The 144179-nt window shown below is 39.7% G+C and overlaps 2 protein-coding genes across 3 annotated transcripts; one reads left to right on the top strand and one right to left on the bottom strand.

The window, feature by feature from the left end:
- The first annotated feature begins 34461 nt into the window (after positions 1-34461).
- On the top strand, positions 34462-92301 carry Mfsd14b (major facilitator superfamily domain containing 14B). Its single transcript, XM_012948397.2, has 12 exons — positions 34462-34584; positions 57269-57364; positions 64233-64295; positions 69400-69527; positions 72945-73059; positions 75496-75714; positions 76781-76894; positions 83232-83303; positions 84862-84974; positions 87206-87303; positions 88678-88820; positions 90529-92301. The coding sequence occupies exons 1-12, from the start codon at positions 34483-34485 to the stop codon at positions 90775-90777; spliced, it is 1512 nt and encodes a 503-aa protein (XP_012803851.1). The 5' UTR covers positions 34462-34482; the 3' UTR covers positions 90778-92301.
- Positions 92302-122690: 30389 nt separating this feature from the next.
- Positions 122691-128067, bottom strand: LOC101599655 (procathepsin L-like). Of its 2 annotated transcripts, XM_004656865.2 has the most exons (7): positions 127945-128067; positions 127520-127642; positions 127169-127315; positions 126762-126986; positions 126141-126303; positions 123209-123326; positions 122691-122790 (listed from the first exon to the last, which is right to left on the bottom strand). In XM_004656865.2, exons 1-7 carry the CDS (start codon positions 128065-128067, stop codon positions 122691-122693), a joined length of 999 nt encoding a protein of 332 aa, XP_004656922.1. The 2 variants fall into 2 exon arrangements, with proteins under 2 accessions (XP_004656922.1, XP_044999916.1); XM_045143981.1 differs by lacking the exon at positions 123209-123326 and having other exon boundaries at positions 122768-122790.
- Positions 128068-144179: the final 16112 nt, after the last annotated feature.

The raw sequence follows: 144179 nt of genomic DNA, 5'->3' as shown, positions 1-144179 counted from the left end.
GAATGATCCAATATATCAATACATGATGAAGCTGTTTTTAGATGACATAGGTTCATGATTGACACAGTGTAATGATGCATGTTCATTAGCACCTGGCATATCAACCTTGAATGACATATATTAAAATTATGCACTTAATAAAACTACTTACATACATAAATTATTTAGTATAGTGATTATATGAAACACTGTTTGGCAATGTGTGGTATCTTTGCATATTCCTGTTGTATGATACAACACTCAAACAGAACACTCATCAGTTTTGTTGGGTTTTCTGTTTGTTTTAAAATAGGGTCTCATGTAGCCTGGATTGACCTTGTACTTCTGATCCCTGAACAACCACCTTCCAAGTGCTAGGAGTACAACAAACCACCATGCCCATTTTTTATGCAGTTCTGGGGATTTAACCCTGGGCTTCATGCATGCTAGGCAGTCCTTCTACCAACTGAACTATATCCCCAGCCCAGGATACATCAGTTCTATAGCTGGCCCTCTAAGAGATAATGGGAGGAGATAAATACTCTGGTCTCATTTTGTTCATACTCTGATGACTCTGGACAATGCTCCCTGTGATTTGATCCTCACCAGAAGCCAGAGGCCAAAGGACCATGTAGATATGGCCCACATAGGCCACTTCTGGGCAAAACACAAATGAAGAGTGAATCTACAGAAACACATGAAACAGGACAGCAGTGGAGCCAAGAACTTTTCACTTTCTATATAAGACACTGAGGCATTTTACTTAGGTGTTCTAGGATGTGAACATAAGTACAAGCCTAGAGAACACAAGATTAATGTCACAAGTTCCTTTTCTCCCTAAATGCCTTAGCTATGCAATGCGAATCTAATCAGTGTGCTCCACAACTTAAGTGTCTAGGTGTCTTCCCATTTCTGTTTACCTAACTAAATATAATGTTCTTCAAAATATGGCTGAATCTCCTCACACATAATCCATACACTAAGAGGCTTTACAGAAAATTAGGACATATGGGTGCTATTGGAAATCCTCTTTTCTAAGAAAATTATAAATCAAAGCAAAATATCACTCAGGAGGAATTCCACAGATTTCTGCCCATATTGGTTAAATATTTGAACAACTTAAGGCTATAGACCAAGCCTTGTCATCATTCACTTTTCCTCCCAGAGCAGTCATTAGTTTGGACTCATAGTCAAAGAGTTGATTATTGAGTGATACAACATGATGTTTCTGGTCATCAGTGCAAAGGAAGTATCTTAGTTTAAAAAAAAAATAGCAGAGGGGCTGGGGAGACATCTTGGTGAGTAAAATGCTTGGCACTTAAGCAGGAGGACCTGAGGTTGGATCTCCGTAATCCACATAAAGCAAGGCTCAATAGTGGGTGTCTGTGCAATGGTGTGAATGCCTACACCACAAAGGGAGGCAGAGGGGAGAATCCCAGAAGCTCAAAGGCTATCCTGGTATAAGCTATGGTGAACAAGAGACCCTGCCTCAAACAATATGGAAATCAAGGACCCTGAGTTTGTTCTCTGACCTCATCAAAACATGTCATGGTAAGCTTCCACATTCTAACACATGAACACTCCCCCCTTTCTCTCTCCTCTCTTCTGTTTCTCGCCCCCACCACAGAACGTATACATGCAAAAAATTTAAAAAGATAAAGCTGGGTATGATAGGGCCTAACTATGATCCCAGCACTCTAAAGGATGAGGCAAGAAGATTGCTTCCAGTTTCCTGCCAATCTGGGGTACATCATGATGACTCCTACATCTTACTAGTAGTTTAGGAAGCTAAAAAGTTTGGGCCAGGAGATGTAGCTCAGTGGTAGAGCATGTGCTTAGCTCTGGGTTCAGTCCTTATCAATCAATAAATTTAACTTTGCAGCATTTCCCTCCTTATCAAAAGAAACAAAAGGAATCTGATGAACCACATTATGGCCTTGGGGTTGGGCTTCAAGAGCTTTGAAGTTAGTGATCCATTCTTATATGATTTTATTTTCAGTGGAAAATTCCTGAGAGATTAACATATACCTCAGAAACAAGGCAAATGGAAACGCAGATGTCTAAAAAATGAAGTGCTGTTTCTTAAGTAAAGAACCACATCCATTTGAATGATAAATGAAGGCAAGGAGATGGACCTCAATAGAGCCAACTGCTGATTAAAGATATCTGTGTTGTATATTTTCCTGCTGAAGTCATTTAAGATTACAATTAACTTGTCACCATTTTTAAAAGAAATATGTTTAATTTTCCATTTCTTCCCTTCCATAATTTTATGATGGTGAAAATCAGATATGCTGTTTAGTCCCAAGATAACAGAAATGTCAGTCAAGCCCAACAGGACTTGTAGAAGAAGGATGTCAGACTGAAACCTTAGATTCAGGAGTGTAGTCTCATGGCACTGCTATTTACCTCAGTGACTAGGCACAATGTTGTATTGCTTTCAACTGAGAATGGGGAATAGCTTGTTAGTATGCCTAGAACACTAGAATATTAACAGATGAGTAAGCTTTGGAGTTTGGGGGGAAAGGAATTGGTATATTTGATATACAGACTGGGTGTCTAAGGGATATGATGCAGTAACTACTTCTTAGGATGACTTCCTGATTCCCACTTTCCCTTTGTCTGATACACGGGGGCTGGTATGCCTAAACATTTCTAAAGCTAGAAAACCCATGAATGAACACTTGGCCACAGTTTTATATATCATACTCTCTCTGCTAGGAGAATTGCATTTTGGATAAAGTAAAGAAAGAGGCTTAAAGAAGAAGAATTATTTGACTGTAGTGATTACACATACCTACAAGCCCCACATGTGGGTAGCTGAGGTAGGAGGGGGAAGCTAAGGTATGAGGATTTTGACTTTGAAGCCAGCCTTGGCTACACAATGAGTTCCATGCCAGACTGGAGTACACAGTGAGGTCCTACCTAAACCTCTCCTCTAAGAAAAGAGGAATTTTCAAGTGACTATTATGGCTGTCTTGTGTTCCCCAAAATTAATATGATAAAATCCTACATTCTAGAGCATGCAATCATGGTTGGAGATAGAGTGTTTAAAGAAATGATTAAACTAAAATGAGGATTGGCTCTACTTCAGTTTGACTTGTGTTCTTATAAGAAGAGAAAATTTGAAAACTTTACATGGTGACACACAGTGTAACCCCAATATTTGAGAGCCTAATATACAAAAAAGTTTAAATATAGCTTGGTCTATGTAAAGTTCCAGGCCACCTTGGCTACAGAATGAGATCTGTCTCAAAACGGAAAACAGAAAAGAGGACATCTAGATACACAAAGAGATGCCTGCACACAGAGGAATGAATGCTTTGTGAAATCCAGGGTAAGATGGCCATCTGCAAGCCAAGCAGAGGCCTCAGGGGAAACCAGCCTGGCTAACCCCTTGATCTTGGACTTCCAGCTTCAAGAACCGTGAGAAGTAAGTATATTTTGTTCCAACTACCCAGTCTTTGTCATTTTGTTATAGAACACTAACAGTCACAATCTAAAAAAAACAATAATGATAAGTAATTTATCAATTCTCTGATGCTTCCCTACCCCAGGCCCCTTCCAAGTCTTTTCTTAGATCAATTCTTCTTTGAATTCTATCATATATGCTATATTGTTCTCTAAAATTTCTCTTCTCTCTTAGATTCTATCATAATATAAATAATACTGTAGTATTTTGAAAACATAGTTTATTAAATATTTCTTCTCAGAAAATACATTAGTTAGCTGGGCGTGGTGGCAAACACCTTTCATTCCAGCACTCAGGAGGCAGAGGTAGAAGATCTCTATGAGTTCAAGGTCACCCTGAGACAACTTAGTGAATTCCAGGTCAGCCTGGGCTACAGTGCAACCCTACTTAGAAAAACCAAAAAAAAAAAAAAAAAAACCCAGAAAACATAGGTAAATTTATCCTAGTATAGGAGTATACTTTAATATAATTACACTTCTGATGTAATTTTTATGCAAATACATTGGTGAACATTTTTGTATGTTTGTGTACAACTTTAATTCCACCTTTGATATAAATTTTTTTTTTGAGGTAGGGTCTTGCTCTAGCACAGGCTGACCTGGAATCCACTATGTAGTTTCAGGGTGGCAATCCTCCTACCTCTGCCTCCCAGGTGCTGGGATTAAAGACATGTGCAACCACACCTGGCTGATATAAATTCTTAACAGTAGAAGTTATCAGACCTTAATAGATGCAGTTTTTGCTACCCAGTTTTGTTTTGCTCACCACACTCTGTAACAAATCTGCTTCCGCGGGGATAGGGTTTAGGAATTCTAGGGGTTCAAAAGGTGGATCAGTCTAAGCAGTGGGGAAAGGCAACTGGAAGTCAGGAGTGAAGTGATGGGTGGTCTGTACTTCATGGCTTGTCAGGGGACATGTATTCAGAATGTAGAAGCATGAATGTGGTCTATGGGTGAAGGTTTGACCCTCTGCCATCAAAAGATCACCCATTTGACATTTGAGGTCAAAGTGAAGAAACTAGTGGATTCAATTAATATGAGCTAGACAAGGTTACCTCCAAATTCCAAATCACAAACTGGATCATTGTCATAGTTTCTGGACATCAGAGATGTTATCCAGAGTAAAGCCATTAACCATTTGCTGCTTTGTTGTTCAGGTGAATGACTTATAAAATTAATGACCAAGTGTCTGGTGAGAAATAAATCAAAGAAAAGTGTACGGTCAGGAAAGAGTTTTATAGTTATCACCAAAGGCCACTGTTAAAAAACCAAATGGCATCTTGTCTTCTCAGTACCTTCATTTGGTAACTTGAAATCCCTTTGTCAAGAACCAGGTTGGTGGCTCATTCCCATAATCTCAGTGCTCAAGAGGATGGAGTAGAAATGTCATGAATTCAAGGCCAGCCTGGACTAGAATGAGATTCTGGAGGGAGAAGGATGAAAGGGGAAGAAAGGGAAGAGAGAAATACAGTAAGGAAAGAGAGAGAGAGAAGAAGATATAGCCAGGAAATATTATCTAAGTAAATTTTTCTAGGGACATTTTAGCAAACATTCTTGACATATATAGAGAAATATTTAATGGGTAGCATCATGGTAAAAACTATGTGTGTATGTGTGTGTGTGTGTGTGTGTGTGTGTGTGTGTGTGGTGTATGCAGGTCTATGTGCACGTGTGGTGCTCCGTTCTCTGGTCTGTGGAGGGGGCCACTCAGCTACAATAGCCTGAGCCAAACATAGGGTGTTCATCTCCATCTCTCTTCAACCCATTCTTGTTTGAGCTGGAGTCTCATACTGATACCAGAGCTTTCTGTTTTTCAGCAGGCCTGGGTATTTTCCTGGTCTCCTTGCTTCCCTTTGTCAGACTGAAGTTTTAGGCACAGTTGGCCACACCCAACTCCCTCAGGCTTGCACAGGAAGCATTAACCATTGAAACCTCTTTAGCCCTCTTCTACCTTTTCTATTCAGTTGAGCTCCTGGAGGGCAGGTATATACCATGGCTTTGATAAGCACTTACAGAAAACATTTCCCAAGACCTAGGGAATAAATGATTGAATAAAGTAATAAACCTAGAAATCCCTCCATCACAATTTGATTTTAAAAATTCTATGCCTGCTTGTATATGCTAATAAAAAATAGAACTCATTTTTTTTGTTTAATTGCTTGTATTGTCACTAGAAAGACTTTTATTATTATATTTGAAAGTATGCTCTCACTATGGAAAACTTTTAATAGTTTTATATGTAGTAAAGAGAAATCACTTTCTTTACAAGAACCTGTTTGTATTGAGGTAACTTCAAGTACATTGAGAAATAAAATATACATTTGTTGTGATATATATATACACATAGTCTAATAATTCGTGATCCTGCAAAAAGTTTACTTTGTTCTTGATAATGACAATTTTGGTCTCATGGCACTATATATCACTACTTAGAAAACTGAGAAGTGGATTATGTGAAAAACAATGTCTTGTTTGTTTTCTTCTCTGTATTAGAGAAGAAGCAAACTATGGAGCAAGAAAGACAGAGCACTTATACCTGTGGAAACCTGTGGAAATATCTAAATGATTCTTCAGGCTTATTAGCTGATCTAATATCATAGGCTTCCAAGAGTAGCTTTTAAGAAAATCATTGAGGACTTCTGGTTAAGATGGTAGCATAGGAACCAGGCCAAAGCAGCCTAGGGGAGAAAAAGCCAAAAAAAAAAAAAAAAAACCCAGCAAAATACACACTTTTACTGAAAAGTGAGGTATATAAGAAATTAAAACATCAGCAGAGAAGTAGGAGAGATCCAGAGCATCCAGAGACTACACAGGCAGGCAGAAGCAGCTCCAACAGCGGAGGCTCCAGGACTGTGGGGCCACAGCTGCCAAGCTCTGTTTGAGGTGCAGGAAAACCCAGGTGAGGGGATTTTCCACTCACACTAGAGCTCTTTGCAGGCTCAAGAAACATGAAGGGAGGACAGCAGTGAACAGAGGAGCAGATCACCAGGTAGAGCATCACATAGGCCGGCGAGAGACCTAGAACCACCATTGACAGCCTCCACTCCCCCACCGCCAGTGCCCAGCTCCAGTGAACACAGCAGCGATCCAGCAACATAGCCAGCCTACTTGAACCTATAGTGCACCAAAGAGGGACCCAAGCAAGAACACAGCATAACTGAGACCAAAATCATCCCCAAAAGTAACTGAGATTGCACCAGGTCAGTACCCACCTAATAAATGTGGTATATACTCCTGAACTGGAAATGCAAATTGCACCTTCCATAACAGGATAAATTATATGTTAAATCTGATGGATGGTCAGATTTGCCATTCTTCAATAAGCTATATTTTGGGCTTGTTATTTGTTGCTTTTTGATTTATAGTGGTTTTGTTTCCTCTTCTGTTATACATTAGGGAAGGGTCTCACTTGGTCACAAGCTGACTTGAAACCCTCAACAGACCAGAAATCTTAACCTCCTTATTGATCGAGGATCTAGTTGTCATAATACCAACACTTACAAAAATATTCTGTGTTATTTTTTATTCAATGTGTACTTTGTTTAGTTAATTTTTAGAATCTATTTGTATTTTGTTCCACTCAGCCTACTTGAATACTCCCATAGCAGGCAAACCCAACACCTAGGTTCACTTTTGTAGATACTCTGAGAGTCTTCAGAGCCATACCTAGAACCTTAATCTCTTACCCTGAAGATATATAACATCAGATTGATTGATACATCTAATAATACCCAGGTAACTAGAAAATCCAAGCATTAAATTAATCTAGTATGCAAATATATATACATTATAACACAAGAAACACCAAAAATCAAGACAATATAAATCCACCAAAAAGTATTAACGCATCAGAAATGACCTCCAGTGAGAAAGAGTTAGAGGAAATGCCTGAGGAATATTTCAAAAGAATGATTATAAATATGTTCAAAGAAGTCAAAGAAGAAATCAAAGGACTGAAAGAAGAAATCAAAGGAATCAAAGAAGACACAGGGCACTAATTTAATGAAATAAACAGGTCAATACAAGACATAAATAAGGAAATATAAATAATAAAGAAAAACCAGTCAGAATTACTAGCATGAAAAACACAGTTAATGAAATAAAAAACTCTGTAGAAAATCTCACCAGTAGAATGGATGAAGGAGAGGACATAATATCTAAGCTAGAAGACCAGACGGCAGATCTAATACAGTCCAACAAAGAGAAAGACAAATAAATAGAAAAGTCTGAATGGGAATTTCAAGATATTCAGGACACTATGAAAAGCTCAAACATAAGAATCCAGGGTATAGTAGAAGGCAAAGAATTTCACTCCAAAGACATAGTAGGCATCTTCAATAAAATCACAGAAGAAAACTTCCCTCAAATTGGCAAAGAGGTGCCAATGCAGACACAGGAATCCTTTAGAAAACCAAACAGACAAAATCGGGAAAGAACCTCTCTCGCCATATTATAATCAAACTACCAAACACACAAACCAAAGAAAAAATATTGAAAGCAGTTAGAGAGGAAAATCAAGTTACCTACAAACACAAGCCCATCAGGATTATAGCAGATTACTCAACACAAACTTTAAAAGCCAGAAGGGCTTGGAGTGATATATTCCAAGTTCTGAAAGATAACAACTGTCAACCAAGGTTACTTTATCCTTCAAATCTATCCATTCAAATACACGGAGAAATAAGGACATTCCACAACAAAAGCAGGTTAAGAGAGTATTTGAAGACAAAACCAGCTCTACAGAAAATACTTGAAAGAATCCTCCATGCTGAACAGAAAGAAAAGCACACACATAAGGAACCTGGAAAAAATGAACAACACTCAAATACTAGTTAATACAAGAGAGCAAAGGTGAACCAGAAGAACTACAAAAAAAAAATGGCAAACATAAATATACATCTTTCAATAATATCTCTTTTTTTCTGTTTCAATAAATTTGCTAACTTTTATTCAGTTGAGCCATATACATAAACAGTTAAAGGGAAAAGCTCCAAAGTCTTTAACTAGCAGAGTGGCACAGCAGAAGCATGCTGGGCCCATAACCCAGAGGTCGATGGATCGAAACCATCCTCTGCTATGCGAATATATCTCTTAATATCAATGGCCTAAATGCCCCAACCAAAAGACAGATTTGTAGACTGGGTTAAAAAGCAGGATCCTACAATTAGTTGCCTCCAAGAAACCCACCTTTCTACAAAGGATGGATACTATCATAGGGTAAAAGGTTGGAAAATGGTATTTCAAGCAAATGGGCCTAGAAAACAAGCAAGGTTTGCTATCCTAATATCTGACAAGGTAGACTTCAGTCCAACGTTAGTTAAGAAAGATAAGGAAGGTCACTTTATATCTATTAAAGGCACACTCCAACAGGAGGACATTACAATCCTAAACATATGTGCACCTAACATGGGGCTCCCAAATTCATCAAACAAATGCTATTAGAACTAAGGTCACTGATAACACCAAATACAGTGGTAGTGGGTGACCTCAACACCCCACTCTCATCAACTGACAGGTCATCTCAAGAAAAAATAAACAGAGAGGCATCTGGACTAAATGAGGTCATAGAAGAATGGATATATACAGGATATATACAGATATATACAGGACATTTCATATAAATGCTGCAGAATATACATTCTTTTCAGCAGCACAAGGAACATTCTCTAAAGTAGACCATATACTAGGACACAAAGCAAATCTTAACAGACACAGGAAAATTGAAATAATTCCTTTCATTCTATCTGACCACAATGGAATCAAACTGCAAATCAATAGTAAGAAAAGTTCTAGAGCATATACAAAATCATGGAAACTAAACAATACACTACTAAATGATGAATGGGTTAATGAAGCAATCAAGAAGGAAATCAAAAAATTCATAGAGTCAAATAATAATGTTTACACAACATACCAAAATCTCTGGGACACAATGAAGGCAGTCCCAAGAGGTAAATTTATAGCTTTAAGTGCCAATATTAAGAAATTAGAAAGGTTGCAAGTAAAGGACCTAATGCTTCACCTTAAAGCCTTGGAAAAAGAAGAACAAGGCAAACCAAAAATCAGTAGACAGGAAGAAATAATAAAGATTAGGGCAGAAACCAATGAAATAGAAACAAACAAACAAAGAAACAATCCAAAGAATCAACAAAACAACAAGTTGGTTCTTTGAAAGGATAAACAAGATTGAGAAACCATTAGCAAATCTGACCAAAAGACAGAAGAGATACAAATTAATAAAATTAGAGATGAAAAAGGCAACATCACAACAGATACCAGAGAAATTCAAAAAATCAAATGGACAAACTATAAAAACATATACTCCACTAACTATATGAAAATCTGAAAGAAATAGATGATTTCCTTGATTTATATGACCTACCTAAATTAAATCAAGATGAGATGAATCACTTAAATAGACCTATAACAAATACGGAGATCCGAACAGTTATCAATAATCTCCCAACTAAAAAAAGCCCAGGCCCAGATGGATTCACTGCTGAATTTTACCAGACCTTCAGGGAAGAACTAACACCATTGCTCCTTAAGCTTTTACATAAAATAGAAAAAGAAGGAATCCTAACAAATTCCTTATATGAAGCCAGCATCCCCCTAATACCAAAACCAGGAAAGACAGAACAAAAAAAGAAAATTACAGACCAATCTCCCTCATGAACAGAGATGCAAAAATTCTCAACAAAATATTGGCAAACAGAATACAAGAATATATCAGAAAGATCATTCATCTTGACCAAGTAGGCTTTATCTCAGAGATACAGGGATGGTTCAACATACACAAATAGATAAATGTAATATATTATATAAATGGACTGAAGGACAAAATTCACATGATCATCTCATTAGATGCAGAAAAAACATTTGAGAAAATCCAACATCCTTTCATGATAAAAGTCCCACAGATACTGGGAATAGAAGGAACATATCTCAATATAATAAAGGCTATTTATGACAAGCCTACAGCCAACATATTACTAAAGTGGGGAAAAACTGAATGCTTTTCCACTAAAATCAGGAATAAGACAAGGGTGTCTACTGTCCCCACTTTAATTTAATATAGTACTTGAAGTCTTAACCATAGCAATAAAGCAAGAGACACACATAAAAGGGATACAAATTGGAAAGGAAAAGATCAAGTTATCATTATTTGAAGATGACATGATTCTATATATAAAGGACCATAAAGACTCTACCAGAAAACTGTTAGAGCTGATAAACACCTACAGCCATGTAGCAGGATACAAAATAAATACACAGAAACCAGTAGCCTTCATATATGCCAACAACAAACAGAGGATGAAATCAGAGAATCACTCCCATTCACAATTGCATCAAAGAAAATAAAGCACCTGGGAATAAACCTAACGAAGGAAGTAAAGAATCTCTACAATGAAAACTTTAAAACACTCAAGTGAGGAATTAAAGAAGACACTAAGAAATGGAAAAACATCCCTTGGTCCTGGATCAGAAGAATCAATATTATGAAAGTGGCAATCTTACCAAAAGCAATCAACACATTTAATGCAATCCCCATCAAAATTACAAAGGCCTTCTTCATGGAAATAGAAAAAAAATCCAAAAATTCATTTGGAATCACAAAAAAACCTTGAATATATAAAATAATACTGAGCAACAAAAATAAGGCTGGTGGTATTGCCATACCTGACTTTAACCTATACTACAGAGCCACAGTAACTAAAACAGCATGATACTGGAACAAAAGCAGACATGTAGATCAATGGAATAGAATAGAGGACCCAGAGGCAAGTCCAGGTTGCTATAGCCACCTCATACTTGATAAAAATGCCAAAAATATTCACTGGAGAAAAGACAGCCTCCTCTGCAAATGGTACTGGGAAAACTGGATGTGTATCTGTAGAAAGATGAATATAGATTCTTTCTCTCCGTGCACAAGAATTAAGTCCAAATGGATTAAAGACCTTAACATCAGACCTGAAACTCTAAAACTGCTATCCAAAAAGTAGGGGAAACCCTTCAACATATCGGTCTTGGCAAAGACTTTCTGAATATAACCCCAATTGCTCAGACAATAAAACCACAGATTAATTGCTGGGACCTCATGAAATTACAAAGATTTTGAACTGTAAAGGACACTGTGAATAAAGCAAAGGGGCAACCTACAGAATGGGAAAAAATCTTTGCAAGCTAAACATGTCATAGAGAATTAATATCTAGGATATACGAAGAACTTAAAAAAAAATAATAAGAAATCAAATAACCCAATTAAAAAATAGGCTATGGAACTAAATAGAAAATTCTCAAAAGAAGAAATACTATGGTATATAAGCATCTAAAAAATGTTCTACATCCCTAGTCATCAGGGAAATGCAGATTAAGACTACATTGAGATTCCATCTCACTCCTATCAGATTGGCTACCATCATGAAAACAAATGACCATAAATGCTGGCAAGAATGTAAAAAATGAGGAACCCTTATACACTGTTGGTGGGAATGCAATCTGGTCCAGCCATTGTGGAAATCAGTGTGAAGGTTCCTAAGACAGCTAAAAATTGATCACCATATGACCCAGCTATAGCACTCCTAGGCATATATCCTAAGGACTCATCTCATTACCTTAGAAACACATGCTAAACCATGTTATTGCCACTCTATTTTCAATAGCTGGGGAATGGAACCAGTCTCTATGTCCTTCAACTGATGAAGATATGGCACATTTATACAACGGAGTTCTACTCAGTCATAAAGAAAAATGAAGTTACGAAATTTGCAGGAAAATGGATGGATCTGGAAAGGATTATACTGAGTGAGGTAACCCAGGCCCAGAAAGCCCAGCACCACATGTTCTCCCTCATATGTGGATCCTAGCTACAGATGATTGGTATTCTGTGTGAGAAGGAAAACCTCAGTAGCAGAGGCCAGTAAGCTAGAAAAGAGCTATAAAGGGAAGAGAAAGGTGGGAAGATGGGTGCTTAATAGGTTGGTATTTTATATATGTAAGTAGAAGAATAGATTAATGGGGTGAAAAGCCCAAAGTGAGGTCAGGGGAAGAGATCGAGTAAAGGAAAGGTGTAAGGAGGGCTAATCAAAATCTAAGAGGATATAAATAAATCATATGGATTCCTAATTTTTTGGACAATGGAACACTTAGGAGCCATAGATTATTGCTAGAAAATTTTCAGTGTCAGGGATGGGATACCTTCCAGTGAGTTTTTGGCCAGGGAGGTCCCTGATGCCCCCAAAACATTATAGGACATTGCCAAGGCCCTTGGTTTCCCACCAGCAATAGATGGTAAGACCCTATTGCTGAAGATTCCACATACTTGGCTGCAAGGCCACTGAGAAATACTGTTGGAACTGAGCTGATAACCTCATACATGTAGACCACCTGACAGAAAGCTGGAAGAAGCCATTCTGCATGCAGTTCAATGGGAGAAAGAGAAATCAGCAGTGAAGATACTCAACCGTGGACACTGCAAGCCTTATATTTGGCCAGCCAGGCCAAATGAGCCAATGGGTGCAATAGTGGCACCTCTATCATGGTGGAAACCAACTGCCCTCTAATTGGACTGGAGTCTGGCTCCATGGGAGGGAATACATTCCTGATACTGAAAACATAAAAATAGGGGTACTTGATCTACCATATGACCCAGCTATAGCACTTCTAGGCATATATCCAAAAGACTCATCACATTTCCTTAGAAGTACGTGCTCAACCATGTTTATTGCTGCTCAATTTATAATAGCTGGGAAATGGAACCAGCCTAGATGTCCATCAACAGATGAGTGGATAATGAAGATGTGGCACATTTATACAATGGAGTTCTACTCAGCGGTAAAGAAAAATGAAGTTATGAAATTTGCAGAAAAATGGATGGACCTGGAAAGTATTATACTAAGTGAGGTAACCCAGACCCAGAAAGCCAAGCGCCACATGTTCTCTCTCATATGTGGATCCTAGCTACAGATGGCTGGGCTTTTGCATGAGAATGAAAATACTTAGTAGCAGAGGCCAGTAAGTTAAAAAGGAGACATAAAGGGTAGAGAAAGGAAGGGGGGAGGATACTTAATAGGTTGATATTGTATATATGTAATTGCAATGATTGTAACGGGGAGGTAATATGATGGAGAATGGAATTTCAAATGGGAAAGTGTGGGGGTGGGGAGGGAGGGAATTACCATGGGATATATTTTATAATCATGGAAAATGTTAATAAAAATTTTAAAAAAAAAGCAAAATAAAAAGGGGGTACTTATGAGCCCTAGGGATGTAACGTCTGCTGTTGTCTGGCTAAATGTATAAACTATGCTTATCAAACTGCCCAGTAAGGACTTATTAATGTTCATACCCTTATATTAATGCTACTCTCACTTTTGGTAGAGAATCTTCTCTTTTCAGATGACAGTGACCCTGGGATGACTCAAAAGGTATCATGGTGCTGGAAAGAAGTGACCACATTGCTCAGTATGCAATATCTCTATCACACCTTCCAAGGCTCAGGGTCTAATGCAAAAGAGGTGGTGGAAAGAATGTAAGAGATAAAGGAAGGGTAGGACTCCTTACAAAGTGCTCCCTCCAGACACAATATGGCCTGGATATCCATGACCTCATAGTGCCTGACACTACCTACACAAGACTATCATAATAGGAGGAAAAGATCATGACATCAAAATAAAATTTTTGATTGAGGTGGGGAGGGGATATGATGGAGAATGAAGTTTCAAAGGGGAAAGTGGGGGGGGGGGTATTACCATGGGATATTTTTTATAATCATGGAAGTTGTTAATAAAAATTTGAAAAGAAAGAAAATCATTGACCTACTTCAGTTGTAACTATATTAGTAACTTTTTGTCGCTGTGTCTAAAATACCTGACAGACACAATTAAGGGAGGAAATTTTTATTTTGACTCATGGTTTTATAAGGTTCAATCCATCATGATGGAACCAGAGAGCAGAGTGACCAACTTTAAGGACCAGTGTCCTCCAAAGGCCCAACTCAGTGATCTACTTCCATCAGTTAGATCCCACCTGCTGAAGTTTCCACAGCCTCCTAAAACAATGCCAAGAGTCAGGAAATAAGCAATCAAAACATAAGCCTGTAGGAACATTTCAAATTCAAATCATAACAGTAATACTTTCTATAATGCCACAGTGTGCTAATAGTAGGACTTTGGTTTATTGTTCCCTTTATGACCTCTTCTCTTTACTGTTCTTACACAGATCCTATTTTTTTTTAAATTTTATAAGACAGAGAATTGGTGTGCCAGGGCTTCAGCCACTGTAATATTACTCCAGATACATGTGCCCCCTTGTGCACACATATGACCTTGTATGCATATGTCACTTTGTGTGTTTGGCTGTGTGTGGGACCTGGAGAGTTGAACATGAGTCCTTAGGCTTCACAGGCAAGCACCTTAACCTCTAAGCCCTATATCCTAAATTTAAAATGCATTAACTTTATTCTCTTGTGCTGTACTTTATTATATAAGACATATAAGTCATAAGAATTTTGAGCAAAGAATTTGCTTAGCATAATTAGTGCAGTTATAGCACATGTTTATGAACTGTCCCAATACATCTTCTGGATGCTGGGGAGGGGCCTCACCATGAACCTTGACAGCCTAGCCCATTTCAAACCCCTAAACCTACCATGCTCTACCATAGGCCCTAGCTCACAGGGCCATGATCCCTCAGAATCCAGGCTCTGTGCTGGCACAACATAATTTGGAGCTCTTCACACCCACTTTTGATCACTGTTCACCAAGGGAGACATAGTACACGTTTCATGCCCTGTGTTCTCAAAACATAAGGAAGCCGGGCGTGGTGGCGCACACCTTTAATCCCAGCACTTGGGAGGCAGAGGTAGGAGGATTGCCATGAGTTCAAGGCCACCCTGAGATAACAGAGTTAATTCCAGGTCAGCCTGGACCAGAGTGAGACCCTACCTCGAAAAACCAAAAAAAAAAAAAAAAAAAAAAAAACATAAGGAAGCTGTATAGAAAGGCTATGACCCAACGCAAAATTGTACTTTCTTCCAATTCGAAGGGAGATTTGAGAGGAGGAAATATGAAAGAAAATAACTTTGCCCTGCCAAATCCTTATACTTAGCAGGAGTGTAATTCAGACCTAATTGAAATACTGACAACCAAACCTTCATTGTCTTGATTCTTTTCATATTCCATTTGTACACCACCAGTACTTTACATTGCCATTGAACCTGCCACAGTTGTGCAAGACATTTGAGAATTTTGCAATGCTGAATGATACAAACTATTCTTAAATTTGTATGTATGTAGAGCCAGTTATAACAAGCTTCAGTGCTGTCAGTAGAGCATCAATTATATGTAAAATTTAATTATAACTATACAGCTAGTGATTTTGCTAAAATGAAGGGACAAAAATTAATGTATTATTTATGCATTTATTTTATTACACATATCTAGTTCACCAACTTATCACTAGAGCATCCAAATGTGTACTTATAATCACACACTTCAAATTTCTAGGCATTTTGCCAATTTTCATCTTAGAAAAGATAGAACCTATAAACTTGTTTTAAAAGCTTAGGGTTATAAAATTGCATTTGTCAAGATAGAAAGATAAAACATGTTTTTACTGTTAATTTGTTAGCTTGATTTGTAGTTTACATGTCCTGGAAATAAATAACAGAAGCAAGTCTGAACTACTCTCCTGGTTTGATTTTTAAATACCAAGGACCTCCACATTTTTAACAATTATTTTAAAAATTTTTTATTTTTATTTATTTATTTGAGAGCAACAGGGAGAGAAAGAGACAGATAAAGAGAGAGAATGGGCATGCCAGGGCCTTCAGCCATTGCAAACGAACTCCAGATGCATGCGACCCCTTGTGCATCTGGCTAATGTGGGTCCTGGGGAATCCAGCCTTGAACTGGGGATCCTTGAGCTTCATAGGCAAGTGCTGAACTGCTAAGCCATCTCTCCAGCCCAGCCTCCACATTTTTATAGCAAAACTTGTTAACTATTTTTCTACTTGGACCTTGAACATTAAGGCTTAATACCCATGAGCACTATTTTCTCCCTCTAAGACATATGTGACTTTATGCTTGATTTTCCAGTGAATGGTTTCACTGTTCTGGGTTTAGCAAGCTTTGATCTTAAAAAAAACTTAGTGATGAAGCAAGGCAGTCAAATGATAGGCATGAGATACTGTACGGCTGAGTTATTTCCATCAGCAAGGCTGATGTATGTTTGTATGAATGAATAATAGTTTTTTTGAGGTAGGGTCTTGTTCTAGCACAGGCCAACCTGGAATTAACTATGTAGTCTCAGGGTGGCCTTGAACTCATAGTAATCCTCCTACTTCTGCTTCCTGAGTGCTAGGATTAAAGGCATGCACCACCACACCCAGCAAGTCTGGTATATTTCTGGGGGTTATTTAGTTAGTATAAATATTTCCCAGGAATTGTGCTGTACAAATTTTAATGGACATTTTAGTACATGTTTTCTAATAGACCTGGAAGGATCAGGAATGCAAACATCTGTTACAATATCCTACTTCCAGGTAACACAAAAAAGATTTGAGAGAGAGATTGACTTTGCCTAAACCACATACTGATTCAGAAAAGCTCTAGTAGGACTATGAATCCTTTTCGATAAGCTACATTCAAAATTGGTTACTTAATATTTATGTATGAGACAGAGAGAATGGGCCCACCAGAGCCTCCTGTGTATCTGGCGTATGTGAGTACTGAACTGAACCTAGATTCTTAGGCTTCACAGGCAAGTGTCTTAACTTCTAAGCCATCTCCAGCCCCCAAAATTGGTGAATAAATTTTGTTTGTTTGTTTATTGAGGCATCTTGCTCTAGCCCAGGCTGATCTGGAATTGACTATGTAATCTCAGGCTGGCCTCAAACTCAGAGCAATCCTCCCACCTCTGCATCCTGAGTGCTGGGATTAAAGGTAAGAGGGTAAGTGCCATCATGCTCAGCCCAATTAATTTTTTTTTTTTTTAGTAGTTTATTTATTGATTTGAGACAGAGGGGATTTTTTTTTTTTTTTTTTTTTTTTTTTTAGTGAAAGAGCGAGAGAGCAAGAGAGTAATAACTGGTGCACCAGGGCCTCCAGCCACTGCAATCAAATTCCAGATGTATGGGCCGCCTACTGGGTATGTGTGACCTTGCGCTTGCGTCTCCTTGTGTGTCTGGCTTACATGGGATCTGGAAAGTCAAACATGGGTCCTCAAGCTTTGCAGGCAAGTGCCTTAACCACTAAACCATCTCTCCATCCCCAAATTGGTTGTTTAAAATTTCTTTCATATAAAAATATATTTTATTTATTTATTTCATTAGACAGAGAGAAAGAGGCAGAGAGGGAAAGGGAAAAAGAGAAGAAAATGGGCACACCAAAGCCTTCAGCTGCTGCAAATAAATTCCAGACTCATGTGTCACCTTATGCATCTGGCTTACATGGGTCCTGGGGAATTGAACCTGGGTACTTTGGCTTTGTGGGCAAGAGCCATCTCTCCAGTCCTCAATTTTTTTTTTAAATTTTTTTTTAATTTATTTGAGAGCGACAAACACAGAGAGAAAGGCAGATAGAGGGAGAGAGAGAATGGGCGCAACAGGGCTTCCAGCCTCTGCAAACGAACTCCAGACACGTGCGGCCCCTTGTGCATCTGGCTAACGTGGGACCTGGGGAACCGAGCCTCGAACCAGGGTCCTTAGGCTTCACAGGCAAGCACTTAACTGCTAAGCCATCTCTCCAGCCCTAGTCCTCAATTTTTTACAATATTTATTTGCAAGCAGAGAAAGAGGAAAGAGATAGAAGAGAGACAGAAAGAATGGCTGCACCAGGGCCTCCAGCCACTGGAAATGAACTCAGGATACATGTACCACCCACCCTGTGCATCTGGATTTATGTGGCACTAAGGAATCAAACTTGGGCTGTTAGGTTTTGCAGGCAAGTGCCTTAACCATTAAGCCATCTCTCCAGCCCCCAAATGATTTTTGCTAAAGGTATGAAAGCAATTCACAGAGGCAAGGACAATCTTGCCAAAAATATTGGTGGAATGATTAGGTATTCTACAACAATACAAAGAATCTTGACCTAACACACCTTAAACAAAATATAACTAAAATTGAATTTATATGTATATATGAAAATGTAAAGAAGATATCTATAATTTTTTAAATTTTTTGTTTATTTTAATTTATTTATTTGAGAGTGACAGAGATAAAGAGGGAGAATGAGAGAGAGAATGGGTGCACCAGGGCCTCCAGCCCCTGCAAACAAACTCCAGACACATGTGCCCCTTTGTGTATCTGGCTAACATGGGACCTGGGGAATCAAGCTTTGAATCAGAAGCCTTAGACTTCACAGGCTAGAGCTTAAGCACTAAGCCATCTCTCCAGCCCATATCTATATCCATATATATATATATTTTACCAAATTCAAAGATACTAATTTTTTAATTTTTCTTTTTACAAAGAATACAGAAGTCTAATTGTAAATATGATTCATGATCCTTCTGCCACTTGTATAAACACAGGAGTGCTGTAGCCTTGACAAAGGCAATGCCTGTTCCACACAGGAGGCCACTATGTGCAGTCCTTGGCAAGGAGGTTGACCCCATAGTAGAAGTTGACCAATGTTGAAGTTACCAGGTTCTAGGTGGGAGTAAAGAGTCAGACTGTAAGCCCCATCTTTAGCAGTTCTGATTCTGTGAGCCTTTGTTTTAACTTGGATCTGAAACACCAAGACACATGCTATACTTCTCAGATCTTGCCTGGAGTTGAGGGTTGCTGGACCACGCTGTTGCTCTGTCCTCACCTCACTCAGCACTGTCAGGGTTTATCTTCTTTTGGTAGCTGATGTAGCCCAAGAGTTTGAGATTACTGTGTGAGACACAGAAGCAACATTACTGCAACTGTGGAAAGAGATGATTTCCTGATAGCCTTATTCCTTATTTTCTTTTCCATGTTAAGTGACCCAACATGAGGCAGTTTTTGTTTTTCAGGTGGATTTCTGCCTGCATCACTACTGAGGCTGTGGTTAGAATCACTGTGTTAGAGGTCCTAGTGTATTTCCTATATAGAGGATAACCATCACCTTTAAAAGAAAACATACAGCCAAAATTCGTGGACTACGGTCAGCTAAAATTTCTTAGATTGATGTCAGTATGAGCCAGTCACAAAATGATAAATTAGCTAGGTGGGATTGTGTATACTAGTTATTCCAGCCCCTGTGAGGCTACAACAGGATGAGGTTCAGTTCCAGGCGAGCCAGGGCTACAAAGCAAAACTGTATGAAGAGAAAAAAAAAAGAGCTTAATAAGATTAAACACTTATGTTCTGGCTGGAGAGATGACTTAGTGGTTAAGGCCCTTATCTATGAAGCCTAAGAACTCATGTTTGAATCTCCAGGTCCCACGTAGCCAGCCAGATGTAATGACATGTGTCTGGAGTTCATTCACAGTGGCTGAAGGCCCTGGAGCACCCATTTTCTCTCTCTCTCTCTCTCTCTCCCTCTCTGCCTCTTTCTCTCTCTCTCAAAATAAATTTTTAAAAAACAAAAAATAATTTTAAAATCTACAAAATATACTAAGCATAAAATATAGAAGATGCTAGTAAAGCACTTATCTGACAAGTAGTGTTCAAAGTATATAAAAGAACTCTCTCAATGGTAAGTAAATGAAGTTTAAGTTAAAAATGGGCAAACAAACCATGAAAAGGCATACACACATATACATTGCTGTTAGGAATGTAAACTGGAATGTTCACTCTAGAAAATGAGATTGGTGGTTTCTTATAAAGTTAATCATACCTTTACTATTTGACCCAACAGTCTCATTCCTGAGTGTTAGCTAAAATGATGACTTATGTTCACACAAAAGCCTGTACATTTATAAAACTATGTATAATTGTACAAATATAGGGAAGAATAAGGGTGTTTTATTTAAGCTAGTGAATGGAAGAGAACCGTGGTATACCCTATACAGTAAATGGAATACTATCCAAAAATGAAAAGTACCAAGCAACTTGGTTGTATCTCAAAGGCATTATGTTGAGTGAAAAGAGCCAGTCTCAAAGTTTATATGTTCTAGGATTTCATTTACATGACTTCTATAGTTTGCTCCATCTGGCCCATGACACTTGTGAGCGGTGGTAGACATTTAAGAGGTAGAAACTAGTTGAAGGTTTTGTGTCACTGGCAGGCGATGATACCCTCAAATGAGAATGTGAGGGCATGGTTTCTTTCTATTCTCTTTTTCATTTCCTGGCCATGACATAAGCAGCATTGTTCCACCATATTCCCTCACAATGAAGCACACATTCACCACAGACTAAAGCAACTTGGCTATCTGAGAATGAGTTCCAGAACCTTAAGCCACAATTGGTCTTTTCTCTTTGAAGATGATTTACCACAGACATTTGTTACAGTGATAGAAAACAAAAGCAGTGACTATCTCAAAAGATAAAAAGTATCAGTGATGGAGGACAGACTAGTGGCTGCCACAGGTTGGAAGGGAGGGTGTGTCTTTGCACTAGAGAAAAAGGAAGGCTTTTCTTCTTATGGCTGATTTTTGGGGACAATGTTACTTTCTTCTTCACAGAAATAAAATCACTTCGTAGATTTATTATTTGAATTAGGATCTACCACCATAACTGAAAAAGCCACATGCAGATGCTTAGTCACTGATTGCTAGCAGCAGCCAGCCTTAAAATCATGTCAAAGATATTAATTTCATTAAATGGAGTAGGGATATTAATAATTTGCTGTCAAAATTATTTCTTATAAACAATGGCCCACAATGCCTTAAGAGATGTTTCTCTTCAATTTTAGGTCATGCAAAAAGTACCTCACTGTTCTTAGAAGCTATTTATAGTCTTACACTCAGAACAATTACCTTCCTCAGAAACTTCCTGACATCTCCAAGCAGTTTATTTTTATTTATATTTATTTATCTATTTGGTTTTTTGAGGTAGGGTTTCACTGTTAATCTAGGCTGACCTGGAATTCACTATGTAGTCTCAGGGTGGCCTTGAAGTCACGGTGCAAATCTGCCTCCCAAGTGCTGGGATTAAAGGCGTGCGCCACCACAAGCTGTTCAAGCAGTTTATTTGAGGGTAGCCTTTTATAATTTGCATATGACCTCAAAATTCTGAAATTGTGACTACACTGGTGGCAGCTTCAGGAAACAAGCATTTCCTGCCTGTGAGATACTTGGGCAATACAGAGGATGGTACAGGTACCAATACCCTGGGGCCCAGCTCTGTGATCCTAACCAGTATGTCAGGCTGTTATAGAGGACAGTTTGATCTGGACCAAATTATACTTGGGATTAGCTGTGTTTCCCCAGTGAGCAAGTTCATTATCCAAGTTGGAAACTTACTACCCAGCCAATACTGGTGGGTGTTTAGACGCCTACCAGCCTGTTTCTTGGAAGTGGTCTAGGCAACCAGGCTTTTGGTGAACAAAGAAAAAAGACAGTGATGCAAATGCACAATGTCACTCATGAGCACAAGGAGCACACATAGCTGGTGTTTGCTTGTAGCAGTTGAAGGCCTAGTGTACCCACTCTCTCTCACTCTCTTTCTCAAATTAAAAAAAAAAAAAAAGAAATGGAAAATAAGGAGTCAGAGTTGGAATGTTTTGTGGTTCCTTAAAATTGTTAAGCAAACATGACCATATCACCAACAATTCTACTCCTAGATATATACCCCAAATAGTTAAAAATGTTCAAGAAAAACTTGCACACTATTGTTCATAACAGCACTATTCATAACAGAAAAAAAGTAAAAACAATGCAACTGCCCATAAAATGCATAATTAAATGTGGTGTGAACATTCAGTTGGATAGTGATCCAGATTTAAAAGAAACTAACTTTGGGCTGGAGAGATGGCTCATCAGTTAAAGGCACTGCTTGCAAAACATGGGTTTGATTTCCTATGCAAAGCCACATGAACAAAGTGGCACATGCATGTGGAGTTTGTTTGCAGTGGCAAGAGGCCATGGAATACCCATTCTCCCTCATTTTCTCTTTCTCTCTGCTTATCAATAAATAAATAAAAAAATTAAAACCTTATTTGCCAAGAGAGAGAAGTGAGAGAATGAGCACACCAGGGCCTTCTGTCACTGCAAATGTACTCCAGACATATGCACTTACCACTTTGCACATTTGGATTTATGTAGGTTCAAGCTGTCAGCTTTGTGAGCAAGTACCTTTAACCACTGAGCCATATCTCTATCTGAAATAGTTTTTTTTTTTTTTTTGAAAAAGAAGTAACTTTGGACATATAGATGAACCTGAAAGATAAAATGACAAATATGTAATGATTCCATAAATAATCTAAATAATATTATTCTAAATTAATCCAACTTATAGAAACAAAATAGTAGATTCCAAGGTAGAAGGGAATAGAGAAGTTGACTTTCACTGGATTCAGAGTTCTAGTTTGGGAAGAGTAAAATGTTATCAAATAGGTAAGGTGGTTTTTGCATAGATATGCACACCTACTTAATGCTGTAGAACTTTACACTTTAAAACAGTTCATTTTGTTATGACTATTTGTGGTTTGAATTAGGTATCCCCCATAAACTCATGTGTACTGAATGTTTGGTTCCCAGCTAGTAGCAGTTTGAGAATTGGAACCTTGCTGGAGGTTTGTTGTTCGAAGTAGGCTTATAGGTATTATAGCTAGCTCCACTTTGCCAGTTTTCAGCATGCTGTCTTGAGGCTGTTTTTCACCTGATGTTAGCTAAGGGGTGATGTCCAGCTTCTACTCCCACCATCCTTTCCCTTGCTATCATGTTGCTTCCTCTCCAGCCTGTAAACCAAAATAAACCCTTTCCTCCCACAAGCTTCTTTTGGTTGGTACCAGGAGTTGGGTCATTACTGCTAGAAACATATGTGACTTTTGGCCTTTTGGAACCAGTTTGCAGGAGGAATCTTGGAAGATTTGAAACCTTGGTCTAAGAGATGCCTTGCATGCTTGATGGTCTACTCTGGTCAGAGTTGAAAAATGTAAATGCAGAAAGAACTGTGGACTGTGAGGTTTGGCTTATGAGGGGAACAAAGAACTGTATCAGGATTAGGCTAAGAGCAGTTTGCATGAGAGGCAAGCTGCATTTTGCCCTTTCCTGAGAACTTAAGCAGGGTTACATTGCATGGAAATAGACTGGTGGTATGGTATATATGGACCATTTGGGCCAAAACTGCTGCCCATTTAGCTGCAACTGTTTGAGAGATGACAACCATTGAGAGTGGGTCAGCTGTTCTGCATTGGAACAGCAGGAATAGTGATAACTCTTTTGAAAGTAGAGAGTCACATTGCTGAAGGTTTTCTGATCTTCAAAGTCATCTTTATTCCACTTGTATGGTCAAATTTGGTAGCCTACTCGCTACTATAGAGTATAATAAATGCAGGAAAGATAGGGTCATTGGATCCGCAATATGATTTGTTTTCTGAAAATGGCTACTGGGTGATGTGAAACAGACTTGTTAGATTCCCTGCATGGAGCCTGATGGACCTATGGTATAGATGAACCATGGTTTTCACTGTATACCTGAGGGTGTTTTGGAGACAGCAGGATTATAAATCTGCAGCCAACTCAGGATGGATTGTTGCTACCTAGGCTGTGAGCAGCCCAGTTGGAGGGGTGGAATTGGAATTCCAGAGACTTTGCCAATAGTTAGTGATGTTGGACTTGGAGCTACAGGATTTGATGTTTGCCCTGTTTGTTTTAGATCTTACATTGGTCCAATTTTTCTTATAGCGCAATCTTTTGCAATGTGAACATTTGTTCTGTGTCATTATATTCTTTTGGTTTTACAGCTTGCCATTAAGAGATTTTCAACTATGGAGGGATGTTTTAACAGTGTTGGTACTGATAAAAACTATGATGACTTTTAAAGTTAGACTGAGTGCATTGCATTTTACATCATAGATGGTCATCAGTTTATGGGGATCAGGGGCAGTATGTGGTGACTTGAATTAAGTGTCCTCCATAAGTTCATGTGTTCTGAAAACTAAGTCCTAGCTGGTGGCAATTTGGGAATTGGAGTCTTGCTGGAGAAGGTGTGTTGTTGTGGGAAGGTTTATGTGTGTTATAGCCAGCTTCTTTTTGCCAGTGTTTGGCATACTCTCATGCTGAGGTGTTCTACTTGCTGTGGCAGAGGTGATGTCCAGCCTCTGTTCATAACACATTCTGCCATCATGGAGCAACCACTTGAGCCTGTAAGCCAAAATAAACCTTTTCCTATCACAAGTTGCTTTTAGCTGGGTGTTTGTGCCAGCATCACAAAGGTAACTGCAGCACTATTCTACCACAATTAAAAAGAGAAACTAAATATTAATACATGCCATAGTGTCAACAAATAATGAAAACATATGCTAAGTAAAATAATTTAGTCATAAATCTCATTTATTACCTATATTGCATCTGTATGAGACATCTAGGATAGACAGGCAAATGCACAAATAAGACAGCAGGGGCTGAGTGCATGGTTCAACGAGTAATGCGCTTGCTTACTGTGTAAACATGTGAACCTGAATTCAGATCCCAGCACCCATTTAAATCTGGGCATAATGACAAGCACCCATAATCTCAGCTCTGGGGAAGTAGAGATGGGAGGATCCCTGGAGCTTGCTTGTTAGCTAGTCTATCTGAATTGGCAAACTCTAGGTTCACTGGAGAGACCCTGTCTCATAAAAATAAAGTGGAGAATGATTGAGGAAATACCTAAGATCAACCTGTAGCCTCCACAGGCATGCACAAACATGTGACCACACACATACAAACACTCATACACATGCACACACCAAGCACACACACATATACACACATACACACACACACACACAGAGAGAGAGAGAGAGAGAGAGAGAGAAATAAAGCACGAGCAGACTGGCAGTTGTGGGGCCAGGAGAAGGGAGCATGGTATGATTATTTGATGAGTACTGAGGTAAGTCTCCTTTTCAATGGGAATTATTTAAAATTAAAGGTCATGGGATGCTATCACCACTGAATGGTTCTGAAACGAGTGTTTTAAAATGGTGAAATTTAGGTCATGTGAAGTTTTCTTAAAAAGTAGAAGGGAGGCCCCATCAAGGTGATCTAAGTTCATCTTCCATGAAGATAAGGTTTTAATTTGCTTCTATAAAGAACTAGTGTTATATCTAAGCCTGTAGTAATATTTTCTTAATTGTTACAACCAATACCTACCCTTCAGAAGTAAACACTTATGAAACAAGACAAGAAACTGAGTGTGTATCTAAACAGATCACCATGAAGAACAGGTGACCTGAAGAAAATTCAGGTAGAGCAATGCAGAACAAAGGAGAGTTGGGAAGTAAGGTAAGGTCAACAAGTGACCAAGCAGGTTCATATTTAGAGGCTTGGTAAGAGGCTGGATTTCTAGCATTTACAAATGGATTAAACCCTTGTTATTTGGAAATTGGAGGCTAGAGGTTCAGGCACATCTGACATATACAAACAAACACATAGCAGATGTCTGCTACAGAGAGGAATTCTGGGAAGGCTCATGCCCAGATTAGAATCAGACAACACCTGCAGCAGCAACTACAGACCCAGAGGGGGGGTAACATAACAGGAGAAGAAGTTAACAAGGCCAGTGTTCCCAAACCCAGCTCATAATCCTTTCCTGTGGCAATAGGCCAATAGGTGGAATTCAAGATATTGCAGGACAGATAGTATGAGTCATAAACAGGAGTAACCTGGGCAGGGTGGGGATTAGTGAAGATTGTTTTTCTTTTTTCTGGATAGAAGCAAATATAGGGACATCAGAACCATGAAACTCTTGTTTCTAGGACTGTTATTGAGAATGTCAAAGCTGGGCTAGAGAACCATGTACCACAGACTCCTTGTAGATAGGAAGGAATTCAGCTTTTCCATATCAGTACTCTTAAGACTAAGAACACCATCTGGCACAAAAAAGATGAGAAGAATGATTTTCAGTAGATGAGTGAGCAGAAGAAAGTTAAGAGAGAGAAAGTGATCTAAGCTGCAGACTGAGAGACCTGATTAAAACCTCGTATATGTGCTGGCAGTACGATTCAGTTGTAGACTGCTTGCCTGATACATACTAGGCCCTGGCTTTCATTCTCAAGACTGAAAAATAAATGTCACATAGGAGATAGTTAACAATCTTGAATAGAAAAAAAATAGCTTGCAGGAAACAAGCATTAGAAAAAATGGAAACAAGCACTTCTAGAATTGGCAATAAAAATATCCATGGAAAGCTGGAAAAAGAGATGAGCTATTAAAGAGTACTTACTGTGCAAGCATGAAGGCCTGAAGATGCCTAAAAAGACTGCTTGAGTTTGATCCCCAAGACTCATTTGGGCATAGCCGCACACACATCTATAACTGCAATCCCATAGGGGAGCAGAGACCTGAGAATTGCCAGAGGTCATGGAAAACAGCAAGTTTGAGGATCAGTAAGAGACTCTGGCTCACATAAGGATAGATAGAAGAGTAATGAATGGAGATCAGTCTTCCACTCTGGCCCCCACAGGTGAGTGCCCCCTGCCCTTCCCACATCAAGTGAGCACATGGGTGCCACATGGGCACATGCATATACCGTGCACACACACATACACACGTGTACACAATCAGTCCTGATCCTCCTGCTTCTACTTCCTGAGTGCTGGTGTTCCAGCTATGAACTACCCCCACCCAAAACAAGTTCTTATTTTATGATTAATTCAAATAAACATGCTACCAGGAGTCTGTGACAGAAGACATGATGAGGATCTCTTGCTTACTTGAAAGGATGCTCTGAGAGCAATACTATTTTGCACTACTTTTGGAGATCCTGGTATCACAGGGTGTGCTCTGTGATAGGGCTGGGTGGTTGGCAATTGGAAAGAGTACATTCGGGAGATGGTTATCTGCAAGTGACCCAAGCCATGTGGTCCATGAAAAGTTTCACTGTATCACAAGGGAAATACATATACCAGTGTGGGCCAGGACTGAGTGACTTAAAAAGTATAGTGCTGACAGGCATGGCAGCATACACTGTGTATCAGTGAATTTCTCATTGCTGTGAACAAATAGAATGACAGGCACGTTATGGAAGAAAAAGGGTTTAATTTGGCTTGCCATTTTGAGGGAAAGTTTAAGCATGACTGGGAAGGCACTACAGGCTGGAACAAGATGCTGGTATCACCTTGTAGCCTAGTCAGAGAGTAGAAAAGAACAAGTGGGGACCCTTTCTAAAACCTCAAGCCTTGGCCATAATGACCCATTTTTTCCTGCAAGGCTCCACCTCCTAAAGATTCCACAACCTTCCAGAACAGCTCCAGTAGCTAGGACCAAGCATTCAAACACAGAAGGCCACAGGGGGCATTTTACACTCAAACCACCACAAACTGGAAACTCTAGCACTCAGGAGGCCCAGGCAGGAGAACTGGCATAAGCTCCAAACCAACCTGTGCTACATAGTGATAACCTGTCTTACAAATATAGTGTTAAGAAATATTATCCTAGGGGTAGAGGAAGGAGTGAGATAAGACAGGTAAGGTAATGAGATAAGACAGGAACTGTTCAAAGGATAGTATATTCATGTATTAAAGTTCTCAATAAAAATGTTAAAGAAATATGACCCCAAACTCAAAAATAAGAGAAAGATGAGACTAGAGAGATGCTTTAGCAGTTAAAGCACTTGCCTGTAAAGCCAAAGGACTCAGGTTCAGTTCCTCAAGACTGATGTAAGCCAGATGCAGAAGGAGGCACATGTGTCTGGAATTTGTTTGCAGTGGCTACAGGCCCTGTGTCCATCCTCTCTCTCCTTATCTGTACCTGCCTTTCTCTCTCTCTCTCTCTCTCAATCTCTCTCTCTAAAATAAATAAAAAATAAGTAAAAATGTTAAAAATAAGAGAAAGATGTCATTTCTATTACTGTCATGTAAGAAGATAATTGTCCAAGTGGCCCATTTTCTGACTTGTTAGGAAAGTATTTTGACTGTTTATTTTAGGTGATCTCTTATTGACTGGGCCTGGATATTTTACTTCCTTATAAAGTTAGAAGAAACTAGGAACAGAGTTTCTTTTCTGGGGTAAAATATTAAATAATACTAAATGTGCTATTTTAATTAACCTATAAGACATTAATTCATGCTCTATCTAATCAAGCAATTGTTTTTTGCATTTTAGATTTTGGGCTTTGTGTGTAGCTCAAAGGTGGAACACTTGCCTACCATGCATAAGGCACTGGGTTCAAGCCATATCACTACAAACTAAATTCCATCAACCAATCTTAATATGCTTTTCCCTCATTTGTACTCATTCTAACAATCCTAGCCTTATAAATTCTCTTTTGAACCTATTTTTATGGGTTTCTTTGTTATTGATATAAAATTTTGGCATGTGCTCAAAGACTTTTCATGTAAGACTTTGTGACTTTTGGAGAACTACATGTTGATAGGGTAAGGTTCGGGAGTGACCAAGACCACAGAGACCACCCTGAGGCAAAGATGGAAGCTTTTATTTGGGAAAAGCACAAGCAAAGTGCACACAAGGTACAAGGAAATAGTGGGTGATACAGAGGGGAGCCATGGGGAAATCTGGTAAAAATATCTGAGCTAAGTCTTGGCATACCAACAGAAGTTGGAGCAATGTTGGTGAGGAAGGGGAAGAAGGATTCCACATGAGGTAGCCTCAATGGGCAAGGGAATATTTATGGTGTGGGTACAGATGATGTCCTAGGACAAGGCTGAGGGATGGGATAGACCAGACCATGCTAATGAGCTGAGTCTTATTCTGCATGAAAATAGCTTAGAGAATCTTTAGCAAGAGAATGATTTTGGAAAGATCAATTTTTTGTGCAGAATGCATGCATAGGTGGAAATGAAATCACATATAAAACATGACAGAAATGAGCAATAAGACCATGAGTTACGTGGCGTAATAGTGAAGAGCAAACAGAAAATGATTGGAATAAATAGAGCATGTGGTTGCTTGGATGTGGGAGTGGGAAAAGAAGGGTAGGAGGTGAATATGATATGAAACCTGATTGCTAAAGGGTGGCAAGCACAAGGAGGGGCTGACCTATATCAGGAGCTGTCCCTGCTTTAGGCATAGAGATTGTATCACTCTTATTGTGAATACTGCAGGGACAGCACATATTCACAGCTGCATATATTTCAAGTGAGAGAACCTGGGAGGAGACCAAGGAATTTCTCACTTTTCATGTTTATACACATTCAAAAATCAACTCCTTATGCTCCTGTGCCACTCAAACATCTGTCCTTTCTGACAAAATGATTGTCCACTCTGTCTGACTGGACCATTTGAAATGTATAAAAGGCCTAACATACCCTTTAACACATTTAGTTCTTAGCCCAAAGTTGGAAAGAATTGAGTCATTTCAGTAACAATAGTTCTCCATTAAAAAAACAAAACCAGCTGGGTGTGGTGGGCACATGCCTTTAATCCCAGCACTCAGGAGGCACAGGTAGGAGCTGTGAGTTCAAGGCCACCCTGAGACTACATAGAGAATTCCAGGTCAGCCGGAGCTAAAGTGAGACTCCACCTTGAAAAACCAAAACAAACAAACAAACAAACAAAAACAACCAACTAGAGTGGGGAAATGGTTCAGTAGTTAAAGGCATTTCCTTGGAAATCCTTAAAGCTAGGTTTGATTTTCCATTACCCATGTAAAAACCAGATGCACAAAGTGTCACATGTGTCTGGGGTTTGTTTGCAGTGGAACTAAGCCCTGGTATGCCCATTCTTATTCATTCTCTCTCTCCCTTGAAAATAAATTTTTTTGTTTTGTTTTTTGAAGTAGGGTCTCACTCTAGCCTAGGCTGGCTGATTCAGTATGTAGTCTTAGGCTGGCCTTGAACTCACAGCTGTTCTCCTACCTCAGCCTCCTAAGTGTTGAGATTAAAGGCATGCACAACCATCCCCAGCTTAAAACATATACATTTTTTAAAATGATTTTTATTTATTTATTTGAGAGTGACAGAGAGAGAAAGAGGCAGATAGAGAGCAAGAGAGAGAGAATGGGTGTGCCAGGGCTTCCAGCCACTGCAAATGAACTCCAGACATGTGCGCTCCCTTGTGCATCTGGCTAATGTGGGTCCTGGGGAATTGAGTCTCATAGTGGGGTCCTTAGGCTTCACAGGCAAGTGCTTAACCACTATACCATCTCTCCAGCCCAAAACATATATTTTTTAAAAGCCAACTACAGTGATTCTTCCTAAATAGAACAGGTAGTGTCTGGTAAAAATAAAAAAAAAAAAAAGCTTTGGTTAAAACTTAAACTATCCTAATCTAAAATCTATGAAAATGAGCATAGTTTTGGTTTTTGAGGCATGGTCTGTGAATATAGCTCAGCCTGGCCTTGAATTTACAATCCTGCCTCAGCCTCTTAAGTGCTATGATCACAGGTGTGTAACATGTGTACCATGCCTAACTTGAACATAAATATAGCACAGGCGGTTATACTTGGTATTTCAAACTAGTCCTTGGGACAAACATAATTGAGTACATATCAATACAGATACCATGAGGAGGAACAGTTTCACAACCTTTGTCTGGGCTGAATTCAGCAGGTGGCATCTGTGGTTTTACTCTCCAGTAGACCCTGTGACATCAGGAGACTGCTGCACAGTTAATGAGCAACTCAGTTGCACTTGTACTTTTATTAAAAGACAAAAATCAGACAAAATGTGACATATTCAGCAGGGGAGATGGGCCAGTGGTTCAAGGCGCTTGCTTACAAAATCTGCCAGCTCAGGGTTCGATTCCCCAGTACCTATATAAAACCAGATGCACAAAATGGCACATGTGTGTAGAGTTCATTTGCAGTGGCAAGAGGTCCTGGTGTGACAAGATTTGCAGTAGTTTTTTTGTACAACAGGATACAAAGTATGAAATTGATTACATTTCTTACTTTAAAAAATATTTATAGAGAGAGAGAAGAGAGAGGCATTGGGGTGGGGGGAGAAACAGATAGAATGGGTGTTCCAGGGTCTTTAGTCCTTGCAAATTAACCCTAGAAGCATGTACTACCTTGTGCATCTGGCTTATGTAAGTCCTGGGAAATCAAACCTGGGTCCTTTGGCTTTGCTGATAAGTGCCTTAACCATGAAGACATCTCTCCAGCCCACATTTCTTACATTTTAATGTTTTTCATTTCAGGGTGTCCTTTTTCTGGGCCTGAGTGATTTCTTCTTCAACAGCCTCTTGTGTAGTTAGAGCTATAAGTGTGTATCACTGTACCCAGCTTACATTTTTTGTGTTTGAAGTTTTGCTTTTTGATTATAAGAGAAAATTATTATATAGACATAGAAAAAAGAAAAAAAACTTCAGAAATCAACATGAAAAATACTCTTAATTCTAGAACTAACCATTGTTAACAGAAATGCCTTTCCCTGTTTTTAAAAAATAATTTATTTTTCTCTTTTAGCTGCTAGTTTATCACTCCTGAGCCTCGAGATTCTGATGAGTCTTCTCTTCTCAGCCCAACTGGGCAGGAATGAGGACAGAAATCCTGACCCCTCTCTACCCCTTCCTTGCCCTCCACATGACATGAGCTCTCCATACTTTCTCTTCTATCTAAATCTTTTTTCATATTTCTTCTAGGTCCATGTGGGCTCTCTGACCACATGGGTGTATTCATTTTCCTTCCCATGTTTATGTATTTCCCTAAATAAATAAAATAATTTCATAATTATCCTACTCAAAAATATTTTATTTTTATTTATTTATTACAGAGAGAGAGAGAGGGAGGGAGGGAGGGAGAGAGAGAGAAAGGGAGGGAGGAGAGATTGGGTGCTCTAAGACCTCCAGCTACTGCAAACTAACTCCAGAAGCATGTACCACCTTCTGTATCTGGCTTATGTGGGTTAGGGGGAATTGAACCTGGGTCCTTTGGCTTTTCATGCAAGTGCCTTAACCATTAAGCTCTCTCTCCAGCCTCCTCTCTGTTGTTTTAAAATTATTATTATCATTATTATTTTAAGATAGGATCTTGTTGCCCAGGATGATTTCAAACTTATGGTCTCAACAGATCTCCCTGCTTTAGCCTCCAGAGTATCTGGTACCACAGGCATAAGTTATTCTGCTCAACTGAAAATATATTATTTATGGACATTTTAAAGCTACATTTTTAAATGTATTTATATAGTTTCAAGCATATCCTTGAAAAATAAATAGGCAAACTATGTCCTACATATTATGTAAGATATTATTGTCCCAAGAATAAATATATGCTCAAGTAAATCTGGAAGCACTGCTTATTATATTTCTCTTGGAAAATCACCACTTGTGGAAATCGGAAACCAAAGAAAATATTTTAATTTTGCTATTATTTAACACAAAGTTATTCCCTATCAGGGGATAGATACTTCCTCTGGTATATCTTTTCATTAATATGAATTCAAACCATGAATAGATCAAAACCACTCCTGGATAAAGCAAGATAACTTCCAGGGAGGAACATCACTTTTCTAAGTCTATAAAGATGTGGAAGAATCCCAAGGTTTTGACCTGAAGTCGTGCATAAGTAATTAATTCCTATGGTTTAACTGTCAACACAATCTCTTAAAAGTACTTTACTTAAAAATGAAGCAAGATGGACTGGAGAGATGGCTTTAGTGGTTAAGACACTTGCCTGCAAAGCCAAAGGACCCAGGTTTGATTCCCCAGTACTCACGTAAAGTCTGATGCACAAGGTGACCCAAGTGTTTGGAGTTTGTTTGTAGTGGCTGAAAGCCCCGGCACACCCATTCTCTCTCTCTCTATTTGCCACTCTCTTTCAAATAAATAAAATATAAAAATGTTTTAAAAAATGAAAGAAGAGCCAAAGAGCTTGGAATAGGACTCAGTGCAGGGGTGTTTGCCTAGATTAGGCCTTGAGTCCTCAATACTGCGCCACCCCGCAAAAGTTTACAAGTCTTCACATCAAGGGACCAGACACTACTGTACCACCATCATGAAATATTATTATTGCATTTTTAGTTGAGATTTTTACAAATGGGAAGGTAATTGGGATAATCAAAAAGATGACAAGGGGCTGGATAGATGGCTTAGCGGTTAAGGCGCTTGCTTGCAAAGCCTAAGGACCCAGGTAAGCCAGATGCACAAAGTGGCACATGCATCTGGAGTTCGTTTGCAGCATCTAGAGGATCTGGAGTGCCTATTCTCTCTCTCTGTTGCAAATAAATATTTTTTTTAAAATTATCAAAGCATGGCTGAAACTGGTAAATCTCTGGCTAAAAGAATCAATATAATTTCCCCCCAAATAATAGCAATTAATAAATGCACTGGATCTGTTTAACATACAACGCCAGGTGTGGTGGCTCGTCCCTGTATTTCCATCACAAAGCAGGCTGAGGCAGGAGGATCATCAGGAATTCCAGGGCAGATTTGAAAGCAATCTTTGGTACACATGGGGCTGGGAAACCATGGATGCAGGAAGGCGGTACTTGAGTGGGCGGGATCTGCTTGACTGACTAGTGTGAAACAGGAGTTCCCAGGAAGGAGCGGCGTGAGGGGCGGGTCCTGCCGCCCGGCCGATCTGCGAGCGGGGTGTTCCGGCGCGCTTGGGGGCGAGCGTGGGGCGGGGCTTGCTGCTGGCGCGAGAGGAGCGCGCGTGGGGCGGGGCCTGCGGCCGGCGCTGGCTTTTGAGGAGCGTGCGTGGGGCGGGGCCTGCGGCCGGCGCTGGCTTGTGAGGAGCGTGCGTGGGGCGGGGCCTGCGGCCGGCGCCGACTAGTGCGGAGAGGGCGTGAGGTCTGTGGAGTGCGGGGCCTCGGTGGGCGCTGCGGGCCCCAGGCGCAAGGTCCGAGTTGTCCGTGTGGCTGCGTGCCGGCGTCTCTGTAGCTGGCGGCCTTCGCCTCCGCGGCTGCAGCCTCCGGGTCCCCTCGGCCGTCGGCGCAGCCACTGGCGCCGCCTCCCGATCCGCAGGCCGCCGCGGGCCGGGGAGCCCATGAAGGCGCGGGCCCCGCCGCCGCTCCCGCTCCCGCGGCGTCGCCGTCGTCCCGGAGCGCCCCGAGCCCGCGTGGGCATGGCGTGAACATGGAGTCGCCTCTGGAGCCGGAGTGGAAGGCGGCGTCGCAGCCCGAGGCGGGAGCCATGCCGGAGAAACGCGCGGGCGCTCAGGCCTCGGGCGGCAGCTGGGTGAGTAGACCCGCGGCCCGCGCGGGGCGGTCGGGTAGGGGCCCAGGCCTTTCTCGGGAGCCGGGTCCTCGTGACTGTGAGCTTTCCTACACAAGTCTTAGCCTGACGGGACTTTGGGCAATTTGGTTATTGCTTCAAAGGTCGCCTACATGGGACGGTAAGTAATAGTGACTTCCGTATTTTACAGTTCCGTATCCCTGTATTGGTCGGTAGAAGTTTCGATTTAAATCTTACCTAGGGGCCCCTGAAAAAGCAGATTTCGGCCCCAGTGTCCCAAAAGGCCGGCGGGTAAGCTGGGGTGGTGGCGGGCAGGGCCCTCCTGCACCTTCTGCTCCTCCCTGGGCTGCAGATTAGGGAGACGCGCTGAGCTGGGGACCGAGAAGGAGCAAGTTCACATTGGTCTCTTTCTCTAGTGTCACTTGAAGTTCAGGTGACGAGGACCGCCGCACAGGAAACCTGCTTTTAATTGTCCTGGATTCGGCAGATCAGTCCTTGTCATTGGCACCTTGCTTTGTCGAAACTAAGCCCAAGGGATGTCATTTCTTAAGTCCTAAATATAAAAAAGGGCTCTCAATATCTATTTAAGATGTAAAAGAAAGTGTTTCAGGACAAGTTTTTACAAAGAAAAATAGGAATTTTAAGGAAAATGCATGCAGTTATTTTTTTAAGCTTACATATGAAATGATGCTTTTAGTTAAAGATTGCTAAGGAATGAACAGGTGTGTATTTGTTGATGCGAATTCCCATTAATATAGTGGGGAAGTAGGAGCAGTAAATGGAGTCCTAGGTCAAAATTCATGCATGCAAAAATCACTGAAAAGAAAACAGCCTCTAGTATTTATTGGGCTTACTAGATGCTGGGTTGCAGCAACTCTTTAACAGTCACTGTGCCAGGTAAAGATTTTCAGATCTGGTCCTCTTCTCTGCATTTCTGTGGTGCATTTTCTCAGTGTTTTAGAACTCAACTAGTCCAAGCTCTATTACAGTGATTCCACCTGACTACTCATTCAGTGCCTAATATGTAAAATTACTCCTTGCTTTTTGAAAATCATTGAAAAGGGAGATGCATCTCTTCAGAAATAACATCTTTCTAATGTATAAGCCTTATCTTGTGTAGAATGTTCTGTAGAATTGATTTCTCTCATTTTTGACAGCTATATTTCACTTTTTCTTATCCTTTAAATTAGTCCAAACCACAGTTCCGTTTTTTGTCTTCCAGGAATTGATGGGCAGTAACTACACTAGTAATCAGGGGAGATGGCTTCTTTCATCTCTTTCCATTGTACAACAATGCATTTTAGCTTTTTATCTTCTTGCTTTCTGGTGGTTCATTTCCTCAGCCTTTTAGATCTGGACTTTGACCATCCTTGGAAGATCCTTGCTCATCTTACCATCAGTTTGCACACCACATTTGCTCATTAGTTTGATTATTGGTGTTGTCATTTTTCTGTTGGCTCCTAAAAAATAAAAAGATAACTGCCAGCTGAAAATATAGCATAATGATTAGGTGAGCATGCTTGGAATTCCCGTTTCCAGCTTCATTACCTGTGTTGATTAAGTTATATAACCCCTTCTAATAATAATATTTACCTCATAGGATTGTGAGTGTTGCTGCAATATTGAACCAAAGCTCCTAAATATTAGGTGATGTTAGTCTCCATTTTTTTGCATGTGCACATTTTGAATGGTTACCCTCTGTGTGTGTGTGCACGCCCCCAACTGTGGTAATTCAGTTCTCTCCCATTTCCTAATGTAGACAGAAACCAGACCCCAGTATAAAAATTAATGTTGCTCATTTATGTCTTTAAAGTATGAACTTTTGAGAGAGATTTATTCAAAGAACCTAGGCTGTTTATTACCCATTCTTTTTCCTTTTGATCCTGATGATAATTTTAGACACTGGTAAATTCCTCCCCAATTCCTTTTCTCTAAAAGTGGGTGGAGGCATTATTCATAAGTGCAGTGAATACTGAAGTTTTTTGGTATTTGCTGTCATTAGTGGGATCACTAGCATGACCAGAAATCTTTGCTGACTCTAAATATACGGAATCTATGAAAGTAGTGCATGCCTTCAATCCCTGGTGTTCATGTCACATGCCAGTATTGCCAAACTGCATTTTTTTCTACTTGTTTCATTATCACTTTCAATTACTGTGTCCTTCAACCCCAGGATGTGATTACATTTTTGTGATATATATAATTTTTGTTTGGTTTGGTTCCTGGGACACATAGCTTTAGGTTCTTTGGTATTGCTAATAATCACAAGGAAGACTTCCTGGGTACAAAGAATCAATAAACTGACAGCTTTTTCCTACTGAATTTGACAAAATAAGTAAATAAATAAATAAATTGACTTCAGAGAGACATTGGCAATGAGATGTCATGGTCTGAAAACTAGAAAGGAATCAAATGTTTCTTGTATGAAATAATTTGTCTAAGAAGTGTATATCAAATTAGCTACCATTTATTGTCCTGTTTTTGTTCTGTCTTCCTTGATATGCTTTCACATATATTTTGAGATGTTTTATCAGAATTATTTGAATTACTGAATGTAAACTTTTTAGTATGCATAAACTTTTACTACCAGGTAAAGGAAAACTTGTTTTGTAGTCATTTACCCTTGGGGATCTGATGAGAATTAAAGCTTTGTTGTAAAGAAAATATGCAAACTTTAGCCAGGTGTGGTGGCTCATGCCTTTAATCCCAGCACATGGGAGGCTGAGGTAGATCACATACAGTTCAAAACCACCCTGAAACTACATAATGAGTTCTAGGTCAGCCTGGGTTAGAGTGAGACTCTACCTTGAAAAACCAAAACAAACAAAAACATGCAAACTTTAGGGTAATATTTCAAGATACATGGACTCCAAGAAACCAACATTTAGATTCCAATAAAGAGCACTGGTCAAAAAATAAACAAGTAAACTGATAAAATGCCAGCATTAATGATTAGTGTTCTAGGGACATGTGATGTCTCCTGAGTTGATTTTCCTTAGAGTGTTCTGGAGTATTCCTGTAAAGGTTAATGTTGTTTTTCAGAATACGACAAAATATATAAGCATACAGAATATAGAAAAAATGTTTGTGGCATAATGGTATATGCCTGTAATCTCAACACTTGGTTGTGTAGGCAGGAGGATTACAACTTCAGGATCATCCTCCAATTCTTTTTTTTTTTTTAATTCAAATCGTTTATTTATATATCAGAAGAAATAGGGTACCTTTTTCCTCTAACATCAACATGTCAGTTAGTCAAGGTAACATCCTCCAATTCTTAAGTGAGTTTGAGGCTAATCATGAGAACTTGATTATGGAAAAAAAACCAAAAACCAAAGTCCAGGAGGAGCAGCTTTTATTTAAAAAAAAAAAAAAAAAAGGCAGCTGGGACCCTGTGAGAACAAGGATAGATACATCAAGAAAAGGTATATGACTGTCTATTAGGAGATGGGTCATCTCCACCTCATTTGCCCTGGCCCAGAACTTGTCATAGGGGAAGTGGTGACACCAGTACTGCTTTCACAGCTAGCATGAAAACCAGCTCCAAGGAAATGGCGACAGACACTGTGGTCACTCAGACCTCAATCAGAACAGAGATCCAGAGTCTACAGAGAAAGCCACACTAAATCAGGTCTCTATCTTGCCCACCAAGGCTCAGGGAATATCAAGAAAGAAAGAGGGGGCAGGAAGCCTCAGTGGGTAGGAATAGCCCAAGGCACTGTTTCCCTTATCCCTGCAGAGACTGAGGCCTCTTAGTCTCCACAATGAACACCAGTAACCTCACAGAAGACTCTTAGCAGAATTGGAGCAGGGGAGAGGGGTGTCTATGTTTGCAGTCTTTTTTATTTTTTCCCAAGGTAGTGTCTCACTCTAGTTCAGGCTGACCTGGAATTTATTATGTAGTTCTAAGGTGGCTTCAAACTTATGGTGATTCTCCTACCTCTAGAGGCCTCCCAAGTGATGGGATTAAAGTTATGTGCCACCCTGCTCAGCTGGGTGTAACTTTTTTATATATACATAAAAAAATTAAACTCTAAAATAACTAGACATGTTTTGTTTTTAATTTTCATTTAATTTAATGATGTTTATTTGAGGGAGAGAGAGAGAAAGAGACACATGCACTACCTTGTACATTTGGCTTACATGGGTCCTGGGGAATTGAGTCTGGGTTCTTTGGCTTTGTAGGCAAACAGCGTAACTGGTAAGCCATCTCCAGCCCATGTTTTTGTTTTTTAAAAACATGAGAGGGATAGCATATTAGGAAAACCATTGTAATGGTGAGCACTGTTAGGATTCACTATAATAGTACTGGGACACTGGCACAATCAAATCCTGTAAACATAAGAAATAAAAGAAAAAATACTTATGATCAGTTTTGGTAGAAAGATAAATTTATGGCAGAAACACTAATATTTTATAATTCGAGTTACTTGAATCTTTAATTAATATATCTGCATAAAGCCTATGCTTTTTCATGACAGTCATCTTGCTTGCTGTTAGACTTGGGTTATTTGCTTTTCTTTTCCCCTCTCCTTTTTCTGTTCCTTTCATTTGCTCTTCCTCCTTCCTTTTCTTTTTTCTGTCCTACCCTTTCCCCTTTCCCCTGCATTGCCTTTTTCCCTTGCTACTCTACTCTTCTGTGGCTGGGAACCAGTGCCTTGTAAGTGCCTAGGCAAGCACTCTTTCACTAACTTGATTATTTTCTTGAAATAGAGTTTGATTTTTTTTGTTGTTGTTGTTGTTTGAGACAGCCTCTCACTCTGTAGCGTAGGTTTGCCTGGAATTTGCTTTGTAGTTCATGCTGGCTTCAAACTGGGGGCATTCCTTCTTTTTGAACTTCCTAAATGCTGTGATTACAGCCATCATGCCTGGTTTCAAGTTTATATATCTGGGATGCAACTCCTTTATCAAATTTTTTTGTGAAGACCTCATCCTTGACCTGCAGTTCATCTTTGAATTCTTGTAAACAGTGTTTTGAGGAGCAGAAGTTCTATTGTAGGTGTGAACCACCACGCTCAGCTACTATCAGTTTTTTAAATGGACCAAAGATGTAAACTTATAAAATTAGAATGAAAGGCAAACTTCATGGTTTTGGATATGATAGTGATTTTTCTGGATATAACAACAAAAACACAAGCAACAAAGTAAAAAGAGAACTGGAGTGCATGCACCAAAATGCAAAACTGTGCATCAAAGGACAGAGTTGGCAGAGTAAAAGGCAGCCAGAAAATGAGACAATTATTTCCAAATCAGGATGATCACCATGAATTTGATGTCGGCCTGGGCTTCAGAGTGAGTTCCAGGTCAGTGTGAGCTAGAGGGAGACCCTGCCTAAACATCCCCCCACCCCTTTAAAAAAATAGCTGATACTTCCAGCTGTGGTGGCACATGTTGCAGGTAAATTACTGAAGAGGATGAGTAAAAGTATCATGAGTTGTAGGCCAGCCTGGGCAACAACTGTTCCTTGGCTGGTTGTGGTTTATGCCTATCATCTCAGCACTTGGGAGGCTGAGGCAGGAGGATTGCTGTAAATTTGAGGCCTGCTTTGGACCTATCATGAGTTCCAGGCTGGGCTACAGAATAAGATCCTGTGTCAACAAAACCAAAAGGGAAAAGGAAAGGGCTGGTATCTGGGAGTGAGTCTTAGCTGCTTTGCACCATACTGGATGTGGCAGGGAAGGTGAATAGCCCATGTTACAAATCATTAATGTGATAGCATCTCTTTTCATGCTGGGAGGTTGCTGGTGTTTACTGTGTATTTTGATCTTTGAGTTGGAGATCATGTGTTGGAGAAGTGAGAGTAGCTTTCTACTCTTAACTTTTCCCACCCAATAGTTAGCCAGTGACTGAGAAAAGCCAGGTGTCCTATTACATCTGAACTTGTCAGGTCATCTTGCCTGTATACAAGGTAGCCAAGCCAGACTTCATGGTATGAGGAACAGGGTAAATGGGCAAGTGAAAGTCTGTACTTTGCTTTATTTGTGCAGCTGGCTGTAGATGACTCTGAAGTGCAGGTTGTCTGCCTCATATATGTGCTGATGCTGTTTTGTGGAGAAGCAACCTCTATTAGAAAAGCAGCCTGCCCTAATGGGTAGTAGTACACATTCTAGAGATATGAACATCTTGATGAAATACCAACTTAGACATGTTTTGTATGATTGCAGCAAGTTACTTAAACTCCTTGAGTTTTGTCACGCATAAAAATGGAGATTATAGTTTCTACCTTAAAAGACTATAGTGAAGAAGAAAGTGATTATACTATCACTATGGTGTTCTTTGGTTAAGACCTGTTGTGTGTATTGCTGCTAGTGTTACAAGATAATTTCTGCCTGTTCTTAGTAATATTGTTCACTATCCTGGTTTTGCCCTTTAGTTGTATAGTTCTATTTGTAATGTCACATTCCATGAAATGAAAAAAAAAATTATCACTTCTGTTGTTTACCACTGTCTTCCTGCATCTAGCTGGTATTAGTAAAGCTCAACAAATATGCGTTGAATGTTCATCACTTGCAGGTAAATATTTTCACTGTTAAAGAATGTTGGTAGAGATAAGAATAGTTACAGATACAGATCTTGGCATTTGATTTGCTTAAATTGTGTGGTAGGTGGTAAATTAATGGTTTGAAAATTTGTTGAAAGTGGTTATTTTATAAATATTTAACAAATGCTTACTGTGTCGAATGTGATAGACATTCTAATTTAATATAATGCCAAGAAAATGAGCTATGAGAGGGTCATTTTATTCTTGAACCACCACAGCCTCATGCTAGACTTTGTCTTTACTGTTGAATTCTTGGCATATAAGTGCTTTTAGGCTCCCTCAGCTGATCTAGCAGGGGAATATGTGTACTATTTAACACCTATTTATAAATATTTCTGCATATGACATTTGTATTACAAGGATTATCCCAATTTAACCCCCTTAACTTGTACCTTCCATTCCAGCACTAAAACATCTAGCTCTTACCGTCTGCCCTCCATTTTATTAATTGCTTGATTCCAGTCTACAGGAATAGTGGTTTTATAATTGGTGAACTGTTTCCCTCTGAAGAACAAGTTGTTGGCTACAGTACAGTGCTTTTATGCATATCTTTTGGGTTTTTTTGTCTTAGAAATTTCACTTACTCCTAAAGTTACTTGGGTTATAACCTCCCTTTTCTTCAATGAGGTTACTTTATGTATTCCTAATATAGTTAGATTCATTTTTGGTCACTTTTTGTATTGCATCCTGGGATTCCATGGCCTTCTAAATTTTCTCTTTTTCTTTTCTTTTAATAACTGGAAACATGAGGACCAAAACTTTGGTGACCCAGCCCAATTAATGCTGCTGTTTGCGATAGAGTCAAAGAATGTCAGCATTCTTCCTGACCTAACGCACTTCAGATGGGAGTTCTCAGTGAGTTTCTTTAAGAGTTGAATTGTTTAAGCTTACAAAAGCAATAGGCAGTTTACTCCCACTCCCAAGGAATACTGTTAGTTGAGTTGTAAACTCTAATAAGCTAAGCAAGGCCACCTATCCTCAGTAGGCCAATTAGAGAGAGAGACAAGTAATAGGGATAAGCAGAAGAATGAGATTTGTTATTAATTAATATGGCCAAACTGGGAAGAGGAACAAAGAGGTCCAGTGATACCCCTTCCAGTCCTGACATGAGGCTTAAGTTTAAATAAGAGGGCCAGAGGTATGCATAATGGGTAGGTTGAATGTATGTCTCCCATAGACTCAGTTGTTTTATTTAAGCTTGTAACTTGGGTCCCCAGCTGTTTGGCTAGAAGAGGTGTCACTGGGGACAGATCTGAATTCTAGCCCAAAGGTGTAGAGAGCAGTGTGAGCTCTGGTGATGTCTCTGCTGCTTGCTGATCTTTGTTGTTTGTTGGGTGCTGGTGATTTCTCTCTGCTTAGATCTGTAAAAAGGGGGCCAGCTTCTCTCACCAGCAATGGAACTTTCTGTGGATCAGTGAGCTTGAAATAAACCACTTCTTCCCGCAAACTGCCTGGTTTGGATGTTCATCCCAGCAACATAGAACTATACTACAGTAACTAAGCAGACCTGGTCAAGGTATGATCCTACCCATTATTGGCCCACTTTGAGCTCCAGTTTCCTGCAAGATGTCTGATAGGTCAGAGCTATATGAAATAAACTAGTGCTGCCTCTGACGGGCACTGTGGGTAGCTTTTTCCTTTCCAGTATTAGTTTTCTTATGAAATCCCAGTTTCTTGGGACTCATTGTTCTAATAGCCAAAGAGAGGAGCACAAATGTCGTTCTTTAACATACCTCTTTTTCCTGCATAGTAGGTAGAAGAAAGACTTCTGGCATTTATTCAGAAGTGTCTTATAACACAATCTCAGACAAAGTTTGTACTAAATGACCTCACAGATTACACTCTGGAGAATGGGGAACTTGTCTTTTATTAGGGAAAGTATATCTGTTTGTCTAGATTATAGGTAAAAAATTCAAGTAGCAGGTAACTAAGGAACTTAAAGTGAGTACATGTGGGGATTATTTGTAAAGACTAATTATCAAAGGATTTTAAACTTGAAACAGTATAAAACTTATCCTATCTAGAGAAAGAGCAGAGAGAAATTAGAGTTGCTGATGCTATGTGGTTTTGGCAGATTGATGTAACACATATCCAGTTTAAAAGACAATAGGACACATATACAAGATTAATGAAAACTCCTAGCACTGTACTAGTAAGGCAGGTGCAGAGTGGGTTAAAAGTTCAACTTTGAAAGTCATGTGTAGTGGCACAGGCCTTTAATCCCAACATTTGGGAGGCAGAAGTAGGAAAACTGCTGTGAGTTCAAGGCCACCCTGTGACTCCAGGCCAGCCTGGGCTTGAGTAAGATCCTACTTCGAAAAACCAAAAAAAAAAAAAAAAAAAGAAAAAAAGTTCAACTTTGAATCTCAACTGCAGTACTTGCCTAGTTTAGGCACCTATAGAAAGGAGTGGATATGGAAGAAATTTCCACAAGGATGAGATGATTATGATGCCTGACTTCACTTCCAACTACATGATATAGCATTAATTCTTTGTTTTGAGCTAAAGATGGCTTTTGCTAAAGTTTAATACAAGCAAGTACAAGTCAACATTAATGTAAATCCAGATTCCATGGGGTTTCATGTTAACCCACTGTAGCCCAGGAGTTGATCAGCATTACCCAGGGCTGGGATCTTGCAAACACAGAGCATTTGAGCACCACGCACATGAAAATGAGGAGATGCAAATGGATTTGCTGTCACTCTTTATGTACTTTGTGATAGTTTATATTGTGAACTTGACAGGATTTAGAATCACCATGGAAAACAGTCTTAGTATGTCTGTTAGGAATTTTCTAGATTGAGTTAATTGAGTTGGGAAGATATATCATAACTAGGTGGTACTATTTCATGGGTTTGGGTCTTGGACTATGTAAAAATGAGAAAGCTACCTGAGCAGCAGCATGTAATCACTCTGCTTCCTCATTGTGGATTGAAAGTGACCAACGGCTTCAAGTACCAGCGGCCATGCCTACCCCACCAGGGTAGACTGAGACCTAGAACTGTGAGCTGAAATAAGCTCTTCCCCCCTTAAACTGATTTTTGTCAGGTATTTTGTCTTCTCAGTGGAAAGTTGACTGAAACAACCTTGATTCCTCTTTCTCCTCTATTCTGGTTTCTCATTGTCACTAAATGTTTTGAAGCTATTGATCCCTCAACTTGCAGTTGTTTCAGTTCCTGCTCAGAGCTCTTATACACTGACCCCCATCTCTCTCAGACTGTCCTGCATCTTTTATAGAATAGATATGGGGACCCTTGAATGGGTGACTCCCTTCTACATTAATAGGTTCTTATGGATACAATATGGTGGCCCCTTTACCCAAGGAAGACTTTTTCCCCATCCTTTGTTCCCAGCCAACTAATGGAGTCCAGAGGAAATGTATGGATAACCAAAGGCCTTTGTTTCCCCACTTACTTCCTCCCTTCCTTACCCTAAGAATGGTGGAAAGGGATGATAGTCTGTAAATATACTCATAGATTTGCATTTATCTCCTTTAATCTTTGTAAATCATACACTTAACCTTGCCTCTACATTTTGCAGATTCCCTGATTCATAATACACCCAAGAGACCAGCATCTCATGTTTTTCATTTCTGAACTTTGTGGGTCACAGATCCATTGTTTAGTTTCCACACTATAAATTAACTCAAGATTTTGCCCACATTACAGGCTAGTTTCTGCTTCAGTTAGAACTTAAATCCAGGGTAACCAGCCTCTCACAGGTATGGATCAATCTGTGGGGCCATTACCCAATAAGAACTAAGCACTTCAAGCAGTTGCTCCATTGGGAGTTCAGTGACGCAAGAACACTCTGATATACTGGGCACCGGGACTTACCATCTTGCTGTGCCCATACCATTCACACAACCTGTCAGACTGGGAAATGGAGACACCCTTGACTGCTTACCTCCAGCTTCCTTCCTTCATCATTTTATGCCTCCTATTTTCTTAGGTGCATTAGGATCACAGATGCATGCACTACTTTGCATCAGGCTTTATGTATATGCTGGGAACTTGAACCTCAGGTCAGTTGGCTTTGCAAATAAACAATTTTAGCTACTGAGCCATTTCCCTATTCTCTTCCCCCATAATATTTTTAAAATTCTGTTATGAATGGAATTTCTTTTAGTGATGATAGTTTATCATTAGTATGTATGTAGACACTGAAGAGTTTTGTGTATTGATCATGCAGCCTACCAGATTATGGAATTTGTTTTATTGTAACAGTGTTTTGGTAGACATGAGATAATGTTGGCTGCAAACATGGACAGTTTTAGTTACTTGTTTAAAATTTGGATGCCTTTCATGTTTTTCACTTACCTGAAGTGTTTCTGCTCAAGAAATACAATGTTCATTCCTTAAATTGAAATCTTCAGTGGTTACTTTTTCAAATGATGGATTGTGGGTAGTAGACAAAACAGTCTTTAGAAGTCAATACTAAAAAACAAAATAAGTCAATACTAGGGATCAGGCCTTTTATTCACCTTTTTGCTTCAGCTACAGAAACTGTCATTAGATAAAAACACAAGTTGTCTGCTCTGCACTTAGTGTCTTTGAGTAACTTGTATGTGACAGGTAGCTACAACACAGATACAAACTTAACAGCTGCTCTTGGTTTATGTTTAAAAGCTGTAGGGTATTTTTTTTTTTTTTAAATCAATTGCAGAGATTTTTGTTTCTTCAGAGTCAGTTGCTTTTGTGTATGAGTATCCCAAAGGAGGAACATGATTTTTTTAAAGGCCCTTAATGAAAACAGGTGTAAATACAACATGAAATTTACCATCATAATCTTTTCAAAGTGTACCAGATAGTAACATTACATATTTTCACATTGTTGGGTAACATATCTCTAGAACTTTTTCATTTTGCAAAATTGAAACTTGACCCTTTAAGCACCTCCTCATTTCTCAAAGGGCAACAGTCTTTCCCTCAGTCCTTGGCCACCACCAGTCTTGTACTTTCTGTTTCTGTGAGTTTGAGTACCTTAGATATCTCATGTAAGTGGAATCATACAGTATTTGTCCTTTTGTGACTGGCTCATTTCACTTACTATAATATTGCTAACAGTAATCAATTTTGTAGCATGTTTGCTTATGGTTGAAGTCAAGTAACAATCTTCATCTCCCAGCACCACTGATAATGTGAACTGTTTATGTTTTTAAATTAATTAATTTTGGTCTGGTCTCCACAATGATCTCACAGTGGTTGTTGTGTTTTCTTTCTTTCTTTTTTTTTTGGAGGGGGGATTTCAAGTTAGGGTCTCACTCTAGCTCAGGCTGACCTGGAATTCACTATGTAGTCTCAGGGTGGTCTTGAACTCACGGTGATCCTCCTACCTCTGCCTCCTAAGTGCTGAGATTAAAAGCGTGTGCCACCATGCCTGGTGGTTGTTATGCTTTCTGATTTAATGTTGTAGCTAGGCAAGCATGTACCATTGACCATATCCCTAGGCTCCAGATTTTATTTTATCTTTCACATGTTGTATTGATTTATATATGTGAGAGAGGAGATTAGAGCACTACGAAAGGGTCCTATGAAAAGTCTTAAAATAATGTAATCTTCATGAGGGTAAAGCAGGGGGAAGAGTTGGTTTGTTACTTAACAATTTCTTCATAAATTGCTGTTAAGGCTTAGTGGCTTAAATTGACCACTTTGGAGGAGAGTTCTTTTGGGTGGGATTCTGATGGAGGTTCTGCAGGTTTTACTTGAGTTTCTCATGCTTCTGCAGTCATCTGCAGGCTTGATTGGAAGTGGTGAAGTGGAATGGTTTCTTTTGTCGGGCAGCTAGTGATGGCTACTGGTCTGTAGGCCTTAGTAGGAAATTACGTGTATGCTTTCAGTTTCTTGTACTTAGAAAAGGTTTCTCCACATGGGGGTCTTGAAGTTTCTCAAGCTTTTGTCTTTCCCCTGACTTTTGTTGGTCAGAACAAGTTGTTGGGCCAGCCCAACAACTTTTTACTTTTCCATTCTGGGGATGGAAGCTAGGGCCTCACGCACATTCTCCTGCTCAATTCCATATACCCCAAATTCTAGAATTTACCTTTTGATAGGATTAGCAGAAAAGTAATACTGGGGCTGGAGAAATGGCTTAGTGGTTGAGGTGCTTGCCTGCAAAGCCCAAGGACCCAGATTTAATTCTCCAGGTCCCATGTAAGCCAGATGCACATGGTGGCACATGCGTCTGGAGTTCATTTGCAGTGGCTAGAGCCCATGGCGTGCCCATTCTTACTCTCTTGCTGTCTCTTACCCTCCCACCCCTCTCTCTGTCTCTAGTAAATAAATAAATAAATAAAAATCTTTTTTTTTTGAAGTAATAACTGTAAATAGGTGCAATAGAAAGGAATTTGTAGTAGGTGGTATTTTTTCCCATGTCTTTAAAAAAATACTTTTATTTACTTATTGGAGAAAGAGAGAGGGAGGGAGGGATGCATACATAGAGATACATTGCCTTGTGCATCTGGCTTATGTAGATACTGAGAAATCGATTGAATCTGGGTCCTTAGGCCTTTGCAGGCAAGTGTCTGAACCACTAAGCCATCTCTGTAGCCCATAGGTGAGATTTTTCAGAAAAATTGGTGAGTGTTTTTCAAACAGCAACAGGAGAAGTAGTTACAGTGTTGAGACCATAAGTCACATTTTCACACAGAAAACTAAATGGAGGAGAAACTCACCCAGTGAGGCTGCCCTAAATTGGACTCAGTTGAAATAATTGGTTAATTTTTACTTAAACCTTATGATCTCAGATAATTTAAAGGGAAAACATAGGACACTTTTATTAGCATAATGGCCACCAAGACTTTAGAAAGAAACTGAATGACAGCAAATTCATTTTGTTATGGTAGATCAATTAATATATGTAACAGTAAGCTTAAAAAGTATATTTTAGGGGAGATGTTTTACTTTAAGTAATTTCTCCTCCTCTTCCTTTTTTTGGGGGGGGGATCTTTTAAGGTAGGGTCTTGCTTAAGCCCAGGCTGACCTATGTAGGCTCAGGTGGCCTTGAACTCATGGTGTTCTACTATTTCCTGAGTGCTAGGATTAAAGGCATGCACCACCATGCTTGGCTACTTTAAGTTGTTTCGAAATACATCCAAATATCTAATGTTAGTTAACAAAAAGGTAGCTTGTCTGTTTTTTTGCAAGCTGTTTAAAAAATAGTATAGTGGCAGGAGAGATGGCTCAGCAGTTGCTTGGAAAGTCCATTGGCCTGGGTTTAATTCCCCATTACCCATGTAAAGTCAGATGCACAAAGTGGCATATTCGTGTGGAGTTTGTAGTTGGGGCTACATTTTCTCTCTCTTGTCTACTTGCAAAAAATAATTTAAAAAATAGCATAGTTGATGGTGCAATAGACTTCCTGGTTTGGAAGGTTTTCATTTTCATTAGAGATGTGAGCATTAAATTTATTACAACTAAAGCTTGATTTTATGAATATCAAAATCAATTTGAACATTTTTGTAATACAAATACATAAAAATCTTAATTACGAACATTATTTACTCAAGCAGAAAATATATTCATATGACTTTTTGGCAAAAATATTTTCTGTCAATTAAAGTGGTTTTCAGATGTCTGGATTCCTTGGTCCATTGTCTTAAAAATTTCACAAGTACATAAACAGTGCATTTTGATCCCTTCACTTACCCTCTTTGTCCTGTTCCCCTCCTACTAAAACTTTCCACCTTCACCTTAGACCAGATTCTACTTATTTGTTTTGTTGACCCACTCATGTAAATTATGGTTGCTTGCATAATCATGGGTGGGAGGTTATTTACAGGAGAGTGGAAAGAACTCCAGTGAATACTCCCATATGGGGCATTGACTTCTCCTCTCCCAGCAATCAGCAGTTTTCACTATTCTAATGGACTAGTTCTTCATCTATGATGAGATGCTCATCACGTACAGGAAATCCCCATCTGTTGTGAATTCTTTTTTGGTTTTTCCAGGTAGGGTCTTGCTCTAGCTCAGGCTGTCCTAGAATTCACTGTGTAGTCTCAGGGTGGCCTGGAACTCATGGCAATCCTCCTACCTCTGCCTCCTGAGTGCTGGGATTAAAGGGGTACGCCACCACACCTGGCTTGCTGTAAATTCTTTTTTTTTTTTTTTTGAGGTAGGGTCTCACTCTGGCTCAGGCTGACCTGGAATTCACTATATAGTCTCAGGATGGCCTTGAACTCTTGGCGATCCTCCTACCTCTGCCTCCTGAGTGCTGGGATTAAAGGCGTGCGCCACCACGCCCGGCTTTGCTGTAAATTCTTAAGTGTACTGGATTTGTGGTATCCAGAACAAACAGCCCCACCTGTCCTCTTTCTGCCGTTTACATTCTTTCTGTCTTTGCTTCCAGGAGTTGTCCCAGCCTTGGAGGGTGTGGCTTAGATGTCATATTTAGGGCTGTGAACAAAACTAGTTGCTTTGTAACTTTGTCATCATCATTCCATGTCTGTATTCACCTCTTCTCTTTTCATAAAGAAACATCTGTGTTTTAGGCTGCAAGTAGCACCAATCAGCATCAACATGACACGATTGCCACAGATGGCAGGACCAGGAAGGCAGGGAAGATTCACAGGTGCAGATCAGGAATGGTGTCTAGGAGCAAACACTCACAGGCAGGCAGCTATCTACCTCCCTATGAAACTACTTACTGGCTAGCCCAGGCTTGCCCTGAACTCACAGTAGTAATGTCTCAGCTTTCCAACTGGGATTACAGGTGTGCACCACTACAGAATGTCTTTCTATATTCAGTTAGCTTTGCAGCTGCATGTGTCTGCATTCTGATCTTCATAAAACAAGTCCCAGGTTGGAAAGAACTCCAGAACCACTGCAACTGCAAATGAGAACTGAGTAGGTAGGGTTCCTGCTTTGAGCTGTTTTAAGAGTCTTAGGATATACATGGTGCTTGATAAATCAATGTAGGAGTAATGCCTAGGCCATTTGTTGACATTCACTCACTCTTGGGGGCCAGTTACTTTGCAATGCTGTTGGCTACACCTATCTGACCTTTTTTTTTTTTTTTTACCCAAATATGAAATTTAGTAAAAAACTGCTTGAGTACCTCATTTCAGGATTAAGAATTTGCCATAAAGTATTTATATATGTGTATGCATCTTTTTGTAATCCATAGTAAAAATCAGTTGCTTTTAAAGTTTATTTATACAAGGTGATTCTAAATACTTATCTTAGTAATTCCCTGTGATAGGTTAAACTGTTATCATTTTGGAGTTGGATATTAATTAATCAACATCTTTTGTATCTGAGGCAGCAATTTTAAAAAATATTTTTGTTTATTTATTTGAGAGCGACAGACAGAGAAAGACAGGTAGAGAGAGAGAATGGGTACGTGCCAGGGCTTCCAGCCACTGCAAACGAACTCCAGACATGTCCGTCCCCTTGTGCAACTGGCTAATGTGGGCTCTGGGGAATCAAGCCTCAAATCGGGGTCCTTAGGCTTCACAGGCAAGTGCTTAACCGCTAAGCCATCTCTCCAGCCCTTGAGGCCACAGTTTTTAGCAACTTTTTAGAGTTGTGTTTTTTTTGCTCCAGGATTGCCAGTACCATTTCTCCAACATTTTAATAGCATTGATTTTGTTGACATTTATTAAAGTACTGTTAAGTATAAATATCAGTTTTCTGAGCACAAGGTAATTGATTTCTTTCTGACGAAGTGCCTAAAAGTAACTAGAAATTTCTGAGCAATGGTGTAGGAAATGTTAGTTTTGAAGGAATGGCCAAGAATTGATACATTGTACAAAACATAAAGAAAACTCATTCTTGCAGTAATTTTTTATACGTTATTGTCTTTGTCATTGTTCTCAAATTAAAATTAAACTTTTATGATAGAAGTTGTTACTTTTTTACACTGAAAAGTGCAGTGCTGCTTCCATGTAATTTGCATACATCTTTCTTCATGTATATTGCTATACTGTTGAAAGCAGATTCTTTTTTTTTCTTCAAATTTTTGTTAACAGCTCCCATGATTATAAAAAATATCCCATGGTAATACCCTCCCTCCCTCTACTTTGCCCTTTGAAACTCCATTCTCCATCATAGACCCTCCCCTTCTCAATCAGTTTCTCTTTTATTTTGATGTCATGATCTTTTCTTCCTCTTATGATGGCCTTGTGTAGGTAGTGTCAGGCACTGTGAGGTCATGGATATGCAGGCCATTTTGTGTCTGTTGGGAGCACATTGTAAGGAGTCCTACCCTTCCTTTGGCTCTTACATTATATTCACCCCCTCTTCCACATTAGACCCTGAACCTTGGAAGGTGTGATAGAGATATTGCAGTACTGAGCACTGCGGTCACTTCTTTCCAGCACCATGATACCTTCTGAGTCGTCCCAAGGTCACTGCCATCTGAAAAGAGAAGATTCTCTACCAAAAGTGAGAGTAGCATTAATATAAGGGTATGAACATTAAGGGAAGTGCTTACTGGGCAGTTTGATAAGCAAAGTATATACATTTAGCCAGACAGCAGCAGATGTTATACCCCTAGGGCTCATGACTACCCCTGTTTTAGGTTTTCAGTATCAGGATGTATTCCTTCCCATGGAGCAGGCCTCAAGTCCAATTAGAAGGCTGTTGGTTTCTACCATGATAGATGTGCCATCATTGCACCCATTGGCTCATTTGGCCTGGCTGGCCAAATATAAGGCTTGCAGTGTCCACTGTTGAGTATCTTCACTGGTGATTTCTCTTTCTTCCATTGAACTGCATGCAGAATGGCTTCTTCCAGCTTTCTGTCAGCTGGTCTACACGGAAGAGGTTATCAGCTCAATTCCAGCAGGATTTCTCAGTGGCCTTGCAGCCCAAGTGTGTGGAGTCTTCAGCAATAGGGTCTTACCATCTATTGCTGGTGGGAAACCAAGGGCCTTGGCAATGTCCTATAATGTTTTGGGGGCATCAGGGACCTCCCTGGCCAAAAACTCACTGGAAGGTATCCCATCCCTGACACTGAAAATTTTCTAGCAATAATCTATGGCTCTTAAGTGTTCCATTGTCCAAAAAATTAGGAATCCATATGATTTATTTATATCCTCTTAGATTTTTATTAGCCCTCCCTCCCTCCTTTCCTTTACTCAGTCTCTTCCCCTGACTTCTCTTTGGGCCTTTTCACCCCCATTAATCTTTTCTTCTACTTACATATATACAATACCGTCCTATTAAGTACCCCCTCCCTTCCTTTCTCTTCCCTTTTTATCTCTTTTCTAGCTTACTGGCCTCTGCTACTGAGTTTTTTTCCTTCTCAAAATCATTTAAAGCAGATTCTGTACATCATTTTATTTTACAAACACTTCATCATGTGTTTCTGAGAGTTAGCTGCTGATGACTCGAGAGCTTTTGTGATAGGCACTGTTAAACATAGCAGGAGCTGGTTCAGAACTAGGATGTGGGCTCTGCATTCATTTCCATTTGGTTGCTGGTATTGTGTTGAGTAGCTTTAGATAGTAGCTGTTTTGAATGGAACATTGAACAAAACCAGGTATAAGTTTTTCTCTTGAGCATTTACATTCTAGGAAGGTGGATAATAAACAGAAATGAGCCATAAATTTGTTAGACATTTTCTCGATAGAACATAATGGGGGGAAGGAGGACAGAAAGTTGCAGGATCCTGTTGGACATGTAGAATGTGATTGGATGCATGTATTGGATGCCATGGGGCAGGATCAGAGGAACAACAGGATCTTATTTGTCTTTAGGGTCATTCATGTGGTTCTAACAGTGATTAAACAGCAAGAGTCCCCTTTAGAAAGTTACTTTGTAATATATCAAGAGTCCAAAGAATTGTACCAAGGAGAGAGCTAGCCAGTCACCGAGAGAGGTGACATTGGGAATGGTGGCAATGTTTCTGACCTTAATAGTTGAAAGGATGCCAAGCAAGGAGGGGCTAAAGGACTCTTAAGAGACCTTGTCAGAAGCAGAGTCCGAGTGGTTGTTAATTGTTCCATTCTTGGTAGAAGAGTAGTGAGAAGTGGTACTTTTGCAAATGTTTAAATCCTGTGGATTTGCTTTTTTTTTGACTTAGGGTTTTGCTCTTGCTCTTGCTCAGGCTGACCTGGAATTCACTGTGTAGTCCCAGGACAGCCTTGAATTCTTGGTGATCCTCCTACCTCTGCCTCACTGCGACTAAAGGCTTGCGCCACCATGGCCCTTCTAGTTTTAAGTTCTTAAGTGGTACTTTCTCGTTACTTAAAAACATTGTGAAAGGAGCTGGACAAGTGTTTTTCCTGCTGAGCTTCATACCCCAGTCCTCTAGTCTCTCTCCTTTAATGTGGACTACTCTTTTTGCCTTTACTTTGTTTTCTAATGCATTGACCCCCCCCTTTGTATTTTAGTTTAAGATTTTGTTTTTACTTATTTATATATAGAGAGAGAATGGATACACCAGGACCTCTAGTCACTGTACACGGACTCCAGATGTCTGTGCCACCTTGTACATCTGGCTTATGTGGGTTTTGAGGAGTCGAACCTGGGTCCTTAGGCTTCACAAGCAAGCACCTTAATCGTTAAGCCATCTCTCCAGCCCAGCAGTGACATTTTTAAAGGAGAACAGAGCAGTTGTTTTGCAGACTTCTACAGTATGGATTATTCATACTTCCTCCACGATTAGATCCTAGTTATACCATGCAGGTGTATTTTTTACCATTTAAAAATTTGTAAATACAAGCATAGGAATAGTGTGTGGATTTTACATAGCTTTTTAAGTGTTCCTTCCAGTTACCAGTTATTAGCAAAACACTTGATTATGTATTAGATTTTACTACAGACTGAAAGCACATTACACTGAAAAGAATTTGATTTTTTGGGAAGTCACAAATTGCAGAAAATTTGCATATTGGATACACAGTCTTTAAAACAAAACAAAGCAGGGGCTGGAGGAATCACTCAATGGTAAGAGCACATACTGTACAACCATGAGGGCCTGAGTTTGGGAGGCATGGTCACTCACTCTTGTCTATAACCTCAGTCTTGGGAACAGAGGTAAAAGAATTCTGGGGACTCACTGGTCTTCTAGTCTGGCTGAAAGTTGGTAGTTCTGGTTTCAGAGAGACTGTCTCAAGGAAATAACACAGAAGATTAGTAGAGGTGGACACCTGACATTCTCCTCTGACCACTGCACATGTGTGTATGAGGCACATACACCTGCACACACATGCATACATACTACACACACATCCAGAAAGAACAAAAAGCAGAATTTTCATGTGTTTATGTGTGTACATGTTTGTTTTGTGTGCCTGTAGATGCGTATGTGTACATGCATGTGGAGAGCAGAGGATAGCCTCAGTCAGATGTTGCTGCTAACACTGTAATAGGATTCCCAGACAAGAGGCAGGACACTGAGGGTTTTTTTTCCCTCCCTCCCTCCCTCCCTCCCTCTCTTCCTTTCTTTTCTTTTCTTTCTTTCTGTCTGTCTGTCTGTCTTTCTTTCTACCAGGAAACAGCTTTTACCGGACTCAGTGGATTCATATCCAGAGTCTAGCCCTGAACATAGCCTTATATACACTTTATATGTACCTTACATACTTTGTAGCCTCTTTGTCTCTTATAGAGGGTGATATTTATATTCTGAGTGGTTACTTTGAACTTGTTAAGTAGAGTTCACTAAAAAAAAAAAAAAAACAAAAATACAAAACAACACAGCAGAATTTATCATAGTCACTTACAAGGGAATGGGGAGGAGGTAGGCTCAAGGATACTGACCAGCTGATTGCAAATGTTTCTTTTTTCCTTCAGTTCCTGAGGGCCTCTTTATCATCATCCCTCACTCTCTTCCATCATATAGTAACATACTATTTCAAGCTACTAGGCCCATTGTGGGCTTCCAAGATTTTTTTTTTTACAATTTTTTATTGACAACTTCCAAACTTTTAAACAATATCCCATGTTAATTCCCCCCCCCCCATGTTCCCTTTTGAAACGCCACTCTCCATCATATCCCTAGTCTTTCTTGTATTTTGATGTCATGACCTTTTTTCATATTATGATGGTCTTGTGTAGGTAGTGTCATACACTGTGAGGTCATAGATATCCAGGCCATTTTGTGTCTGGAGGAGCACGTTGTAAGGAGTCCTACCCTTCCTTTGGCTCTTACTTACATTCTTTCCACCACCTCACCTGCAGTGGACCCTGAGCCATGGAAGGTGTGGTTGAGATATTTCAGTGCTGAGCACTCCTCTGTCACTTCTTCTCAGCACCATGGTGCCTCCTGAGTCATCCCAAGATCACTGCTATCTGAAAAGAGAAGGTTCTCTAGCCAGAAGTGACAGTAGCATTAATACATGGGGAATGAACATAAGAGAAGTGCTTCCTGGGCAGTTTGGTGACCATAGTATATACTTTTAGCCAGATAACTAGCAGATTTTTATGGATACACAGACATGCAGCTGTTTTCTCTATTCTGTGAGGACCTTTAGGACACCATTACCCAATTTTAAAATTAATTAATTAATTTTTGAGACAGTCTCTTAGCCTGAAGCTTGCCAAGTAAGTTTGACTAGGTGGCCAGCATGTGTCAGTGATCCTTCTGTTTCTTTCCAATGCTGGCATTTTAAGCACATGGCACCACACCTGGCATTTTTACATGAGTTCAAGTGATCAATTTCAGATCCCCGTGTTTGTGAGGCTACCACTTTACTGACTAAACTATGTCTTCAGCTCAGAAAGTAGAATCTTAATGCTTTGAAATGTGGTCGTGATGTGAACACACACTATTCATCCTAGATAGGGCACAAATGAACAGACCAAAGCACAATTGCATAAAAGTCCAATTTTGGTGAACCAGTGGGTTTATTGGGATTATTTACAGAGCACAAGTGAGGGGTACTCATAGGAGCATGGATGATGTAAAGGTAGCTGCATCATTCTAAAGTCCCATCCTGCCTGTCCTGGAGGGTGACCTCCTGGAAGCTTCATCATGGAGCTCACTGCATAATCAATAGCAGTTATGTACTACTACTATTACCTTGGGTTGGCAAGTGGAAAAGGGGGTCTTGTGACTCATGTAAGTTTCAGCATCACCTTCTCAGTCTCATCAGCCTCCAGTCTCCCTCCAGGACATTGCTACCCAACAGGTGTGCATTTTATACTGGACTTCATCCTTACTGGTTCTGGTGCCATTCAGTTTTTCATTGCTGTGATAAATAACAGTTTAAGCTGGATGTGGTGGCACACGCCTTTAATCCCAGCACTGGGAGGCAGAAGTAGGAGGATCACCATGAGTTCGAGGCCACCCTGATACTCCATAGTGAATTCCAGGTCAGCCTGAGCTAGAGTGAGACCGTACCTCAAAAAACCAAAATAAATAAATAAATAAAATAATAGTTTAAAGAAGGGAAGATTATTTTGACTTATGATTTCAGATGCTTCAAACCATGGTGTGCTATAAGCATAGTGCCAGACAGAACATCATAGCAGGAAGCATGTGGTGGAATGGAGTGGCTCACCTGATAGCAGATAGGAAGCAGAGAGGGGAAATAGGCCCAAGAGAAGATACAGCCTCTGAGAATATGTCTCTATGATGTACTTTGGCTGTGTGACCACCTCCTAAAGTTTCTGGAACCTCTCCCAAATGGCACCGCCAGCTGGTATCTAAGCCTTTATAGCCAAGCCTGTGAAGGACATTTCATATTCAATATCATAGACTCCTCCCCCATTTTGTAGTGTCCCCTGAGGTTTTAAGCATATGATCCCCCCCCCCATGCCCATCTGATTATGTAGCTAAGGAATTATTGTTTAGCTAAGAATACCTTAGATCTGGATAGTTTACTGCTGATCAAAACATAATTAATAAGGGACAAGTATGTCCTGGTATTGAAATTTCTTGAAGTTGATTTCCTACCAAAACTCCAGTGATTGCATTGATGAGACAGGTACAAAGTCTTTAATGTTAGCTCCCTTCCATAATTAAGGATGGTGAAGCTGTCAAGGATACTGCCAAACGGATTATTTTCTCTTATTGATTGGTTGGAAGTATGCCAGGATTAGGTTTACCATAGAACTGTGTGGCCCCTAGAATGAAGCTTTATCTGAAGTTATATAGATAGTCCAAATTTTGTGTAGTTTTTTCTATGCCTTTTAAAGACAATAAATTTTTATATTTCTTATGCCTCTTCACTGTTTTTTCTTAATAGTTTTCTTTCTTTTTTAGTTACAAGGCTTTGGCCGACCAAGTGTCTACCATGCTGCTATTGTCATTTTCTTTGAATTCTTTGCATGGGGCCTCTTGACAACTCCAATGTTAACTGTAAGTATTATAGAACTGGGTGATTGTAATTCTGAGAGTAAGAGTGGTGTTTTCAACATATACCTCCACATCTGGATGTGTTTGAAAATAGTTATTGTGCTGTATCAGGTTATTATGATCGATCTAAACCCCCCCCCCCCAAGGTTCTCACTTTAGTCGGGACTTACCTGGAATTCACTATGTAATCTCAGGGTGGCATCAAACTCACAGCGATCTTCCTACCTTTGCCTCCTCAGTGTTGGGATTAAAGATATGAGCCATCATGCCCGGCTTTCTCTAATTTTTATTTTTATTTTAATTTTTTATTTTTTTAAAATTTTTATTAGCATTTTCCATGATTATACAAAAAATCCCATGTTAATTCTCTCCCTCCCCCCCACACTTTCCCCTTTGAAATTCCATTCTCCATCATATTACCTCCCCATCACAATCATTGTACTTACACATATACAATATCAACCTCTAATTTTTTTTTTAATTAATTTATTTGAGAGCGACAGACACAGAAAGACAGATAGAGGGAGAGAGAAAGAATGGGCGTGCCAGAGCTTCCAGCCTCTGCAAATGAACTCCAGACGCGTGCGCCCCCTTGTGCATCTGGCTAACGTGGGACCTGGGGAACTGAGCCTCGAACCAGGGTCCTTAGGCTTCACAGGCAAGCGATTAACCGCTAAGCCATTTCTCCAGCCCAAACCTCTAATTTTTAATATATGCCCTCATCGATGTAAAGGTTCCTCTTAAAACTGTACCCTAGAGGTTACCATAGGTTCATTTCATTGGATTCTAGGGATTTTTTAATTTCCTCCTTGTTTCCTTCAGGGTTCCACTGGGGTGCATTTGATGAAGAGCACTGAGAAGTTCTAAACTTCTAAGCTGCAGACTCCCATACATACTTTATTATCATAGTCTGTTGTGTCTCCGCACATATTATATCTACCCTCTCTTTTGATATGACTGATTATTTTTTAGTTATCCCTTGGGATTTTTGGAAAAAATGAGTCTTTTTTTTTTTTTTTTTTTTTTGTCTTTGTTGTTTTTGATGAGGGTCTCACTCTAGCAAAGGCTAACCTGGAATTCACTGTTTAGTCTCAGGGTGGTCTTGAACTTACAACGGTCCTCCTAGCTGCCTCCCCAGTGTTGGGATTAAAGATGTGAGCCACCACACCAGCAAAAATGAGCCTTTTTCATACTAATATCTTACTTTTAATTAATTCTAATATGCCCCAGAAACTACTGTATCTTCCTTCTAATTACCCAAAGAAAATAATTTTCTAAGGTTTTTATATCCCTGGCAGACACTGGAATGGATCTTACAACCACCTGAGATGCTTGCTACTCAACAGTGTCTTAATGGTTTCTGCAGTTAACCTGCCTGAACAAATCTGACAAAAATGAATGTTAGAGTGCTAAACTGCTAGCATCATACTGTAGTGCCATTAAGAAACATGGCTGAGTAGATGTATTTACTTCCTAGTCCTATGTTCTTTGGTGTTGATAAACTAACCTGAAGTGTCTCTTAACTTCCCTGACCCTCCCCTGCCCTCCCCACCACTGTGTAGTAGCTTGATTTTACTTTTGATTGAGGTGACTGACTCAGTGCCTCCATTTCTAAGGAAAACATTTCTTTGTTTTTTATTTTTTTTTATTTTTTATTTATTTATTTGAGAGCGACAGACACAGAGAGAAAGACAGATAGAGGGAAAGAGAGAGAATGGGCGCGCCAGGGCTTCCAGCCTCTGCAAACGAACTCCAGACGCGTGCGCCCCTTTGTGCATCTGGCTAACGTGGGACCTGGGGAACCGAGCCTCGAACCGGGGTCCACAATTAGGTTTATTTTGTCAGAGCTGGAGTTTATTTATTTTTTTGTTTATATTGATGTTTCCTGTTGTTAAATTTCTAGTCCTTGGCCTTTTGAACCCATCATTTACAGTGGTATAATTGTTAATATGATGATACGTGTTTGCTCTTTTCTCCCTCACCTTTCTGTAGCCAGCCTACAGCATTCTCCTTTCCATCAAGGCAAGCACACAAACTAACAAAAGTTGGGATCATGATTCAAACACTAAAACAGAACATAAGCAACAGTATATTTTATTTTTAATTTATTTTCAAGCTGAGAGAGGGTGCATGTGCAAGTATGGGCACACCAGGGCCGCCAGCCACTGCAGTCAAACTCCAGATGAATGTGCCACTTTGTGCATCTGGCTTTTCGTGGCCACTAGGGAATCAAACCCAGGAAAGCAGGCTTTGGTAGCAAGTGTCTTTATCTGTTGGGCCATCTCCAGCCTGAATTTAAAATAAATAATTTTAAAATTAAAATAAATTTTAAAATATTTATATTTCTTTAAGAGAGAATACAGAAACTACTGTATCTTCCTTCTAATTACCCAAAGAAAATAATTTTCTAAGGTTTTTATGTCCTTGGCAGACACTGGAATGGATTTTACAACCATGACCTTCTTCAGCTGCAAATGAACTCAGGATGCATGCACCACTTTGTGTATCTGGCTTTTTATATGTACTGGGGAATCAAACCCAGGCTGGCGGCTTTGCAAGGAAGCACCTTTAACCACTGACCCATCTCTTGGGCCCCTGCAGTAATATTTTGTTAATTCTCACCCACTTTTTCTTCTGATAATTATTAGGATCTATTAGAAGCATTGTACAGCAGTTTACTTTTTAGTCTATGGTCACTTTTTCCTTGAGATAGGTTGTGTATTTTAGGTAGTGATGGCTTAGCTTATGAGTTTAGTTTATTTAATACTATCAGAAAGGTCTGTTACCTTTTTCTTTTTGAGGCAAGCCTAATAGACTGGCCTTTTCTTTTAAATATATGCGAGAGAGTGAGTGTGTGTGTGAGAGAGAGAGGGAGAGCGAGAGAATTGGCATGCTAGGGCTTCTAGCCACTGCAATTGAACTCCAGACTAGGGCACCATCTAGTGCACATGTGCGATCTTGTGCACTAGTATCACCTTGCCTCTGGCTTACACGGGACCTGGAGAATTGAACATGGGTCCTTAGGCTTCTCAGGCAAACACCTTAACCGCTAAGTCATCTCTCCAGCCCAAGGTCTCTATTTCTAAGATGTTGGGGCATATTTATCAAATACCCTCTACCCAATGGTCTTGCCTTCTTGTAACAGAACTATTAGCAGTTTGTACATAAAAATGACCTCTTAAAATACTACCCTCTAGTCAAAGCATGTGTATTTTTAGGGGGCGTAACCTCATTTTACTGTGAATAATCCTGTTGAACTCATTTACTGTCTTCAGGTGTGTTTAAATTGAGTACTTATTTTAATAAAATATATTTAATGTTCTTACAGTAAAAGAATATCTCTTCTTGTAATTTATTGAATTTCTTTTGAAAGCCAACCTTGATATTGTGGTAGAGTCAAAATCCAATATTCCTCTTCCTTTATCCTTTTCATGTAATTATTGGAAAAATCCAGACTTTTTTTTCAATTTTATTATCTTTAATTTCTTTCACTCTCTTCTTTCCTACCCCTACCCCCTTTCAAGATAAGGTCTCATGTAGCTCAGGCTGACCTCACACTCTTGTAGCTTAGAAGGACCTTGGATTTCTGATTCTCCTGCTTCTACCGGTGCATTGCTGAGATTGCTTGTATACTACCACATGTAGTGGAGATTGGACCCAAGGGCTTTCTGTGGGTTCAATAAGCACTCTAGTAACTGAGCTAAATCCTCAGCCTTGGAATATTAATTTCTTCAGAGGTTTCTTTCAACTTCAAGTGTTAATTTTTAGTTCAGGTCTTTATCTGTGAAAGCAAACAAGCACCTGCTCTATCCCTGTGTTTATGATGTGTAGGTGCTTGTAGTGTGCAGGTATGTCTTAGCTTTGTTGTATTGGTAAACAGTTCTGATCACAAAACTTATTAAGTCTTTGTTTACTATAGTTAGTCCTTTTGAAAAAATAATTAAAGAATATATCTTATTTGAAGTTTTCTTTTATAGGAAAATGTTAAAAATGAACCTCAATCCTGTTTGAGATATTTGACACACCCTTTATCTTGTAACAGTTATCTTTTTAAAAAAAATTGTTCTTTTTGTTTATTTATTTGAGAGAAACAGAGAGGGACAGAAAGAGGCAGATAGAGGGAGAGATAATGGGCACGCCAGGGCCTCCAGCCGCTGCAAATGAACTCCAGACGCATGCGCCCCCGTGTGCATCTGGCTAACGTGGGTCCTGGGGAGTTGAGCCTCGAACTGGTCCTTAGGCTTCACAGGCAAGCGCTTAACTGCTAAGCCATCTCTCCAGCCCAACAGTTATCTTTTTGTTATTTATTTATTTATTTATTTATTTATTTGTTGTTTTTTTTTGAGGTACCATCTTACTGTAGCCCAGGCTGATCTGGACTTCACTATATAGTCTCAGGGTAGCCTCAATTTATGGCAATCTTCCTATCTCTGTCTCCGAAGTGCTGGGATTAAAGGCGTGTGCCAGGACACCCAGCAGATATTTTAGTTAAATTACTTACATACTTTATTTTGGTTTTTAAATTTATCACAAATGTCTGAGTAGAATATTGTTCTTTATTATTGCACTGTCTTGCTGTTTTTCTTTATTGTTGGGGAAACAGGCAACAGAAAATAATTTGCTTATTTTGTACTGTTTTTATTTTTGTGTTTGTTTGAAACAAGGTTTAGCTATGTAATTCAGGGTGTTCTTAAATGTTGAGTCCTCTCGATTCAGCCTTCTGGAATGAAATTTTTTTTTTTAATTAAGTTTTATTTGCAAGGAGAGAGAGAATGAGAATGGGTGCACCAGGGCTTCTAGCCTCTGCAAATGAACTCAAGATGCATGCATCCCTTTGTGCATCTGGTTTTACATGAGTACTGGGGAATTGAACCTGATTGATAAGGCATTGTAGGCAAGCACCCTAATCGCTGAGCCACCTCTCCAGCCCATTTGTTTGTTTTGAGAAAAGGTCTCACTCTAGTTCAGGCTGTGGAATGAGAAGTTTTAAAATTCATATTGAATATTTAGAGTATTGACTGTATGATGGTTGGATTGCCAAAAACTGGTTCACAGTTCCCCAAATTTAGTAATGTGCAGAATTATTCTCTTACATATCTTCAAGGGATCTTACAGTTTAAGATTTAAATACAGGCCTGTAATCTATTGTGAGTTAATATTTGTGATGTGTCTTTCATTTATTTTGATATGTATTTAGTCATTGGATCTGTGGTGGTTTGATTCAGGTGTCCCCCATAAGTTTAGGTATTCTGAATCCTAGGTCCCCATAAGCTGCTCTTGGTCAGGTGTTTCCTGCCAGCAATGTGAACTTGACTGTAACAGTAAATTTGGTCCTGAAAGTGGTGTCATTGCTCCTCTTTCCCAAATGTAATGATGAGGTAGGCAGTTACTTGCCAGGGGCTGGCTCCTTGAACTTGGACTTCTCAGCTCCAGAACAGTGAGCAATCAGTTACTATTTTTATAAAATACCCATTCTCAGGTGTTCTGCTGTAGCAGTGTAAGATGGATAAAGATGGCCTACTTGGCCTACTTGTATGTCTACAAGCCAAGAGGAGCAAGAAAGAGCAAAAGGCCAAACTCACATTGCTGGCAGAAAACACCTCACCAAGAGCAGCTTGTGGGAAGAAAAGGTTTGTTAAATATTTCTCTTCCCATGTCTAATCTTGTGTTGAACATATTCATAGAATCCCTAAGTTAATGTATTTTTTCAGCTCTAGAAACAATAACAATACTATTTATTTATTTTGGGGTTCTCAAGGTAGGGTCTCACTCTAGTCCAGGCTGACCTGGAATTCACTATGTAGTCTCATGCTGGGATTAAAGGTGTGCACCCCCATATCCAGCTTATTTTGTCTTTTAAACTTGATGTGCTTTTATTTTTCCTTTTTCTTGGCTTTACTGAAAGTTAAACCTAGGACCTGTACATGCCAGATAAGTGCTCTACCACTGAACTATATCCTCTGCATTTAAATTTGCTATTTATGCTTATAGTTTGTAGTGCAAGTTTCAAACATGTTGTCTACATTTTAGAATACAGTATGCATATTTACTTTGAAGTCTGAGGGCAGGTATTCATCTTTCTTTTGGCTTTTACTTTGGTTTTTGTTTTTGTGTTTGTTGCTTACTCATGGTGTTTGTTTCTTTTTTGTATATGACAGTTTTATTAGATGCTGTTCATTCAATTTAGGGAAAATTTGTGGACAATTTGAGGCCATGATGATTGCTTCTTCAGAATGGTGTTAGAATTTTCGACCAAACATCCGGAGATGCTGTTAGACTAGACAACTTTCATGCATATTTAAGTCTTGGGTCTTTTTTGGGGCTACCCTGGTATGATGAGCCTGGGTCTATACCTGAACTTTAGCACTCTGGGAAAGCCCCACAAGGCTGTTTCAGGTGAAGGAAGTAGCCAATACATGACATTTTTGGTGTATTTCATGACAAATGCAACTTTGAGTGCTGGGACCTACCAGCTTGACTTCTTGCCTTACTAGTTTCTACTTGACTATCATCCTATCTTTTTGTGTCTTAAAGATGCTTTTATTATTTCCTTAATACTTTAGTTTTCATAATGGTTTCTTCTTTATTTATGTAGCCTTCTATAAACAGGAACAGAAGTTTTTACTTTTAAACATATATATTTATTTATTTGAGAGGGAGAGCGAGGACACCAGGACCCCTGCCACTGCATACAAACACCAGACACATGTGCTACTTTGTTCATTTAGCTTTATGTATGTACTGGGGAATTGAACCCAGTCCTTTAGGCTTTGTAAGGAAGCACCTCTGATCACTGAGTCATCTCCCTAGCCCTCGGAAATGTTTTCATTTGCACTTGACTATATCTTGATGCTTTGTTTGCCTTTTGTAGGTGCTACATGAAACATTTCCTCAACACACATTCCTCATGAATGGTCTCATTCAAGGTGTAAAGGTAAGACAGTTTTTGTGTGGTTGATAACCAAAGCAAGTAATCCTTAGTAGTTTAACTCTAGAGGGTCAATTATTGTTTATTCTGGATACAGATATAAAATGGTAGTTTGGTTATCAAAGTCAGAATAAAATGCAGCCCAGATAAATGTATAAGAAATAGCATACCATTAAAAGTATAGTGAATATTCTGTAGACATTACTTCATTTTCATTAATGTGTACACTGCAATTTATAGAGGGTTTGTGAACCTTTAACTGCCTTGCCTATCAACAGAATACAGTAAGAAATGGCTAGTCATCTTAGATTTTTGAGATAGGAAAAGGAAACAGTTCAATTGTGTACTTAGTCTTTTTGCCAAGTTGATGGTCAAGTCAGGACTTCTGACTTTTCCCCTTGGTTGATTGATTGATTTACTAATTATAAACATTTATTTTAGAGAGGGCAGGGAAAGAGAGGCTGTGCTGGGGCCTCTAGCCACTGCAAACGAACTCCAAACATGTGTGCCACCTTGTGCATCTGGCTTTATGTGGGTCCTGGGGAATTGAACCCGGGTCCTTGGGCTTTGTCGACAAGCACCTTAACCACTAAGCCATCTCTCCAGCCCCTCTCCTTGATTTAATTATTTTAATTATTTCATTTTTATTATGACATGTCTCAGAAAAATTTATAAGTAAAAGGTTAAGCTATAACAGTCTATTCCAGTTTTAATTTATAGCAAAGTATGTGATGATTGGGTCTAATTTTACCTTAAAGCTTAGATATTATTAATCTGCATAGTTGTTCTTTGTGTTAAACAACATATTTAAAGGTGTGCTCTAGGACTTTGATTTACTAATAGGAATTTGTTAGATTCCCAGCTTTTTAAAAAATTTTATTAATTGTCAAAGTTTGTTTTAAATTTGTTATAATTATATAACATCATGTATAATAGTATTATCCTTGGTATAAACTCAGAACTTAAATAGCTTGAAGTTTTGACCTATAGTAAGAAGTTAATACTTCATATTTAAAACATCTTAATAATTGGGCCTCAAGTCTTCCTCACTATCCATAATGGAATGTTGCTGAACCCAGTATTGTGCAGGTCACCATAGCTGCTGTGACCTCAAAAATGTAATGGATATGTGCTATCCTCCCATCATCTGGACTCTAGCACCTTTTCTTGTGTAGCCTTGGAAGGAGTGATATAGGTGTCTTGTAGTAAAGATATAGCTATTAGAACAGTGCATTTATGTGCTAAATACTAATTGTATGCAAGAAAGAAAAATATATCAGAACAACTATAAGAATGAATTACTAGTGAATTTTTTTCTTATCAGTTTAAGTTTTAGAAAAGGAATTTTTTTTTTTCCCTAAAGTAGGGTCTCATTTTAGCTCAGGCTGACCTGGAATTCACTATGTATTCTCAGGGTGGCCTCGAACTCTGGGCGATCCTCCTACCTCTGCCTCCCGAATGCTGGGATTAAAGGTGTGCGCCACCATGCCCGGCTTTACAAAAGGAATTTTTATGTAAAGGAAAAGATTTAGTCATTAACTTTGGTAAGTCATAACACCATCATCAAAACTAAGAAAACAAAATGTTAATTGTAACATAACACATCAAAGACTATTATTTTTGGTGTGAAATTGCTTATTAGACTAGAAACATAAGAAAATAAGCCTGGCATGGTGGTGCACGCCTTTAATCCAGCACTCGGGAGGCAGAGGTAGGAGGATTGCCCAGAGTTCGAGGCCACCCTGAGACTACATAGTGAATTCCACGTCAGCATGGGCTAGAGTGAGATCCTACCTTGAAAAACCAAAAAAAGAAAACAACCTATTTCTAAAAGACAAAGAAGGAATTACATTAACGGTTTAAATATTTTTATTTATTTGTAAGGAGAGAGAGAGAGGGAAAAAGAGATGGCAGAGAGCAGATGAGAGAGAATGAGTGCACCAAGGCCTCCAGCTGCTGCAAACAAGCTCCAGATGCATGCACTACTTTGTGCTTCTGGCTTTATGTGGGTACTGGGTACTCGAACCTGGGTTGTTAGGCTTTGTTGGCAAGTACCTTAACTGCTAAACCATCTCTCCAGCTTCTTATTTTTGTTTTAAACTGACTTTGGACTTTGGGATCAGCCCGAGTCTCTTGAGTCTGCACAGTCATCTTGTAATTACTCTTTATTTACTTTTGAATGGCTTAATCTTTTAATGTCTGCTTCCCCAAAGGAGAAAATAGTATAAAGAAAAAGGAAAATGGTCATTAGTTTGTTACGGCCCCTGGAAGTTACTCCAGCCACAAAGGTAGTACCAGTATCAATGGCCTGATTCTCTACATCAGTCCTCTGTGAACAGAGGACAGATCTCCAGTGTTTGAAGGAGAATTCTGGCCTCCACAATTCTATGTAGGCACCAGGAACAATGCTCAGTTGTCTGCCATAAGGTAGGGATGCTGGTAGAAAATGGATTAGCTACTACTATTCTCAGAGTTGCATTAATTATTCTATTCCAGTATAAGCCTTTCCTAGCAAGTAGTAAGCATTCAATAGACAATCAGTATCTCAAGACTTGTATAGTATAATTGTTCTCTAGGGTGAGAACAAGATTCTGTGTGCTTCTCTTTCTGTCTGACAACTTTCAGAATCCTTTTTAATGAAGAAGTAAAATATTTAACTTTTAATGGTTACCCCACCCTTTCCCTTTCCCTTTCCCTTTCCCTTTCCCTTTCCCTTTCCCTTTCCCTTTCCCTTTCCCTTTCACTTGCTGTGCCCTTTCTCCTCATCCCCATCCCCTCACCTCTAGTCCTGTGCTTGGTGTCAAACTCTTGGCCTTGTGAATACCAGGCAAGAACTCTTCCACCAAACGAAAATCCACAACCCAAGTTTTCACTTTATAGAAATTATTCAGTTATTATAGAAATTAGTATGCTAAATATCTTACTTGTTAATTAAGTGTTATAAATGTTTGGCTAGGAGAGTACTAGTTTTTAGTGTTTTAGCAAAGACATCTAAGGGTCATTGAACTTATGAAGATCACTTTGCACAGTCATGGAAGTCACATAGCCAAGATGTCACATGAAGGATAGCATGTGTTATTTGTGATGGTTTTTCCCTATTCCATTGTAAGACTGCACCATCATATACATACCCACTTCCCTTATGTGTTTCAAGATATTGAAAAAATTTGATAATAAAGTGGTAAAAATTTCTGCCTATGTTTTATGGCATCCTCAACATAGAGTTATCAATTTCAGCGCCTTATCACACAATATTCTAGAGTCATCATGACATCTCATATTCCCACCAGTGATGTTAATGTCTGTCTCATGCTCTCGTGCAAATGTTATTTTTCACATAATTTGCCAATTTTATAACTATTTTTTGCTGTTGTTGGGCTCATAGGGGCACATGCCACTTTGCATCCATATTTTTTGTGGGTTCTGGGGAGGACCGAACTTGGGTCGATGGGATTTGCAAGCAAGTACTTTTAAGTACTTAACCACCTCTCCAGCCCTTTGTTACCTAATTTTGAAGCAGTGTAAAAGGTTTTCTGAAATTCACAAAGCTGATTATAAGTTTTAAACTTGTGTATTTTAACAGTATCTGCAGTCTTTTAGCTGTTAAAGGAATGTCATTTGGTCCTCTATGACTGTGGTAGCACACCAAGCACCTTTTTTTAAAAAAAATATTTTTTATTTATTTTTATTTTGGAGAGAGTGAAAGAGAGACAGAACAGGAATCCCAAGGTCTGACTGTTGGACAATAGATAGAGCCACAAAGTTTCCTCTTCCCTTTGCCTCTCCCCCATTGAGTCTTCCTCCTGCCTTCCTTATTCATATTATCTGGGTCTGTTGTCCTGGGCATTTCAAATGTGGGGAAAAAAAAGTGGGGAACTGGAATCTCTTCCTTTTTCTCCCCAGTTATATCACCTTGGAAACTAAGTTGAATTCCTCTTTCAAAATTTTGTTCACAGCTGGGCATGGTGGCGCACACCTTTAATCCCAGCACTCAGGAAGCAGAGGTAGGAGGACTGCTGTGAGTTCGAGGTCACCCTGAGACTACATAGTGAATTCCAAGTCAGCCTGGGCTAAAGTAAGACCCTACCTTGAAAAACAAAAGCAAGAAAATTATTCACCAGTCATCCTTGAAAACTAGTCTTTACCAGACCATGTTATAGGCACCACAGGGGCACAGGTGAAAAGAAACTTTTGTGACATGAATCCAATAGAGAAAATAAGCTACTAACAAAAAAATTTAAGTGTTGCAATTACAATAAAAAGGATATGTACCAGGTCGGGAAAGTTCATATACCTCTTCCCTCTCTCTCTCCTCCCTCTGGTGGTATAATGAACTCTTGTTTCATTAGCTAAAAGAGGATACAGGAAAGCAATGCTTCTTGCTCCTCATCTGGAAGCTGGATTAGCAGTTTACTGGCTTCAACTGTAGGAAGGGTAGCAGGAGCTTGGGTAAAAGCCCATTTACCCAAAGGACCATAGCATTGCATATACACAGGGTAAGGTATGTGTAAGGGGTACGTTTTGGTGGGTTTTACTTCTATGCTCTATAAAGTAATATTTTAAACAAGTTATTATAAAAGTATAAATACACTAAAAATAAAGAATATCTCTATACCTTTCACCCATTTCATTATTAACATTTTTTTACTTTCAAGTTATGGGCAAGTAATAGATGTGAGTTTCTTTTCTGTTGTTTGTGTATGTGTGTGTGTGTGTGTGTGTATATATATATATATATATATATATATATATATATATATAAATTTTTTTTTTTTTCCAAGATAGGGTCTCATAGGCTGACCTGGAATTCACTGTGTAGTCTCAGTGTGTCCTTGAACTCATGGCATTGCTCCAACCTTTACCTCCCTCCTGAGTGCTGGGATTAAAGGCGTGTGCCACTACACCCGGCAATATAATCATTTTAAAACTCACCTCCTGTCTTTAGCTCTATGTTAAAATTGGATTATTTTCTTTTTCTTGAACTCAGTGTTTCAAATTATTCTGTTTTGGGGCCAATAAAATGAGTTGGAGCTGGCACATGTGTAAAATCAGCCCTGCTGGTAATTGGGAGATCACATTCTAAATCATCCTTTTGCTCCTTGTTCTTTAGGGTCTGCTCTCTTTTCTGAGTGCTCCACTCATAGGTGCTCTCTCCGATGTGTGGGGCAGAAAGCCCTTTCTGCTTGGCACAGTCTTCTTCACCTGCTTCCCTATACCTCTGATGAGGATCAGCCCATGGTGAGTGGCCTAGCCCTTTGCTGTGTTGGGTTATATGTAAATCATATAGGTTGAGCACCATAATCCAACAATTCAAAATGCTAAAAAAGTTCCAAAATCGCAAACTGCTGGAGGATTTATGTAACACCAGAAGTCTGACATTCACTGTACACAAACTGCTTCATATAGGAAATTATTTTAAATTTTGCATAAAATTACCTTTAGACCATGTGTATAGGGAAAATACAGAGCATGAATTTTTAAAAAATATTTTCTTTATTAGAGGAGGGGGTTGTCAAAGAGAGAACAGACATGCTAAGGCCTCTAGCCACTGCAAATAAACTCCAGACCACTTTGTGTATCTGGCTTTATGTGGGTACTAGAGTATCAAACCTGTGTCTTTACGCTTCTCAGACAAGCACCTTAACCACTAAGTGTCCAGCCCATGAATAAATTTCTTATTTAGATTCTGGTCCTTTCTCTAAGATATGTCATTATGTGTATGCAAGCTTGAAAAGGGAAAAAAAATCGAAAACACTTTTAAATTAATTAATTTATTTATTTGAGAGAGATGGAAAAAGAGGCAGAGAGAGATGCACCAGGGCCTCTAGCCACTGCAAGTGAACTACAGATGCATGTACCACTTTGTGCATCTGGCTTATGTGGGTACTTGGGAATCAAACCTTGAACTGGGGTCCTTAAGTTTCATAGGGAAGCACTTCACCGCTAAGCCATCTCTCCAGGCCTCGAAAAACACTTTTGGTCTCAATTTCTATAATCTACCTGTACTCTGATCTGCAGAATACTTTGTAACATTTCAAAACATTTGTTCCAGTTTGTTTTGTTTTGTTTTTTTAAGAAACCCACTTGTTTATTATTTATTTATTTATTCAATTTTTATTGACAATTTCTAAACCTCGGTGATTCTCCTCCCTCTCAGTCTTCTGTGTTTGGAGATTATAGGGGTGTGGTAGTTAGAATATATGGCTCATAGATTTAGTCCCAAACTTTGAATATCCATTGCTTGTAACCCTACTGGGAAAGAGGTGTTTCTAGGGGGCAGATCTTGGAATCCTGTCTTAAGGTGTGTTTGGGGACAAATCTAGGTGTGTGGACAATCTAGGTGTGTGGAGAGCAGTATGACAGCTGGCCTTATATGCTTTCTGATGGTACTGGTAGTTTCTTTCTGCTTGGATCTATTCAGAAAAGGAGTTAACTCATCATCTTCCACCATTGATGGTGTGCTCCCCTGGACTCTGTAAGCCTGAAATAAATCCTTTCCTCCTGTAAACTATGTTTGGTTGCTGACTTCAACAAAGGGTGAAACACCCTTCCTTTTTTTTTTTCTGTTTTTTCGGGATAGAGTCTTGCTCTAGCCTAAGTTGACCTAGAATTAGTCTCAGGCTGTCCTCGAACTCACAATGATCTTCTTACCTCAGCCTCCTGAGTGCTGGGATTAAAGGCATGTGCCACCATACCTGGCTTAATGTTCTTTTACTTCCTAATATTTCTTTCTTTTCTTTCTTTAGACCTTGTTGATAAGGTTTATTCCTATAAATTCAGTTCTTTTTGTTAAAATAAAAAAATGGTCTTTTTTCTTAAATCGCTTGCTTTTTCTGTGTGCATTAATGTTACCTTTAAATAGTTTTACCATTTCCTGCTAGATTTCATGTTGCTTACTATTTCTTAATGGCTAGTTGAAAGATGTTAAAATTAAGGAAGAGTGATGATTGTGGTCTTTTCTTCATGTATGGAAAGGGAGCATTGTAATGTTTCTTCATTAGGTCTCAAGCTAGCTTGTATTGAAAAATGCTAATTTCTATTTTATGAAGAGCTTTGGGGCTGGAGAGATTGCTTAGTGGTTATGGTGCTTGCCTGTGAAGCCTAAGGACCCAGGTTCGATTCCTTAGTATCCATGTAAGGAAAACGCACAGTTTGGTGCATGTGTCTGGAGTTAGTTTATACTGGTTGGAGGCCCTGGCATGCCATTCTGTCTCTGCTTCTACCATTGTCAAATAAATAAATACATAAATAAATCAAAATTTAAAAAAAAATGGTTTTATTTTTTGAAGTCAGGACTGAATAATTTATGAAATGGATTTTTAGCATGAGATTGTTAATTACATTAGTAAATTTTCTAATATTAAAATGTGTCCTAGAATAAAACCTAATTTTTGTTCTGTAAGGTTCTGCTTTTACTATTTTAACTAGTTCTTTCAAAATACATGTATATTAACATATTATATTGTACTCTGCTTTAAAGCATAGCCTTGTTATTTATTTATTTATTTATTTATTTATTTTTTGATGCATTCTCATGTAGCCCAGACTGACTTTAAGCTTCTGGTCTTCCTGTCTCCACCTCTTTGATTGCTTAGATTACAGGCATGTACTACTATTCAGCTTTATTTGGTGCTAAAAATTGAACTCAAAGCTTTGTGTATATTGGGCAAGCATTCTACCCACTGAGCCATATTCCTAGCCCCTATGAATAGATTTTTAGAGAAACTGTTGTATGGTTTTTCCTTAGCTAATACTTGAAAATTTGAAAATTTTTTCATTGTGTTGGTTATCTTAACATTGTAACTACAGCTAAAATTACATCTTTTATTTAGTCTCTTTATTCTATTTTTTTCTTCTGTCATGTTTTTTACTCTCCATGTAACCTTTTGAGTAGTGACAGAACTAATGCTTCTATTTCTTGCCCAAGTTATATATCTGTTTTGAAGTAAGCAAACATATGCATTAGTGTTTACTTAGCTATTGATTTATAATCTATAACATAAGTTATCTTCAACTTGGATAATAAAACTTTCCTGGATAGTTAAAAACCATCTTGTTTTGCAGTTTGTAACTATGACAGTGTTTTAAATAATATTGTTTTATTTATTTTTATTTATTAGTGAGAAAGGCAGAGAGCAAGCAAGTGAGCATGGGCACACCAGGTCTTGCTGCATGTTGCATTCGCATTGCTGGTAGAAATCACCCAACCAAGAGCAGCTTGTGGGAAAAAGAGGTTTATTTATTTTGGCTTACCGACTCAAGGGGGAGCTCCACGATGGCAGGGGGAAATGATGGCATGAACAGGGTGGATATCACCCCTGACCCATGTAAGGTGGACAACAGGAACAGGAGAGTATTCCAAACATTGGCATAGGGAAACTGGCTAAAACACCCATAAGCCTGCCCCTAATAATACATTTCCTCCAGGAGACAGTAATTTCCAAATCTCCATCAGCTGGGAACCTAATGTTTATGGGGGACACCTGAATCAAACCACCACACTGCTGCAAATGAACTACAGATACATGCACCAGTTTGTGCATCTGGCTTTATGTAGGTCCTGGAAAATTGAGTGTGGCCTTGTAAAGCAAGTGCCTTTATCTTTTTTTTTCCCCAACCCCCAGTAATATTCTTTTTTAAATGATCTTTTTATAGGTGGTATTTTGCCATGATCTCTGTGTCTGGAGTCTTCTCAGTCACATTCTCTGTGATATTTGCCTATGTAGCTGATGTTACTCAGGAGCATGAACGAAGTACTGCTTATGGATGGGTAAGATAGCAGACTTTCTTTTCACTTGAGACGTAGTATTGTAGCAAATGGGCTGGACGTGTTGGTGCACACCTTTAATCCCAGCACTTGGGAGACAGAGGTAAAAGGATTGCTGTGAGTTTGAGGCCAGACTGAGACTACATAGTGAATTCCAGGTAAGTCTGGGCCAAAGCGAGGCTCTACCTCTAAAAACAAATCAAAACAAAAAAGAAAAGAAAGGCTATTCCACTTAGCAAATAGACTTGATCACTTGACATACTTGTGCGAGGTGTGAGAGTGACATTATGGGTCCATAGAGTAAAGAAGAGCTGTCAGGAGGTGGGAACAGAAGCATTTGTGGCCAGAGGGTTAAGAGTCTGCAGATTCCTTGGTTTGGGGAAAAGCTGAACAGGTTGGGACATGTAGTTGTGAGTTATAAGAAGGGAAATGATCTGGCTAGACAGTGAAAAGTAATATAAATTAAAGAAGGGTAAGTGAAACCAGGCGTGGTGGGCCTGCTTTTAATCCTACCACTGGAGATGCAGAGGTAAGAGAATCACTTGAGTTTGAGACCAGCCTGGGAGTACTGAGTGAGTTCCAGGTCAGCCTGGGGCTATAGTGAGACCCTGTTGGGAGAGGGAGGGGGAAGAAGGACAATTTGCAGAAACCTAGGTACTTTATTACTTTCTGGGGTCTGATATTTCCCTGAAAGTCCCATTTCCTGGAGTAGAAGTAAGTAGTAGTTGTTATTGATAATGAAATGAATAATTTCATGGATCAATAGTGGGTAAGCAGTAAGTTAACTTTTGTTCGCAAAATGCACCTTTTATTCTGTTGACCTTAAATATCAGTAGTTTCTTCTCCTTTTACTCTACTTGCCCTCTGCCTATTGTGGGCTCTCCCCTTTCTACTCCTCCTCCTATGAATATCTTTCATGCTCCCTCCTGAAATAAGATTTTTCTTGTGCCATATCTTAACACGTGAAGTGCTGTGGAAACTAGAGGAAAAGCTACTAAAAGGCTTTCAAGAAGGTAGAATGTTGGAGACAGGCTGTTAAGTCTCTTAGAACTTTGAAGAGGAGCACCAAGAGTCACTTGTTCATACTAGTACACCTTTTTTCTGTACCATGGGTAATTCCTGTAGACACTCATTTTTCCATGATTTTACTAAATTAAAAAAAAAAACAGTTGCACTTAATGAAAGATGATACATGAGGTTTTTAAAAAATATATATTTTATTCATTTATTTATTTGAGAGAGAGAGAGAGAGAGGGAGGGAGGGAGAGGGGAGAATGGGCACGCCAGGGCCTCCAGCGACTGCAAACAAACTCCAGATGTATGTGCCCTCCTTGTGTATGTGGCTTTTGTGGGTCCCGGAGAATCGAACCGGGATCCTTTGGCTTTCCAAGCAAATGCCTTAATCGCTAAGCCGTCTTTTCAGCCCCAACGTAAGTTTTGATGCCTGTATACCTTGCATAGTGTCCTAATCAGGTAAATATGTTTTATTTCCTTATATAAAACAACAGTATGGTGGTGTACATCTTTAATCCCAGCACTCAGAGGCAGAGGTAGGAGTATCACTGTGAGTTTGAGGCCACCTGGAGACTACAAAGTGAATTCCAGATCAGCCTGGACTAGAAGTGAGACACTACCTTGAAATTTAAAAAAAAGAAAAAAAAGAAAAAAAAAAAAAACCTCAGAAAACAACAGTATGCAAAATACACTTTTCCTTTCTGACATTCCTTCAGGAAATTAAGAAAATTGTCATATTTTCAGGCTCACAGTAATGAATAATCTTACTTAGCAAGTTAATTGATACTCACTGAGAGGAAGTTAACCTGTATGTTTCTTCACCAGAGTCCTAGTGAATGTTAAATAGAAGATAGTCTTAGATAATAAGAGTTACACTCCTTAAGTTAGTTAGGCTATTTTTAAGTTTTAAGAAAGATGCAGTATTTTGTAGTTTCATGAGGTCATAGTGCCTGAGGATATTGCAAGCATTGCTCCCTTAGCACCTGAGAATGCCACTCCAGTGTTGGCATAACATCTGAAGAGTATAGAACTGCTCCTAGACCTGTTTGCATGTCATTGCAGTCTACAGTGCAATTATGTGGTTGCTTTGGTCATACCCTACTTTGTACATATCTTTTCCTCATTTGAAAAAAAGGCCAGAGTGAATGTTTAATGGGGAAAGTTTTCACAGTGTGAATTTCCGGTGTCAGAACTCTCCAGTATATCTCCCATTAGTTAATAGTTTGTGAATAAATTCTGAAACAATATTGCTTGCCTCTCTTTCATTCTTAAAATGTGTATAGCACATTTTTCATGTTTTGTAAAAACTGGGAATGATGGCTTGAAGTCAGGATGGGGGGGGGCTCCAGCAGCAGGTGGGGTAAGCATGCTTTCCCCACAGATGTTTACCTGTGGGGTCCTGAGTGACAGTGTGTTTTCCCACAGGTCTCAGCCACCTTTGCAGCTAGTTTGGTTAGCAGCCCAGCCATTGGAGCTTACCTTTCTGCAACTTACGGAGATAGCCTTGTTGTGCTGGTAGCCACAGTAGTGGCTGTTGCGGACATCTGCTTCATTTTAGTCGCGGTTCCTGAATCTCTGCCAGAAAAAATTAGACCTTCTTCTTGGGGAGCTCAGATTGCTTGGAAACAAGCAGACCCTTTTGCGGTAAATGAAAATGTTTATTACATAAATACCTCTCTGAGTCAAGCAAATATGAGAATTTGTGTGATGCCTCAATGTTTCCAGCAGTTGTTGATTTATTCCCTTCTCTTGCAAAAGTTAAAAATTTTGTTGGGCTTGGTGGTGCATGCCTTTAATCCCAGCGCTCAGGAGGCAAAGGCAGGAGGATCACCATGAGTTCAAGACCCACCCTGAGAAATGAATTCCAGGTCAGCCTGGGCTAGAGTGAAACTCCACCTCGAAAAACAAGAACAACAACAACAACAATAAAAACAACAACAACAACAACAACATAAATAAATAAATAAATAAATAAATAAATAAATAAATAAAACTCTGAAAATTTTACTTACCTGTAAAGGCCCAAGGTAGTTGTTGCATCAAGAAATCTAGAAGTACATAAGCCAAGTATGTCATAAGGGAAGAGATGGAAAATAAATGATTAAAAGCTCTGTAGCACATTTCACTTCAGTAGCAGTGCACCATTTGACCCTGTTCAGTATTCCTATGCGAGTAAGGGTTCTTCCACAGTGTAGCATTCAAAAACTTCTTACTGGTGTGCTACATACTAGTTTTCTACTAGGTTCAGACAAATTAAAATTTGAGGAATACAGTGACTGAAAATTTGAAAGGTGAGTCAGGAAAATCAGATGTTCAAGTTAATCCTCAGTAGCATAGCAAGTTCTGGGCCATCTTTAGCTGTATAATACCCTCTCTTAAACAGTCTGTAACTTACTGTCACATCAAAGTAATTATATCACAAATTGAGAAATGAGATTTTTTTTTAATGGATTCTCTTCAGATTATGTTTATAGGATGGTCAGGGTCTGTTTAGAACTGTAAATCAATGTTACTAACTAAGATGGCCTTTTTTAAAGTTATAATATCAGAAGGAACTTCAGAGATATGGTGATAGGTTTAGTATTAAGGTTCACTTTTATAATGCTTTGTTACTGTATTGTCATAGATGAAAATAGTGATAGTATCCTAGGAACACTGGTGACTTTGTGTCTATTGACTTTTTGTGTTCCTGGTTTCTTCTTATGCCCAGTCCTTGAAGAAAGTTGGAAAGGATTCTACCGTGTTGCTAATCTGTATCACAGTGTTTCTCTCATACCTTCCTGAAGCTGGACAGTATTCAAGTTTTTTTCTCTATCTCAGACAGGTGAGTTGTGGGTGCCTTAGTAGCCTTTGAACATGAAGACTATCTAAGATTGATATTTGTGTAGAGATAATTTGGTGAAACAAGTATAGGAAAGATAATATGTGAACATTTTTCTAGTGATAAATATAGATGCTGACAGAGAATAAACAAATAGGGACTTGATATACATTGATGGTTTGCAAGATAGCAAAAAGCCAGGTGTGTTTATACATATAGTCTCAAACATATGCATGGGAAACAGAAGTATCTCTTGGACTTGAGACCAACCTGTGTAAGATGGCAACACCCTATTTCAAAAAATATTAATAGAGTTTAGTGAGATATCTATTGGTAAAAATTTCCTTGAGAATTAGTATAGAGATTATAATGAACTGAATTTGCTATAGATTTTGAGACCTTTACTTAGCAAAATTAAGAGGAAAGTCCCAAAATTTCTCATATCTCAGCCTCACTTGTATGTAACCTTCTCTGCTGTGAAAGAGCTGGCACTAGAATGATTTTTGGTCCAGTTGATACATTAACATATTATCAGTCCATATCTGTAGTTTGTGTTAGGTTCACTTTTGGCATTTTATGTTCTGTGAGTTTATACAAAGAATGATGTATATCCATCCTTCTGATAGACTACAGAATATTTTTACTGGCTTAAAATCTCAGTGCTCTGCCTATTCATCTATCCTCCTACCCTGAACCCTGGGTAACTACCTATCTCTTTACTGTCTCTATAATTTTACGTTTCCCATAATGTTAAGTTACAATCATAGCTTCTCACAACTGATTTCAGCAATTGTTTGGGTGCACCAGTTTATCCATTCACCTGTGGAAGGATATCTTCATGCTTTTGTACTTTAGCAATTATGATTAAAGCTGCTATAAGCATCCTTCTGGTTATATATGTCTTAACCTTTTAGGTTTGTTTTGTTTTCCAAGTATTTTCAAGGCAGGGTCTCATTCTAGCACAGGCTGACCTGAAACTCATTCTGTAGTCCCAGGTTGGCCTTGAACTCACAGTGATCCTCCTACCTCTGCCTCCCAAGTGCTGGCACCAGGGTGATGGCAGTAGATACTGAGGATGCCCAAAATGTGCCAAAGCAGACATCCAGAAGCTGCTGAGAGCTCACCACTAAAGTAGACTTAAAATACACCTACCAGGAACTTTGTGAAAGAAGGGCAGAAAGATTATAAGAGCCACAGGGTCGGAGGGAATATCCAGAGGCTAGTTACCACCAGTCTTCCAATGACTGCTGTCTCACAACACAGAGCTCACAACCTCATGGTAAATATCAGCATCTCTTGGAGGAGGGCCCTCAGTGGATTGGGGTTAGGAAGGAGGGAAATGATACCAACACATAATAAATCCATAAAAAGTTTCTAGTTCATAAAAGAAAGAAGTCTGTTACCACCTGCAGCTCTTCCTAACATTTTAAGCGTGTGCAGTAGTGTTCCCTAGACTTTATAGAGGGCTAAAGTTTATTCCTACATGCTCTGATTTGGGTCTGGTCATGCTAGCTTGCTCGCCTAACCTCATCACTGGTAATTCAGCTGCTGCTGTGGACCTCAAAGTGTTTCTTGAGTCAAAATCTTTACCTTCATGTGCTTTCTTTTTCCTTCTTAAAACTGTAACCTGAGGGCTGGAGAGATTGCTGAGTAGCAAAAGGCACTTGCAAGGCCTGATGGCCTGGGTTTCAGTTCCCTACTACCCATGTAAAGCCAGATACACGAAGTAGTACATGTATCTGGAGTTGATCTGCAGCGGTGGGAGGCCCTGGCATGCCCATAATTATTTTCTCTCTGTGTCTTCCTTTCTTATGTCTCTCTCCTTGAAGTAATAAATGTATTTTTAAAATGTGTAATCTATTTGGTCACTCCCCCCAACATATCATTAACTTAAAATAACACAAATACCATCCTTCCTTTTTCAGGTAGTCTTCAGTCTATTAACTGAGCTGGCTTTCATTTGTTCTTGCCTTGTCTATTACTAATTTCTCTGGAGAAAAGCCTTTTCTTGTGGCTTACTCCATGCTAGCAAACAGACCTCCTCCTAAGATAAATTTCTTAGTTTTTGAAGGTACTTTAAATGAAATTTGATAAACTCCATTAACCTAGTTTTACAGAGAATGTGAGGTTAATTTTTTTTTTTTTTTTTTTTTTTTTGAGGTAGGGTCTCACTCTGGTCCAGGCTGACCTGGAATTAACTCTGTAGTCTCAGGGTGGCCTTGAACTCATGGTGATCCTCCTACCTCTGCCTCCCAAGTGCTAGGATTAAAGGCGTGCGCCACCACGCCCGGTGAGGTTAATATTTTAAACTGGATATGATAACATACTCTTGGGATTCATGCTCTTTGTAGAAGGAGTCCAAGTTTCAGGCCAATCATGGCCATATAGGGAAGACACCATTTCAGAATCAAAATAAAGACATAAACAAGGCAAGTATTTTATTGATGACACATAGATAAAAAAATTTTCAAGCTGTTATTTTTCTGCTGTGCTTATTTTGGTAGGTAGAGATGAGAGATTTAAAGACAGCATGGCAAGATAAGCATTTAATGTAGATATTATACTCATAATTGAGTTATATGTTTAATGTAAAAGAAATGTGTGGGTCCCTAAATCCTCAGGGTGCCGTTATGCACCACCTCCCCAAAGGTGTTAAGACAACTGTGGAGCAAGGTCTTGTGTGGCTGTGAATGAGATGGGAAGAAACATCTGTGAGACAGTTTCAGAGAACAGCTCATTTGTCAGGGGACTGAGTTTTTATAGGCAGTTGAGAGAGAGCAGGAAGAGGGTTCTAAGGGGATTGATGGGATCAAAGGTTGTTTACCAATGCCTAGGGATGTTCATTCCAGCACTTAGGGAGAGGGTCAAGTGATCTATGTAGTTGTTGGAAGTGTGTTGCAGGGGGATGGGCTATGTGAAGGCTGCTGGCTGATACCATATAAGTAGTTTCCTAGGCAACTGGCCAAAGGTCACAAGGCTGTGAGCAAAACCTAAGTCTCAGGAAGTCCAGGTGCCTCCTGTAACCTGGGAGCCCTTAGTGGTGCCTGGCAGCTCAGGCCTGTTTAACCTCAGTGGCCCAGTGCCCTTATCCAACAGAAATGTAGGTAAAATGAGAAAGCACAAAAAATCTGTACCTCTTAGGCTGGGCATGATGGTACATAACTTTAATCCCAGCACTCCAGAGGCAGAAGTAGGAGGATCAGTGTGTTTAAGGCCAGATTGAGACTACATAGTAAATTTCCAGGCTAGCCTGGGCTGGAGCAAGACTCTACCTCAAAACCAAACCAAACCAAACAAACAAAATACCTCTTTATACAGATAATAAACGCCTATGACTTATTTTCCTAACATTTTCTTTATGTTCATGTCATCAACACCACTAGTTTTAACAGTAAAGTAGAATTATTTGAAGTTACTTTGTCTCTCCTTTGGGCTTTCCTGCTCCAACAGTGTGCTTTCCCCTCTATTTCAGTTTTTTCTCCTCCCTTTCTCTTTCTCTTCTGTTCCTACAAAGTTTTAAACTTAAAAAAATGTCAAGTCATTTTATATGTTTTCTGTTTTGAGAGCAGTTAATACAAGTCAACAATGTTAAAGTATACTTGATATCTTAAACTGTATATTTAACAAGAAAGTTTTGAGGGGCTAGAGAGATGACTCAGTGGTTAAAGTGCTTGCCTGCAAAACCTTACAAACTAACAACCTGAGTTCAGTTCCCCAGTACTTATATGAAGCCAGATACACAAAGTGGCACAAGCATCTAGAGTTTGTTTGCAGTGGCCTAGAGGCTCTGGTGCACTCATTCTCGCTCTCTCTTTCTCTCTCTCCTATTACAAACAAACAAATGTATAAATAAGTGAGAAAGTTGTATCCAGAATTATTTTTTGACAACTCAGTTAAAAAAATAGACTGTAAGTAGAATATTTATCCAAGTAAATCATAGAAAAGGCGCATCACATGAAAAGATGCACAGCATTATTAGCTATCAAGACAATACAAATGATGGGCCCGAGAGATGTCTCAGCAGTTAAGGTGCTTGCTTGTAAAGCCTGACAGCCTGAGTTCTATTCACTAGTATCCATGTAAAGCCAGATGCACTAAGTGGTGCATGTGTCTGAGGTTTTTTGTAGCAGCTACAAGGCCCTGGTGCACTCATTCTTTCTCTGTCTTGCCTTGTAAATAAATTTAAAAAAAAGTTTTCAAGAGAATGTGCATCAAAATAACAAGATATCAACTTCACGTATACTTGAATGTCTATAATTAAAACAACAACAACAACACAGGGCATGGTGCACACCTTTAATCCCAGCAGTCAGGAGGTAGGGGTAGAAGGATCATCTAGAGTTTGAGGCCAGCCTGAGACTATATTGTGAATTCCAGGTCACCCTGGGCTAGAGCTGGACCCTACCTTAACCCCCCCCCCCAAAAAAAATAATTGTACAAGATCAGAACCTTCATGTATATTGTAGCATTATAAAATGGTGTAGCCTCTGGAAAAGAGACCAGTAATTCCTCAGCATAGAATTGCTAGATGACTCAGATCTGTTCCTAGGCATTATGCCCATGAGAAATGAAAACTCACATCTCATGCAGAATATTGTATATACGTCATTACTCCCCCCCCATAACCTAAACATTTTTCTGAATGAATGGATCAATGAATGTTATCTATCCATACAACACACTATTATTAGGCAGTAGAAAAAGTGGTGCTGATAAAAGCTATAACTTGCTGAACAAACTTTGAACACACTGAAGCAAGTCTGAAAGTGCCACATTGTGTATGACTCTATTCATATTAAATGTCCAGAAGTAGATGAGTGGTTAGGGGAGTTGTGGACTAACTAGGGCATGGAGTATCTAACAGGTACCATGTTTCTTTGAGGAGTGATGATGAACATTTCAATTTTTTTTTTTTGATGGTTGCTTAGAGTACAGAAATTCTAAAACCTTTGATTTGTAACTTACAAGGTTTACATCATATGATTTTTAAATTCTTACTCCATAAAGTGTGGGAAAATGTGTATTTCTAAACAGATTGAGAAGTAACTCAAATAAAGCTACATTTTCAGGTTCCTAATTGTCTTTTCCCAAGTCCCTTTCCCTTCTTTCTCTCTTCTCTTTGTGTAGCCTTGCTTGTCTTGGAATTTAATGTAGATCAAGTTTGTTTTGAACTCAGAGATGCCTGTTTGCCTCTGTATCCTAATGCTGGGTTTATAAAATGAACCACCACACCCAGCTTCAACATTTGTAATTTCATGTGATTACATAGGAATATTGTTAATGGTAACAACATAGAAATCAGAAGTTCCAGTCTTACAGTTGTTACTACTTAGTTATGTAGCTGCTATTAACTGGTTATATGGAGTAAGGAACTTATATATGAAATGAGAAGAATTTATAAAATAATTTTAGTGAAATTTTTGTGTATTTTGTAGAATTTAGTTAGGACAAAGTAATTTATCCTTTTTTTTTTTAAATTTTATTTACTTATTTGAGAGCGACAGACACAGAGAGAAAGACAGGTAGAGGGAGAGAGAGAGAATGGGCGCACCAGGGCTTCCAGCCTCTGCAAATGAACTCCAGACGCATGCGCCCCCTTGTGCATCTGGCTAACGTGGGACCTGGGGAACTGAGCCTCGAACCGGGGTCCTTAGGCTTCACAGGCAAGCGCTTAACCGCTACGCCATCTCTCCAGCCCTAATTTATCCTTTTTAATGCTTAAAAAATTTTAATCATTTTAGAACCACTCTGAAGGTCAGGGAATTAAAAGTCACTGCTAGCAGCTTTGCCTGCTAACTCATTAGAAGTGCCAGAAGAGCTCTTTAGAATTTCCCTGTCTCTGGACCATACCTCAGGGTCAGATGCAATTGTCGCCAGTGGGTTCTGGGATCTTGCTTCTCCCTTTTCCCTTTTCTCCTTTTTTTTCACCTTCTCTGTTGACCATATGATTTGAATATGCAACCAGATTTGAGAGTCAGTGCCTTTACTAATGATTAGATTCTGGCTCAGCATCGTCAAGTCAAAATGTTCTCATGTTCTCTAGTGCATGTTATATATCAGTGTATTTTTCTCTTGGCAGGTTAGAGACAGGAAATGTAAAACAATAGCCACAATAAAATTATCGAATATTCATTCACAATTTAATTTGTGCCTGCTTACAGTGTTTTTTTCTTTATCAGATTTAAATATAAATTACGGGTATCAGCTTTTGACACTGCCCTAATTTTCTGCTGGTTTTGTAAATGTCCTCAACTATTTTATTCCATTAATTTAATCGAACAAAACATTTCTCATTATGTCTCTATTACTAAAGGTTTTTTTTTTTTTTTCTCTTCTATAGGTCATAGGCTTTGGATCTGTTAAAATTGCAGCATTCATAGCTATGGTAGGAATCCTGTCTATTATGGCTCAGGTAAGTGTCATTTCTGGCATATTTTTTTTTAATTATTTTATTTATTTATTAGAGACAGAAAGAGAATGGGCGCACCAGGGCCTCTAGCCACTGCAAATAAGACCCAGTCACATGAACTGTCCATCTTGTACTGGGGAATCAAACCTGGGTTCTTAGAGGTTTTGCAGCCAAGCACCTTAACCACTAAGCCATCTCTCTGGCCCTTACACATACTTTTTACGATACAAAACTTTTCTTTTTAAACTTAACCACAGATCCACAAAAAGCCACATAATTAGAGACAGTGAGGTCCCATGTACTGTTCAGCTACTTAACCCTGTGTAACATATCTTGCATATACCAAATCCAGGAAGCTGACAGGGACCCCACCCCAGGATCCTTGATAGAATGTTGAGGTCCTCAGAACTCAGGAGAACTCTATATCTTTGAGTAGAATAGTAGTTGTAATTTATGCTGGGTCATTCTGGTCTTTTACACTGTAAACACTGTAAGCAGGCACAAATTAAATTGTGAATGAGTTTTCGATAATTTTATTGTGGCTATTGTTTCACATTTCCTGTCTCTAACCTGCCAAGAGAAAAATACACTGATATATAACATGCACTAGAGAACATGAGAACATTTTGACTTGACGATGCTGAGCCAGAATCTAATCATTAGTAAAGACACTGACTCTCAAATCTTGTTGCATATTCAAATCATATGGTCAACAGAGAAGGTGAAAAAAAAGGAGAAAAGGGAGAAGGGAGAAGCAAGATCCCAGAACCCACTGGCGACTACTGCATCTGACCCTGTGCTGGTCTTTTATTCTAAAACAACCACGTCTTGCCAAAATTTAGCCAGCAGGATGTTTCAATGTTATGAGCTGTCTCCATGATGGAAACCAACATAAATTAGTACTTTGGAATATGGGCATTAAGCATTTTCCCACCTCTTTACATGTAAAAGGCAGGACAGATATATGTCCTTCGATTATGACAGTGTTGTGCTCAGGGCCATTCACTATATTCCTAAGATGCTGCCTTTAAATGACCCCCAGGCCCATCACTTTTTCTCTGTGTGTAACTATGCAGAAGAAATGAGAAGGCTGTGAAACTATTCCTCTAAAACATGAGAATTGACACGCTTCATGGGTAGGCTTCCAGCCTTTTGTTGTGGTTTTTGTTTCTGCTGTATTAGTGTAAATTATCCTAAACTGCCAACTGTTCAGTCAATTAAGTGCTTGGCATTTCTCCAGACATGTGAGTTGTGGTCTTCTCAGTCATAACTGGGAATAGCTTTGTGAACCTTTTTGGAAGTATCAGCTGGGTCCTGGGTAGACAAACTTCTCTGGATAGAGTCCAAAGGCCCCAACCAAACCCCAGGTCAGCTCCAGACCCCATATACTAAAGAGATGCATCCTTACTTCCCACACTTTGTCATCACAGGCAGTGTATACTTAGAATTCCTTGGTCATCAGAGAGTGGATTTCACTGGCAGAGTTTGTTTACTGATTTTGAGTTGGATCAATTCTGGTGTGTTCACATAGTTTTTCTACAATTGTCTCTTTTCTTTATAGACTGTCTTTCTTAGGATCTTGATGAGATCACTGGGCAATAAGACTACTATCCTCCTCGGCTTGGGCTTCCAAATGCTCCAATTGGCCTGGTATGGGTTTGGATCTCAGGCCTGGTAAGCTTGCCTTTAGATTCATATATAATTAAAACAAATGCAGCAAATGAATAGATATGCTGTCTTAGGTGGGCTAAGGCTACTTTACTGTGGTAAAAGTAGGACTTTTCACTGGTTTACTGTCGTAGACATTTCACCTTTGGCAAAGGTGGAGCTAGATAGTTGGAAGTTGACTTGTAAAGATTGCCTGCACCTCATGATGCTGTCATTGAAGCCAGTCATTGCTTAATTGAATGTGCCATCCAGTAAAGTTTTATCTTTAATTTTTTGTTGTTGTTTTTGAAAAACAGTTACATTGTAGTCCAGACTTGGCTTGAGCCTGTAGCGGTCTTCCTGCCTACAATTCCTGAGTGCTTGGGGCTTATAGACATGAGCACTTGGCCCAGCGTTGTGTTTGCTCTTTAAGCTTTTGTCCATTTTTTGGGACATCACATGAAATGGGGGAAAACAAAAAGAGAAAGAGAGAGAGAGAAAATGAATAAATGAATAATGGCTAATAGTGGAAAGCTTCACTAGCGTAGTCAACGTAGGTGGTAACAAAACCATAAAATACAGCATTTGAGTTTGATATACACTAATACATTTTTTTGTGTGCTTTTTTTTTTTTTTTTTTTTGGTTTTTCGAGGTAGGGTCTCACTCTCGCCCAGGCTGGCCTCGAACTCTCAGCGAACCACCTACCTCTGCCTCCCAAGTGCTGGGATTAAAGCGTGCACCACCACATCCAGCCACTAATATATTTTCTAAGGTTATGTATCCTGAGACAGCTTTTCAAATACACTCCTTTTTGGTTCTCTTAAAGGAAAGGAAAGTCAAGATAAGGCCTGTGAATTGAAAAGGAACAAAAGGAAAACAGTTCTGTTTCACTATGTTGCAAGTAACTCTGTGTACTTGATTGAATACCAGGGTCCCTCTGTCTGTTTTAGACACTAAAATTGGTCCTTACCATGTAATGATAAGTGGCATACATCATCTAGAGAGAGTAAAAAATGCTGTAGTGGTTCAAGGTTAGTTGGGAAGCAAATAAGATATTCTGAACTTTATTTAAATCATTGTTCTTTCTGTGGTGCATTTTATGTAAGATAACTTGTTTGATTCTTAGTGTGTGACCCCCCCCCCCTTATTTATATTTTGTTCCTGGGAACTTCAGATTAATATCCTACTTACTTAAGTCTGCAAATTCTGAAAAAAAACTTTGTGGTCATAAAAGGTTTCCCCCTCCCTTCTGTGGACCAGAAGTATTGAAGGACCACTTAAACAGTGTGGTCCAGTGGGTTACAAGTGCCTTTGGTACCTTACTCATTTCTCACGTTATTGTGACTAACATGTCAGTAAGGGAAGCAGGGTCTGTTCATTTAGTTGGTGGCTGAACACATTGTGGATGGATAGCCAACCATGCAGCTCAAGGGTGATGTAAGTAGTGAACATTCAAGTATGGAGAGTAGAAAGTCAGAGTTGGAAGTGTGACATTCTTTATAAACTTCATTGAGCTTGCATATGCAAATGATAATAGGGAAACCAAAAGAGGGGATTTGAAAGAAGTAATATAAAGATCTTTCTCCTAACCTGTGAAGTTAACAGTATATTTATTATCTGTGCATTGTATAACCTAAATTAAAAGGAAAACAAAACAACCCCCCCCAAAAATACTGACACGGGGTTCAGTAGGTAGCCCAGTGTATGAGACAGATTCAGGTTCACTGAGATGAACTTCCAGACTAGGCACAGTTATGGAGGAAGGGATATTTAGTGAAGCCCACAGATCCAGAGGAAGTTCCATAAATGCCAAAAGAAGCTGGCCTGCCTTCATAGGACCAAGCAGAGAGAGAGAAGCACAAGCCAAAAGCTACACAGCACACTTCAGGAACTCCTGCTAGGCACACTTTGCATATCTTTAGATTGAAATCTGAAACCCACCACCACACCTAAAGATCCACCTAGTGACATTGCCTCCAGCCAGGTGGCTGCAGAATGCTGACTACAAACAATAAAGAACAATATATTGGGGGCCATCTATTTAAACTAGTACACCCAGACTGGCCTCAGTCCTGCCTGAACCTCCTGAGTGCTGGTATTACAAGTGTTAGCACCATCCATAGTCCCAAGAAATCCAGCTTTTAAAAAGGGGAAAGTAAAATGGAACACAAGAAAGCAGAAATGTTTGTACTTTTTTCACTGACCACTGAAACAAAAACAACTTGGGTTCTGACTGAACCTACCCTGTGTTTTTCAGGATGATGTGGGCAGCAGGCACTGTGGCGGCTATGTCCAGCATCACATTCCCAGCACTCAGTGCCCTCGTCTCTCGGAATGCAGAGCCAGATCAGCAAGGTGAGGAGGTCATGAGCATTGCTATTTCTTCTTCAGTTGGATCTTTTCTGCCTGGAAGTCTAAAGTCCTGAGATCTCTCTGTGGTTCCTGATGTAGGAGCATACCTGTTCACTTTGCCAAATATGAAAGTTCTTTTATAAATAGAAAGTGTCCATTTTCCTTTTCCAGTTTTGACTCTTTGTCTATTACTGTCAGAATTAACCAGACTTTAGTCACATGTCACAGATTTTTATTATATGATAGTTAATTTATATATTATTAATACATACTAATATTCTATTAATGTGTATAATACATCTATTCTTAAAGTAGTGTCACTTGAAGGCCACAAATAGGTGTGAACCTTGGTTACAGTAAACCATCTGGTTCTTTTTTGCTTACATGAATCTGAGCTAAAATCACAAGCTACCCATGGAGGACTGTCCTGCTGTTCAGTGTATGGATTTTCTTTATTTTTATGCCAGAATGTTATAGATACATCTAAATATCAACATGCAAAGATACTGGAATTCATTGTATTAGGTTGTATTATATTTAGATATATTTATTTATAGAAATAGCCATTTCATTTCCAAGCTATTGTTTTACCTACCATGACAGAAAGTAGAGATACCTAGAATTTGGCACTTTCAATAAAGAATTTTATAGAACACGTTTTCACTGAAATGCCTCTGGAATCAGATAATAGCCTTAAGAATTGAGTCTTCCTGGGAGTGGAGCAGAAGCAGAGAGTTGGTCTGTATTCACACTTAGCCAGTGTTGTATGAGGTAAAGGGAAAATTGTAATTATAAACTGTTAAATGATCTAAGCACAGAAGACCCAGTCCCTAGAAGACCAGAAATTATCTGGAATGGGAAATAAGAATTTTACATTTTATTATTCCCTTTTGCTAGTTAATTCTAATCCAAAAAGACTTCAGAGAGTAAGATCCCTGTCATTTTCTCTTCATAAAGATCTTTGTACAGAAGACACTGAACATGAAGTAGACATAATAAAACCAGAAATATACTGTGAAATGAATGAAAACATGATGAAGTTTTCCTAATGACTCTAAGATGATCTCTCAAATAATTAGCCTAAAACATTATGGCTCAATCCAGTCAAAACTATCATAATTTTTGCAGAGACATTTATCCTACCCATAACTGAGGGATAACTCCACAATGCATGACCCATATACCTCAACGAGGAGGGTCCAAGGGGAGGGGGTAAGTGACGGATGAGCCTAATAATAGTACCAAACTGACTGTATTCGTTGAATACAAAACTAATTAATTTAAAAAAAAACTATCATATTTTGTTAGAGTGCACTAGCTTAGCTCTATAACTTGAAGGAAAGGCTGATTTGATTGTGTTCTCTTTGTCTGCTTTAGGAGTTGCCCAGGGAATTATAACTGGAATCCGAGGACTATGCAATGGCCTGGGGCCAGCATTGTATGGCTTCATATTCTACATGTCCCATGTTGAACTGAGCGAACTGGGTCCAGAATTGAGTTCTGATGATGGTCCTCTACAGGTAATTTGATGATCTCTACTGGTGTACCTAATTATAGCAAAATCTAGTTGGTCTGAAATTTAGACTGTTCTTACTGGTATATGGCTATTGTATTTGTGACAGCAGTTCAGTGTTCATTGCTTCCTGGTATCAGAGAAGGGTTATTTTAGAGATTCAGTGTCTTTTGAAAGAAATTTGTCTTTACTCAGCTTCCTTTTTCACTTGTTATGATCAGAATGCTATTCTTTGGTTAAGCACAAGCTAAATAAACTAAGAAATGACTTAAAATCCAGATAATGAGTTAGTTGTGATGGCTCATACCTACAATTCCAGCACTCAAGAGACTGAGGTAGGAGGATCCCTGTGTTTTCAAGAATACCATGGACTATAGAGTGATTCCCATGTCAGTCTGAGCTAGAGTGGACCCTGCTTTGAAAAACAAACAAACAAAAAATCCAGGTAATGGAGCTGGGGATATTGTTTAGTTGGTACAGGGCTTTCCTAGCATCTCATAATTTAAGCATGGTTGCATATACCTACAATCCCAGCACTGATGAGACAAAGACAGGAGAATTAGAAGTTCCATATTATCTTTGTCCACATAGCAAGTTTGAGGCCAGTTTGGAATACATGAGACCTGAGATCTTAAAAAAAAAAAAAGCCTTAGTTAAAAGTTGAGCTGGGGCTGGAGGGATGGCTTAGCAGTTAAGGCATTTGCCTGCAAAGCCAGAGGACCCAGGTTCGATTCCCCAGGACCCATGTTAGCCAGATGCACAAGGGGGCACATTCATCTGGAGTTCATTTGCAGTGGCTGGAGGCCCTGGCACACCCATGTTCTCTCTCCCTCTTTCTCTGTCAAATAAATAAATAAAATTAAAAGTCGAGCTAGCGTCCTTCCTTTGTCTTCCCTCCTTCCTCTTTCTCTGTCCTCCCTCTCCTCCCCTCCATCCCTTTTTTTTTGGAAAGAGAGAAGCTGGGGAGATAACTCACTCAGTGAGTGCTTATTTTACAAGCATGAGGACCCAAGTCATTCCCTAAAACCCAGATGAAAAAAGTCAGGCATGGTGACACATGTTCGTTATCCCAATGCTGGGGTGTAGATAGGCAGGTCCATGGAGCTCCTTGGTAGCATTCTAGCCTACTTGGCAACTTCTAGGTTAATGAGATATCCTATTTCAAAAATGGTGGGCATTAAAATACCCGAGGAATAAAACCAGAGGTTTTCTTCTGGCTTCCATGTGCACACGTGCGTCTGCATACACATAAAACAGTATTTAATATAGATTTCCAGGTAAACTTGAAATTAGCAGTATTCATGTATTTGTTGAAGCATATGGTCTGAGGCCACAGGATGTGATTATGGATAAAAAGCCATTGCTATTGTGGGCTTACAGGTTTGGTTAAACTGTTTAGAAGCAGTACAAAAAGCAGTGGTTAGTTGCCCTGGGTTATATTCCAAACACAGCTCTCTAGCATTTGCATTCACATTTAATGAAATGCGTCCTCATGAAAGAGAAACATTTCACTGGTGGCATGCTTTTGTGCAACAGTCAGGAGGAATTGCACTTAAAAAGACTGAGTAAGAAAACATGATTGTGGTAGTACATGCCAACCCTTTGAAGCAGAGCCATCAGGGCCAGGCTAAACCACATAAGATCCTGACTTGAAGAAAGGTACAGAAAAATAACCAAATTCTTGTCTTCATGTGTTTCTTTCCTATACCCATCAGGGAGCGTTCGTTCCAGGCCCGCCATTTTTATTTGGAGCATGTATAGTTTTTATGTCTTTTATGGTTGCCTTATTCATCCCTGAATACCGGAAAGCCAGTGGAGTTCAAAAACATAGTAACAGCATCAGTGGCAGCGTAACCAACACCCCTGAACAGGGCATTGATGAGGACATTGAGCCACTACTGCAAGACAGCAGACTCTGGGAGCTGACCTATGAAGAACCTGGAAATCAGTGCACTGAACTATAACTGCAGAAAGGGATTCTGCAGACATCATCTCTGAGAACCATGGAGGAGCTGCATCACATGGATACTTACTTCATGGTGCTGGAGGCTCGATGCTTGCAGCATCCTTTGGGCCAAATTCAGTGACTGACTTCCTTCATCTTTTGGCCCTCACTCTTTTCTTTCTGTTCCTTTTCTCCCATTCTTTTTCTTTTTTGGACATTGAGCAAGGTGAGATCAGAAATGCTTACTTTCAAGTAATATGCAACACTCAAGGTTATCGGGAGTCCAGACTTTGAAACTTAAATAGAGAAGGCTTTACATCTGGTAGTCTGGTAGAAAGGATCACTTTAGTAACTGGAATAAGAGTGACAGCATTTGTTCTATAGGTGCAGGACTGCCATCTTGAGCAAAATTTCAAGTAGAGAATCTCTTCCTTTGTCTTTTTCTGAATCACTTACTTAGTAGCTCATTGGTATTGATGAGTGGCTATCCTTAAGAGTCACTTTGTGTCAGGGATCTATTGACTTTGTCCAAAGGGCAAATGCAAGGCTATATTTATTTTCTTCTTGTAAATGAGAATCGATAATAATTGACCAGTGATCACTTTTACCAGATAAAGGAAACCATTCTTATTAATTGAAATCATGTTGAACTAGCAACTTGGATACTGGACTTTGTGTCCTGAGGAGATCCAAGGTGATGTTACAGAAGAAAGAAACAGTAACAAAGTCAAGCCAGGCATGGTCACGCATGCCTGTAACCCCAACTACTTGGAGGTCGAAGCAGAGGATTACAAGTATGAGGCCATAGTGAGACCCCATCTCAAAACAGGCAGCATTCCAGTGGCATCAGAGAAGTTGGAGCGTGTGTCAAAAGAAAATAACAGTTTGAACATTCCCACAAAAGCATGAGAATTCGTAACCTGATATGATGGAGTTTATGTTCAAGTTCAGGCTCATTACTATTTGCTTTGTCCCACATCTCCCATGACCACCTCATCCATCATACTCCTGCCTTAACTGTTATGTTATATGCACTTGTTTTCAGTTAACTTGTATGTTAGTAATCTGACATTTGAATCTCATAGGAAAATGCATATCAGGTTCCTCTCTAAACTGAGGGTTTGGAGAAGCTTCGTTTCACGTAAGTGTCTTGGTAATTTTTTGAGATGTTTCATGGACAAAGAAAACGTTACAGATTTATATGTATTTTGCTGCACAGTAACTGGCCCATTAATTTGGGCCTACCTTTAACAAAGCACTCCTTTGAAAGTTTTAAAAGTATGAAATACATATAGACACTTGTAAAGGTTTTTATTTTTTTGATGGGTACTGTGTAAATCTTGTATTTATAAATGTAATGAAGGTATTGTTAGAAAAAAATATATACAACTTTTATAAAGGATTGTATACTGACTGAATTAATTTACAAGAAAATATATTTTGAAGCCTGTTCTGCCACGAACAGAGATAACATATCTTTTTACTGTTGTTGGTTTTTAGGGTAAGCTTCCTAATGCAAAATAAATTTGCAATGGATACTTTTTATGTCCTGTGATTTTTTTTTTTTTTTAAATCTTTTTCATGTTGTATGTGTGGTATATCTGCTTGTTTAAATGGCTGTGTATGCAGTGTTTATGTACCAGTGTGTGTGCATGTATAGGCCAGAGGTCAACATCCAGTGTCTTCCTTAATTGCTGTCCACCTTATTTATTGAGACAGGATCTTTCACTGAACCGGAACTCCACTTATTTGAAGTAGATAGGCTAGCTAGCCAGGCCCTGAGGATTTCATCTCTGCCACCTCAGTGCTGGGATTATAGGCCTGGCTCTTCTTTGAGTACTCGGGAACCAAACTCTTCACAACTATATTCATGAAAATAGGGAAAGGGAAAACTTCTGCCCTCTTATTTATAGAAGTATTGTTTGTAATAGCTCATAGGTTAAAAAAATCTTACCAGGTGATCATGAATACATAAATACTATGTGATTTTATATTTTGCTATTAACTTTGGTTTGTATTCATAAGTTGGTTGGTATTTGTTTTTGTTTTGAGTCATGTTGTACATGTATTACTGTGTGGTCTTAGCTTGTCTTGAACTCTTAATCTTCCTGCCTTGAGTTCCTGAACACTGGAATTAAAGATGTGAACAGCCATACCTGGCACTCCTAAGTTTTAATAATCGTCTTTGGGGCTAGTGAAGACCCACCTCAACTGTGGGTAGCAGATTCCATGGGCTGGGTGGGCTTCTGACCGAACAAAAAGGAGAAGGTTTGCTGAGTATCAGAATTCATCACTGTTTCCTGACTATGGACTGAATATGACCAGTGGCCTTAACATGCACTGTATACATTTTAGCCATTGTTTAAATATGTTCTGTGAGCTGGGTAAGGTGGCACATGCCTTTAATCCCAGCACTTGGGAAGTGGAGGTAGGAGTATAGCTATGAGTACAAGGCAACCCCGAGACTGAATTCGAGGTCAGCCTGGCCTAGAGCAAGACCTTACCTCAAAAAACAAAATAACAACAAAAAAATAAAGATATTCTCTGTATATTTTATAGGTAGCACTAATGTTATTCTTAATTTCATTTAACTTTGATAACAAAGATACAAGATGCAGTTTTTTGTAATTTGCTTATGACTGCCATATTTAATTACTAACACTAATCCATGGATTCAAGATTTTCTCTGTTGATAAGTAAGTTGAGACATGTCATTGGGTAGTTTGTTTCATTTTGTGTATGGATAATTTAAATTTCTTTCACTTTTTACTGCCAGCCCATTGAGGATGACTGGCTTCCACCTACTCTGTTTCTCTGTGAGCCTCATTCACTCTGACTCCATGTTTCACTGGCAAGCCTGGCTCCACTCCACAGTTGGGATGGGATGTCCCTTAGCAGAACCCCTGGAGCACTGTTTCCTATCAGACCACATGTATGCTTGTACCCCTGGGATTAGACTTCAGCCCCAGCTCACCTCCGTCTTCTGGCCCCCTCCCTGTACTGAGACACTGACTGTTCTAAGCATTGATATTTGTCTGTAGGCCACCCTGATGTGTAATATTTCTTAGGCCAGATGTCAGGGTGACAAGTGGTGAAGGTTTGATCATATGCCAAATAGTCAAAAATGTGCTGCTCTGTGAACTTGAAAGGGCCTTGCACACACTACCCTTCACAGGGTATGTAGCACCTTAGTGGCCCAGGATCACAGTGTCAGCTTAAACATGGAGATAATCACAGGTGGCCAAGTAGAATTATGTGTGCACGGTTTACATGTGTCCATGACTGTAGTGAGGCCATTTCCACAGGAAGCAGATGTATAAAATTCCCAGTACCTTGATTTCTTTGTTCATCACCCACCACCAAACCCTGTGAAAAGCACAGTAAACCTTTAAGAAAATCACATGGTTTAAATAGTTCACTGGAGTGAAACCCTCTGGCACCAACCTTTCTGTTCATTTTGTGCACAGTATATGGGAGTGGTGGGTTTCTACACAGCTTTGTGCTCAGGGTTGGTAAGAGAGCTCCTTAAACTATTATATTTTGTGCATCTTCACCCTACCTTGGGAGTAGACTAGTGCCATTTCTCAGATTAGTCTGAGGCTAATTTCCTGGACCCTGTCTGCCTGTCCACACACATCTTGTCCCTAGTCACTAGGGCCACTGTCTCAGCAAGTAGCAGCACATAATCCCTGTCTGGATTCCTTGGTATCTCTTGACATTCATATGTTCTGTGTTAAACCTGGTTTCTTCCCTTCTGTGCCATACCCTCCACGCAGGACCTGTGCTAGGGTCTTTGTTCTACGGAAGGTCATGAGTAGTCATTGTACAGCCTAGCAAGTGGATTTCATGACCCTGCATTGAACAATGTAGGATGGACACTGAAATTTCATTAAAACATTGCTTAAATAGCAAATACATAAATGATAACAGCACTTGAATTATAAATATTGAAATAAAACCAGAGTATTTCTCAGGGTAATAGGAAGGTTAACTCTAGGAGAAGCTGGTAAAACAAGGAACTCAGAAGGTGAATTGAGAAAGGACAGAAACAGTTCTTTCTATCTCACAGACAGAAGGTGTGCTGACTGGACTGTTACTTAGAACTGATGGCTTCTGCACTGTCTGGATCTGGTGCACAAGTGACTTCTGGCTGCAGAACAGCTGGCATTGCTGCCAGTTGGTATTCTTTGAGGTTAGGATCTGCTCGTGTGCAGGTGTCTGAATCCAAAGGTGGAAAGAGTTGTGCTGCTGATGGAGCATCATACTCTCTAGAAGGAGAGTATGCAGCGAAGTTGCAGGATGCTTAGGATGAAGGCCCTTTTCTAAGCACCTGAAAGGCCAAGTACATTTTCTTGCCTGTCAGAACCTTTTCTGATCTTGTCTCCACAAAAGTATCTTTTCAGGTTGAAGCCTGGTATTAGCTTCTGCACATAGGAGTCTCAGGACATTGTCCAGCCTCTGCAGACACCTTCATACATCTCTTACAGCCTCCTCACCCTTGCTCTGCTTCACTGGGCTCCAGTTCTTCTAGCTGCGTTAGTGGCAGGTGGACATGAGTGGCCAGACCCAAAAAGGCTTTTGTAATCCACCAGCTCCTTTAGGATGTACAAGTCTGTGGGATGGCAAAACTTTAGGGCACATGTCCAGCCATGTCCCTAGCAAGGTATGGATGGGTGCTGGGGAAAAGGACAGGAAGCCAAGTTAGAGAGACCTGGCCTGTAGTTGCTTAGCCCTTCCACGTTCACTGCAAGAAGAACTCCCATGTGGAAGGCTGCCCATCCCTTATACTGTCTGCTTGCCAGAAACAAACACTGAGAGCTGAAGATTAAACAGCTATGGAGTTCTAGAAGGTGTCAAGTCTAAGTCATGAGCTGCTCACCTGTCAGCATGTCTAGGGAATTGGCTGAAATACCTATGGGAATGAAAGCCCAGGGGTCTTGGAGGTTTGTTTTCTGAATATGTGATTAAGAGCCTAGCAATTTGCCTAGAGATGCTTACTGTATGTTTGTGTAAAGAGTGGATCCAATGAGAGCTATCCCAGATATCTCAGTTCGTCATGATTTTGAGGTCTATCTTAGGGGTTGCCTGTTCTGGATACATCAATTTCAGGAGCCCCAAAAGATGGAATCCAGAAACTGCTTAGTGGAACTGTTGTTCTGCCTGAGGTCTTAGAATATGGAAGACCTGGGGCATAGAACTTTTTCATGGCTCAAGCAGTCATATAAAGCAAGGCAAGGTCTCTCATTGAACTAAGAGCTTATTCCTGATTAGGCTAGGCAACTTTGCCCCTCTCCCTCGGGTTCTTCCTGTTTCCATCTCCCTAGCACTGGGATTATGAGTACACAACACCTGGTTCTTTTGTGGGTTTGGGGGGGCTCCAACTCAATCTTCTCATGTTTTCATGACATGTATTTTACTAACAGAGCCATCTCCCAGCATTTTTTGACTGGACATTCAGTGATGAATCCAGAAATAACTGTAACTGTATTGTAACTCATCAAATTTCATGGAGAAGAATCTTTGGTGAGATGAAATGCATACATTGGGTCTGTTATATCTCCTCCAATAAGGTGTACTTTAGAAATAATCATTATGTCTGTCTTTTCTTTGTTTTGTAAATGAGATATGAGGGTACCTGTGGTAGAGATTATGAGGTCACCTCCCCCACAGCTCCGACACCTTGAGCAATGCCCTCCCTTTGGTGTGGGCTGTAGCCATGATCTGCTTAAAGAGACAATGCAGTGGGGTGTGACCAGCATACTTTGTATTTGACTCCATTGCCTGCAGCCTGGTCCTGGTCCCTCTCTTTCTTACTGGGTTTGAAGAAGCAAGCTGCTGCAGGATCTCCAAACAAAGATCATACACTTTGAACATGAGCTGGGGGAGCTTTCCAATCAAGCCCTGAAGAGATCCCAAGGATGTATTTCAGCAGGAGAGACACTAAACAGAAGACTGCCAAGCATTGAACTTTTGAGCTGGAGAAACAGAGGTAAATGTATTTAAGTCACAGTATTAGTCATAATTGTTAGGTAGGTACTATATACTGATCTCATGGGTAGTTTCTGAAATTCTCTTCCTGTTAATGGCAGGTGCTGGTTAAAATATTCTACCCAATTTGACTGGGTTTATATTTATCCAAGCAAGAGATATGAGAATGTTACTAACTTTTTCCCAGGGTGTTTTACATTGACTCTAGCAAAAAGGTTCTGCCACAAATCTAATTTCTAATCTCCCTTTAGTTTTTATGTATATATGTATGTTTGGTGAAAATACGTACAGTGTCTCTTTCTGTGGTTTAAGTTACTAAGTTACATCCTTTGCTAACATTAATTACAGCAAACCATAGATATATGTTTCATTTACCCAAATAAATTCTGTGGCTAATCCCTACCAGTCAATGTTCTTGTAATAAATACCCCTTACCACTGTCCTCCCATATGGAGACTTTTCTTGGTGTTTGCTTCTCCAGCAATATTAAAGTGTTTGGAGCAGAAGGCTATTGAACTAAGCTATACCAGATCTCATAATTTACATTTGCTTTCTTTCTCACTAATGCTTCCAGAGGACTCTCTTCAATTCCAGGAGCAACAAAAAATGAGCAACTCTCTAATGAGTTTTTTTTTTTCATTGGGTTTTCCTTGTGTTTTATGAGCTTTATGGAGGTCATGAATAAATAGAAAATAATAATAAAATTTGGTGTTAGACTTTGAATGAGTTGTCCCTCATAGCCTCATGTGCTTTGAACGCTGGTAGCAGTTTGAAAGGTGGAGCCTTGCTAGAGGAGGTGTGTTAACTGGGGTGGATCTTGAGGTGTATTAGTCAAGCCTGCAGTGCTAGATTGCTTGCTGTTTCTCATGCTGATTTTAGATAGCTGCTGTGGTTGTGGTGCTAAGATTGAACCTGAAGCCTTGTGTATGCTAAGAAAGTGCTCTGCCATTGGAAGTTTCAAAAGAATTTTCCTTATATTCTCTGCATTAATGAGTTACACACACACACACACACACACACACACACACACACACACAAAAAGTATATATAATGTAATTCCTACAGGCTACAGGCTACAGGCATATGGCATTATTACAGAGAAGGTTAAGTGAATATAGGGGCAGATCCTCCCACAAGAAGCCTTGTCATAAAACAGTTCTTGCAGCCAAGAACTTGTCATTTGAACCTCATTCAATAAGAATGGTGGTCTAATGCTTTGCTCAATAAACCTCAAATTGAGAAACAGTTCTGTCAGGCACTGATTCAGGGAGAAGGAATAGATCTTAAAAAACTCGTGACACTTCACAATCTCAATGGATTTCATCCCCAGAGCCAGTAGTCTTGGGTTTCATAACATTAACACCCCATTATAGTCATTACCATTATAGTTATGGATAAGGGACTGCAGTTAGAGAGAAGAGATAAAAATACTGATGGTACTTTCAGTCTTTTTGCTGCCATGTTGTGTAATATACCTAAATTGACAGAAAATATGCTGAATCATTCTTATAACAAGCAATTCCTTCTTTTTAAAAAATAATTTGAAAATACTTTTTTTTTTTTTTGGCAAGGATACAGAAAATATGAGTGTGACAGGGCCTCTACCTCTGCAAACAACCTCCAGTATTACATGTGCCACTGTATGCATCTGGATTTATGTGGGGACTGGGAAATAAAACCTGGGTAATTAGGCTTTGCAAGCAAATGCCTTTAACTGCTGAGCCATCTCCCCAGCCTACTTAGTTTTTTTCAAAAGAGACATTTATTGTATTATCTACTTACAAAGGAATAGAGTATAAATGTAATAAGGAATAAAGGAAACACATACCAGGCAAACATTTACATAGGAAGTGTGGACAAAGTTAAGAAGTTCTATTTCTAGTTGTAGCATGTAAGAATTGAAATCAATTTCTAAGAATAAATTATTATCTCGGGAATTTTGGGGAAGCTCGGCCTTAAATGATTAACAGTGACTATCTCAATAAAGAAGTTATCATTTTCTTCTTTGAAAAATCTCTGAATTGCTGGAGTCCAAGAAAAATTTTGTTTTTTATTACCAACTTTAAAAGAATATCCAAAGGCACTTGAATTAGGAAGTCATACTTGAAATGTTTGTTCAGTTTTCAGTTGCTCTAACCTACGAGAGATGAAAGTCTTTACTCCCCCATTACTTAGTTTACCCCAGGTCTTCCCAAACCAGAAGGTAAGTATTCTTTTTATGTTCTTTTATTTAATTTCTTTTTAATATTAAAAATTCAGCTTGGAAGTGCGAAAGAAGCCCTGGGAGGGCTCAGCTTGACCTGCAGTACTGCCGTGTGCATGGGTTTTTCAGACTTCACAGGGGAGGTTCTTGGGACAAGTGATGTCTGCTGCCCTGTGCTTGTGCTCTAGTTGCTCCTTGATGGTCTTACCACAGTCTTTCGTGACTTTCTGAGTGAAAATGTTCCATCAAAAGACAGCTTTCCCTTGAAGTTATCCCCTACCCTGCACAGATGATGAGGAGGAGCTGCCCATGCCAGGAACCTTTCTGACTTGTGTTTTCTTCTGGGACAAAGCCACTGCAAACAGTGCTTTACTTGGTTTGGTGAATGCTTTTCTTAAGTAGGCTGCCCCTTCAGATGAGAGGGTTGGGGAATGCTGCATGCTGATTTCTCCAGTGGACCAGTACATGTGCACCACCTGAGCAGATGTTGTGTCCCCACTGGAGAGGCCCCAGTTATGAATGATTCACTTAATCATTCATGTACCTGAATTCATCTGACATAAGGAACATGTCACTAGTGTAGCCCAGAGTCTGTATATAATGGCTGCTCTCCAGTTTAAAATTAAGTTCCCTGGGCCCTTGAATTTCATTTTTATTTATTTATTTTTAATTATTAGTTATGGACATACTTCATATGTAAGCAACACATGTTGGTACCATCCTTTCCCTCATCCCTGCCTGCCCCTTTTCTGAAGGGATGCAGGTCATCCCCATGGGGATTATGGGTTGTGCATTGTGAGGGCAGCAGTCAGTTATGGGGGAGAGGCAGTGTCTCTGTGCACAGTGTCCCAACTTACACCTTTAACAATCTTTCTGAGTACTAGTAGTTTAAGTCTACTTCAGTGATGGGCTCTTAGGAGCCTCTGGGTCTCTGTTTTGGTAGGTGTTGATTGTCCTCAGTATCTGTCTCCTTCACCCTTGTGCTGATGCCAGGATCACTAAGAAAGCAGCACTTTTACTTAGTTTCCCAATTCCTCTGTGGTTTCAGTTGGGGTTGGGGTTAAGTATGCTGGGTCGTTTTTCTCCTCGAATCCTCCTCCCATGTGAAAAAGAGAAGAAAAGCTGGGCATGGTGGCGCATGCCTTTAATCCCATCACTTGGAGGCAGAGGTAGGAGGATTGCCATGCCATGAGTTCGAGGCCAACCTGAGACTCCATAGTGAATTCCAGGTCAGCCTGGGCCAGAGTGAGACCCTACCTCAAAAAAAAAAAAAAAAAGAAAAGAAAAGAAAAGAAAAAGAGAAGCAGATTCTCTAACATAGCCTGAAGTTAGCATAGGTTACATGGGATAACCATCATTAATTAAGAAGAATTTTATGGCTATAGACCATATTATAGACTCAAGATTAATGGGAGCTTGATATTAGAAAGCAAAATCATTATCTTCATATAGTTGGGACTTGTTCCCAGTTCCAGCCATGGTTTCCTTTCCACTGAGCAGATCTGTTAGCCAATCCAACCAACATGGCTGTGTGCCATTGTTGCACGTCAAGTTGTTTGCTTCTGAGTAGCTTAGACTTGGACAGATGTTGGCCACTTTCCCCCAGTAGCTCATGTAGCACCTTTTAGCACTAGAAGGGCTAACTAGGGACTGGCTCTCTTCCAGATTCCAGCCAGGTCTCAGCCAGGTCTCTCTATGCTCTGTACTGACGGCATATGGTGTCTGCAGCAGTATGGTCTTACCATTAACCTCTGGTGGATAATCAAGTGCTCTGACAGAAGCCTGTCTGTCTTCCAGAATATAGATTTCTATTGAGCCAGTTAAATTTGGGTTCAGTTTTATGTCCTCTGCACCCTTCTCCTCCCCCCTTTACTTTATTTGAGAGAAAGTGTATGTATGGGTGTGCCAGGGCCTCTAACCACTGCAAACAAATTCTAGATGCATGCGCTACCATGTGCATCTGGCTTACATGGTGTATCAGGGTTCTCTAGAACAACAGAACCAACAAATGAATTATATATTAAAAGTGAATTTATTGGAGTAGTTTATGGCAGTGCAGTAGCAGTTGCAGGCCTGAGAATCGAGGAACCCAGTAGCTGCTCAGTCCATGTGGCCAGATGCCTCAGAATCCCATTCCAACACTAAAGGCCTGTAGGCTTCTGAGGAACCACTGGTCCTCAGTCCACCATGCTGGTCTAAAGTCCATGCTGCAAGACAGCAAGCAGCTCAGGCAGCCAAATAGAATGAAAGGAATTCTTTTCACACACAAAGTTCCCCTCTGAGAGGGGCCACCCACTCTGGGGGAAGGGCTCACCCTGAGGGAAGGACTTCCTCCTTCAGTTAATCCTTCCTGGACGTATTCTCAGAGACCCATTCAAAAGGAAAGTTTGTGGATTACTAAACAGATCAAGTTACCACAACTTAACCATCACACTTGGGTACTGGGGAATCAAACCTGGGTCCTTAGTCTTCCCAAATGCCTTAACCACTAAGCCATCTCTCCAGCCTGGTATATGAGTTTTCCAATCAGAGGCTTTAGGATCTCAGGAAACTAATATTTCATTTAGAGTCCTTCTAGTTATGTAGGCCTTTTCTGCCTTTGCTGTGTTGACATCAGTCATTGGAGAGCTATAGCACTTGTAGTCTTAGAAACCTGTACTTAGATTTTGGTAGGCTGTGGTGACAACCACAGAGCTCTTCTCCACTGAAGCAATGTTTTTGGACTTGTTAGATTTGGAAACATTTTCCCAATTCAATCTTGTTTCCTGAGTCAGTGGTACCATGTTCCTGGAACCTTCTCTCATCCTGCTGTCTGTATCCTGGTCACTGCCAGAAGAGTAGCTCTTCTTCACTGTGGCCTCCACACAAGCATTCTGCTTGAGCAATGACTTACAAACAGTGGAGCCAGCCAGCCAGCCATTGCCTGTAACCTCTGAACTTATGAGCAGGATATAATTTTTATGCTTAAAGTGTTTACTGCAGGCATTTCATAACACCAGTGCAAAGGTATACACCATTTGTGTGGCCTTGTCCCCATGTGTAACTGCTAGAGGATATATGAAGATGGTAGGTGAGTTTGCCTCCAAAGGTAGTGTAGGTCCGTCACTGACCCATTCCACCTGTGTTCTGTCTCTCCAGATTCCTGGGCTATGACTGTCAGGTGCATCAGGTCAGGCATGGTGAGAAGATGTGCTGAGCCTACTCTGTCTTCTTGCCTTGATGTGACTCAGTGGGAGGACTCTTGATATGGTACTGCTCTCCTTTGAAAAGGTGAGTGTCTCCTGCTAGACTTGAGTCACAGTTGCCCCCACATGACCACCAGTCATGAAGCTACATTGGCACCTAATGGATGCATAGTTTGGTACTAGGGCAGAAAGGAAACTTAAGTTGCTTTGTGTCTGTGGCTGTTAGCTGACAGTGCCTGTGTGGAAACCCTGCTGATTGATGAGGTGCATGTAGTGCAATCCTGGGCTCCTTCCAGGTTACAGGGGCTCCCTGGAATATTGAGAGGCTCCTTATCTGGGGCTGAGTGCAGGGTGTGTTAATCTGGGGTGACATTGTGCTCACTCAGTACCAACCTGTGTAGAGGACCAGTTTCTAAGGCCTCAGCTTACCTTGTCACTTGCCCAGATGTAGAGAAGGGAAATTTGAAACTATTGAGACCAGCCTCCATCACCCCAATGGTGCATTGGTAACAAGTTTCCAAGTAACAAAGCGAGTCCAACAGAAGATAGAACTGTGGGGTGGGGGGGGGGAGAGGACTGTGGAGACACTTGAGTTAGGCATAACTTCTCCACTCCAACTGCCTGCCTTAGATGACTGTAGAGAAAAAAGTGGTGACAAACATCCCTATCTACCTGATGGTATGACAGCCACATTCTCACAGGCCGGCTACTCCATCTGCATTAGGCTCCAGAACCGTAAACATGAGGTAGCGTCACATGGCCTGACATAGGAAACACTGGTACTCAGAATGCTGCTTAAAGTCGCTTTCTATCCCAACATGGACTTAACAGGTGAGCAAACCCTTTAAACATGATACACCATGCTCCCCAAGTCAAAGATTGGCTGAAAATATCATAGAAAATAAAAGTAAAGAGATTATTAAGAGGCAGGTGCAGCATTGGCATTTCACCTGCAGGACAGGCACAGAGAAGCCCACAGCAATGACACCTGTAGCCACCACAAGTCAAGTCCACATGTCAACTCCACTTACCACCTGCATGGTGGAAGCATCAGTGGACAGGGAGATTGGGGTTTCCAGGAGATACTCTGTTGACTTGAGTGTCTTGTAGGCCTCTGCACTTTGAACATACTATTTCCAGCATATGCACCCAGAGCACCATTGGAGAACAATGTCCCAAAGGATTGAGTTACATCACAGAGCACACACTTGTGCTTTTCAGGGTTTCTTGCCAAAATCTCAATTGTTTTGTATATTTACCAGACAGTGGCCTCCCAGATGCCTCCTTCATTCCTTCACCACAGATCCCATCTTGCATCCTTGCTGCAGAGGTAGGCACACTCTTGAGTATTCTCATGATGGTTACACTGTCAAGAAAACAGGAGGACTCTTTGCTTTAGAACAGAACTCCTGCAAGGTTTTCAGTGAGGATGGCATCTTAAGAGCATGAGTGGCAGGTTTGTGTTGTTGAAACTCATGAGTGGTCCTTTGGGAAACACTGATTCTAAGGAGGAATGCCTGTCAGTGTTCTGGGTCCATGAATCCAGCATCTTCACCCATCCCCTGCCTGCACATGCCTTACTGTGCTGGATGGAGCAGATAACTTCTGTGTACCAAGTTCTTCACACACATCATCCCGAAGTAGCCTACAGACCATACCACAAACACATGGACATGTGCACATCAACACAGAAGAAGGAGAGGGAGCTACAATAGCAAGTGGATCTGGCCTATAACACCACAGGCTTACCCTCAGAGAGACACTTTTGTTAGCAAGACTCTGTCCTAGAGGCTCACAGTCTTCCCAGGCATCTGGGAATGAAATGTTCAAACATGAGAGCATTATGAGAACATTGTACATTCAAACCACCACAGTGATTAGTTGATTGTAACTGTTTTCTGTGAGAAGAGGTAAGCATTTAATGCTTGGAACTATCAATAATAATCTTAAATGGCAACAAAAAGGCACAGTCTAACTGTTGGATAACAACAAAGAACCAACTAACTGACAAATATGCTCTCCTTGCTAGCCAGAGAAAATTCTCTGTGGAGATGGTGATAGACATAGATGAGAGTCAAAGTCTCAGGAACTGAAAGTAGGAGGGTGTTGAGAGTCCAACACTAAGTAAGGAGACCATTTTATCATGCCCTCCAAGACTTATAGGGGAAGTCCTTATCTGGGAAGTCCTTGGTCCTTAGGCTTTGCAGCTAAGTGCCTTAACTGCTAAGCCTTCTCTCCAGCTTCATATTTTTTCTTTGTTGGAATATTTGCTGGCTGATTTAAAGTAAAATTACACTGTGACTTGAAACCATTGTTTGTATTATATCTGTTATATTTGTGAAGATTTTTCTTACTGCAGATGATTATATTATTTTGAATATGTTACATGTATTTGAAAAAAATATGAATCTAACTATTGTTGAATGTTTTGTGTCCTCAGGTTGTAGAGCTATGGCTGTCACAGGTACCACTTCATCTTTCTCCTCCAGGATTGAGTTTCCCATCCATGTATTCCTATCTCTTCCTTCTGTGTTCTTTTTAAGATTTTCTTTTCCTTTCTTGTTTCTGTGAATTACTATCATGGCCCAAAGCACCATACTGATTGTTCTTGTAGCAGATAAAGACAGTCTTTCATGAGATAGGTAAGAATAGTGGCCACAATTACCTTGTCCCAGAATATACCAGAAATGAAACATTCTCCAGTATTTTCACAATCTTTGCTGTGATGAACCCTGTTGAGGTTATAGAGGGAAATATTTTGAAAGCATGTAGGTTGTTGTAGGCAGCTTCGTGTTGCTGGAGAGAACTTCCACACCAGACAGTTTTGGGGAGCAAGGGATTTATCTGAAGCTTATAGATCCAGGTCAAATTCCATAATGGTGAAAGAGATTAGCTCTCTTTCATTGGTGTAAGTAGAGGGAAACTACCACCAGCCAGCACACACCAAAAGCAAGCACAAAACCATCAACAAACAGCGCGGGCTCAGGCATAGGTCAGGCTGTTCTGCATACCTTTATGCTGGAAATCAGATCTTCCCCCGCACATACCACGCATACCCTCAGTCTGGACTTCAGGATTCACCCCTAGTGACACCGCTTCCATCCAGTCAGCTGGAAATCCAAGTTACAAACTTTAATAAGCCACTTGAGTCTATTGAGGACATACATTCAAACTACCACACAGGTCCTCTGTGGGAAAGGAAGATTAGCTCTTGGTTCAGCTTCTATAAAACCACGGGATGAGTTTCATTTGGCCAGAGCATGTTAAGTTTTGTCATAAAAGTTTTCTGCTCTCTTGTATCTCATTTGTCTCAGACTGTTGGCTAGAAGGAACAGACATTCCTTTTCAGTCTGTCCTTGCTGTCAGTTCCAGAGCACACAATGTGGAAGATTTGTGGGGGGGCTCCAAGGATTTTTTGATTGTAAAAGGGAAGAAAAGGGCCTACTCTCTGATGGCTAGTCTGAAAATCATTCCTATTTTTTGGCATGGTTCAGCTGTTAAAGGCGCTTGCTTGGAATGACTGCCAACCAATTCAGTTACATGAAGAGAGATGCACAAAGCGGTGCATGCATCTGCCTGTTCATTGATATTGGCAAGATTACTTGGCATGACCACTTACTCTCATTTATTTCTCTCACATACTCTCCTTCCTTCTCCCTCTGCTCACAAATAAATAAATGAAAGCATATTAAAAGGAATAGAAAATGTACATGGATGAGGAAAGAGAAAGGAATACCTGTCTGTATATCTCTCTGTGTTGTGTATTGGAAATATGATCAGAGACAGTATAATAAAACATAAAACAGGGCTGGAGAGATGGCTCAGCAGTCAAAGGCACTTACTTGGAAAAACCTAACCACTCTGGTTCACTTCTCCAGTACCCATCTAAAGCCAGATGCACAAAGGTGACACATGCAACTGATGTTCATTTTCAGTGGCAAGAGGCCCTAACACACCTCTGTCTCTTTCTTTCTTCCTCTTTCTCTCTCTGCCCCTTCCCTCAAGTAAATAAAATATCTAAAAAAGAAAATCAGAAAAATACTAAAATATAAAACAATTTTTTTAGCTAAGAAGTATAAATTTACACATATGTGTGGAGATAGAGCTATATAATTTGTTTTCATTTTAGGGTACTGCAAAATTGATTTCCACAAGAAGGGAGGCCCAGAACAAGTGAAGCCATTGTGGCAAGTGATATTCATTGAGCATGTTATATCAAGTAAAGAAGGACAGAAAGCTTCAGAGAAAACATTAAGTTTGGGCGTAGCTTCAGACCTTCTAAGAAAATTATCCTGCAAGTGTGACTCATGTAGCATGAATTTTCTAGTAATTTCTGAATTAGTTACTAGTAAAGGAAACTGTTTATGACAGAATAAACATGTATGTGTATATGTGTGTGTATATTGTAAAACACTGCAGCATGCTCATACTGAAGACAAATTTTAGGGATGTCATAAAACTGTGAAAGCTTTGTTATAAAAAAAGGTTAGCATGCAGATCGCTCTGGTGAATACAGTGAATTTGGAAGAATTTTATGTAAAGTTGTTGTATAGTTGAGAGCTCTCCAACAGGAGAGAAGTTCTGCAAGGATGATGAATTTAAGAAAAGCTGTGGTGGCGCATACCTTTAATCCCAGCACTCGGGAGGCGGAGGATCGTTGTGAGTTTGAGGCCACCTTGAGACTACATAGTGAATTCCAGGTCAGAAAGCTCCCAAACAACAGCCGCTTGTGGGGGGCACGGTGTGTGTGTGGGGAGCTTTATGTTGGCTTAACGATTCAAGGGGAAGCTCCATGATGACAGGAAAAAACAATGACATGAGCAGAAGGTAGATAATCACCTCCTGGCCAACATCAGATTGTTACAGTCAGGTTTGCATTGCTGGCAGAAAACCACCCAGCCAAGAGCAGCTTGTGGGAAAAAGGGTTTATTTTGGCATACAGGCTTGAGGGGAAGCTCCATGATGGCAGGGGAAAATGATTGCATGAGCAGAGGGTGGAAATCACCTCTTGGGCAACATCCGATGGACAATAGCAACAGGAGAGTGTGCCAAACACTGGCAAGGGGAAACTGGCTATAATACCCATAAGCCCACCCCCAACAATACACTGCCTCCAGGAGGCGATAGTTCCCAAATTCAATCAGCTGGCAGCCTGGCATTTAGAACACCTAAGTTTATGGGGACACCTGAGTCAAACCACCACAGCTGTTGTGGAATATTATAAAGTTCTCATGCTTGTAACACAGCCTTAATTTAGTGAAAATGATATAGGTTTCAGTAGGTAGTCACATGTCATTCAAACTCAGAAACTTGTTAAAGGACAAATAGTTTTGAAAACAATAACTTTGAAGAAAATTTAACCATTCCATATAGTCCATCAGGAAAAATAAACAGGAAATGACATATGTGAATGTAATAAATGCTTAAGTGTTTTATGTCAGAAATTAGACCTATCATCATATTAGAGAAATGTAGAAAAACTCTACCAATTTTATCTATATGGGAAACACTGGGAGTGTTTTTGCAGGAAAGCATAATGTATTCAGCATCACATGACCCACTCAGAGGAGAACCGTTGTAAATGTGATCAATGCAGGGAATTAGTACCAAATTCTACTCTATTAAGCTTCCTAAAGCTCATATGGGGTTTAAAGTACAATGCATATGAGAAAACTTTCTATCAAAAGTTAAAAACTTCAGTGACCAACTAAGAATTTGCATAAAGGAAAGATGTTTTTGAGAGCAATGGCTGTGAGGACTCTTACATGTCACCTCTCATAGAACTTAAGAGAACAGACCCAGAGGAAATTCTGTCAACGAAGTGAATATGGGAAAACTTTTTCCATGATGGGATATACAAAGACCATTGGAGTATTCACAAAGTAGAGAAATTATGTAAATATATTAAATGTGGAGGAACTTTCTCTAAGATACCTCATTTCAGAGCACATCAGATAATTCCCATGGTTGAAAGGCCTTATGAATGTAGTAAAACATTGTATTACACGACATACCTCAGTGTCATCAGAGAATTTATACAGGAGAGAAACCCTGTGGATGTAATGAGTATGGTAAGGGGTTTGCTGATAATTCAGCCATCAGAAAACCCACCCAGGGGGCAACCATACAAGTATAGTGAATGTGGGAGATCTTTAGCCTACAAACGAGGCTTCAAAACACATCAGAAGATTCACACAGGTGAGAAGCCATATGAATACAATGAGTGTGCCAATATTTTTGCTCATAAGTCAGCCCTTAAGAGCACATCAGAAAATCCATAACAGGGAAGAAGCTTTACAAATGTATTAAATGTGGGAAGACTTTTCCCCTGAAGACACACCTGAGTACACTTCAAAGAACTCACACAGAGGTGAGACCCTATGAATGTGAAAAAAAACTGTATCCCGCCCCCCCCCAAACAAGAAATACACACACCTGAGTGGACATGAAAGAGCTCACACAGGGTCAAAGCCTTATGAATGCAACATATGTAGAAAAATTTTTGTAATACAGCTCTTCAAGGGTATCACAGAATATACACACACACACAATAGAAACCCTATGAATATAATGAATACGGTTAAATTTTCAAAGAATGCACCTCCGTGTACATCAGAGAATAGGCACAGGAAAGTCCTATGCATGTAATCAACTCTATGCAAGTAATTCAGCCCTCAGGGCACATCAATAGAATTCACTTAGGAGAGAAACCTTATGATGGTGATGAAAGTGGGAGAACTTGCCTAGTAAAGCAGCTCTTAGTGTACTTCACACCAGAATGTGCATACAAGGGAAAACCTTAATGTTTAATTTGGAAATTCCTGAAGGAACTGGTACATTGTTATATAATACAGTGTGCCGGGGTCCAGCCCTGGCTTGAAGGAGGGTCCCCGAAGAGAGGTGTGAAAGGGAGCGGCGAAATAACGACTGGAAGTCAAGTTCTGGTGCAAGCTGACAGGCTAATGCTGAAGGCAGCTGAGTTTTTCTGTCTTTTTCTCTCTGCCTCCTTTTCTGTTTCTATATTTTTTATTTTTTTTCTCTTTCTATTTTTCTATTTTTTTCTTGTTTTTTCTTTTTCTATTTTTTTTGGTCTTTTTTTCTGTTTTCTGTTTTTCCCTGTTTCTATGCTTCCATGTTTCTATATTTCTCTGCTTCTCTGCTGCCACAGCTCTTAGTCTCAGTCTTTTATTTTGTGATCACATCATGCAAGAACAAACCTTAAGAAAGGTACAATTTCACAGAATTCATAGAAACTTTTTGTTATTCCTTATCATCAAACAATCCCATAATTATTCACCTCAAGTAAAGTCGTCAGGCCCCTGTAATGATTAACTGTTTTCACATTTTCCCCATGTATGTGTGGTCAAGCACTTGTGATTTCCTGGACTTCTACTTTTAATTACTCTATTAAAGGTGAGAGGCAAAACAACCACAAACGGGGCTTCCCATCATTAATCACTGATCCAGCAGATCCATTTATCCCTTAATTATTTATTTTGAAGTTTCCTTTTTACGTCCCTCCAATACTTAGACTTTGGTCCCCCCAATTGAACTATTTCTGACTTCGGTTGTTTTTCTGTAAGGGTTCCTGGTAAAGAGTCAATTGCAATTGCCACCATTTAGAAAAATTAGGCATGTAACAATGTTTACGTTGTTCCAGGAGGTTCATTGTTTCCTCCTAAGTTTACTGTACTCCATGCCTGACTTTCTTTAAGGCCTTTAAGGAAAACAGTTATCTTTCACCCATTTTCTTGTTTTTCCAATTCTATGCCAGAGCCTCTTTCAGATACATTGACCAACACTTTACCAACACCAATTTTTACTGGAAAAGTAAACTTAGAGATTGGGACACCAAGTGAAAGACAGAGAAAGACAAACATATAGAAAAACCACATATTTCTGTAGCATAGAGAGCCAAGGATTTTTCTATAGAGGGGCCACATTGGACTTCAAGGAAGAGACAGCTGGGCTGGAACTGTGTCAAGCAGCTCTTCAGCGCTCGATTCCTCGTGATCCTGAAATGGCATGCTTGCCGTCTCTGGCAGCAGTGGACAGCCTTGTGTCCCATAGACTGGCAAATGGTTTTCTTTAGCAATTACTTTTTACCAGTAAGCACACAGGTTGACACAATTTCCGAGTCATTCATTCACCAAGGTCGAGGTGGCCATCAAATGTGGCATTAAATTTAACTTGGCCTTTAAAAACATGATATTCTCCCTGGTCCATGTAGCAATGAGAAATGCTACAAACGTTTGTGCTGTGCAGAGCATGGCAAAACACAAGGTGAAAGAAAATACAGTGATCAACTAGAACAGAATTCCAAGGCTTCACCACTTGACTTTTTTTTTTTTTTCTTAAAGCAATAGTGAGCTTGTGTCTTGTTACAGGTTTGGTCTGTTAATGAAATGCATACTATTAAGCCAGTTATCTACTAGAGTGGGATGGAACATTAGAAATATAATAAATGTCATTATACTTCACAAGGAAGGAAATTTGTCAAGAACTGCAGTAATCAGAAGCCTTAGTTAAAAATAAAATCTCAGGAGAAGACATAAAAGCCTTTACCATAAAGAGTATTATATCAAACATCAAATAGTTTGATTAAAATTTTGTTTCCTAGCCTGTCTAAGATGAAGTGTTGATTAAAATTTTATACTTTGAGTATGAGATACTTTCAATAAATATTTTGTTCAGATATTTTTCCCAAGGAAATACTTGTGCTTGAGAATTGATAATAAAATCTTCACCTAGAATTGGTATGCTGAAACTTGTGGGGTTTTTTTGAATTGAATTGGTACTTTTATTATTTTTATTGTTTTAACTGACTTGATATTGGATTTTTATTCTCAATTTTTATTAACATTTTCCATGAATTGTGTTTTTTTGTAACACAAAACAGTAGAAAAGTATATAAAATATTTACCTACTGAATGTATTATGTGGTTTTAAAACTGGATAAATGAGTTGGATTCTGTAGACAGAACCCATAAGTGTTTGTGAATATTCTGTGGGTGGTGTGAATGCCCAACCTCATTTTAAAAATATTTTATTATTTATTTAAGAGAGAAGAGAATGGACATGTCAGGGCCTCCAGCCACTGCAAACAAACTCAAGATCCATGGACCACCTTGTGCATCTGACTAACATGGGTACTGGAGAATCGAACATGAATCTTTAGGTCTAATTGCTAAGTCATCTCTCTGGCCTTCAACCACATTAAAAAATATATTATTTGAAGAAGATATATACAGGCAGGTAGAGAGAGAGACAGAATGGGCACATCACGTCTCTAGCCATGGTAAACGAACTCAAAATGTATGAACCACCTGTACATCTGGCTTCTGTGGGTTCTGGGCAATCAAACTTGATTTCTTCGGCTTTGCAGGCAAGTGCCATAACCGCTAAGCCAGCTCAACCCCTTTTTTAATTTCTTTTTTTTTAATTTCAGAGAAAAAAAAAACCAGCATGTCAGGGCCTCAACCACTGCAATCAAACTCCAGGCACTTGCACCACCTAGTGGGCATGTGCGACCTTGAGCTTGCCTCACCTTTGTGTGTTTGGCTTAGGTGGGATCTGGAGTCAAACATGGGTCCTTAGGCTTCACAAGCAAGCCCCTTAGCTGCTAAGCCATCTCTCCAGCCCCCAAACCCATTTTTCAAGTGACAGTGTAAGTTTGTTGGCCTTTCTGATCTTGATGCTATTCAATTTTGGCCTGCCTGCTATGACTGAATATTAATCTTGCCCTGTTTTATGTGGAACTTTGGATAGTCAGTGAAATTCCCAAGCATTTGTGTAATGGATGTGCACTCTTAACTCTGTTGAGTGGTTATAAACCAAGTCATATTTTGTTCTCGTCTGTGCATATATCCATAGCATTCTGTAGTTTATGTAATTTTCAGTCACAGTGCCTGCTCACACAGTTAGTTTAATGTGCCAGTGGTCTTTCAAACTGGCTAAGATGGCATGTTTCTCCACTGGAATGAAGACAGATGGACCATTACCAATTAAATTGTTATATATAGCATGAAGGTTCCAGTAGTTAGGGGAACATTTTTATTTCCATATTTTAGTCTCAGCTTTAGCCTCTAATACTGTTGTGTAACTTGAGCTCATTCCACAGTGCTGAAAGAACTTATGGAGTGTGACCACGCCTAACTATTCCCCCAGTGCAGTGCATAAAGCCACAGATGAGAGCCATTCACAGAAGCCAGAGGCCCCATGTTGAACTGTGTGAATTTATAGTCCCCTACTAATGCATCAACACAGGTTTTTATGAGTACTGGAGCTCTGTGTACCCTAATTCGTGGCAACTTCCCAAAGCGCTCAGAGCACTGAGCCACAGTGAATGGCCGTGGAGGTAGAATGCTATAGATAACAGATAGAGGTTGTTATAGAGATCAGCCATCATATCTCCTGAATATATTCCCCTGCATGAAAATGTGTTGTGGTGGGGAGGGGTGTTATGCACTGTTGGGACACACCTTATATTTCACTCTGGGAGTTGTACCTGAAGGTACAAAGTAAAAGGTAGTCATGGCTGGTTGGGCAAATTTGGAGCCTGTGAAGTTTATTCAGACATCCCAAGTCCTGTAAAAGTAGATGGCTCATGAGGATGGCTATGGAGAATAAGGTAATGGCCTATCTATGTTCCTATACCTAACTGCTCTTTTGATGGAACAAATAATATGAATGGTGGGAACTTTTTATACTGTATTTGACCTTCCTAACTGTTGTTGTATCCTGTTAGTTGCTGAATCCAACACCCTTTACACACTTATTTGGAGCAGATGTCATTGTGCATTTTGGGATTCTGTCTGCCTTCTGTGAAAGGTTTTACTATAAAATAATAACCCCTGAATGTCATATAAATTCAGAAAAGCATCTGAAAGAATCCTAATATTAAAAGGTAAGGAATTCAAAAGCAGAGGGAACCCCCATGGGCAGGAAAAAGACACACCACCTAAACTATAAGATTACTGAATGAAAATCCTATTGCTAGGGAGTTGTTGAGCATGGAGGCCCATGAGTTTCCTTACACATAATACTGGCTACTGCAACTGCTCCGAACTGCTGTATAGAACAGATGCTAAGTTCCCATTGCTGAAGACACCATATGCTTTACCTTGGTGCAGGACATACAGAAGTCAAGCAGTCTTGGATTATAGTTTATGTAAGTTAGGTAAGTTCCCCAGAATTGGTGTTCTAAGTATTGCCTAACCCTGTTGAAACTATATTTCCAGTTATGTTCTTATTAATTGTACAGAGCTAGTGATGATTCAATACCTAACTACTGTCTTTATGGGCTATTACATCATCTAGGTTAGTGAGTCTGGAACTCAGTATGTATAACACTGTACTGCAGATATTTTCCTGTCAGTTCCATCTCCACAGGCTATGAGGACTGGTCCACTAGGGAGCAGATAGGAACTGTAAACAAGCAAGGATGACTTTGCACTTAGTTCCAAATTTCTCCTTGCAGGAGGAGAGGGGTGAGAGCAAGGAGCACCTAACCAGAACCAGCTTATGGCAGTGAAAATGTTTATTTCAGCTTAAGAGTTTTGAGAGGAAGTTTCATCACGGCAGGGAAAGCATGGGGGGGCAGATAGCTGGGCCTCATATCTGCACAGCAGCAGAGAGGATGTAGAGAAGGTGAACTAGCTGCAGCAAGTGGGGCTGGGCTATAACATCCCAAAGTATGCTTCCACAAACACACATCCTCCAGCAAGTTTCCACCTCCCAATAGCTCCACCAGCTAAAGATTAAATATCAAGCTTAATTAATTACAAATTCAAGAGGTGACAAGGAACATTTTATATTCAGATCACCACAGTATCCCACTACATGCTCTCCAAAGTAGCCATTTAATTTGTATTCTTGGCAACAATAAAAATTTTTCCCTCAATGCCTGATGCATACAAGTACACAATGTTACAGTGAATCCCATTAATTTGTGCAATGTGCTAACCATTATAATAAAAGAACATCCATCACATAGCATATTTAGACCACAAACAAAATACATCCAACCATCAGTAAGTAAAATACATTCAGTAACTTAATGAAACAATCAAATAAATAAATTCAAGCCATGTATGTCTTGTGATCACAGTTGAATTTAACTGGAAATTAATATCAGGAACTATTAACAGTATCGAATAAAATTTTAAAATAAAATATTCATAAATAGGTAACATTAAAAATCAGTTGGAATGTTAAAATATATTTTGAAACAAATGAAAATGTAAATGTGATATATATATATAAATGAGGGGAGCATACAGCAATACTTAGTGGGAAAGTTATGAAGCTTAACATCTGTATTTAAGAGGAAGTAAGTCAAATCTGTGAAAACTTTTATCTGGAAAAAAATAGAAAATGAAACTGGTCATGGTGACACACACCTTTAATTCCAACACTCAGGAGGCAGAGGTGGGAGGACCACCCTGACACTACATAGTTAATTCCAGGTCAGCCTGGGCCAGAGTGAGACCCTACCTTGAAAAGCATATACATGTATGTATGTATGTATACACACACACACACATATACACACACACATTTAGAAAGAGGCAGAGAGAATATGAATGAGCATGCTAGGACCCCTAGCCACTGCAAACGAACTCTAGATGCATGTGCCACCTTGCACATCTGGCTTACATGGGTACTGGGGAAGGGAACCTGGGTTCTTAGGCTCTGCAGGCAAGTGCCTTAACTGCTAAGTCATATCTCCATTCTAGAATAAGTACAGTTAACATAGCAAATAAGAGAGAAAAGTCAGTGACACCAAAAGGTTATTCTTTTCATACATGTGTGAGTGCCATGTCTGTTGCCACTGCAAATAAAGGACAGGCACATGCTCCACTTTTTGCTTGCATCTGACTTTATCTGGATGCTGCAGAGTTAACCAGGCCAGCCAACTTTACAAGCAAGTACCTTTATGTGGTGGTTTGATTCAGGTGTCCCCCATAAACAGGTGTTCTGAATGTTAGGTTCCTAGCTGATGGAAATTAGGGAATTAATGCCTCCTGGAGGGAGTGTATTGTTGAGGGAGGGCTTATGTGTGTTATAGACAATTTCCCCTTGCCAGTGTTTGGCACATTGTCCTGTTGCTATTGTCCACCTGATGTTGACCATGGGGTGATGTTCACCTTCTGCTCATGCTGTTGTTTTCCCTTTTCACTGTGGAGCTTCCCCTTGAGCCTGTAAGCCAAAATAAACCTCTTTTTCCCACAGGCTGCTCTTAGTTGGGTGATATCTACCAGCAATGTGAACCTGACTGCAATAGTAAAGTGGTACTGAGATGTAAGATTGCTGCTAGACACCTGACTTTGTGGCTTTGGGAGCTGATTTTCAAGAGGATTGGGGAAGGATTTGAAACTTTGGCCCTTGCAGTGCTGTAAGTATAGCTTGATGGACTATTCTGGTCAGAGTTGAAAGACCTGAATGCAGTAAGAACTATGGACTATGAAGTTTGGCTTACGAGGGTGAGATAGAGCTTTGCTTGGACTGGGCTAGAAGCAGTTTGAGAGGTTTGCTGTTATGTCTGTGTCCTGAGAAGTTGTGCAGGATTGCACTTTGTAGAAATGGACTGGTGTGAGCAGAGGGATATGACACAGAAAAAATGAAATCTTTGGGCCTAAACTGCTACCCACTCACCTGCAAATTGTTTGAGATTACAACCTTTGAGATGGGGACAGCTAACCTGCACTGGGGCAACAGGAAGAATGTAGACTCTTGAAGGGGCCTGAGTACTCAAGGAGTTTCCTGTTCCTCAAAGTCTGTTTTATTCCCCCCTGATTAACAAATTGGCACCTGCCTGGTATTGTGGAGTCTAAAAAATGCAGGCAAGAGTGGGTCATATATTTTGCAATGTGGTCTTGTGTTTTGGAAATGGCCATAGGCAGTGTGAAGTAGGTTTGCTGAATGCCTGCATGGGGACTCCATGGGGCCATGAGGATGAACCGTGGATTGCAGTGGAGACCCAGTGGAGTTGCTGGGACCATGAGATGGCTGCTAAGGAAAGCTGCCATTCCCGGGTGAAGTTTACCAGGACTGTGATTAGCCTAGCTGGAGGGGTGGAATTGGAATTCCAAAGACTTGTTGCTGGTTAGGGTTATTGGACTTGGAGATTTGTCACTGGCTAGAGTTGTTGGATTTCAGGTTACAGAGTTTGATGTTTGCCCTGGTTGTTTTAAATCTTGTATTGCTTGGATGTTTCTTTGCTATGCCAAATGCCATCTTTTGTAGTGTGAATGTTTATTCTGAGCCATTATGGGTTTTTTGGTGTTATGGTTCAGTTAAAAGATCTTGAATTATGGTGATGTTTCAACATCATTGGAATTGATAACAACTATGGGGACTTTTTAAAGTTGGATGAATACATTGTATTTGACATCATGTATGGTTATCAATTTATGGGGGCCAGTAGTGGAATGTGGTGGTTTGATTCAGGTGTCCCCCATAAACTTAAGTTGTTGTGACTGGTAGGTTCCCAGCTGATGGGGATTAGTGAATTAATGTTTCCTGGAGGGAGTGTTTTGTTGGGGGTTGGCTTATGGCTATTATAGCCAGTTTCCCCTTGCCAGTGTTTGGCACACTGTCCTGTTGCTCCTGTCCACCTGATGTGGCCAGGGGGTGATTTCTACCCTCTGCTCATGTCATTGTTTTCCCCTGTCATCGTGGAGCTTCCCCTTGAGCCTGTAAGCCAAAACGTTTTGGTTGGTGTTTTCTACCAGCAATGCAAACCTGACTGCAACACTTTAACTAAAAGTCTATCTCCCCAACTGTCCCAAGAGTATTTCAGAAAAAAATTCTGTAAAATTGATACACCTCTATAAAGAGTTATTGGGAATTAGAAGAAAAAATGTCAATAGCAGAAATGATAAAGGTGACATACTAGGCCATGGGTATTGAAAGAATGATGGCATACTATGTATATCTTCATGTTAAATAAATAGTTTTGAAAAATATTTGAACTACATAAATCATAAAATTTTTAGTAATGAATATATATCTATATAGAATGGTATTATATCTATTAATGAAATGCAATTATAATTACAATATTTTCACATGAAAACTTCAGATCCCAGTCACTTTAGTAGTGAATCATGCCAAACACTTAAGGAAGAAGTAATTCCATTTCTATAAGAACTACTGGAGAGGGCTGAAGAGATGGCTTAGTGGTTAAACGCTTGCCTATAAAGCCTAAGGACCCCAGTTTGAGGCTCAATTCCCCAGGACCCACATTAGCCAGATGCACAAGGGGGCGCATGTGTCTGGAGTTTGTTGGCAGTGGCTGGAGGCCCTCGCATGCCCATTTTTCTCTCTCTTTTCTCTCTCCCTCCCTTCTTTCCTCTTTCTCTCTGTTGCTCTCAAGTAAATAAATAAAAATTTAAAAATGAAAAAAGAACTTTTGGAGAAAACTACACAGATAATATTTCCTAGCACATTCAGTGAGGTCAGCATTGCTCTGAAAAAGCACATGTTGTAAGAAAAGGAAAAATGAGTACCAGGAAGTGATTTAGTTGTTAAAGTGCTTACCTAAAATCATGAGCTTCTGAGTGAGCTCCCACTCCTCCAGCAAATATTATGTGTAATGTTGCCTTCCTTTAAACAATTAGTATGTATGTGATCATATATTAAACAGGTGATTTGTCCATGACTTTCAAAAATGCATGGAGTTGGGAAAAAAGTTTACTTTCTAACCTAACCCAAGCTAATATTTCAAAGAGTATGCCTGAAGGTTTAACTCATGTGGAAGAGTAAATCAATGAGGGAGAGAGAACAAAAATATTTTATAGAGGCTTCAAATAGCTTCTGCTAATTGTCCTGATGTTACTTTCTGGAATTCCTTTGTTCACAAAAGGTGTGAATTTAAAATATTTCTAACAAATTGATTAATGAAAAGAAAGTATGTACTGAAAATAAACTTTAGGCAGTGACCCATACCCAGCATATACCCAGCATAGCTTTCTCTCATTTTGCTTGACCAGGCCAGAATCATAGTCTTATATTTCCCAGATACCCCCATTACTAGGTGACATACATGAGCTGCTACCTGTATGAAGAGTGAGGGACAGGGATCAAAACCCAGGTGTTCTGTCCCCACTTGAGAAATGAGAATGTGTAACCAAGTTTCCAAAGCTGACCCATTGAGGAATATGTTGTCCTAGAGTGCCAGAGAACCACCCTGAGAGTGGGTTAGACTAGAAAAGCATTAGGCTGTAGGGTCTGTGTGTCGCGAGGTGAATGATGATAGGTCCAGAGGACTGATGTAAGATTTCGAAGTTCGGGAGTGGTCTCCAAGATTTGAGAGCCTAACTTGGGTTCCTATCCCATTTTAACAAAGAATTGGTAAAAGACAGATTTAATGAGGATGAATTATGAATTACTGAGTTTATTTAGGAAGAAATTGTGAATCATGAGTTTTAATTAGGGTAAATTGGTATCTAGGAGGAGACTAGAGCAGTTACACATGCTCAGGAAAGACAGGACCTAGAAGCCAGTGCTAAAGGATTTAGAGGCAACATGAGTGGGAACATAAGAGAATCAGCCCTGCACCTCCACAAAGGAGAAAGTTAAGAGATTCAAATGGGGGATGGACTCAGAACTTACGAATAACAGGGAGAAAACACCTAAGCAGGGACTGGGCAGTTCACATGCTGGAAAAATGGGTAGTAAAGGAATCAAGAGAGTTATTACACACATGATAGACCCAGAGTTGAAAGATATTACAAACAAGGTAGACCCAGAGTTTAGAGAAATTATACACTTGGTAGTCTCAGGTTTTAGAGGAAATACACATATGGAAGCCCAGAAGTTAGAAGAAAGTCAATGTGGAAAAAGTACTTGGAAACAGAATATATGTGTGTACGGAACAGAAGAGTCCCCAGATAGGTAACAGGGCCCTCTCCTACCAGGCTGAGAGAGGGAAGAGACTCTGACCCACTATTTATATGAAACAGACATAGGTCATCATAGGATGGAAGAGTGAGAAGAGATGCTATAATTGCCCTTTTCCCCTTCAAAAGAAGACCAGCAAGAATTAAGAAATAGTGAAGGGCTCAGAGATTTAAGAAAAAAAAATTCAAGTAATCAAAGTGAGAAATTACCCCAAAGCATAAGAGGCAAGCAGAAAAATACCCAGGCCAAAATTCCTAGTGTAGCTGAGAAAGGGGGGAGAGAGACTTACATGTGTTCTTGGGGAGGTGATATCACAAGGAAGAAGGCTGGGCCAGGTGGGCAACATCCTTTATGTGGTTCAGATATCCAGTTTGAGGCCTGTTATCAGACTCAAGTGTGTAAAGAGACCCAAATCAAGAGGATGACCCTGGAGGGGCCAAGATCTTACTGGTTCAAAGGTCTGACCTGTCAACTGGGAAGCTGAGATTTCTGGTTTGTGAAGGGTTCCATATCAGCCTGTGGTTGAGTGAGTCCCTGCCCCCATAAATAACAGAAGAAAAGGACAAAGTTGCCATAAATAAGGTAGCAACAAAAAACAACCTCAAAATATAGCTTATTTAAAGATGGCAAAGCTGACTATCAGTCAGATCTAGCACATACCCTGTCCTGACTTGAAAGGTGTGATTAGCACTTCCAGTACAGGCCTATATACCAGTCTTTTGGGTCAGGTGCTGACATGGTATAAATAGGCCTTGTTACTACCTTTTAGGATGGTTTTGGTCTCAGCTATGCTGTGTGTCCACTTTAGTCCCTCTTTACTGCACTGTGGGCTCAGCTGGGCCGGCTGGGTCTGTGGGTCTGCTACTCTGTTTGCCTGTGATGGCTGCTGTGTAGCTGCTCTTCCCCAGGTCTCTGGTGGTTGCAGGCACTGGCAGTTGGGGAAGGGGAGGCTGTGGAGTGTGCCTGAAGTTGTAGAGGAGCTGCATAGCTGGTTCCAGTGATCCTCTTCCTCAGGAGCCACTCAGCTGGTCCCTGCTGTCTTTTCCTTCAGGTTTCTTGACTTTGTGAGAGAATGTGACTACCACTGAGACCAGCTTGTCCTTCCACAACACATCACCTACAGTGTATTTTTATTTCCTTCTTGATTTCTTCAGTGACCCATTCATTATTCATAGTGGTATTTATTTTTCCATGAGTTTGTGTAAGTTCAATAGTCTTTCTTGCTATTGATTTTCAGTTTTATTCTGTTGTAATCAGATAGAGTGCATGAATTATTTAAATTTTCCTGTATTTATTAAGATTTGCTTTGTTTCCTAATATATAGTCTATTTTAGAGAATGCTGCCCAAAAGAATGTGTATTCTGCAGCACTTGGATGACATGTCCTTCAGTCCACTTATGAAGTGTATTATATGAAATCTTCTGTAGATGTCTGTTAGTCCATTTGCTCTGTGATGTCATTTAATATCCAAATACCTGTTTTTTTTTGTTTGTTTGTTTTTTTTTTTTTTTTGCTGGGCTGGCCTTTCATTTGGTGACTTTGGGGTGTTGAATTCACTCACTACAGTTGTGCCTACAGTTGTACCAGAGTTTCATGGCTGGTCTCACGATCTTCTTCACAAGCTGCTCAGCTTGTCCCTGCTGTACAAGTGTACACCCAAAAAGACTGATAGCAAGTCTTTTGGTGAAACCAGGAGCATGATAAATAACGAGACACCTAGTATGGGGTTTACACTCTCCAAATGGTTCTTCTAGCATTGTATCTACAATAGTTTCACAGCCTTCTACTTGAGTGTAAAGACTCTGAAAAGCTTTTCTCTGTGCATGGGTACAAAATTTTCATTGCTATGAGAATATATAAATGAATGACCTCCCTATTCCACCATCTTGGAAACATCCACTAAGCCTTTATTTCTGAACCTGACATTACCACACTACTTTGGTATTCAGCTCAGTATCCATGATTTCTGTATTAAATTACAAGAATCTGCCTATATCACTTAATCTCATGCCTTACATCCTGGCATTTATATAGTAAATAAAAGACTTTTAGCATTAGCATTTTCCTTCAATGAATTTGTTAAATCCAGTTAGGATATTATGTTGATTATCCACAAATACCTGTATAGACACATTCTTAAGTATAGATATTATTTCAGGATGGTAAACATAATGTCACAATAGGTATGCTACAAAATACTTGGGAATCTAGGATAGGAAAACAAGATCAATTGGCAGATGATCCCAGGTTCTTCATCTAAGCACAGTTCTCAGCAGGTTCACGAAGTGTTGCAAAAAAGGATGACAAAGCTGTGATCTCTTGTCAGCAGTTCCTCTTCTCACATGGCATTTCTGAAACACTAACCGATCCACGAAGTCTTGTTATATACCAGCAGTAAACTTACCTTTGATGTCCTTTATTCTGGGTGAGTACATAATCAAACACACATTCTTAGTTTTCAGTGGGTAGTAGGCAGGAAAGGATTTCTAAGACAAAAGGGAAGGAAGGGCTGGAGAGATGGCTTAGTGGGTAAAACACTTGTCTGTGAAGCTTAAGGACCTAGATTTAATCCCCAGTACCCATGTAAGCCAGATGCTGAAGGTGGTGCACATGTCTGGAGTTCAATTACACAGGCTGAGGCCCTGGGATGCCAATTGTTTTTCTTCTTTTTCCTCTCTCATTAAAAACAGGTCAGTCTATTGGGCTTGCCATAATAAATAAATTAATCAATGTTTTTAAAAGAAATGGAGGGATGGCATAGTGGTTAAGGTATTTGCCTGCAGTCATGTTTCAGCTTGTAGATTATATATATTGGTAGTTTTTCCCTATAAAAACATGCCTATTTTAAGCATATCCATGAGGCATGCTAAGAGAGTAAAAGAGTCACCAGCAAACACAATAGAAAATTATAACAGCAGACATATCAGAAACCACTCCTCTTGCATGTGGGGCACTGTTTAGTTAGGAAAGCGTCACTAGCATGCACTGCAATCCTGTGGCAGCAGACCTGATCACTAGGGTGGCTTCTACACAACCAAAGTGCTCCTAGTACAGTGTTGTGCTGGGCAAAGGAAGGTTTGTGTCTCCAAAGCAACACAGAGGAACAACAAGAGGTACCATCTTGCTACACAGAATGACAAGTAATCAAATATTTATGAATTAATTTTCTTTGAATTAAATGGATGTGAATTAAAGTAGAAATTTCTAGAAATTTCTGTGTAGCATTTCATACCATGTTTGATAGATCTCTGGAAACAAACACTGCCCAACTATTGACTGCATATTCAGAAGAGCCACCTACTTTCTCTTTTACATGCAATTACCACGTACAGTTATGCATTCATGCTGAAACTACATGTTGGAGTATAGAAAGGCACATCAATAAAACAAAAATAAACCAGAACACTACATTTTAAATTCATTTTATTTTAGAAGATGTAAAAAAGTCAGTGAGGATTCATTTACAAGGGAGTTTATGGCATATTTAAATTAATAGTAATGTTTTACTAGACGATACATCTCACAATTTGTACTTTCAATGACTCAAGTATTGTATCCCACCAAACGCAAGCTGGTTGGTGTGAAAGAGAAGTCCCTTCTCTGCACATGCTGTCTTCAGTCCTATATTCTTCCTTGTCATGGTCCTGTAGCTCACAGAATGGGGTAGCTGGCATCTCTGGCAATTCCACAGTGGTTATTCCTGTCTTTGGCTAACTTCATGTAGCCATTCATGCCCCATGATGTACCCCAGCTGAAAGAAGAAATTTTTTCCATTTAATACAAAGATTAAAACACAATGGATTTATTACACCACCACCTCATTTCAACACTATGCCAGAGACCACACTTAACAGAAAGGGCAAAGCTAGATGTTGTACCCTGAGTACAAGCAGTAACCTTACACAGGACCTTAAACATCAAAGGTAGAGAAAGGATAGGGTATCTTCTAGCCCACATGTGGTGAAGAGTTAAAAACTCTGTCAGATCTTTAGAAATTCAACATGTCAATACCCTGGGAAGCCTAGGGCAGAATCTTAATATAACAGCATACTGATTATGTTTTGTTCAACCACAGTGGGATTAATATTTCTAGTACTTATATCAAAATAGTGCTGTAAATGATAATTCCCTTTGGAATTTGAAATATAAATAACTTTGGCAATTGATACCTGTTCTTGATGAACCAGTATTTACTGCCATGTGATTCTTTTCCTTCAAAGCCATAGCCAACTGCCAGGACAGCATGATCCAGTTTAATACTGCTACAGTCTGGGTTATAATAGATGCCTGGAAAATAAAATCAAAGCTGGAGTGAAAGGGTCTAGTGACATGATAATGACATGTTGTCACCAGCAATAAAGGGAGCATTTCTGAGTTTACTGGAGTGACATCAACTCCACATAAGAATAAGCAATGGTACCACTTGACTGTATTCAATGAGTACTAAACTAATTAATAAGAAAATTTAAAAAATGTTTAAAATAAAAAGAATAATAAGATCCATTCCTATCAATGGATTGCTTTCAAGGTAGGGATATAACCTGTCATCTAGCAGAAACACAAGTTAGCATAAATCCTTTTGTAAATCTACTTGCTTCAATGTATATAGGAAATCTTGTACATCTACTCTTACAATGTCAGTCTAGGGAAACAACATAGAACATAAAACTACTTGAATCAAGAGGCTCATAAAAAAAAAGACTAAATTACAAAGATAATATCTCCATTAAAAATCTTGAAAATCAGCTGGGCATGGTGGTCCACACCTCTGGTCCCAGCACTTGGGAGGCACAGGTAGGAGGATCACTAGGATTTCAAGGACACCATGAGACTACATAGTGAATTCCAGGTCAGCCTGAGCTAGTACAAAGTCCTACCTTGAAGAAATTTTTAAAGAAATCTTGAAAATCTTCTAACAAACACTTCAGTTAAGTGACAGGATCCAAAATAAACACAAAAGTCAGTAGCTTTCATACATACCAATAATTAACTTGCAAAGGAAGAAATAAAAATATCCCACTCATAAAATCTCCAAAAAATTATGTGCATAGGAATAAAACTAAAGATTGTAAAAGAGCTCTACAATAAAAACTTCAAGAGACTGAAAACAGAAACTAAAGAGGATACTAGATAATGGAAAGATCTTTCATGCTCCTGGATTGGAAGAATTAATGTTATAAAAATGGCAATATTAAGAAATTTGTAGATTCAACACAATCTCCATCAAAATTCCAATGTTCTTCAGTGAATTGGAACAACAAACAAACACAAAATCTAAGAATTCATATAGAAACATAAAAGTACTATAAATGGCCAAAACAATCCTAAGAAGGAAGAATACAGCTGGTGGTATCATAATACTGTCCTCAAATAATTCTAGTGAGTGATAATGCAGAGAAAACATGGTACTGGTGCCAAAACAGATGAATCAAGCAGAATAAGGACCCAGAAATAAACCCAGACATCTCTGGCCACCTAATTTTTGTCCAATGAGCCAAAAAGCACTCTGTGGGGAAAACATAACCTATTCAACAAATGCTAGTGGCAAAATTGCATATTCACCTATAGAAAAATGAAATTGAATCCATATCCTTCACTCTGGATCAAAGGCCTTAAGCTAAAACTGGACTTAAGCTAAAACTGCTACAGGCTAACATAGGGAATATACTTGAAAATATAGGCATAGGCAAGAACTTTTTGAATAGAACTCCAATAGCATAGGCAATAGCCCCAAGAATTAAAGTGTTTCTTCAAAGCAAAAGAAACCATATGCAAAGTGAACAGATAGTCTACACAGTGGTATAGAATCTTTACTTCAGCGAAACTTCAGTCAGGGGCTAATAATAAAAATTTAATATGAACTGCAAAAAGTAAGTGTCAAAAAATAATAAATCAGCCAGGAAAAGTGGTACACACCATTTATCCCAGCACTTGGGAGCCTGACGTGGTAGGATTGCTGTGAATTCAAGGCCAGCCGGAGACTACATATTGAATTCAGAATGGCTATCCATAGGAAAACTGCAAACAAATTCTGGTAAGGGTGCAGGAAAAGAGAAACATGTATTCGTTGCTGGTGAAAATGCAAACTAATGTAGCTATTATGGAAATCAATATGAAGGTTTCTCAAAAAATTAGAAACAGAACTGCTATTGCTTTATAACTGCTGGCCATACATCTGGGTGTACAAGGACTCTACATTCTACAACAAAAGAAATGAACATATCCATATTCATCACAATAATGTTCCTAGGAAATGGAAGCAACCATTGATTGCTCATCAATACATGAATGGATAATTAAAATGTGGTGCATATACATAATGGAATGCTACTCAGCAGTTACAAAAATCAAACCTATAAAATTTTTTGGCCAGGCATGGTGGCGCACACCTTTAATCCCAGCACTCGGGAGGCAGAGGTAGGAGGATCGCCGTGAGTTCAAGGCCACCCTGAGACTACAGAGTTAATTCCAGGTCAGCCTGGACCAGAGTGAGACCCTATCTCAAAAAAAAAAAAAAAAAAATTGGAATATGGGTGGATCTGGAATTTTATTGAGGTGATCCAAACTCAAAATTCAACATCTCATGTTGTCTCTCATATGTGGATTCTAGTTTGTAATATCTCTCTATCCATGTATATAAAGGGAGGTAAAACCTAAAAACCTAGAGTTTTAACCAAGAGAAGTAGGAAGAGATTACAAAAAAAGGGCAAAAGGACACATGGGGCACATAAGCAGAAAGGAGTGGGGAGGATACCGGGAGATAGGGGCATCAGGGAGATTACAAGGAAAATCAACTAAAACAAATTGTATTTTAAAAATACAATAATGTCAAGCTCCAACTACTGGAGAAAGTTGAAGTAAATTAAGTCACACAATAATTATGTGGTTAATTATAAAAATGATGAAGTCCTCACATTAATGGAGATGTGCTTCAAGTTATGTTAAATGGAGGCAATACAAGTCAATACTGTACATACAGAATGCAAGACCTATGGACCCCAAATATTTACATCAAATTTTACCGACTAAAGCAGCCATCAAATTGACATGCTATGATGATAATAGAACTTTTCTTTAATTCTGAGAAGGAAATATACTTACCACTCTTATAGAACTGAAACTTCACATGGTTAGCATCAACACCTACAGAGATGGGTCCCACGGTTGCCACAGCATTCATAAGCACCTTTTCATCCACTGGGATTTGCACAAAGCCTGTTACATTAATAGCGGAGTTCTCAGGTCTGTACCTGCAGGGTCCCTCCTTGCAAAGGCAAAGACAGAAGAGACTTGGTTACCACCATCCACCTCCTGGGAACATGAATTACAACCGCAGAACTCAGCACTGTGCAGCTGAGGATCCCAGACTGTGCTTCAATAAATCATCCCAGGCAGGAAATGCTATGGCCAATTTGAAAGTGAGGATTAACTCGTATCTGCAGTAAAATCTCATAGGTCTTCCTGTGCATAAGGAATGTTCACAGAGAACTCTGTAGTATAGGTGGAGTGGTTTCCACATTGTTTTGTAGAACCAAGAACAGCTCCATGGAAGCCCTGACCTCAGAGAACTGCATAAAGGCTGATAATGTAATGACAGCACCATTTTGATTACAAAGACAGATGCTCCCTTCTTAATGTGAATCTGGCAGTTCCCAGGCTATCTCTTTAATTCCCCTCCCCCTCCTAAAGCTAGATTGCCACCACCACAGGTGTTCCATTTACCCGTGCTTCATAGGGATAGGATTTCTCTGTGTCTAGGCCACCATTGTCCTTTATATACTGGAAGGCATGAGGCATCAGGCCACCTTGGCACCCTAAGTTGCCTTGAGGTCGAGAGCAGTCCACTAGGTTCTGTACACTCAGCGAGATCAGTTTGCCAGTTTTCCGGAAAAGTTGTCCTTCTAAGGCACCACTTGCGCTAAAAGCCCAACAAGAGCCACAAGGACCCTAAACAGGGAAGAAAAGGCTGTCATTCACAAAACCAGTAGCCAGAGTCTTGCAACAATTCTCAGAACTGAATACAAATGAGTAAAGTGCATGTCACTCCACATCTGAACCAAGGAAAGGACATGTATTCCTTCTTGGGTCCCCTGTGGGCAACAAAAGGTGAGAATGTGACACTGCCATACCTGATCCCTCACAGGATTCACATAGCCTTTTGTACTCCAGTCCAAGAATTTAGGTACGTCACCAAACACAGTTTTTTGGAACACTTTGCCATTCTCGAGCTTCTGGCTTTGAAAGCCAGTTAGCACTTTATTGTATTCTTGAAGAGTCTTTAAGGAACAGTAAATAAAACATAAAAAAGCAATAGGTTACTTGTATAGAACTAAAGAGCAATGCATCATATACATTTGTGAAAGTGAAAATTTATACACATATGCATATATATATATATATATATATATATATAGAGAGAGAGAGAGAGAGAGAGGGAGAGCACTGAAGAGAAGCAGAGAAGCAATCCATGTCACACTTACCATGTCACCAAAGGCATTCATCCCCAAAGTGTAGCTGTGCTTTCCCTCTCTATATTCCTTGTTGTGCTGCTCAATTATTTTCATATTCTTCTCCCATACTTCTCTTTTATATGTTTCCACATACTAGAAATGAATATAATTGATACTTTATCTTTGACCATTGAGCCATCTCTTTACCCCCCAAAATCTTTCTATTCCAAGTCCCACACAAGCTCACTGGGTAGACCTGCTTCAACATAGCCAGCTCACTCTGTATACTTTAGGAAGCCATTCCTCATGCTCAGTGACAATAGGGATGTGTCCCATATTTGGTTCGCATGGGTATCAATGAACTATGCTTTAGTAAAATCTGGCTTCTGGAACCTGTGCTATAACCCACAGCAAGGTCTGCCTAGGCTCCTCTGGACAGTTTCCATGTTACTGACCGGTCTGTATATTTTTCCATATTTTATCTTCCACTGGCGCCATTGAGCATCCAAATTGTGATCAAATGTGGGAGCAGCTGTGGCTATTCCCAAGCAGAATGTCAGTAGGAGAATTGGAATCATGTCTGAAAAACCTAAACAGGGAAGAGAAATGAGAGTCTTATTAGACCAATGTTTCTAATACCCCCCTCCTTTTACACCCACCTAAGAAAGAAGACTACCAAGTATTTACCAAAGGTTGTGTGAAAAAGTGTAAGAATGTGATTTCATTAAAGAAGACATGTGGAGGTATTTTCTCAGTCCACCAAAATGAAGATCAACTTTTCAGTGCTCCAGGAGTAGAAGAGAATGTGTACTGTGGAGTCAGCTCATCATATAGGTTGGATATACCCTGTGGTTCCAAAACTTAAAGCAACAGCTAAAGACCTAACATGTAATTGACCTAGGATTTGTACCAATGGTACTGAGGTCACCTAAGAAAAACTATATTACTGGGCTGGAGAGATGGCTTAGCAGTTGAGCACTTGCCTATGAAGCCTAAGGACCCTGGTTCGAGGCTCAATTCCCCAGGACCTACGTTAATCAACTGCACAAGAGGGCGCACACATCTGGAATTCGTTTGCAGTGGCTGGTGGCCCTGGCACGCCCATTCTGTCTGTCTCTCTCTCTGCCTCTTTCTCTCTCCATTCGTCACTCTCAAATAAACAAATAAAAGTAAACAAAATATTTTTTAAAACTATACTACTGTCACATCTCATCCCAAGTACAGATAGAAATTCCCAAGAATTGGGGGAAAATTGACACTTATTTGGCTAATATGCATGAGAAGAGCTATGTCTTGGCTCTTCCCCACTGGAACTCTTTCTAGAATGTCCATCCTATAGAGAATCTGGAAGGGACAATAGCTGCTAATCATTCTGCCATACACTAGGGGCTGTACCTTCAAAATCCCCACTCACTACTTTAATCAGGAAAAAAGTCACACAGTCAAGCCACTGGAAATTACAACCATCGGTGTAGGACTAATACTAGGGCAGGCCAGACGTAGGGTTTTGTGGAAGGTATTGAACAATACAGTTCAACACTCCAGATAGGGCTTTGCTGGGACATGCTCCCCTCTGCACATGCCAGCTGAAACCAGAGAGTTTTACCTGACAGAGATGTGCAAGAGGAGTGATGGGTACAGCAGCCAGTGTAAAGGGGACAACCTGACCTTTCCTGTGGCCAGATTGAGATTTGCACTCACCTGGACCTTATACAGTCGGAAACCCCTGAGAGATCTAGTTCTCTCTCCTTGGATTTTTCCGTCCACCCTTCTTCCCTGCCCCACACTGATGCTGCTGAGGTGGAAGAGATTTGCTCACTCTTGGAAGTTCCTGCCTGCATCCCCCAAGGTATCCCTAGATTTCTTCTTCACATTTCCCAAGCCAGGGAAGCTTACCTCGGGTGTCTGCCACTGCCCAAGAGCACTCTGCCGACTTCAGAGTTGGCTGAGATCCAAGGATCTGACCCAGCTGCACTTGAGCTCAGATTTTAAAGTCAAAGTCTATAGCTTGGGGACACTGTCTCTGCCTCCTGCCCCTCCCTGCAATTGGCTAAGTGAGAAACTGGACTGGGCCTCCGGGCTCTGATCTCCAGGCACGTACTAAGGTTGGGTCCCACCCTGTCCTGGAGGTCTGGGTGTGTGTTGGGGGGGGGTGCCATAGTGTTATGTGGGGAAGTATGTCAAAAGAAAGCAGGGTGCACCCTGGAGGCCTTGGATCAGCAAAGTGCTTTCACAGAATGCTTAGTGGGCTTAGGAAATAAGCTTCCAAATCAACCCTGTATGGATTTTCAGCCTAACCTTGGCTTTTCTTTAGAATTAGGGTTTTGGGCTAAAATAATCTACAGTGCTGTGGACAAGTATATTTTAGTCTAGAAGGTTCTGTTCAGTCACACGTAAGGTGAGACTTGGTGGGAATAAATATGCTAGAGTGTGTTCTCTCCCAGTGTCAGGGTGGAACACAGCTGGGTCTCACAAGAATCTTTAGGTGGTCCCCAAACAAGGAAGACATCGTCAAGGCCAAGTCTTAAGTGGGAAAAGGAACATATAGAGGTGAGGGGTCTCCTGAGGCCATCTGGCACTTATAATGCATCTTTTCTGTCTACTCATTCTGGAATGGTTTCTCCTCTGCTGTTTTTTTAGCACAACCAACAGATATGAGTTAAAGGAGAGAAGACTGAGTAACTTAGACACTGCTTTCATTCCCATCTCTGTGTTTTTCATTGTTTTCCTCAGTTTCTGACTCAAGATTTAATTTATGGAATTTACTTTCATACCATTTAATGTTAGAATTTATGACATAAAGTATGGAAAATGGTTTGGGTTGAGGAAATATATATAAATCTATAATATGTAGATACCACTTTTTATAATTGAGGAATTAAAGAACATAACCTAGAAATGTTTTAAAGAAAGTTATTTAGTAACATAAAAATCATAGTCTTGCCAGGTGTGGTGGCACACGCCTTTAATCCCAGCACTCAGGAGGCAGAAATAGGAGGATTGCCATGAGTTCTTGGCCACCCTGAGAATACATAGTTAATTCCAGGTCAGCCTGAGCCAGAGTGAGACCCTACCTTGAAAAACAAAACAAACAAAACAAAAATATCAGAGTCTTTGTGGAAAACACTTTTCAGGAAAAATCTTGTCACATTCATTCCAAAAACTATTTTTAAAGCATGCTCCAATTTGAAAAATGGACACATTATGTTCTCATTTACAAGCCTACTTCAGCAACTTATGACTTAATTGATAACCTGTTTAGATACAAAATCAGACTTTTTTCATTGTGATAATATATACAGAGAAAAATGTATATATATTCTATGTATATATAAAAGTGGACATTTAAATGTTTATTATTTAAGAAAGAGGTTGAGAGAAAATGGGTGCACTATGGGCCTCTAGCCACTACAAACTCCAGACATATGCACCACCTTGTGCATCTCGCTTACATGGGTACTGGAGAATTGAACCTGGATTATTAGGCTTTGCAGGCCAGCACCTTAACTGGTAAGCCATCTCTCCAGCCTGAAATGAACATTTTAACCATGTCTGATGTGTAATTTAGTGACATTAGAAATATGTACATTTTTTTGCAACTATTAACCTCCATGGATCTGTAGTCCTCTAAACTGAAATTCTGTACTTATTCATCACTATTTACTCCTCTTCCTCCCCCAAAGTCCTGCATCCTCCATTCTGTTTTCTGAGCCAGTGAAAGCAACTCCTGCCATGGGTTGAATATTGTCACCTCCCACAGAAACATTAAGATTTCATTCCCATTGCAACAGTAAAAAGAGGCAGGAGTATTAAGAGATGAGCAGGACCCAGTAGCCACAGTCTGCATTATTTCTATGGCTGAATTAAATTTGATATGAAGGTATATGATCACATTTTTTCTGTCCATCCCTTGATAGACCTTTGGTGGTTTCTATATTCACCACTTGTTAGTAATGCTGCTCTCAGAGTAGTTGTACAAATGAATTTCCAACTTTTGCTCTTAATTCTTTAGGTGTATATTCAGAAGAGCAATTGCTTGATATGTAATTCTGCACTTATTTCCCCCACCCCATGTTGTCCACAGAGGTTGTACTGTTGCACTTTACCACCAACAGTGCCCAAGGGTTCTGATGTTTCATCAACTTATGTGTTTCTTTATTTCTGAAATAACCACATGAATGTGCATAAAGTAGTTCTGAGCTGCATTTCCTAGTACTAGCATGGTGGAGCATCTTTTCTTTGGCTCATTGGCCATTTGTATATTACTATTAGGTTGTTTTGTTGTTGCTTTTGTTGAATTTTAGTATTTATTTATATATTCTGGGTATTCTTTAAAAAAATAATTCCATTGCCAGGAGTGCTGTGCATGCCTGTAATCTCAGCACTCAAGAAGCAGAGGTCAGTGGATCTCTATGAATTCGAGGTCAGCCTGGGACTACAGAGTATGTTCCATGTTAGCCTGGACTAGAGTGAGATCCGACATTTATATATATATATATATATATATATATATATATATATATATATACACATACACACACACATATATATATGTAATTTGAGAGAGAGAGAGAGAGAAAGTATGGGTGAGCTGGGACCTTTTGCCACTGCAAACTGCAGATACATGTGCCACTTTGTACATATGGCGTTATGTGGGTACTGAGGAGTCAATTAAGAAACTTCAAGTTTACAAAAAAGCTCCTTTAATCACTGAGCAATCTCTCCAGCCCCTCTGTAAATTTTTTTTCTTTTTTAGATAAATGACTTTCAAATATATTTTTGAATTTTATGGATTGATTTTCTACTCTTTTAATAGTGTTATTTAATAGGTTTTAACTTTGATGAAATTCAGTTCATTCATTTTTACCTTTTTATGTTATATTAAAAATCATAACAAAAACCCCATGTCATGAAAATTTTCACCTATGTTTTTATTTAGGGTAAAATAACCCCATTTGTTTATAGGAACAAGAAGCACTTTTCTGTAAAGCAAGGCATAATGAGGAGAAATACTCCTCTAACATCCCCTAACCATTCTACCCTGGAGCTGCCCATGTAGAAATTCTCTAACCTAACTTGTTAGATAGCAGTCCAGGCCTCCACACCTAGAAACAAGGAATGCTGCAGAGAGAAGTCAGAAGAATCTGGAAAGGCCAACCAGGTTTCCCCTTTGAATCATTTGCTCTGGGAGAAATCACATTGCCACACAGTACCCCAAAATAGATTTTTTTCTGGTCCTTGGCTCCTCATTTCTGAAGGCTCTCAAGTTATGTACACTTTGATCAAATAAATGTCTCATGCCTTTCACTTGTTAAAGTGTCTTTTGTTCCATGACCGCTATCACAGAGGAGGAAAGCATGACACCTGTCTGCCACTGTAAAAATTGTATTCCAGAGTACTTGAATTTAGAATTAGGAAAGGATACTTAAGCAAGAGAGTGGAAGATATTATTATTGCTGAAAAACTTTGAAACATTTGTTAATACAAAATTTGTTAAATAATGTTGACCAAAATCAAGACAGACTCCTGAGTCTTCTGCTAGCTCTTCTAAGAACTTCCTTGTAACATTCCACTTCATCCAAAGAACCCAGATAAGTCAGTCAGCAGGAACCTCCATCCTTGCTAGCTGATCACGTTCCATAGCTGATCAGGATTTCCCACCTCACCATGCCCCCTGTAACATCTTATCACCTTGATCTGGATGCAGCAAGAATCCTGTAGGTCTGCTTAGCCAGAATCCTCCTCATCCCTGAGGTATTTTTCCTAATAGCTTTCCTCCTACTGAGCCTCACTCAGCTTCTTGGTTATAAAATGCCCCAACCCATTTGTATGTGGCAGGGAGCACGTCCCTGTCTTACATCATGTTGTCCTTATCCCTGTGTCTGTGGTCTTGAAAAAGTTCTCCTAGGTGTGCTTTAAGAAGTCATAGAATAATTTTCTCAGAACATTACTTCGTCTATCTTTTCTTTTCCCAGCATTATACCAGGACAGCAGGCACCCTTGTAAAATAAAGACAGTGTTCATAGGCTTCACTTCCTATGACCCCAGGAATCATGGTCGATTTCTGATTCCAGAGTTGAGTTTGCTAAGTTAGTGATGGGGGCTGGTGGAGGGAGCGTAAAGACCCAAAAGGCTTTACTAACTGGCACAGAAGTCATTTCCCTTCATTAGGATGGTGCTTGATACTACTATCACCTGTATCCATACTGCAGTGACCACTTTCAATCTGTAAGATCATCACAAAGTGCACTCATCTCCCATGGAAATGATTAATACCTCTCTATTGTTGGTAACTGGCTATAAATGGATGTTTTTTTTTTTTTTTTTTGGACCCCATCTCAGACCTACTAAATCAGAACCTCAGGGAATGGCGCTCAGCTCTCCAGGTGATTCTGATTCCCTGAGCCCTCCAGGTGATTCTTGGCCACACTGAAGCTGGGAGGCGCTGTCCCTGGGCCTTCACAGGACAGGAGCGTGCCTGGAGGGCTCAGTGCCTGGCCCTCGGTGCGGTGCAGTGAAGCACCATCTGCATCGTTGGCACCACGCAGGATCCTGCTCCAGCAGTGCTTCCAGCTCCCCACAGCCAGGTCCTCACAGATGGACGCGTCCTCCCGGAGCTGTCCATGACAGGTGTGCATGCACCTCAGTCTCTCAGTACAAAGCTGTTTACTTTCTTCGCCATAGACAGTTATGAGATGCCAGGATTTATTTTTGCCTATGTAGAATTCTTTCTTCATGTACATACATACATACATACATACACACACATATATAATGTGTGTGTGTGTATATATATATATATATATATATATATAGAGAGAGAGAGAGAGAGAGAGAGACAGAGAGAGAGACAGAGAGAGAGAGAGAGAGAATTATTTTACTGAGATATACTTCATATCACATAAAATGTACCACCTCAAAGTGAGTAGATTAGTGGCTAAATGATCTTCACTTTGTTAGGCATGTATTAGTGCCACCTATATTTTTTTTCTTTTTGGTTTTTCGACATAGGGTCTCACTCTAGCCCAGGCTGACCTGGAGTTCACTATGGAGTCTCAGGGTGGCCTTGAACTCACGGCGATCCTCCTACCTCTGCCTCCGAGTGCTGGGATTAAAGGCGTGCACCACCACGCCAGGCATAGTGCCACCTATTTCCAGAACATTTCTATTAATTAGGTGTCCAAAGTTGACCTTCTGTTTGTTTGAATATCCATTGATTCCATCGTAAATCCCAGACCAAGCACAATATACTTCACCCTAATAGAGCACATGCGTGTGTGTGCACAGGCATGCACACACACACACACACACATATCACAATGGATAGCAACCATTCTATAACTGACTATTTGACTCAGGCTTTATAATCTACCACTATAAAAGGGAACTTTGGAGATCAGGGTTCACAAAAGATTCTGTTTCTTCATATTTGTTGATGGCTACCACTGAGTCTGACTTGTATCCACTGGCAGCCATTGGCAATTTTGTCTCTGGACTTGGGCACACCCTACTTAGGCTGTGAAAACTCATGGCAGAGATTCAAGGACCCTATTTAGGTTTGGTTTATGCAATATATTCTTACAAGCAAAAAAAAATTTATTAATTGATGAATAGCTTGATCATACTATGGTCTCATGCAATTGTATTTCTTTCAGTTTCTAGTCAGTATTTGTTCATGATTATTGTTGACTTATTATCACTAGGCCATGTATCATTTTTTTTTTTTTTTGGTCTGGCTGTTAGCCTGTGTCTACAGATTTGATAAAGTAAAAATAAACTGACAGCTACAGTAACCATCCAAAAGTAGAGAAAAATGTTTCATCTGGCCCACCCTTAATGAATGTGAGTGACTAAGGTTAATGAAGACATTGGGGGTTTCTGGCCCCATAATATCTCTGGTCTTATAGGCAATCACCACACTCCCAGAATGGAGAACTCTAACAACAGTTTTATAAGCTGCATATTAGGACCTGGTACCTCCTCACAACTTCAGCAACTCTTCATGCTCCTTTGTATTGGGGATTTCTGAGATTTACAAAAGGGACTATGTGATACATTTGTCTGTGTAGGAATCTCCACTAAGAAGAACTCATTGTTGACTTCAACATACTCAAAAGAACCATGTCTTACTTCAGCCACCAAGATGAGCTCCCTAAAAAGCAATTCTTAAAACAATATTGGACAACTGGCAGCCATTGCATTTTTATAGTTTCAGCTCACTGTAAGTACGCTTAAATTAATGCTTTTGTGTATTTCTAAGATTACAATATAGAGGCTTGTGGTTATCAGGTGAACTGTTTCTTTTTCCTCATCTTCTTTGCCCCTCCTAAAAGCAATCTGGTTTAAGTGATAGATAATATTTTGGTCCTTGCTCTTTAAGGAATGATGCAATCCTTATAAAAAAGGACCCTATAACTCCATGTAGTATGCATCATCTTGATCATAAGGGCTCAAGGAGAGTAGGAGTTGGGTCTCCAACAAGTGCTTATTCTGCAAAAAGGAGGGTCATTGCAGAGAAAAGTATCCTGAATGGTTCCCAGGGAAGCTAAATGTTCCAGCCAGACTCTCACCATCACCAAAGATGAATGAGTGACAGAGAAAAAAAGGCTAAAAGATCCAAGGGGCTCCTCATAGTTCCCCAAATGTTATCCCCTAAGAAATTTCAACCAACACTAATGGTAAAATATTAAAAAGTTAAGAGGTTACATTTTGCCCCCAAACACATCTTTAGTACTTAGCAGATTATAGAACCAAACAGAGTAACTAGTAGTAATACAAAATAAAGAGATTTAACTAAATCTAAATTGGAGTTCTAAGCACTGTGCCACATATTATAAGATCCATCTTTAAACTACCTTTACATGGTAGATATAAGCTGTATATATGACAATGAATGCACAAGATGTATTAAGAGAAACCCTTCCTGGCTTTGGGCTCCCGGGGTCCCAGAGTGGTGCTGGAGCTTCTCTCACAGAAGAGATGACCCAGTAAGTCTCCACAGCCATGGAATCACTCACCACCTTCACACAGCATGGAGACTTCACTTGTCTGGGTGGCCTAGAAAGGTTACCCCTGTGTCTACAAGGTGCTTGTCTCATTGTGCCAGAAAGCTTCAGAGTCCTGGATAAAATTGTTATTCAAAGGTTTTCTCAGAGGTTTTTCAGGGTATTTTACAGCTTAGTTCTTTCAATATGCTGTATGAGGGGCATTCCTGATTCAAATATCCTTTTTCACTGGGAGACAAGAGCTTCTTGAACACTGAATCAACCTAAGACAGTGCAACAAGCTAAAACTAAATATGAAAATAAGGTCTTAGCAGCTACTGGGGGCAAAGAAACTCCTGGCTTGGGACAGAAACAATGAAAGAGCCAGAGGATGGAAGTAGGACCTTGAAAATTATCTTCTGATACAAAGTGACCATTGCATCTGTGACCTGCCTAATATTATGCTCATTGACACTGAGTCATAGATGATGATGGAGGGCAATAAATAAGACATAAAAACAGAAGAAGGGGTACCTGAAAAGAAGGATGGGTTCCAACAGAGATCAGGGAAGAGGGACAAAAGAATGTGATGGGAAGGGACTGCAATGAAGATATAACATGTACATGTATAAAAATTGTCAATAAAATTTTTAAGAAAAATCACAGAAATGCCACCTTCCCTTTTAAAGTCCTTGGCTTCCTAGATCAGGCTTCTAGATTTTCTATTTCCTCTATAGACCTTTCACAAACCCTTTAAAATTAATAGATAGAATTTATGAGCAGGAAGTAAAATACAGATCGACAAGGAAGCAGAAAAAGGTCAAAAAGAAGAGTTTAAAGGAAAAAAAAAAAGGAATGTAAAAATCAGGAAAAACCACAGGGTATCTGGACCTGAGATCAGCAGTCATCACACTGGGCTTGGTGTTAAGAGGAAAACAGCCTCTGATCTTCTAAATTGCACTCTGGCACAACCCAGAAATAAAGCTCACTTTGTCATGTCACACTGTTCAAAGAATTAGCTACATACATTCTTTTCTACCACATTCCCTGAGTCAGTGTAAAGCCCACCAAAAAAACCTTTAAAGTCTATTTTCTCTTGAGAAGCACTCGCTTACCCCTAGGGTGTATTTTTGTTCTGCAAGAAAACATCTTCCCATTTTATTTTTTTGGGAGGTGTTGCTTGGTGGCTAGTGCTGGGGGGTTGAACCCAGAGCCTCACATGTGCTAGAAAAGCACTCTACTAAGTTCCTAAGTTTTTACTTTATTTTTTTCTGTGATCATGTCATGAACTGGGAATGCTGGGTTTCAATCTGCTTTCTCCACCTAAGCCCCTACCTCCCACCAACCTTAAGCACCACCAATGTGTCCCTGTGGGAAGCCTTGTCATTTTTCTGTAAATTGTAAATGGGCACATGCATAGGGAAGGTCACTGACCTTTGACTTTTCCAAGAAGCAGTTTTGGGGATAATGATTGTCTTGTCCTATGTCCAGGTGTGAGCAGGAGACAAAACCAAGGAAGACAATGTCAAAGCTTCCCATATCCCAGAGAAGCCAGTTATCTAAGATCGTTTTTACCACTCTGTTTCATCAAGTGATCAATCATCATCCGGGATGGTGAGAGTGGACAAGTGGCAGCTCTCGTTTGCTTCTGAAATTGATGATATTGGGGGAAAGGCAAGGGGAACCAGCATCTGGGAAGAGTTCAATACTTTTTGGTGAAAATATTCTTATGCCCAGCAAGTGTGCTTTACATACTTTTCATATTCAAAGTCTTAATATGTATTAATTAATTAATTAATTAATTAGTGTGTGTGTGTGTGTGCGTGTGTGTCAAGATCTTTTGCCCCAGTGCAAATGAGCACCAGATGCTTGTACCACCTTTTGCATCTGGTGCATATGGGCAAGTTGGGAGTTCAAATTGGATTAACAGGCTTTGAAAACAAATGCTTTTGGCCACTGAGCCATCTTCCCAGTGCTCAAGGACTTTAAATAACTTGAATATGCATGTATATGTGGGAATATTTTTATTTATAGTTACATGTGTGAAAACATGAAAAGTCTAAAATGCCACTGAATACAAAAAGCAAATTCCAGCAGAGTGCATGGATAATCCAAATAAAAGCTGCAAGAGGCAGGTGAGATGATTGATACACATCTGAAATGTGAGCATTCAGGAGGGGTAGGTAGGAGAATCATAACTTCAAGCGTCATGTGAACTATACAGCCAAACTGTCTCAGAAAATAAAACTGAAAAACTGAAAGAAAATAATGTTTCAAGTCTTTTTTAAAATTTATTTATATGACACTGTGAGAGACAGAGAGAGAGAAAGGCAAAGAGTGAGAGAGGGAGAGAGAATGGATGCACCAGGGCCTCTAGCCACTGCAGATTAACTCCAGACACATGTACCACCTTGTGCGTCTGGCTTATGTGGGTACTGGGGAATCAAACCTGGGTCCTCAGGCATTGTAGTGTACTGTTAAACCATCTCTCCAGCCCTCATATCTTTTGGTGGAGACATGTAATTCTTATAGAGTCTAGAAGAATGTGTGCTGATTGATCTCTCTAGTCTGGTTCCATCCCGAGCCACTGTGACTAGAGCAGTAACAAACATGTATGTGCAAGCTTCTCTGTGCAGGATGTACAGTCCTTTGGATTTATGCCCAAAAGTTGCATAGCTGGCTCATATGATGGGTTGAATTTTTTTTTTTTTTTTTTTTGGTTTTTCAAGGTAGAGTCTCACTCTAGCCCAGGCTGATCTGGAATTCACTATGGAGTCTCAGGGTGGCCTCGAACTCACAGCGATCCTCCTACCTCTGCCTCCCGAGTGCTGGGATTAAAGGCGTGCACCACCACGCCCAGCAAGTTTTTTTTTTTTAACTGAGAAATTACCAGACTAATGTCCAGAGTGGCTACAGTAGATTAATGAACAAGGAAATTGCAATACATGTATACAATGAAACTTTATTCATTCATGAAGAAAAATGAAATGAGATTTTCAAGAAAATAGATGAAACTGAAAATTATGTTTAGTGAAATAAGCCAGGCTTGGAATCATAAGTATTACATGTTTTGTCTTATATGTAGAACCTAGATTTCAGTGTGTGTGTTAGGGGGCCATGAGATGGGAAGAAGAGATTTTAAAGGGTAGGAAGAGAGGAAAGGATATTGAAATAAATGGGATATTAAAGCAGAAAAGACAAAACTGTGAGGGAGGGAAGGTGACTAGCAAGAGAGGTGCAGAAGGATGTTGAAGGCAATGGAGTATGGTGAAGAATGAGAACAAATATGCATGACAATATAAAAAGACCTATCACAGTGGCTGTGAAGGTTGCTCAATGGTTAAAGACACTAATGAAACCTGACTGTGCTAACTTAAAAATTAATTACAAATATTCAAAAGAGAATATGTGATGAACTATCACGCTTTGTTCAACATTTAGAAGAAGGAATTGTGTTTAAGGTATTAAAATTCATGTTATTTTTTGTTATTTGATCCATTTTTTAAAAAAATATTTTATTTTTATTTATTTATTTGAGAGAGGGAGAGAGAGAGAGAGAATGGATGCACCAAGGCTTTTAGCCACTGCAGATGAACTCCAGATGCATGCACCACCTAGTGCATCTGGCTTATGTGGGTCCTAGGGAATTAAACCGAGGTCCTTTGGCTTTGCAGGCAAGTGCCTTAACCACTAAGCCATCTCTCCAGCCCTCAATCCTTTTTTAAAAAAAATTTTTGTTCACTTTTTTATTTATTTAGTTGAGAGCGACAGAGAGAGAGAGAGAGAAAGAGAATGGGTGCGCCAGGGCCTCCAGCCATTGCAAACGAACTCCAGACACATACACCCCCTTGTGCATCTGGCTAACGTGGGTCCTGGGGAATTGAGCCTTGCACTGGGGTCCTTAGGCTTCACAGGCAAGCGCTTAACCGCTAAGCCATCTCTCCAGCCCATCAATCCTTTTTGTTGTTGTTGTTGTTGTTTTTGTTTTTCGAGGTATGGCCTTCTCACTGTAGCCTTGGCTGACCTGGAATTCACTGTGGAGTCTCAGAGTGGCCTTGAACTCATGGCAATCCTCTTACCTCTGCCTCCTGAGTGCTGGGATTAAAGGCATGCACCACTATGCCCAGCTTTCGATCCATTTTTAATTTAACAGAACTCTGCACAATAGAAAATGAAGTCATTTTATTTCCAGCCCCAAATGCAGGACATACATAATGAACACATTTTTTTTTTAATCTTGGCCCTCACTGACCTTACAAAACATCAACTGTCGATTTCCTATACATTCCTCTAGAATATATTCTAGCACCTAAGGAACAATTCATATGCACATTTCTATTTTTTCCTTTTCCAACAAGAGTCACACTTGATACCCTACTCAGCACTTCATTTTTACCACAATTCAACAATATATTTTACCATTTTATTGTTTAAAATGTTATAATAAATTTTTCTTTTTGAAATGAAGATGTTTGAGAAGTAGCGGGGCTCCAGTGGGAATCTACAGATGCATCTGCAGTTGCTGGAGGAGGGGTTGCATGCACTGAGGCAGACTTGTCTTTCTCCAATACGTGGAGAGCTTCTCAATGTTCCAAACCTTGAAACAAGTACAGCTATTCAAGCAGTGATGAGTATCTTAGCAATAACAAATTGGTCTTCTGGGTACTAAATTTAATCCCTGTAGGAACATAATTCCAGATCCCACAGGCTTTTTTTATCCTGAAATTCCTCTGCTGAAGCACTCCAGGGCTCTCTCCTCACATCTGGCCATAAGTATGTCTCTGGACCCAGAGAGAATTAGCCAGGGCACTGCAGGATGTGGTTCTAACTTCAGCTGGAAGTGAGCAGTCATTCTCTGTCTTTCCAGGTGTGGAACTTGGTACTTAGCTGGAAACTTCAGGATAGTGCATGGAGCCATTCTTCTTCATTGAGAATATGTGGATAAACTTACAACTTCTTGTAGATGGTTGTGGAGATTATATAGGAAAAGTATGATCTTGTGATACAATTAATTTAATATTGCTTTATTGTGAAGTTAGAGTTAAAATTCTTTCAGAAATCTTAATTTTCTAAGAAAATGTTTATTCACAGATTGAATTTAAATACCACCTGCATTTATATCCTTGCTTATATGAGCAAGTTTATCACATTGGTGAAATTGATCATTAAGTCATTGTGGAAAATAAGCATATATGTGACAAAATATACCAAAATCATTAAATTATGCCCAGAAATTAATTAGACAAATTAGGCATATGTGCTCTACAGTTATACCTAGAGAACCTAAAATAAACCCATTTTACTCTATATGACCTGTCCTAACAGAGGTATGTCATTTTAAATTAGAGATTGCTTTCACTTTGGGGAAGTAGAGGACATATGAGGGAGACAAGGAGGGCACATGTCTTCTGAAAACTACAAGCATGTATCAGGAGGCCATACATTATACATCATAACGCATATAATATGTTGGCAATTCCCAGCATTGGGGAGGGTGTAAAACTGCTGAAATGCCCATGCATGGCTGGAGGAAGAGGAAACATGAGGCCATTCAGCATAGCATTTACCAGTTTCTTCTACACTAAACAAGACCATCACCTAATGCTTTAGTAATTCAGCTCTTAGGTGTACTGTTCATAATAGCTTCAGTGGGAACAGAGACATAAGTTCACCCACAGGGGAAGTGATAATACATGATATTGACCCTCAACCACCACAGTACATATATTGCTACCACACTGAGTGGATCTCATAATCACTGTTCCAACCAGAGCAGCCAAGCTGCATGAAGTTCAAAAATAAACATGGGGTTGATCAGTTAGTAAAGTACTTGCTACACAAGTGTGAGAGCTGACGTTTTGACCCTCACCACCCATAGAAATGCCTAGTAGATGTAGTGGTTGGCCTGTAATCCTAGGTGGAGACTGGATTTGGGGGGCAAGATAGCTAGAGAGACTAGCTGAATTGGCAAAGTCTGGGCTCAAGTGAGAGATCCTGCCTCAGTAAAATAAAAAGAACAATCTAGAAGATGCTTGACATCAAATTCTGGCCTCCACATGCACACACACATATATATATATGTACACTGTACACACATACATGTGAAAAGCAAAGTTTTTAGTTTATAATCTTCACAAAACAGTTAAAAATCCAGCTATGATGTTAACATATCAAAACCCATTGGTAGGGGCTGGAGAGATGGCTTAGAGGTTAAGCACTTGCCTGTGAAGCCTGAGGACCCCAGTTTGAGGCTCGTTTCCCCAGGACCCATGTTAGCCAGATGCACAAGGGGGTACATGCGTCTGGAGTTCGTTTTCAGTGGCTGGAGGTCCTGGCACACCCATTCTCTCTCACTCTCTATATCTGCCTCTTTCTCTCTCTCTCTCTCTCTGTGTCACTCTCAAATAAATAAATAAAAATAGACAAAAAAATTAAATAAAAACTAACTTACTTCCCAACTAAATGGGATAGTAATCTGCTTCAAAAAAAAAAAAAAAAAAAACATTTGCTTAGCAACTAATCCCCACAGGAGATTTTTGAAAAGAACAAATTATTTGGTCAGAGTTAAAGTGACTATAGTTGAGAATGTGAACTTCAGCCAGGCGTGATGGTTCACACAGTTAAGCCCAGCACAAGTGAGACTGATATAGGAGGTTCAAGGCCTGCTCGGGGCTACAGACTTTAGTTCCAGGTATGCCTGGGATAGAGATCCTACCTTGAAAAAATAAAATAAAAATAAAAAAGAATGTCTGCTTTTTTCCTCCTGGAAATATAGGGATATGTAGCTCAATGAGAAAAGACTTGCATGTGGGTTCCATCCTAGCTCCACACAAAAGTTAATTTTCCAGGAGGTATAGGCAGGAGGATTGCTGTGAGTTCGAGGCTACCCTGAGATTCCATAGTGAATTCTAGGTCAGCCTGGGCTAGAGTGAAACCCTACCTCAAAACAAAACAAAAAGTTAATTTTCCTATTAAGTATAGCTTCAATAGTCACTTGATTCTTGACAAAGGTGTCGAAAAATTGACTGTGTTGGGAACAAAAAACAGGGTCTCTTTAAGAAATGGAGCTAGGAAAACTGCATATTCACATGTAGAAGACACAAGGGTGCTTCCTGTCCCTCACCCACTCCTCAAATCAACTCAAAATCAAAGAATTTAGTGTGAGACTCCCAAATTTAAAACAGAAAAACATAAGGTAAACACTTCACAATCTAGGCACAAGCAAGGATTTTCTGATTTGGACTTTAATAAGGTAGAAAATAGAGATTATATGAAATAACCATTAAGTGGGCTAGCTTGTATAGCCTGATCAGTAAGCTCTAGGTTCAGTGAGAGACCTCTCAAAAAAATAAAGTGGGGGCTGGAGAGATGGCTTAATGGCTAAGGCACTTGCCTGTGAAACCTAAAGTCCCAATTTCGATTCCCTAGTACCCACATAAGCCAGATGCACAAGGTGGAGCATGTATCTGGAATTCATTTGCAATGGCTATTTCTGCCAATTTCTGTATCTCTCTCTCTCTCTCAAATAAATAAATAAAATTAGAATATTTAAAATAAAATAAACACAAAAACAAAGCTTGCCCAATCAACCTACAGTGACTTAATGCAAAACCTCCATTTGCAAAACCCAAAAGAATGGAACTGTGTTTTATAATTCATATTGCTAATGCACTCTTATCATGTATACAGTCTTAATGTCATATGTG

Source organism: Jaculus jaculus, chromosome 2 (genome assembly GCF_020740685.1).
Source record: "Jaculus jaculus isolate mJacJac1 chromosome 2, mJacJac1.mat.Y.cur, whole genome shotgun sequence".
NCBI classification, from domain to species: Eukaryota; Metazoa; Chordata; class Mammalia; order Rodentia; family Dipodidae; genus Jaculus; species Jaculus jaculus.
Note: the sequence above shows the minus strand (reverse complement) of the source record. Positions and strands in the feature narration are given on the sequence as shown.

Excerpts from the sequence above, each read along its gene's own strand:
- Mfsd14b (XM_012948397.2), top strand. The coding sequence starts at position 34,483 with ATGGAGTCGCCTCTGGAGCCGGAGTGGAAGGCGGCGTCGCAGCCCGAG. Across the intron at positions 64,296-69,399 it reads GTCTCATTCAAGGTGTAAAG|GGTCTGCTCTCTTTTCTGAG; the intron begins GTAAGACAGTTT and ends CTTGTTCTTTAG. Across the intron at positions 69,528-72,944 it reads CTGATGAGGATCAGCCCATG|GTGGTATTTTGCCATGATCT; the intron begins GTGAGTGGCCTA and ends ATCTTTTTATAG.
- LOC101599655 (XM_004656865.2), bottom strand. The coding sequence starts at position 128,067 with ATGATTCCAATTCTCCTACTGACATTCTGCTTGGGAATAGCCACAGCT. Across the intron at positions 127,316-127,519 it reads TGAATGCCTTTGGTGACATG|ACTCTTCAAGAATACAATAA; the intron begins GTAAGTGTGACA and ends TGTTCCTTAAAG. Across the intron at positions 126,987-127,168 it reads TGAATCCTGTGAGGGATCAG|GGTCCTTGTGGCTCTTGTTG; the intron begins GTATGGCAGTGT and ends TTCCCTGTTTAG.